The sequence below is a fragment of the Abramis brama genome (assembly GCF_963993115.1).
Source record: "Abramis brama genome assembly, chromosome: 17".
Lineage (NCBI taxonomy): Eukaryota > Metazoa > Chordata > Actinopteri > Cypriniformes > Leuciscidae > Abramis > Abramis brama.
In genome coordinates, this window is record NC_139979.1 from 23558566 (window position 1) to 23681726 (window position 123161).

At 37.7% G+C, this 123161-nt stretch overlaps 8 protein-coding genes across 17 annotated transcripts; 2 read left to right on the plus strand and 6 right to left on the minus strand.

The window, feature by feature from the left end:
- The first annotated feature begins 1785 nt into the window (after positions 1 to 1785).
- Positions 1786 to 4686, plus strand: lag3 (lymphocyte activating 3). The gene is made up of 8 exons (XM_084088813.1): positions 1786 to 1937; positions 2050 to 2173; positions 2465 to 2679; positions 2772 to 2993; positions 3078 to 3374; positions 3661 to 3924; positions 4045 to 4163; positions 4314 to 4686. Exons 1-8 carry the CDS (start codon positions 1892 to 1894, stop codon positions 4446 to 4448), a joined length of 1422 nt encoding a protein of 473 aa, XP_083944939.1. The 5' UTR covers positions 1786 to 1891; the 3' UTR covers positions 4449 to 4686.
- An 8-nt stretch (positions 4687 to 4694) lies between these two features.
- plekhg6 (pleckstrin homology domain containing, family G (with RhoGef domain) member 6) lies at positions 4695 to 23816 on the minus strand. Of its 2 annotated transcripts, XM_084088815.1 has the most exons (16): positions 23710 to 23816; positions 22133 to 22319; positions 20101 to 20232; positions 19866 to 19997; positions 17777 to 17872; positions 17502 to 17552; positions 16977 to 17126; positions 16748 to 16858; positions 14932 to 15081; positions 11476 to 11601; positions 11280 to 11399; positions 11055 to 11184; positions 9568 to 9683; positions 7725 to 9109; positions 7040 to 7088; positions 4695 to 5233 (listed from the first exon to the last, which is right to left on the minus strand). In XM_084088815.1, exons 1-15 carry the CDS (start codon positions 23727 to 23729, stop codon positions 7049 to 7051), a joined length of 2946 nt encoding a protein of 981 aa, XP_083944941.1. In that variant the 5' UTR covers positions 23730 to 23816; the 3' UTR covers positions 4695 to 5233; positions 7040 to 7048. The 2 variants fall into 2 exon arrangements, with proteins under 2 accessions (XP_083944941.1, XP_083944940.1); XM_084088814.1 differs by lacking the exon at positions 7040 to 7088.
- An 803-nt stretch (positions 23817 to 24619) lies between these two features.
- On the minus strand, positions 24620 to 32712 carry tnfrsf1a (tumor necrosis factor receptor superfamily, member 1a). The gene is made up of 10 exons (XM_084088820.1): positions 32356 to 32712; positions 31849 to 31928; positions 30991 to 31108; positions 30596 to 30724; positions 30015 to 30164; positions 29824 to 29908; positions 29533 to 29612; positions 29058 to 29206; positions 26351 to 26468; positions 24620 to 26233 (listed from the first exon to the last, which is right to left on the minus strand). Exons 2-10 carry the CDS (start codon positions 31879 to 31881, stop codon positions 25929 to 25931), a joined length of 1167 nt encoding a protein of 388 aa, XP_083944946.1. The 5' UTR covers positions 31882 to 31928; positions 32356 to 32712; the 3' UTR covers positions 24620 to 25928.
- LOC311067164 (tumor necrosis factor receptor superfamily member 14) lies at positions 32539 to 56075 on the plus strand. 7 transcript variants are annotated; one of them, XM_084088824.1, is made up of 8 exons: positions 32559 to 32661; positions 48177 to 48249; positions 49982 to 50106; positions 50693 to 50821; positions 53080 to 53241; positions 53513 to 53553; positions 54801 to 55009; positions 55798 to 56075. In XM_084088824.1, exons 3-8 carry the CDS (start codon positions 49986 to 49988, stop codon positions 55901 to 55903), a joined length of 768 nt encoding a protein of 255 aa, XP_083944950.1. In that variant the 5' UTR covers positions 32559 to 32661; positions 48177 to 48249; positions 49982 to 49985; the 3' UTR covers positions 55904 to 56075. The 7 variants fall into 7 exon arrangements, 6 of the variants coding, with proteins under 6 accessions (XP_083944954.1, XP_083944953.1, XP_083944950.1 ...); XM_084088827.1 differs by lacking the exon at positions 55798 to 56075 and having other exon boundaries at positions 32556 to 32661; positions 53431 to 53553; positions 54801 to 55762; XM_084088825.1 differs by lacking the exon at positions 48177 to 48249 and having other exon boundaries at positions 32577 to 32661; positions 55798 to 56049.
- Positions 56067 to 66946, minus strand: LOC311067162 (uncharacterized protein). Its single transcript, XM_084088821.1, has 9 exons — positions 66788 to 66946; positions 66316 to 66384; positions 66049 to 66118; positions 60886 to 60993; positions 60537 to 60764; positions 58465 to 58578; positions 58341 to 58372; positions 58104 to 58263; positions 56067 to 57294 (listed from the first exon to the last, which is right to left on the minus strand). The coding sequence occupies exons 1-9, from the start codon at positions 66806 to 66808 to the stop codon at positions 57047 to 57049; spliced, it is 1050 nt and encodes a 349-aa protein (XP_083944947.1). The 5' UTR covers positions 66809 to 66946; the 3' UTR covers positions 56067 to 57046.
- A 6412-nt stretch (positions 66947 to 73358) lies between these two features.
- iffo1b (intermediate filament family orphan 1b) lies at positions 73359 to 93226 on the minus strand. Its single transcript, XM_084088816.1, has 9 exons — positions 91826 to 93226; positions 86033 to 86093; positions 83328 to 83423; positions 80121 to 80261; positions 76934 to 77115; positions 76740 to 76845; positions 74794 to 74883; positions 74363 to 74496; positions 73359 to 73485 (listed from the first exon to the last, which is right to left on the minus strand). Exons 1-9 carry the CDS (start codon positions 92818 to 92820, stop codon positions 73401 to 73403), a joined length of 1890 nt encoding a protein of 629 aa, XP_083944942.1. The 5' UTR covers positions 92821 to 93226; the 3' UTR covers positions 73359 to 73400.
- A 275-nt stretch (positions 93227 to 93501) lies between these two features.
- On the minus strand, positions 93502 to 107169 carry opn9 (opsin 9). 3 transcript variants are annotated; one of them, XM_084088819.1, is made up of 10 exons: positions 107038 to 107144; positions 104783 to 104906; positions 103808 to 103940; positions 101321 to 101471; positions 100464 to 100603; positions 96875 to 97013; positions 96572 to 96686; positions 96309 to 96389; positions 94580 to 95111; positions 93502 to 94242 (listed from the first exon to the last, which is right to left on the minus strand). In XM_084088819.1, exons 3-10 carry the CDS (start codon positions 103932 to 103934, stop codon positions 93971 to 93973), a joined length of 1557 nt encoding a protein of 518 aa, XP_083944945.1. In that variant the 5' UTR covers positions 103935 to 103940; positions 104783 to 104906; positions 107038 to 107144; the 3' UTR covers positions 93502 to 93970. The 3 variants fall into 3 exon arrangements, with proteins under 3 accessions (XP_083944945.1, XP_083944944.1, XP_083944943.1); XM_084088818.1 differs by lacking the exon at positions 104783 to 104906 and having other exon boundaries at positions 103808 to 103937; positions 107038 to 107169; XM_084088817.1 differs by lacking the exon at positions 104783 to 104906 and having other exon boundaries at positions 107038 to 107155.
- A 4552-nt stretch (positions 107170 to 111721) lies between these two features.
- On the minus strand, positions 111722 to 118346 carry gapdh (glyceraldehyde-3-phosphate dehydrogenase). Its single transcript, XM_084088906.1, has 12 exons — positions 118258 to 118346; positions 117776 to 117821; positions 115520 to 115619; positions 115316 to 115422; positions 115149 to 115239; positions 114952 to 115067; positions 114047 to 114128; positions 113676 to 113827; positions 113294 to 113372; positions 113122 to 113205; positions 112936 to 113033; positions 111722 to 112030 (listed from the first exon to the last, which is right to left on the minus strand). Exons 2-12 carry the CDS (start codon positions 117796 to 117798, stop codon positions 111961 to 111963), a joined length of 1002 nt encoding a protein of 333 aa, XP_083945032.1. The 5' UTR covers positions 117799 to 117821; positions 118258 to 118346; the 3' UTR covers positions 111722 to 111960.
- Positions 118347 to 123161: the final 4815 nt, after the last annotated feature.

The window sequence follows — 123161 nt, forward strand, 5'->3', positions numbered from 1 at the left end:
ACTTATTTGGGGCCACTTTGCAGAAAGAAAGGAAATTTGTTGTATAGACGCTTCAAATCGAGAGTCGTACTTTGCATACCAAAAATGTGGACTACAGAAGGAAGGAACTGCGACTTGCTTTTGTGACAGATAGGAGGAGTGAAAAACAAAGCAAAAAATGGGAGGGGAGAGACTGAGTCAGCCACAGACTCTTTTCTTCATCAAAACAACTCCAGCCCCCATATTCATGTCACTCGCACACAGTCTCTCTGTCTTTACTGGAAGTGCTGCTGTTTTAGAATATGCTGATCGCACATCCGCATATCAACGGCTCAATCAAATGCATTCCGAAGCTCAGGTCTGAGACTGGGCTGACATAACACTTACACAACCACATAAACAAATCATGATGCCATGGTGAGATCTAAAATTACACATGGCATTTGTGTTTTTTTACCCATTGATTAGTGTTGGTTATCAGAAATGCATGCCTGATGCAATGGTGACATATACTGAGAAATAATAATGTACAGTGCCTTTGTTACACGTTACATGTACTGACTCCAGTAATTGGACTCCATGTTGTGTGTGTGTGCATGTTGTTTATTGATATAGTTCTCAAATTATGTAATTACACTGAAACTAAGACACCTTAAAATATTAGTGCTGTCAAATAATCACATCTAATATAAAAGTTTGTGTTTTATATAATATAGGCCTACTGTGTATGTACTGTGTGTGTGTGTGTGTGTGTGTGTGTGTGTGTGTGTGTGTGTGTGTATACATATATATATGAGGCATTTATGTTTTTTGGGCTGATTGTTAGTTTAAATTAAACCATTGTAGGATTGATGTACTATAATTAACCGCACCTAACATAAATGTTTGTTTATATAATATATGTGTGTGTATATATATATATATACACACACATATATTATATAAACAAACATTTATGTTAGGTGCGGTTAATCGCTATTAATCAATTTGACATCCTTAGTATTTGAACATAACAGATATTATGTAATATTTAATATTGCACAATTAATTGAAATTGGTTTCTGCATGCTTTGCATCATCCATGAACTTGCCATGATTTTCTTGCATGCAAAAACAGCATAAACTGATACATTATTTGTATGTAATTTATTTATTAATGCTGTCTTTTCATGCAATAAATATCATGGCAAGTATAGAAAACATTTATAATAAAACAGGGAAGATGATTAATAACTGTGAAAATGTGCAAACAAAATTATAATATCATATAATAATATTGCATAGACAATAATACATGCATGCATCTTCTGTAAAGCTGCTTTGAAATATATATATATATATATATATATATATATATATATATATATATATATATATAGTATATACACACACACACACCCTAATTATTTATAAATAGATGCATTCTTGCCTGTGTACATTTTCCATATTACTTTTTTGTTTTGTTTTTGTTTTACATAAATTTGTTTCCATTCTTTGAAGTGAGTGACATACTTTCAAATTAACCTTTTCACGTGTTGAGAGAAAATTTGAGATAGACCTGGTGAATCCGTGGGAGAACAAAACCTCAAGTGTTACCTCTTCCTCATTCTATTACTCTCTCAGTGTCTCTCTTTCTCTCTAACTTTTTCCAAAGTACGTCAGTCAGACCGCACATCAACAGTTTCATTACATGCATCTTCAGAAGTCATGTGACATCGAGAGGCAGAGAAGAAGAGGATCTACCTACATCGAGCAACTCCTCCCAACCACTGCAACCCACACAACCACCCACAGCAGTATATATACAAGAACAAAGACCGGAGCCGGCAGACGTTAGCTGAGAAAGAGCATTCAACGCGAGAGGGTTTGCCTTTTCGTTTTTTGGAAAGTAACAACAAGAAGATTAGAAGATATGACACCGTTTATGATTGTTCTGGGGTTAGCACTGGTTTTTGAAGGTGAGCAGTCATGATAGAGGACGTGAATCATTAAAATGTTGTTTAATCATTGTTGTTTAATATATTCTTTCGTCTTGTAGATTTAAATGTGCAATCTTTCTGTGTTCTGCAGGTGGTCAGTGTCAGGAACATGAAGTGTTCGTGGCTCATGGTTCTGTAGCAGTTCTGCCATGTATGGACAAGTCCTCTATGCTCTCATATCCCACTGCAGTTTACTGGAGCCGGATGATCGGAGAGTAAGAACATCTCATCCATCCATCCATACATCCATACATCCATCCAATCACACAATCAATCATCCATCCAATCATCCAATCATCCATCCATCCATCCATCCATCCATCCATCCATCCATACATCCAATCATCCAATCATCCATACAATCATCCATCCATCCATACATACAATCACATACAATCGTACAATCATCCATCCATTCATAAACGCATCAATCCTAGACCTGACAATCAATTAGCACAAGAGGATGACCATTTTTAAGTCTTGCTCTTTTTTTCTCAATTTCCTAGTTCACTGAAGACAGTTTGGCGACGAGAGAAGAGCGGGTTAGAGTTTCGTCCGATTAGAGACCAACCACGCGCTACCTGCCCCGTTCCCAACTTTGGAAAGGGCGATTACAGCCTTCACATCGCTGGAACGACAATTGAAGATGGAGGAAAGTACGTCTGTGAGGTTGAGGGAAAGACTCGGATGGTGAAGGTCATCATGCTCAGGGTTATGAGAGGTAACAGACACAAACAACCAAGAATTTGCCACATCTTCTTTGATAAGCCATTGGAAATAATCTTATCAGTAACATTTTCTCTTTCTTCACAGCGTCATTTTCTCCAGCAGTTGTGGTTGAGGGCTCAAGTACGGCGGCAATGTGCGAAGTTATTCCTACGACATCATTTGTAACAGTTAACTGGAAGAGAAACGGCCATTTTATAAGTAGAACCAGCCTCTCTGATGTGTCTCAAAGAGATGCAGGAATCTGGACCTGTCAGGTTTCACGCAAAGGTGCGGTAGTAGAGGCAACCGCAGACCTACAGGTCAAAGGTGAGTGTTTGTTTTAAACGCCGGCTTCTTTTATTAATAACTTCTACAGGAGTGGCTCATTCACCTTCTCTGTTCCCTCTCCAGGAATCGCCACCCCTCAGGACGACTCTTCAGTGTTGTACGCCGCTATGGGTTCCTCCGTCTCCTTGCCCTGCCTGTTTACTGATGGTCTGATCCCAAACACTGTGACCTGGAACAGAACCGAGTCTCCTCGTCCTCTCCCTGCATCTTTCGACTGGCCTCTTGGGTCCGCAGCGTCTGCCGCTATACAGACAGTGGAGGATGGAGATGAAGGGATGTATATGTGCTCAGGAAGGATGAAGGCATTGAAAAGAGAGGGAATTAAAGTACAGAGAAGGATGGAGCTAGTCGTTGCTCGAGGTGAGTGGAATCACTCAGAATACTCCAGTTTGTCAGCTAAACCTTTTAAACTTTTATCAACGTGGCTTTACAAAAAGAGACAAAAGGCCTATGAACATACATATGAACAGCTGTTCCTTTTTTTAAAAATCAATTCACACAGTGTAAAAAAAAATTATATACCTGAATGAGTTATTTTTTAATTAGCCTTTGACCATCAAAGTGGGCTTAATCTCCTCATAACTTCTGATCTGTGGATTTCTGAATTTGCTGAATGCTGATCATTTTGTATTTTTTGTCTGTGTAGTTTTGAGCTCCTCGGCATCCAGTGGTAACGGACCCGTGACCCTGACCTGCCATCTCAGCAACTCCAACAACATCACTTCCTATGAATGGCTCCGTGTAACTTATGGACCAAACGACACTCAAATGGTGACCTCTGTTCAGAAGACAGAAGAGAAGAGCTTCAGGATTCAACAAGTGACTGAGAAACATGCTGGTGAATGGATGTGTCGGTACTACGGGACAGAAGGAGCTCTGGGGAATGTGACTTATCATTTTCACATTATGGGTAGGTAGTGCAGTTATATAGCAGTAAAGGATTTTTTTTTTTTTTTTTATAGAATCATGATTGGAATCAAATTAGAAGCCCTACATTTTCATTAATTCTCTGTTTTGTTCATTTCTACAGGTGCTCTAAAGAATGAAAATTCAAGTCCTGGCAATAAAACCGCTATGGTGATGGGATTAGGATTTTTGTTCTTGGTGATATTCCTGGTTTTGTTCCAGATGTACAGAAACTATCGCAGGGTACGTTTCAGTATCAAGTCTTGATTTAATAATGCAATTCATGCTCATTCATTTATGCAGTAAACTGAGTCTGACATACTTTCAGTTTCAGTTTAAAATAGATTGTAATTATTTATATCTCATATTCATCCCATTTATTCCTCCTTACAGAAGAAGATGATCCTGCTTTACCCAGCAATGGAAACCATCGTCCATCAGGCCACCACTGAACGAGAGCAGAGACAAAGGAGCAAGGCAAAGATGACTGAACCTTGTGTTGGAGATCCCAGATCAGTGTGTGTGTAAAAAAAAAAATTTGGTTGTTTTTTATGTTGTTGTTTTTTAAATGCCTGTGTGTTACTTTATGTTAATGTGTGCATTTTAAATGCAGACGATTGTAGCAGTCCATTTAAACTGTAAATATATTACCGGCATGTAGCCTAAATGTATAAGCCTACATTTTGTATAAACTAATTTTGGTGCAAATATATTTTCACATATAAATGTAAAATCTGTGTAAATAAAGTAATAAAATGAAACCGTACTTTATTTCGCATGTTTTAATTTAATTCTTTTTTTGTGCACAGTATTACAAACAGGTTTCTTAAATGCAGTTTCTTTTTTACAAGAAAAAATGTACACAACAATTCTGTACACAATTACATTTCGGTAAATATAATTATAACTATACAGTAGACACAATGTTAATCATTTTTTCATAAAAAATGTGAAGACTGTGTGTGTATATATAAGTATCACTCAAATATATTTGACTGTAATAGTCATGCTACATAATCATTCAACAGCACCGCAGAACCATTATATATTACATTTCTGCAAACACTTTTCACACAATTCAAGTAGCCTACACTAAATCTACATACTAGACCACTACACTACACTTAAACTACACCTCACTGCATTCTGTTTCATCTTGCCGCTCTGATCTTTTCGTCTCTGACCTGCGAAGCTCATTTATGGTCAGAATTGGATCAAACCAGTCTTCATCATCAAAGTCCTCAAAACCGAAAACCTCCTCATCGTCAAAACACCAGCCTGGCCAGTCAACACTGACGCCCTCCATGACATTTCTGCCACAAGGGAGAGAACAGGGATTAATGGGTTAATGTCTTCGAAAGAGTAATGGTTACTGTTATTTCCCTGGTAAAATGTCATTTTTGGCTAAATGGTAATAGGGTTGATAAATTTTGAGGTATAAATTAATGAATAAATTAACACATTTCATTAATATTAACTCTTTCCATGCCATTGACGGAATTTTCCGCCTTTCCATGTTTTCACTGTTATACGATAGGGGGCGCTATTAAACGTCTCCTGAAAGAGGACAGAATCTCCTGATTAAAACACAGACAACAAAACAGGATCAGAAACAAGCAATAAAACATTGCTTTTGCACGTTGTAAACGTGATTTTCTCAGCTTTTTGTTCAAATGTTGCCTTTTTTTATGAAACACCCACATTCAAGTGTTGATAAAAAAATGCATGAAGCTAAAAATAAAACGGTTGTTGTTGTTGTTGTTGTTGTTGTTGTTTAAAAGCAGAGGCTCTGTTCTTTCTTTTGATAGGCTTTATTGCATGTTCAGATATTCATACAACAAAATATTCCGGGGGCCATGAAAATTTTTTGTGAAAATTATCAAAAACATTTGCAGTGGCTGGCGACTTTTTAAAAAAACGCTGGCGGAGAAAAAGTATTAACAAAACATGATTATATATAACATTAGCCTATATAATATTGTTTTTCTTTTTTTCTTTTTTTTCTTTAAAGACTTTTAACTCTTTCCCTGCCAGTTTTTTTTTTTTTTTTTTTGGGACCATTTTCAAAAAAAAATCATGGCCCCCAGAATATTTTGTTGTATGAATATCTGAACATGCAATATATAAAAAGAAAGAACAACAGAACCTCAGTTTTTAAACAAACAAACAAAAAAAAAAAAAAAATCTGTTTTATACTTTTCTTATCAACACTTGGATGTGGGTAAGTTTCATTACAATGACTATCCAGATCGGATTCAGAACGATGATCAAAACATAGAGCCATCAACACCCTCAATGCTTGCACAGTCCTATAGCTCGTTCTGGGTCGACATTTCATTCGGTAACGTTAGGCAGTTTTGATGTATGTGCTGTTTAATGTTGATGATCGAGTAATTTTACATATGCATATGATTACAAATGATAAAGCTCGTTTTTGCTTGTGTTTTGATCAGGCGATCCTGTGTACTCTTTCAGGAGACGTGTAATAGCGCCCCCTACAGTAAAACAATGAAAACATGGAAAGCCGGAAAATTCTGTCAATGGCGGGGAAAGAGTTAAAAGAAATTCATATTTTGACACCATATAATGCTTATCAGACCATAAAGTAGCGTTTATTCAAATTTTGAAATGTCATGAACATTTTTAAAGATATTTTTACAGACCCCCTTTAGCCTACCTTCAAAGACCCTGAGGGGCCCACAGACCCCTAATTGAAAACCATGAATAGAAAGCACTAAGTACATTCAAATAGTTAGAAATGTCATGAAGCTTAATTCATGTGTTATAATGTATTTGAATGTACTGTACATTAACTTCTGATCTGTTCTGAGCATTACATAACATTTTAAATTACCTATTAAAGAAATGCATTATTAAGTGTATTGCATCTGTATGATGTGTAATTCTGTTTTCAGGGGAAGCCTGACTCCTAATGGTCCTTATGAAGAACTAACTGTACTATTATGAGATATATATATACTTCAGTAACATTTTAGAACAATGATGTGGTAGAATTATCTTACAATTTCCAGCGAAGGTTTGAATATAATAATTAGAGAGAATCTTATGTAACAGTACACAGATGAATTGTGTGTGGGCAGAGAGAAGAAATAACGCACATGAAACTGTCAAGTTCCGCAGTGCAGTGAAGTCTCTCTACAGTCATATCTAACAAATGGAACAAATACACTTAAAATGAAAATGATTGATTTTCCACTGGGCAGTAAAGGGTTATTTCTGGGTTTAATTTAGGAGGAAAAATATTTATATCTTAAGTAAAAAAAAATGACACATGCATAAATACATTCAAAGTGGTGTTTTAAACTTAGTGCCGTGACAGATGCTGTGTATATTTACATAAATATGTATATTTATGCATATATTTATCAAAACGTTCGCATATTATTTCTTCCTTGAGGTTTGTTGGTAAAGTTTCAATTTAAAGTAATGTAATGTACTGTAATTTCATTTAATTTCATTTTTCTCATTATTTTCAACCCTCTCTTTTGCAGCTATGCTTACTTTCCATGTAGTTTTAAAAATATTAAAATTATATAAATCATACAAATTATAAATTATAAACATAATATTAAATAGATTATATAATATTCTATTATAAATGATTAATTTAATAAAAAAAGTAGCCAGTGCAACCTGTGCTCCTTCAAAAAATGTTTGCATGACAAGTCACCATCTGATGGTTTTATAATGTGATTCTTCATGATTTGGCCCCATTAAAAACAGTTCATTACTGTAAAACTTAGATTGTGTGTTCTGTAGCAATAGTGATGCATGTAGACTCACCCGTCTTTCTCATCCTCACTTCCATCCACATTTCCTTCTCTCCATCCGTGTGTGGATATCATACTGGGTCCTGCAGATTTCTCTCCTTCCGCCTCTCTCTCTCCCTCACTGGCCGATGGTGACGGAGAGATGGAGATAGTAGGAGAATTCTTTGGAGTCGAGGTCCTCTCTTTTGCCTTTCCCACTCTTTTTCCCAGTGCACGTTCCTTTTCCCGTTCCTTAGCCCTCTGCAGCAGGTGCTGGAGCGGAGAATGGTGAAGCTGGTCGGCGTCTGGTGGCGGTGAGGGACTGCGTCTGTGAGAGGAGCTGATCTCCGGGATGGAGGCGCTCCTCTGGGTCTTTAGTTTGGGTTTTGTCTGACGGTTCCCATCAGGCGTCTGCTCAGGTTCAGAGTGCGTCTCAGGATCTGGCGAGGATCTCTTTTCAGGAACATGCCATAACGTTTCATGGTTGTTTTTTAGAGATCCCAGCTTTAGCACTCTGTGCGAATCCTGGGGTTTAACGCAAGGGTTGGATGCTCTTCTCTGGTTCCCATTGGAGTTTGTATTGGGAGGAAGCTCCAATCCATTCGCAGCTTTCTTGGAAATATCAGGGTGGATAGATGGTTGCAAATTTTTCGGATGCTTCCTCCGTAAGCGAGGAGACTTCATGATCCTGATGAACCTCCCTGATTCTGTGAGGAAACCATCGGCATCTTCTGGTTGGCTGCACAAAGAATTCTTACTGATTCCTTGAGAGTCATCATATGGATCCAGATGTGGTTTCTCTGTTTCTACACTTGCACTACATGTCGCTGTAGTTACTGGAGGCTTGATGGATGAAGAAGTGCTTGGCATGGATTGGCTAGAAGTGCCATTTTTCTCCACATGTCCACCTGGCAACAACGAGTGTCCATTTCTCACAAGTAAGTCCTGTTGTGTGATTTCATTAGAGTTTGAAGATGGCTGTTGTCCATGATTCCATGTAACTCGCCTTTCATTCATAAATGGGACCTCTTCCTCTTCCCACTGCCTGGTTCTCCCTTCATTAGTTTTAAATCCAGCTGAATCAGTCTTTCCCACAACTTCTTCATGAGCTGATTTGCTCTGATCATTTCGATGACCGACACGTGGAGAGTTTTTATCCTCTGCCGGCTGTTGAACTTTACTTTGCTCCACGTCTGTCTCCACATCTGTCTCAGAAGTGCGTCTTTGATAACTTAATCTGTTTAGAGACTCAAAATCACTATCAGATCTGTCACTATCTGACTGGCCACCAGGATCCTCTATGACTTTGTCAGCCAGTTCATTCGGAATGGGAGGTCTCTCTGATCCAACTAACTCTGCCTGTCTTGTGGTCTTCAGGGTTTTGTTGGTCTCATTTCTCCTCAAAATCTCCAATGCTGCCTAAGAATATCAACAAGAATCAGTTATAATTACAAACTGTTCAACTACGTTTGACTTTCTGATTCAGTATTCTTTTCACAATCTTAAATACTGCACAGGTGCATTATGGTATAATAGGCACTTTCCATATAACACTTTAGTGTCCACTCCAGTTACTTCTTAAAAAAACAAAGCCCATGTTTTTCCCCTCAGAAATGAACTCATTTAAATTTTCAAACACAACGCAAATGCAGCGTAATATAAGCATGACCTGTTTACCGCATTATACACACACACCCCTATTTACCGCATGATTTATACCTATATACCTCATTTTGTGTCCTATTTGTGGAAAGTGCCAAAAGCCAAAAGTAGAAAGTTCAATGCATTCATTTCTAAATACCAAATGCCAGTTATTCAGGGTTGGGCTTGCACACCCTGTCACACTGGTGTTTGATATTGAGTGTGTTTGCGAGTACCTGTGTCTCACGCAGAGCAGACACCCATGTCGCGCAGTGGTCTGGACTGGGTGTGGAGAGGAAGTTCACACTGACAGAACAACCAAGATCACCAACCTCCACCAGCACAAACGAATCTACCAGACAGAGCAACAGAGATAGAGTGAGAATCAGTGTAGTACCCTATAAGAAATATTTACAGAAACATATTACAACTTGAAGTTCCAGTCAATTTTCCTTGAGGTTATAAGTAGATTCCATGTTCAGGTCATTTGCATGTTTGCATTCACAATTGCGTAAACATAATGAATCTTTTGTGACAAGTACCAGGACTTGCATGAGCAGGTCTTTGACACACCTTTCTCTGATTCAAAAAGCCCAATTAGAAACCAGCTTATCAAGTAATATGCCAATCTGAGCCCTGACATGCTAAGAACAGTATGCTAAATTATATAAAACAGAATTCCATGTGGAAAATCAATGTGCATGTTAATGCTGACTGGTTATATGTAATGTATTCTGTGTCTTTGTGCATTTTCTACAGATTTTAGGTTGTAATATTTGACATTTGTTATTGTATATACATATATTTGTATCTCTTTTTTTCCCATTTTGCCTCTTATATGTATGCATGGTATCTAACTAAACATTTATTTTGCAAACTGTGAAATATGAGTGATACCTTACATAAGTTATTTTGTACATCATGCCTTATTATTAAAATCTAGCACAGAATATTAAAATAATAAAAATTGGTTCTCGTTTCAGTTGATGCTCCTGCAGCTTTTTGTGCCATCATGATTATTACTTTAAGAAAACTGACCTTTGAGTGATCAATGTCACAAATTTGCTTATTTGCTTAGGGACCTAAAAAAAACTTTTTTTTTAGGATTTTTAATCCTAAAACTTTATGCTTATTTCTGGACTTAAAATTATTTTTATTTTTTAAATCACGTTAAATTTTAAATTCCAGATTGTGAATATATATGGTATGCACTCAGAGAGAAGTCACGAAGGCCCAATTTACTGTTTTAATATAATGGAATTTTCTGTACTGATTTTTGTTTCACCTGTATTTTGAATTCCACTTTGCATTTTGTTGTGTTTTAAAGTCACCATGAACAACATTTATCTGTGCACATCATTATTATTATTTTTAATTCATGTGCCCTTTAATCAAAATAACTTCTATTGCAGCAACATCTCTCTGATGATGTGTTTACTGGTGTGAGGGCGGGGCAACCTGTCACTCGCATGAGATCGACCAATAAAAAACCACAACCATCCAACGATCCAATCAATTCCTGATGGGCAAAATCAAGTCCCTCCCTACATTTTTTCTTGTCGGAGAAGCAGTTTCACTCGAACATATGTCACAATAGGGAAGGAAAGACTATTGCAACTTCAATTTCAGTTAAAGGAAATGTATGTAAACTATGACTGAAGTTTCAGGTGAGGTAAGGATTATGGAATTATTATATACAGTAGGAAGTTGTGGACACACTCACAGCCATCTTTGAGCTGAATGCAGTGTATTCTCTCCAGAGACAGAGGGGGGCGCACTACCTTCAGTTTGTCTGATTTCCTCTGTGTTTTGGTCATCAACAACACATCAGTGAAGAGCAGGACCACAAGCTCCTAACATAACCAGAAAAGAATGTTGAAATTCTGAGGCAAATACAATTAATAGGCAACATCATAATCATATTCGTCTTGTTTGTCTTGTCACTTGCCTTGTTGTCCTTTCTTACTCTGACTTTCAAAGTTTCTTCCAGTAATAGCCTCCGTATGACATTTGGTCCAACCCCCCTCATCGGACTTGTCAAATCAAAGCAGCACAACTCACGAACATGCTGTGGGTGAGATCATTTTGTTAGGCTTTTTTCTTTTTAAAGCAAACATTGTTCTAACATTGTATCTTTTGTTTACCTTGTCCATTTCTTCACTCAGACCTTCTATCTTGTATCCCTCTATCCTTTGAGCAGCAACAGAAAGGGCTTGTTTCAGATGCATATAGTCATTGATAGATTCCAGAAAATGATTGACACTCTTCAACTACAGGACAGAGAGAGGCAGTGAGTGAGAAAAACAGAGTGCAGATCTTTATCTTTAACTTCAATGATAGAATAAAGACTGTGCAAGCATATTTATTTTCGAGAGAGAGAGAGAGAGGTATAGAGAGACAGAGATTACAAGGATAAAAAAACGCGATGCAGCTCAAGAGTTTGAATTTTCTAATTTTTTTTAGTGGTGGGATATTTCACACATAATCTATCTATAAATTACAGGAACGTCTGTCTGTCTGTCTGTATGTCTATTATTCACATATCTCTCGAACCTTTAGTCCAATGGATTTCAAACTTGACAGGTGTCTTGCTACGGGCACGAGTAAGTGCAGTTCCAAGTTTGACGTTGTTTGGATTAGAAATACAAAATATATCGGTAAATATATCGGTAAAAGAAGCACTTAGAAGGTTGTGGTTTAAAAATAAACATTCTGACATAAACACTCTGTCAGCTACACTGTTTACTTCGGAATATTATATCTATCTATAAATTACAGGAACGTCTTTCTGTCTGTCTGTGTGTGTGTGTGTGTGTGTGTGTGTGTGTGTGTGTGTGTGTATGTTATTCGCATATCTCTTGAACCGTTAGTCAGATGGATTTCATACTTGACAGGTATTTTTGATGGTACTTTGATGTCATTCACCGATCGGTCTGTGCAGCGCCGGTTCAAGTCGAACAAGCCTTGAGTGAGCACAGCGTAGGACCAGAGACAGAGAGGGTCGAAGAAAGCAGTGGAGCTTAAGTAGCGTTTTCTCGGAGTTCACTGTGTAGTCTGCTCCCTGAATCGTCGCGCTTATTCATTTGTGGATGTTAACTGAATCTGTAAGTCAGCTACACTGTTTATTTCTGAATGTTATATATTTTATTCTGGTGCGCTTAACGTTATCGCTACTGTGTAATAGTAGCCTATCCTATTCACCAACTAAATATATCCTATTCAGTGCGTTCACAGTCTCTTTCACGGCCATCATTTGTAATAGCCTATTCACAAACTGTTTGCTCAAGCGTAGTGTTTTCTCAGAGTTCACTGTGTAGCCTGCTCCCTGAATCGTTTAGTTCAATTTTCCATATTTATTGTATGTCATTATGTCAGTATCAGTATTTGCTTTCTACCATGCACAAATAAAAATGTCACTGAACTTTTGCTGTGTAATTGTAACAATGAGCACTCAAACATACCGAATCAACAATTACTAAAAACACACACAAAAACTGATTTTGCACGGTCACTTTGCACTAGTATATTAGATTATTAATACCAACTACTGAAAGTGCTTCTATTTTTATTCTATTCCATTCTTCAATTGTATTTTTATTTGTCCCCTTTATTGGTTTAATGACAGCAGCACTTGAACTGCATGAAAAATTGTTTGCAATACATAATTATTGCAAACAATTATTAAAGTTCTTTATATATTCTTATATATTTCTTATATATTTTAGTGTTCTAATCACTTTCCAAAATCCTGAAATTTCATCAATTAAATGTGGTCTCTTTTGAACTCAGTAGACATGCAGTTTTATATTGTTGCTCTCAGGCAGAAACCTAACTTTTCAGGAAAAGGAAAAAAAACTCTACAGACGAGCAAAAAAGTTCTGAAGGCACACCAAGGAGAAAGTTTTTCTCTTTCACTCTGATGTCTGCCAAGTTCAACCACAGATGTCTCTCCGTGGCCACCATCGCCACCATTGAATGACTAATAGCAATGTCTGTTTGTTTGGTGGCCAAATCCGTAGTGTGGTGTAGCTCAGCGACCACTTCGGGGGACAGTCCCTGCCGCTGATCCAAATCCTTAAGCAGATCTGCCTGGTATGCCTGCAGCACGTTCATTCTGTGCATGGCCATTCTCATTCAAGCGTGAGGTGGTCCGCAACGGCTCAGACGGCAGGGATGGAGCCTTTAAAGAGGATGCATCAGCCTGAGAGAGATAGCCTGTAAGCGTCTCCTCAATAGGATGCATCCTCACATATCCCCACTCACTCAATCCCTCCACACTCAAATAGTTTGAATGCTGAAATGGATAGATGCGAGCTGAATATGGCCTCTTCCATGACTTCTCCACCTCAGCGTAGAGTTCGAGAAGAAACGGAAGGCTCATTGGAGTGGGACGGTTATGGCAGGAACCATCTGTCGAGTCTTCCACGAGTGGCTTCCTGTCTCTCGTGCCTCTAAACCAGGCCATTACATCCAGCAATTCCTCGTATGCAGGGCTGGTAGGCTGAGAGAGCTCACTAAAAGCTGTATCTTTGCCCTCGTCAACTACATCTGTCTCCTCCTGGCTGGATGGCACCAGCAACATGCTATCTGCTGGATCCGAAGACTCAAGAGAGAGTCCTGATCCAGCAGTCAGTGATCCTGATCGCTCGAGCCAGTGCTTGAGGAACGCAAGTGAGACATACCTTTCTTAAAATCCTCAGCCAGCTCGACTTGTAATCCCCACAACTACGGTCTACGCCGTGCCTCAGCTACCGTAGGGCCCATGCCGTGGGGCGCAGGCGCTTGTCCCGCATCCCTCGAGAATAGGGCCAAGTGCGAACAAAGCTTACTCATTGTGAATCTCTAATAATGGGTGCATTCAGATCTCTTGAGAACTTAGCGCACGTGCTCCTCACCCAAACACATAACACACAGGTCTTGTGTGTCCTCAGGTGTCAAAAACCTGGGACACGGAGGCACACACTTCCTGAAACGCTTGCTTGAGTGCTTAACCATGATAGTTGCCTTCACATGTGCTAACACAAACAAACGTCTCCTGAAGACAAAAAAAAATCTGATGACGTATATTGCATGTGCCCTCTTATACTCTCGGGCGCTCTGCTAGTGATTTCATGGACTGTCATCGGCCAATGAAGTTGTTGTGTTGGTACACGTGCTTCAGACACCAGTCAAGCTGATATCGTTCCATTTATCCTCAAACCAGACACACTATTGAGGTCCACTTCGAAAGGGAACAAGCAGAGACAGTCCAAACTGCATGTGGCACTTCATTCACGATAGAGGCGGGGTGGAGTTATGAGGTTTTACAGAGGATCCAATGGAGTTACAAGGTTTAGTCACAAGCCCTACTCAATACTTTTCATTGGTTAGATATTTGCTAAACCCACAGACAGACGTAAAGGGAGACAGATAGTATTTTTTGTGAAAGCACTATACTAATAAATTTGATTTGAACTTAATTTTCAGATAATATGTCTACATAAATGACAATAAAAAAAATGTACCATTAAAAATATTATGCATTTTGTATTTGTTTTACACAGTACAAATTAAATGTACAGTATATGATGTGATTCATCGCCATTGTGTCACAGTCTCACCATTCTCTCAAGTGCAATTTGGGTGGGGAGGTTTTGTGTGGTCTTCAGAATAGCTTTCAGCAGAAGATGATATTTGGTTATTCTCTGGTGTGCTTTGGCTTGCATGTCGCCGAGTCTCATTCGCCCACACTGTGGATGATTCTCCACCCACTGCAGAACAGATTACATCAAGATAATCAGGACCATCATGCATGCATTTATGTTCATGCAAAATATTTGATTGTAATCTATGGCTTATGTGCATCTGTGGTATGAATTGTGCATCTGAAGTAATACTTCTTTTTATACCCATGATCATATCACAAACTAGCATGTTAACTTTAATAGTGTGGTGTAGTTCTGTTCTTTGACATTCTATATTTTGGTTTAAGTAGTCAATTAAAGATAAGGTTAATTAAACAATTTTTGGATTTAATGTGCAGTTTTTTCTACTATGTACCCTTCAGTAAATAGCTCGCCCCCTAATCAACCACTACAGTCAAACCACCACAAAGGCAGTCATTTCTTGCCTGCTCACTCTGCATACTGTCCACTGGTGCAAAAAACATTGACAGGGGAACTTGGTGTGGTAAACAGTTCATTCGAAATGTGGAAAACAAATTCACACCTCTCCACCCAATTCTTATGTCTATATTTGATTTTTTTCCAGCCTTAATTTAGCTTCAGATAAATTTTTCCTTTTAATGTTTTAAAAGGAAAGTTTCCTTTTAATGTTTTCCCCCCTTTAAATGGCACCTTTAAGATTTATTAAATCTCATTGAAATACATCAGTGGGAAAAAAAGAACTGAAAAAGACAGCATTGTACACATTAACATTAAACCCAACTCAAATCGATTGGCTTAATCAGGGGTGTCCAAATTTGGCCCTGGAGGGCCTCTGTCCTACAGAGTCTATAGCTCCAACTTGCCTCAACACTCCTGTCTGGACGTTTCTGGTATTCCTTCATTAGCTGATTCATGTGTGTTTAATTGGACAGTGGCCCTCCAGGAGCAGGACTGGACACCCCTGGGCTAAATGGTGTTCAAAAAGTTCCAGAAGTGGAGTTTTTCACTCTTTGCAATGCTCCGTCTGTCCGTGTTTGCACGTTTCAGGCATTTTTCAGTGACCCTTTCTGCATTTACATCGTTAAACCAGTATGTGGCACAGTGTCGCTTCAGGTCGAACACACCTAGATGCTTCCTATCCTCGCGTCTTAGCTCCACCCCTTTAGGATGCGAGGGAAGGATACACCTGTGTATCCTCTCTCATGACTCCTCAGGAAGCTTCCTCACTCCTCGTTCCTTGCCTCCTTGAGGTGCAATTAGAGAATTGAGATGTCCTTCAAGATGGCTGAATTCGATTGGTTTCCGGGTCACAGGCTGGAAGACGGAGGAGCGAGGAAACGAGGAAGCATCAATTTAAATATTGAGAAGCACCCCTAGTGTTTTTGAATGAATCAGTTGAACAGATCATTCAATTACTCATACAGGAAGAACTTGTTGCCACCTATTGGTTGGAGCTAACTACTGATTTATTCAGGAACGAACCAAGTGGCTGTTAAATGAGGGAGTTGTTGAATCATTCACTGAACCACTTTGTTTAAAAGCATTGATTTATTTTGTGCTAGGATAAACGAGACAGCTGAAGTTGATTTGGCTTTGTTTGGAATTGTTGGAACTGGAATTTTGTCTCTAAAATGTCAGTAAGTCAATGGCATTGGCTCCAAAGGCTCAGTTATACTCAGAAAATCAACCCTTTACTATTGCTTTATTTGCATTATATTTTTTTCAATTGAATAATTCTTTGCTTTTAACATATGAATATGATTTACTGTACCATAAGATAGGTATGAAAGTGTGGGTTTGTGTCAAGCTGTCTGCGTGCAAACTCCACATTTCTCTCCCCTTCCCAACAGTATTCAAAGTATGCAGGAAAGCGCTCAGGAAACTGGAAGACATAAAAAAAAAATGAGGGAGAAAGAAAAAAAGGGTATTAGGAGATAGCAAAGGTAGATCTGTGTTTAGCTTTATTACTTATAATTTAATGAATAACAGTTTTATCATACCTGCAAACATCCAGCCTCAAGTTTCAGAGGGTCGAAAGGTCGTCCAGTGAGACGGACTTCTTGTAACATTGGATACATCACTTCATGCCAAAAGAGTCGATGTGCGTCAAGGATAGAAGGAAGATTGGAAAAGAGCATTGTGGGGCTGACCTAAGAAAGAAAGAAAGAAAGAAAGAAAGAAAGAAAGAAAGAAAGAAAGAAAGAAAGAAAGAAAGAAAGAAATGGAAAAAGATGAATTGATACAGGTGGTTGCCACAGACACGGGTGCTATCGCCCACACGGTCTACGACAGAGCAAAATAATTTTCCATCTGGTCCGCTCAATATGTTTCCATTTGTGACATCACTGGTAATGCTCCAGATTATAGAGTGAACAGCACATTATTTGACCGCACTTCTGCGGTCATGCTTATGCAGTCAGTCTGTTTACTATTAAGATCTGCTGAGTATGTAACTCTAGAAGGTCAATTCAGAAAAAGAGTTTCCATGTAAATACTTTGTGAAAGATGAGACGAGATGTACATACTTCCTGAAGGAATCCGTATCCATGACAGTGTGACAGTGCTGCCAGCACGAGCTGTGCGAAATGAGTATATGCATTAGCCAAAACTTTAGCATCTGTTGTACATGCATCATTTATATAAAAAGGACTAAGGAACAACGTGTTAAAGAATATCTGCACACCATACATATATTATTTTTCTGATGCATGTTGTTATTGTGGATTGATTGTCTATATCTGATCAAATAAACTGTAATAAATCCATAATAATAAAAAAAAACTGTAATGTTATTACATACTTCTTTGGCAATAGTGAGTTTGTTGATGAAGTTAAGCTCAGTATTAAGAAGCTCCCACAGCGCCTCCTGTTGGTGTCGCTGGGTTTTTGACATAAACTACAAAGACAAAGAAAAAGAGAATGCCATTAATCCTCCACCATACAATCAACAGACTTCTGCTGTCTTTCTTCTCTGTTCTGCCCACTCAAGTTTTTATCCACTGCATTTTATTAACTTTGAGCATGATTCTATTATTCTTTTGGCAGTCATCATCAATCACCCAACCTGCTTCGCAAACATTATGCCTTTTCATTTTCTAATGGTGCACTCCATTTGTCCTAAGAAGAGATAAATTCCTAGTTCCTAGTTCCCAGTAGGAACTTTTAACTTTTCAAGTCAAAGTTGCGACTGGGAAGCTAGGGGGAAGTGCAACAACCCCAACTTCAGAATCGAATATGGCTGCTCAGCGCATCAACTGTAGTGAAACAGAAGAAATATTTTGTTTATTAGCACTTCTGTTTGTCTGTGTCTCAATAAACTCAGTGGTGCACACTATGCACGTCAGCACTATCTGTGCAAATTTAAAATACCACTTTTTTATGTGTTTGTACTGTAAAGGTAAAAGTAATAGGGATACTGGGAAGAGAAGGAGAGGGAGAGGGGATAAGAATCACCAGGAAGGCACTATTTAAATTTCTTAAAGCTGTGTAATTTGTGTAATTTTTTTAAGTTGATTCTTAGCAAAAACACATTGTTTTTTCAAAATGATATGTGCTCATTAATGTGTAATTACTTCTACCAACTAATCAAGTATTCTCGTAAGCGTAGAATCTGCCATTTAGAATACATACGGGCGAGTCGCTCGAATGGCGGCAGCCATGTTGCGCCTCCATCTTGAAAATACATTAGCCAAAGAGGGACATACCCGGAAATTCAAGCTTCGCCTTTCGCGTTTTTACACTCAGTGGCACCGTGACGAATGCGAGGGGGAGATTACTCGCGACTGCCGGCAGATTTGAAATAATACGGCCACCGTAGGAGTTAAAACGCCCTCGGAATGGGAGGGGCTAGAAAGTAATATTCAGTTGGTAGTCATAAACAATTTCACCGCTAGAAAATCCTACACAGTGTAGCTTTAAAGACACAGGGTTGATGAGTAGAATATGAGAACATCATGTTACACACTCCTGTACAGTAGGTGGCGGTATGCACCTAAAAGTTGTTTGCAATCAAGAGATCATGCAATCATGAATCAAGAGAAGAAGAAGGAGGTAAAGTTTGCCTGGACACGTCCATCTTAGTTTTCTGACCTGTGTAGTGAAGTCAGGTGTGATTGTGAAGTCATTCCCATGTAGCTACGACATCCCTCTTCCGAGGTAAATGGAACGTGCCATAACTAATCTAGTTCCAAAATGTATCTGCAGCGGTCAGGTGATACAGCATTCACATAGTACAAGTCAAGACTCTCAGAAAATCCTGACATTGAAACACAAGTCGGAATCTCTGTAATTATGGTAATTCTGACATGACATTAATGTAGGCTACCTTGAGTTTTTCCTCCCATCACATATTATTTCCATCACAAAAGTTGTGCGAGCAAATGCCGTTTTTCTCAGGCTAACGCAAAAGGTTTACGAGAGAATGCAAACGTTTTATGAGTGAACGCAAAGTTTCTTGGAGAACGCAAAAGTTTAGCTAGATAACCAACTCGATCTCATGAGAAAACTTAGCTATTTTGCGAGGTAGTGATTTCGTATGAATTCATATGATGTGATTGATACAAAAACATGATTATAAAAAAAAAACGTAAGCATGAAGGTACACTCCTAATCCCAACCCCTAAATTCATAAATACGTACGTAGGCCTAACCATTTGTGTGGCATAAGCAGATCATACAAAAAGTACAAATTCATCCAAATTAGCAACCAATTCACTAAAATGTATAATAGTTACGAATAGTCATGAGATTGTCATGGAGAGAACGCAAAGCATTGAAATTATTTTTACCCTCCCATCTGAAATTTTCCCATCAACATGTCCCTTTAGGGGCTGAATAGAAATCTTTCTCCCAATTCCCTCTAGTTCCCTCTCTCTCCCATCCATCCATACCTCATGAGAGTGCACTATGTCTGTCCAGCTCTTTTCCAGTGTTCTTTCAGTACCTCCCTCTCCCCATGTCCACCTCAGGTCAGCAGGTATGTTGAAAGAATCCAGAGCTTGTTTCAGTGCATCCACCTGCCCCTGGAGAGAGAGAGAGAAAGAACAGAAATGTAATAGAAAAAAAATGTTGTTTAGTACAAATACCGAAAACATACATACCCAATTTAGGCAAAAAATGTATTACCTCCAATGTGCTGTTTTTGTCAGACACTCCCTGGCTGAAAAGCGCCTGCTTTAATGCACCTCTGGTCTTCACAATTGCAGATGTTCCCTTGCTCATGGTAGAAAAGTCCACAGATGACCTCCGCTTCTTTTTCTGACAATGCAAAAATTGATATGTGACAAGCTGAATTAACAGCAGCAATCAACCAAAGCCTGAATAACCCATGTTTTGTAGTGACATCCTTAAACAACAACATTTACAAGTAGAAGAAGTAGAAGAGTAGAAGCATTCCTCATAGCCCTAAATACACAGAGGACATTGATTGGTTGATACAATTACATAACCAACAAAGGACATTGCTTCATGTTCTAATTGGTTAAATCACTTGAGGACACACGTACGGCTGTTTCTCCGAACTTCTGAATATGTGAGCACCACTATGTTGAAAGCAGTGGGCATTTGTGTTTTATTAAAAAGACTTCGGCCTTAATTTGTGTTTCAGGGCACCTGGAGGGTTCCAGCAACTCTAAGGTCAAGGTCATTTGATTCCCATGGCCATGGACCACATGCTGATATAATGCTCTATGATAAATAATTGTGTCCTAAATAAAGAAAAAATCTAGTTTAACCCTTAAACGCATACCTAGGGTCTTCAGTGACCCAGGACGTCATGTATACCCTCCTCCTCATTCAATTAGACATCAACCAATCAATTCATTATAAACAATATAACAAGAAAAAAAATGATAAAAGAATGCCAGTTTTTGCACAAATTTAACAGGGTCGCTAACGACCCAAGGTGTGTAAATGTATAAGTAGCCTATATTTTTCTGCACAACAACAATTGAATCTTTGATGACTGAATAAGTGCAGTTCACTTTTAATCCACAAGGAGGCAATATACACAATATACCATACACATCATTGTGTATGAACATAACGATGAAGTGACGTTTCACCCGCAGGCAGAAAAGAAAACAAAAGAATAGGAAGCATCATCAGTAAAAATTATGGCTCAACGACTTACTGCAGAGCAAGTACTGAACGCAATAAAATATTAGTGTCACTGCCACTTGATGGTGGATGTGGTAAAGAAGCTGTCAGCTTTAAAAAATATTGATTTTGAAGATGTTAAAAATGATAGTTTTGAGAAAGTGTTTAAGATCGCGAATATGAGCCAGATGCTGAATGTACTAGGAAATGAGCTCTGACGAGGACAGTGATGATGGTAGGCTATAAAACTGCTCAAACGGAACCCTTCCAAGCTCAAAAAGGTAACAAAATATGCTTTATTTTATTCTTCTGTTACTGTTACTCTAATATCAGAAGAGTTTTATATTATCGCAACAGGGAGAGATCCATCCGAGTTATAGTTCCGGGTCACTTTATTCTCTTTTTTTTGTATTCATGTTGGTCTCATATGGTTGTGAAACACATAGGCTACAATATAAGCCTACTATTAAAATAAATAAATAAATAAAATATTTTCCTTACAACTTGAACTTTATTTACACATTTGCTACATTTTTAAAGGCAAAAAGTTTAGATAATGATGATAATGATTTAATTTAGAATAATTTGGCCCTCCATATTGGGAGGTTGCACCACATGATATTTTACATACAATCTAATCAAACTAACCTTGTTATGTAAAAAAATAAATAAAAAAATAAAGATTAATATTTTAAGAGCCTTATTGACCTTGACACACAGCCATGGTTGGTTTTTAGGTCTCCACTTTGTGATATTATATGTCCTTTTTGTGTTTTACTTATATACATAATATATGCATATTGTTTGACAAGATTTTTTTTTTATAATAAAAGATATTTGATGCCCAAGTACTTAGATGTTCCTTACAAAAATGTCCTCTTTTTAATGAGGCTTTTTTTTCTTCATTATGATATCAGGACAGTAGTAACACAATAAAAAATATTTTCTACTTTTGATCGTCACGTTTTTGATCCCAAATGCAATGCACGTTATTTTATATAAAAGCATCTTCATCTGGCAAACATGATTCAGTGCTGACTGAGAGTTATGAACTCAGTACCTGGTGGCCTATAGTGTGGTATCTGTGTTTCTCTTGTGCCCTCCGCTGGCTGACTGGTGGTACTGCAATAACTCCATCAGGAACGTCTGCCTCTTTGTCTTCCTCCCTCTGTCTATCACTCCTGTCACCGAGGGCAGTTTCCTCTGGGGCCATGACATTGCTCAGTTCCGGTCCTTTTGACGGATTACTAATGTGCACAGATTACAATAAGAGGATTAATATCTTAACACTTGAACGAGAATACGATTAAAGATGGTGAAAGAATAAACAGGGAAAGCAAGAAATCAGAAAGTAGTAGCTGCATTGAGTGATTGCAGAAAAAAAAGTCATGCTATGCTTCATTTATCCCTGTGCATAATATAATGCATAACAGTACAAAACTGTAAACCACAACTGGAAACTGATATCCGACTTCTGAAGCCCACTGCAGCAGTGACCTTTAAATGTTTTTCTATCATGGTGGGTTTATCATTTTTCCATTGACGTCTATTGTTTTGAAATTGAGCTAATGATGACTTCTGTTGTTTTTATATATAGTTAAATGAATTATTATTATTATTATTTTATGCATGTCTTGTTTTTCAATTGAGGACATCCCCAGATATTCCCAAGGTTTAGCTCACTTCTGGGTGTTTTTTTTGTCCCCAAATTCTAAGTAAATATAGTGTTAAACACACACACACACACACACACAGACGTTAGGTTTTCATGTTTCATGGGGACATACCATAGACAATGATGTTTCTACAAACTTTTAAACAAACTGTATAAAGAAAACTTTCTGCATTTTTACGTTTTCAAAGAACATCACTTAGGATGATTAATAAGGCGTTTTCCTCATGGAGACCAAAAAATGTCATGGTCAAGGATTTCATATATTGCCATCTTTGTGGGGACATTAAGTGTAGGGTTTACCGACAACCACACACACACACACACACACATACTCAAACACTCTCATCAATACTCAATTTGCAAGCGACTCTGACATGGACAGACACATTTAAGTTTATAAACACGCACACCCTTACTATGTCTGATTCACACACTTCTCTGTAACTCAGGTGAGTCACATTTACCCAGGCATAAATCTCACGGGCAAGAAATTCATTAGGCTAGTGTGTGATTCATAAGACTCGCACACACATGTTCTGAGAAAGATCTAAAAAGTCAACCCACATTTGACATCACTTTTTGGCAATACACCAATTCCGCTCACCTTGTAAAGATTATCATCAGCGATCTATTGAAAATACGTACGTGAAAGTACGCAAGAACACGCACACACCACCATTCACATCCACATATGTTTACAAATTCACATCTGTCTTACAAGCATACCATGGCATATACTGTACATGAACACAGTAATAACACATCATTTAGAAAAAATTATATACAAGTAATTTAAGTGCCATTTACATCAATAAGTGACAATCTGAAGCGTAAGCAGATTTACAGTAAATCTCAATTTAGATGTGAGTCTTATTTCAGACATTATCCTTAACGACCACACACACACACACACACACACACACACACACTGACTCTCGTGACAAGTCTTCCTCAGTAGATACCTGGTTTTATCTGTGTCCATTTCCCTCAGTCAGACAGACATCTCTTTCTCTCCCTCTTGTCTCCCTTCTAGTCCTCTGTGTATTTTTCTTTTTTGTTCTTTAACCCTTCCTTCAGTAACAGGTTGAGCAAGCGAGACAGGATTCTTTAGTCTTAGATCTCAGGCCTGGCTGCGCCCTGAGAGGATAAACCTGATCGAGCCATTAGTGCTTTCTGATGTGATTGACAACCAGCCAGCTGTTGATCACAGGTGCTTTATTTACAACGTGTGAAGTTATAATTGTTTAGACAGGGATGATAGATTTGTGGTTTAGTACCACATAGACAAGCATGTACACACACACACACACACACACAAATACACACACATGCTCACACAATAAGGAAGAAAGATGCTATTTATGTCCAATCAGGAAATGAATATGCCTGGAAGGTTTTGATTGTTTGCCCAAGAAAAACCCATCAGCATGATGGTGCAGTGATGTTTAGGTAGATTTGGCTCAGGTTTGTTCTTCAAGTGTGAATTTATTTGATTTTTGGACATTTTATCATATTTTAAGGTATGTCCACAGTACAAATTGTGTAGTCAACCAGTGAAAACATGCAGCTCAGTTGATTAAAAATAAAGAACAGGGTAGAGGGCCTGAGAAATATCAGACAGGAACTAATTCATTTGGAAAAGAATGCAGAAAAGCAACATTGCGCAAGATTATATAGACATGCATCAAGACATAATTACACAAGCACCTTCATCAAAGGAGGACACGGCTGGGTGGCGCTTGTCTAGTGGTTAAGGGTCTGGAGGGATCCAGATTTAGTGCTGGCAAGCCCTTTCATCAAAGCTTGAGAGGCTCCTAACAAACAGTTTTATCTAAAAATGGGAATCACTATGAATGAAAAGCAAATTACACATTCAAAATATAAACTGTTTATTTGTTGTAGATGATATATAATTTTACATATCATAATAATCTTTCTTACACATAAAGGCACCATATATGGGTAAATCATACAGGAATTATTAAAAAAGTGAAAAAGTGCATGATATCAGTGGGATCTAATAAAAAAAATCTTTTTAACTTTTTCCGAATGTTTAAGTAGTTTTTGGGGACATCTATATATATGTTTGTTTTTAAGCAAAAACAAATGCTTCTAATCGGCTAATGGAATATGAATGCACAGAAGTTGGCTTGTATATTACATTACATATTTCTAAAGAAAGACAGTGGGAAGTAAAACCCACGTCCGCTGTTGAAACAAGATGAAATGGAGATGAAAAGATTGGCTGTTCTAACCTGCTTTCAAGTTTCATAAAAAATGAATAGAAAAACAGCTGTCTTGGGGACATGAGCCAAATATATGTGTAATAACAAAAAACAAAACAAAAATACATTTCAGCTGGAGTGGATAGAACATTTAAAAAAAAGTTTAAGCAACATTTAAACACTGAAAACCAGACAATGCTTAATTCACTCATTAGCATATTCAGCAATCAAGACTTACCTTGATTATCTTGATAATACAAATCATCTGTGGTCAAATCAGCTTTATATTTGCACATGCATAACTTTAATGCCATCACCATATTAAAAGCCCATGTGATACACAGAAAACATGGCAATACAAATGCAATTAAAGCGAGCTTTTGTTTCAAAAATACTAAAAATAAATCTATACAGTTGAAGGCATTTTTTTTTGCCTCAATCTCACAAAACATATCAAGAACATGATCAGGTCACATTTTTGCTGTAATTTGATCAAATAAATGCAGCCTTAGTGAACATAACAATCTTCTTTCAAAAAATAAAAATAACCTTACTGATCTCCAACTTTTGAACAGTAGTGTTATAGTGTAATATGGTGAAATGTGACCTGGACATGTTTTTGTGAGTTTTGTGCAATTAAAAGGAGAACTGAGAGAGAATATCCATGATTATGTCATCTCCATTAAATTTTTACAAAATTACAACCCAAACCCCAGCCACCCCACCAACCTTGTTCAGATGCAGCATATAAACTTTGACAGCACTAGAAAAAGCTTTGATGAAATACTGTATATACAAAATTCACGTAACATTTTAGTGTGAAATCTTGAGACACCTGGAAATATGACATGGTGTTAAACTGGAATACACTTCCACTCTCAAAGGAATCCACTGGAATTTAGTGGAAGGTTAAGATCTCTATTAATGCCCTGTTCTCCATTTTTCCTCCGATGGCCTCATGATGAAGAGCTCGTACCCTGCGAAAGGAACCTGTTCTCGATGTTATCTGCACAGTTAACCAAACACATGTCCTTTAATGTTTCTGTGAACATCTGGATGCGGTGATATGGCAAAACATTGTTCCCTCCTCCACTGCCACTGTCACTCCAAACCTTCAGCATCTGATAGTGGGCATCCTTGCAGTTCCGGTGGTCTTGTTCTGCCCTGTCAATGTTCTGCTCAGAAACACCAAGCCGACGTGCAAGTTCTTTAAATCGTCCGATAGGGACCTCATCCAGCACAAAATAGAAGAACTCGTGAACTAGAAGAGCGATAGCCAGAGAAAGAAATGGGGGAGAGAAAGACAACCGACATTAATAATCTTTAACCTTCATTACTCAAACAATTTGTGTGTAGAAACAAATACACACAGACATACTTTTGATCTCTCTTGGGACGCAGTCTGGGAGTTTTCTGTGCTGTTCTGGTTCGCATGGCAGATTTATAAAAGGAGCGCTCTCATTTATTTTGTCTGGTGGCACAGTGATAATAAATGTCTGTGGAAAACATAAAATAAACATAATTATTTAATAACATGCATAAAACAATCATTTCAGTCGTATCCAACTCTTGGAGATTCTATCTTCTGACATACGCGAGAAACTGTCCATGAATTTTCTTGGCGATTATTTTTTTACAACAGGGGTCTTCAATAAACAAATTGAAAAAATGCATTAAACAATATTCAGGATATTCAAAGTTAACTTCAACCAAAGCTAGAGTTAACAAATGGTTGAAAAAACAGCTAAATGGTTCATTGTCCCCACACATAACAAGTAAGGGATAATGTATAGCAAGGCGGTTGTTATAGAGAATAACAACCCCGACAGGCTGAACGGGACCCCGACGCGAAGCGGAGCCTGAAGGGGTTGTTATCATAGATATCACATATAAACGCTAGATGTCTTATGGCGCAGTCACTTCCGGCATCACCGTTCGGCCATCTTGTCACAGTGAAGCTGTGAATTAAGGTGAGTGATCAGCATGCACACAAATCCTCTTATCTCGCTGAAATCTTGACGGATTTACAAACGGTTTGGTTTCTTACAAACGTTATTAACGTGGCTATAATTCCGAATGCTTGAACATGTATGTTATAATTATTCATATGTATGCAGTGTATGTATGCAGTGTCATAACTACATCTCTGACGTTTATAACAAACCAAACCGTTTGAAAATCGGTAGAAAATTGAGCAAGTTATGGTTATTTAAAAGTACATGCACCATTAAACGAGTGAGCGAGCACACTGTGGCAAGATGGCCGCCACGTGCGGACGTCGACCTCCATTGGCCAGCAGCGCGCACGAGACATCTAGCGTTTATATATGATATCTATGGTTGTTATCTGTCTATGGTTGTTATTCGCTATACGCTGATTTCACGCAGCCGCCATTTTGAAATCGAAAGTGAGGCTCCGGTGGGAAGAACCCCGGAAGTAAAGATAAACAACAATGCCTTGGACTACCAACCTGAAGCTGCTGCCGCGATTTACACTATTGGATATTAATATCCAATATAGGATATGTATATAGTTCATTCCTGCTTCTTTTTTTACTTTCTGAATTATATATAAATAAAAAAAATATTTTATTTATAAATGAATTTCACTGTATATAGTCTAAAGTATGAAAGAAATGTATGTACAATTTTAGAATTGACACAACATCATTAAACACAACAATACGCCATCGCATTCACGACTCTCCTGTGATTAAAGGCGACACTTCCGGTTTTCTTCCCACCGGAGCCTCGCTTTCATTTCATTTTCGTTATTTCAAAATAACGGCTGCGTGAAATCAGCGTATAACAACCGCCTCGCTATACATTATCCCGCTTATTACATGGCTACCTACAAAATAAATAAATAATTTGACACAAATTATTGTTATAAAAAGGAGTTTATTGATTTAAAAACGATTGTATTGCTTCCGCTAAAGAAAATAGTCCGTTCCGCGTCCATAACAACGCTCTGTTTTTCATGGCAACGGTGTGTTATACTTCGCAGCGTCTGTTATCAAGAAATAACAGACCGCATTCTACATTGGAATTCAACCAAGCCATGTAATAAGTTAAGTTAAATCATGACAACTCTCGAAATAGTTTTAGCATGTTATTGAATATGGCAATGTTAATGTATTTGATGTCAACGCGGCTGCTGAGAGCACGTATGGACTTACTACTGCTAACAGATACACAGACACGTTGCTGAGAGCATGTAAGGTATATGCTGCTGCATAAATAGACATTGATCCTGTTGCAGATCTAGGCAGGCGGGGCTGGGGGAGGTGGAGGGTTTCAGAGCATCGTTACAGGACCCTACAGCAGAGCAAACACTGAACCACCAGACTATTGAAATGTTGAGCAAGCAATCTCATTGGCTGCAGGATCAGCAGAGGCCAATCAGATTACATGTAAAGGACAGATCAGCCAGCGCTCTCTAGAGTTTCATGACTGAACTAGATATTTATTGAAGTAAGATTAAAATGTAATCTTGGATAAATATTCTGAGCCCTGCTCTATCCATTCAGCAAGGGGTCTTGGGCTGAAAAAGTTCTATAACTTTATTTGATCAAGTATAAGAAAACATATTTTAAAGAAATTAATACTTTTATTTTGCAAAGATGCATTGAATTGATCAAAACAGAGAATGCACAAAAATGTTAAGCAGCACAACTGTTTTCAACATTGATGATAATAAGAAATGCTTCTTGATTTCTGAGGGATCATGTGACAATGAAGACTGAAGTTATTTTATTTATTTTTAAACTAACAAGCTATTTGAAAGTGTTATAACATTTCTCAATATTACTGTTTTTCTGTATTTTAAATAATACAGTAAAATAAGCCTCGGTGAGCAGAACCAGTTTAGCATTATTATATGTCATTATTTGTATTATGGGAAATTAGTTTGGTTAAGAGTCCAAAAGGAGGGACCTCGCGAAAAAGTATACGTATTAGTATATATCATCAAAACTGAATCATGTTCTGTGAAAACAGCACTACAGAAATTATGCGTTTAGCATCAAATGTGAATCATTCACACTGAGGAGATGAATGGTGTCATAGGTTAATCAAGAATTTTACCTGATCTTCAGGAGCAGCTGATGATGACTGCGTTGACAATGCACGATTCCTCTTCCTCTGAAGCCTGATGCCTTCATATAACATGAACACTCCCAATGCTACAACCGTGATACATGCACAAACGGGAACCAGTATTTGAGGTAATGTGCCTGAAAGGTCAATATGAAGAGAAACACACAATTAAATTCAACTCTTGTCTGAAGGCATGTTGTTTTTGGACCGCAGATACACTTTGCTTAGTCATGGCAGGGCAAATTCAAAAGAACATGAATGCTAAACGGGACTTCCCAAGATTACTCATGTTTTTCAGAGATTTCTGTCCTGGTTCTCTTTATCGCTACACTCTAAATTCATAGTTTGCCAAGAGTAGCCTGTTAGGCATCCACAATATGAGGAAAGCTAACAGACATCAACAACTCACTCATAGTTTCTGATGGACACACATTTTGAATGGATGTTGAGCAGTAGTACTCACCTGAAGGACTTGTTGGATGGATGGATTTAGCAGGGATTGGTGTGCTGGTTATGCACAAGTGTTTACACCATTTCCCACATCTATAGGGCGTAGAGAAAACTTTACTAAACATGTTGATTATTATGTTATTCAGTTACCTTAATTAGCCACTAAAATAATCTTCACGGGCTAATTCAATACACTTCAGTGTTTGCGAAGAGCAGCAACGACATGCAGGGAATACACTCTACATAAAATGTGATAACTTAAACAAGTGCCAGCAGGGCTGACGGGTACTTAAGGGTGACTCACTCAGTGCATGGCTTACAGGAGTTATTATCCTCAGCAGGGTAATGATTTTCTCTGCACGTACAGTTTGTATTCTGTTCCTCATTACCTGACAAAAATGGAAACATTAACCAATGGTATCCTACAATGTAAATATAATATTAATATTTAACTTTATTTAATTTATGAAGCTTAATTAAGCTTGAGGAACTTACATGCCCCAGTTGTAAACTGTCCAAGTCCACATTTCTTACAGGGAGAACATTCCCATTCAATGTCGTCTAATTTCTTCTTGTAATATCCATCCTTACACCCACATTTCCTATCGGTATCGTGTTTACATGGTGATATCTCCTTGGAATTGGCTGTGGATAAGTGACAGATGAGAGACATGTGAAAACATGGCAAAGATCACATGAATTGGTTATTGTGAAGTTTTTAACAATCATCCACTTACTGGGATACTTTCCTCCAAAAAAATAATGTTCATCCATACATTTATAACTTTCTTTCTTCTGTAGAACACAAAACAATATATATTTTTAAATCTATTTTTGTCAATACAATTAAAGTCAGTGGAGTCCAATGTCGTGTTGTACCCCATCGACAATCATTGTATGGACAAAACCTGTTAAAACATTTTTCAAAATATCTTGTGTGTTCCGCAGAAGAAAGAAAGTCATCCAGATTTGTAACGATGTGAGGTTGAGTAAATGATGACAGAATTTTCATTTTTGGGTGAAACTATCCTTACAAAACAAGAAATACAAAAAATGAAATGTATAATGGCATTCACGTTTTTTGCAAGTCTGGCATCTGAAGCAGTTTTTATTGTAGTTTGATTTCTCCAGGTAGGTTCCACTTTCACATTTCACACACTCTGACCTTTTATCCGGTTCAGGGCATTCCGCTTTCAACTTAAACCCTAAAGTAGGAAACGCGAGTAGAAAGGAGGAGAGAAAAAAAACATCAGTGGAAGCTGAACAAAAGATTTCTGTGGAAAACACACCCCGTTGCTACATTATCCAAATAACCTGTTTGAAATGCTAACAGATTTGCTCCATTATATGATTAATGTTCTTTTAACCAAACACATCACACATTTTAATGAAAGGACATAAACTGGACATAAAGAGCAATTCCATTGACACATTTCACATCTATAAACTAAAGCATTGAATTTTGCTTTACCTGGATGACATTTATCACAGCAGAATCCCTTCTTAGTCCAGTATAAATTTTCAGGACAATTTGTCCCGGCTCCACTAATTGCAGAATGTGATATTGTATATGATTGGCTGATTAGAATCTGTGGGGAACACAATATCACCTTTTGATATTTGTCAAAATGATTGACCTTTCATTTCAAACGTGGTGAATAAACCAGAAGTAATATCTCACGCAATTTCAAATAGCTCCTTTTTCACTCATCATCTGGTCAGATTGTGTCTTTATTGTGAGAATAAACGATTAAGATGACTGAATGGCTGTTTGGACAGTCTACTGCCTACAAATTTTAATACCAACAGCATGCCCGAATACATAATAACTGATTCAAAAATGTATATACAACATTGTTATCACAATGATGTTTGTTGCATTAGAGCATTAGAAAAAACATAAATTTTTTATAAAAAAAAAGAAAAAAAAAAAGATTCTTAACATTTAGATGTCCAGTCAAATAACGAGTTATGAAAGAGCCTTAATTTTGTTTGTTTTTTGTTTTTTTGAAGAATTAACTATATGTACAATATAAAGCAAGGGTAAGGGTTGACATTAAAACCTTGACATTAAGGTTAACATTAAAAAAACAAAACCTCATGGCTTCTACAGAAGCAAATATCATCACTTGAAAAATCTCATGCATGTCTTAAAAGGTTAATACATTATCATTAAAAATAAATTACGGAACCTGAACGTTGTACCCCATTCCATAGATAAAGTAACCAAATATTTAACCAATCAAAACAACCCTTAATGATAGTCAACTAACACTTTTGAAAATGACGGCTTACTGCAGAGTAAATTGCTTTGCAAATCCTGTCTTACCAGCAATAAAATGCACAACTGACATTTCCTCATGGCCGCTGTAGAGGGCGCTAAAGCAGCTTTTTACTTCACCAAACACACTGTCCGGACAGGGCGGAGGGTCGGAGGATGAAAGAAGGGGGAATAAATAAGTGCATGTAACAGTAAATAATTACCGAATTATTCATTTCATAACATCACATAGTCAAGACAATGCAAGAGTTATATGAACTCTTATTTCCTTGTTGGCCTATATCAAGCAGAGTATCATTACAGTAGCTTAACCTGTTGCGAAATAATGCCTAACGTTACATGAGAAACTTACAATCAGATATAAACCACACACAGTATCAAATACAGATGTCATTGTTAATGGCAGATGAGACCCCCACAGACATGTAGACTAGGCTACTAAACATTTCCCCCCCGTTTTAACCCTAAGGTACAGTCTCGACGCCCACACTTGCACTTGAGAGAGTCATACTAAAGATTGCCAGAGATTGAGAGATTTTACTGAGAACAACTTACCTCTCTACTCATGGCGATAGCAATGTTTTCCTTTATTATCCTCCCAAAAACTTTTGTATCATCCTTACTGTAGCAAATAACTACAGAAAAGCGTGTTAAAAACGTGAGATTTGTAAAGTATCACTACCGTCCATTTCTTCGGAGAAGGAAGGGCAGTCGTTAACTGGAAATGTTATGCGTCACACGATAGTCCGCTCCTCCTCGCGTGCCTATGCCCTATGGTGTTCTCAAGAAGGAATTCGAGCAGCGGGATGAAACCGAAAGTATGCTACTCTAAGTGAAGCTTCTATTATAACATTGAGAAAGGTACAGTCTTTACACAGTGATGGCGCCACACTGCAGAACACAAAATGTGCTAAACGTATTAAAGTATTAAAGCAAGCATTGCTATGTTGGGTAACAGTTTATTTTACAGTGTCCTTGTTATGTAGGCTACATGTAGGCTACCATAGTAATAAAAGTAAATTAGCCTATGCATAATTAGCCTACATCAACTAACCCTAATCCTACCCTATTGTAAGTAGCCTACATGTTGTAAATATTACTCAGTATTCCTTAAATATAGGCCTATAATTACACTGTAAGGTGCTGTTCACACAGAACGCGTTTTTCCATTCCAATGCGCTACTGTTCCATTGCTTTTCTATGTAAACACGCGCTAGACGGACGTGAACCGTTGCGCTCGCGCTGTGCGATTTTTGCAGCGTCTGGCGCAAACACGGCATTCTAAAAACGCGTAGTTTTAGTTAAACTTTTTTTTAAAAAACACACATCTTGAGACCTTGCGTTTTTCCCCATTCCACTGCCCGCATCTTGCATTTTTCAAACACATTCTGTGTGAACAAGCCCTAACAATGACACCTTCAAATAAAGTGTAACCCTATGTTGATGTCTTTTGTTGAGTGTTGGAGAATACACTTTATCTTATAGCCTAACACATAGTTTTTCTATCAAACTCTCTGTGCTACAAAACTAGAGTTAAAGAAAACTTAAGTTACCCAAAAATGAAACAGCCTAATGTCATGACTTTCTTCCTAAAAAAAATACATTTTTAAGAATGTTTTGGTATGTTGCAACTTGCATCCGGATTACTGAGTAAGTGATTTGAACTTGAAAACCAGGTCAGATTGAATCTTTCAAAATGGTTTTGTAAATAAGATCAACCAATTCATTGATAAGATCTGACACAAATGAGTCAGACATCGCTATAATTTGCTGGAATACACTGTGACTTTTACCCTGATTAGTCTGGACGAGTTAACTCCAGCTGCCGAAAGTTGGAGCCAGCCTGCAGATTTTGGCCAGTCAGAGTAGATTTCACAAAAGAATTGCATAAAAATGATGAGCTTCAGACTGTTCCATCCAGTGGGAGGATATCAAACATGTCTGATATTTTGAGCCAATTTTGGAAGTATGTGTATGATGTGCCTTTCTACTCTCATGAAGAGTCACGATAGGGCTTCAGAAAACTAGTCATGGAATGCTTTTATCATATTTTATGGTGGTTGTGAGGCCCTCTTTATGCTAGACTCTTTAGGCTAATGCATGCAAATAGGAGTAGTTCTTCAAAATGTCTCCTTTTGTGTTCCATGTAGGGAAGGAAGTTATGAGTTTGACCTGAGAGTGAGTAAATGATGACAGAATTCTCATTTATGAGCAAACTATCCCTTCAAGTAATGGCCCATTCTCATACCACTGCAGAGACTGCACATAAAAATACATACATGGCTTATGTACATGCTTTTTTGAATTGCACAACAAATGAGGAAATGTTTTCATAGCTCTCCCTGTTACAAGTTTTGTCTTTATTTATTTTTCTCTAGGTGGAATATGAGCTAATAAGGCTCTTAAACTGTTCACTTCTAGGTTGAGGAAAAAGTTAAAGACTTTCTTTTATAATAGCAGACAGAATGTTGCGCTTAGCTGCTGAGGCAAAGAAATAACTTCCTCACCTCCGAAACCACATCCTGTCTCCATTTCCCCTGTGACCTGCAGTGTAACCATGGAGATTGTAAAAATTGCCCACGGATTATTCTAGTGCAAAGACTAATTAACAAAAAGTACAAAACAAAACTTTGTTCTGCTACTTGTGTATTAAATTTATATGGCTTTTTATCTTCTTTAAAGGGGCTCTGTGTAGGTTTTTACTTAAAAAAATCTTTAAGATAGAGTTTTCAGTTTTCAGTGTACATGTATGAGCCAACCATGATGTAATAAAAAGAATGACACCTTGACTGTCCACCACGGTTGCCTCTATCAGCCTGTAGGCTCAATTGTGTGTGGAGGAGTCGGGCCCGAATCAGCGCGAAAATTCACAAAATGTGACGTAATGCGCGTTCTCGTCTACTTGGGCTTACATCCGTACGGCACGGCAGACATTATTAGTAAGCAGCGGCAATCGGTAGTGTTTTCAAATGGTGTTTTCTTACCTCAAACATTATGCTGGTGAATCTCGATGAGCCGTCAGTGGTTGCTGCGGCAACCCTGGTTGATGTGGTCGTACAAGCGTGTGCGCACCGAGAACGAGCATGAGACTGGCTGCAGTTCCTCTAACGGCCACTGGTGTCAGTAACTGTTAGAAATTTCAGAACCTATGCAATGCTCCTTTAAGTTTTGATATTTAATTTGCAATGCATAACCACATGGCTCAAATGGCAAGATCCTGCTGTTTCATTAGCTTGACCAACAAGGCCAATACTGCACCCGCAGGGTTTGCTGGCAGATTTAACAATTATTCTCATGTTAGAAATGGAGCTCGATCGCTTATATGATGAACAGATTGAATTTAGGCTCAGGATTCATATATTAGACAAATAGCCTAACTTAAGGCTGATTTATACTTCTGCGTCGGACCTACGCCGGAGCCTCTACGCTGTAGGCAACGCGTTGGTTTTCATTTATACTTCTGCGTCGTTGTCCACGTTCACGCGCGCAGAGGGAGCATGTGAAACCCGAGGGAGCGGTCCTAGCAGACCAATCACAGCGATTGCGTCCGTGTAGAGTTGACGCGTTGTTACATTTTTGGAGAGGTGCACGTCAGGGTACGCCGAAGGGTACGCGCGCTACACACAGCCTACGACGTAGCTACGGCGTAAGTTCGACGCAGAAGTATAAATTGGGCTTTAAACCTGCAGTCCGCAGTTTTTCCTCTTTGTCGCCATCTCTGTTCGAAATCTGCAATTGACCTATGGCTAAGCCACGCCCCCAAATGCGATGAGCCAATCACAGTGCACATAGCTAACCCATACACTGGGACATTCTCTGCTTCCACGTCCATTGAAATGCATTGCAGTTAGTCAGTTTTCATTCGTTTTTATATGTTTTTTCTTGTCATTTTAAGTTTAAAATGGTCAAACGGTGTGCATGGGGTACATTCAACTCCAACACTAGCTATCCTGAGAGGCTGGGCGACGGTGTGTATTTTTTACCCTTTCCCAAGCCACATTTCAACCGAGATAAGTGTCTGCTCTGGATTAAGTTATGCGGTAGACCACAACACCAACTAAACGGAATTAAACAAGGATGTCTACATCTGTTCTAAGGTAAGTAAACAACGTATTTGAACGTTATCTTTAACATCTCTAACATAACGTTAGCCTAGCTTCTAGCTGCGTAGCCAGACACAATGTTGTGTTTTACACAAATATAAGTAGGCTAAACACTTTGCAGTTGTAATGATGTCCTGTATGAACAAAATGGAGTATGTTTTTATGTTTCCACTGTTCGATCGCGCCCGCGCCTCTCTCTCTCTGATACACACACTCATCCAGCATTGCAATCTTGACATCGCAGCCTGTTCATTATGCTGCGTTCACACCAAACGCAAATAGAGCGTCAAATTCGCGCGTATCGCGTCTAGTTCGACGCTTGAACATTTTGAATCCATTCACGCGTCCAAAGCGAATAGGACGCGCGTATAAAGCGAGCGTTTGAAGCGAAATAGCACCAAACTATAACGTGTAAGTTACACTGTGACCTGTAAATCTTTGTCTGGAGCTGAAGCTTTTCATCGACCTTCTCAACAATGAAATTATTAATATAACCCTCCAATGTATAGTTAAGGCCCTTTTGGTGACTTCGAGATGATATATAATCTTTCTGTCTCCAAAAATCATCAATTGCCTCCTGTGAAATGTCTCCTACTGTGACAGCTACCGCTATAGCGCCTGTTACCGAATGTTGACTGTTTGTCCGAGTGAGTGGAGGGGGTGTGGCTTAGCCATAGGTCAATTGCAGTTATTCGCGGAATGATCAACTTTACGTGGGTTGAGACCAAGCGGCAACATTCTGATCTGAAAAATGAAGCCTACCCGGAAGTGCGAAAAACTGCAATACATCGGAAATCCGCTAGGGGCAGGTCCCAAAAGGGAGCAAATGTCCATAGCCCCCATGTTAAAATGTCCGTTTTCACAGCATAAATTCATGTTTTTACAGGTTGGTCCCATGGACTTTTATTGTATTTTTCGATAGCTTCCGAGTGCCTGTGTAATGCCACACCAGCAGAGGGAGCCCTCACCTGAGTACTGACTGTGTTCCACTCCCTCTGCTTCTTCTGCACTCATTTCCTGTTTGACTGCTATTTAACCAGAGACCATTCTTGTACTCATTGCGAAGTATTGCCAGTTATCTGCCTTACCGAGCGTTATTTCCTGTTTATCCTGCCTGTCTACTGTGTATGATTCTGCCTGGTTCTCTGTTTTTCGATTTTCTGGATTATCCCCTTTGTTTTGGTTGCCTGATCGGACTGATGTTTTTGCTTGGACCTATTGCCTGCCTACTCACTCTTGCCTTTTGGAATTCCCCTTTGTATGTTGAAAGATCTGACTGCTACCTTGGTTTTGACCCTCTGCCTGCCTCATCGTATTTGTTTGTGGAAACTGTCTTTAATAAACTTCTGCACATGGATTCTCACTCAGCCTCAGCGTCCTCGTTACAGAATACTTCGCCACCCATGAATCCAGCAGAAGTTTCGAACCTGCAAGCAGCATTCGCTTATCAAAGCAATATGTTAAAGGAATACCAGGAACAATTAACCAAGCTCCAATCAGTCAACGAACATCTAACACACTACATCCAATCACTTCCACAACCCACGCCAAGAACGGTAAGCTTTGCCCTTCCTGAAAAGTTTGATGGTACTGCTGAACAATGTAAAGGCTTTGTTCGTCAAATCAGACTGTACTTTGATCATCAAGGGGATAAATTTGAGTCAGAGGAAAAGAAATGTGCGTTCTTAATGACGCTGTTAACGGGGAGAGCTATCGACTGGGCTGCAGCAGTTTGGGACTCTGATTCACGGTTCAGATATTCAGTGGATTATTTCATCCAGCAACTCCGTGAAGTGTTTGAATACCCCGCCGGAGGCAAAGATGTGTCAACACAAATCATTAACATCACACAAGGTAACCGCACCGCTGCTGAATACGCTATTGAATTCAGAACACTTGCTGCACAGAGTGGTTGGAATGATATCGCTTTAAAGGCCATGTTTCACCGTAGTCTCAACACTGAACTGCAAACTGAACTAGCTTGTAAAGGAGAGAATTCCTCCTTTTCTGAATTTGTCACTCTTGCCATTAAAATTGATAACCTCATGAGACAGGCTCCGAAACGCAAGGGCAACAGGGGAAATCAGAGCAGTTCACAGATTCCAGTCACGATCGAGGCACGCCCTCACGACGAACCTATGCAACTCAACGTCTCCCGACTTTCTGAAGGGGAAAGGGAGAGGCGTCGACAACATCAGTTATGCTTTCACTGTGGTGAAGCAGGCCATCGCAGTCTAGGATGTCCACACAAATCCCAAGCTGTTCCCAGGGTAAATATTGAACATTTCTCCTTACTCAGTAACAAATAATTTACCTTACCTATTACTCTCAGGACTGACACATTGTCTCTTGAATTAACAGCGATGATTGACTCTGGAGCCGCTCTGAATCTGATTAATAAGGACATTGTCACAAAGTATAACATCCCCATTCAACCATGCACCCCACCTATCAAAATCAAGGCCATCGATGACACACTTATTGGAGAGGGGATCACTCATCAAACAAAAACTCTCACACTTAATGTCGGTTTGCTGCATCAAGAGTCTATCACACTGTATATTGTTGACTCTCCCAAATTCGAGATCATCCTGGGACATCCCTGGCTATCTATTCACGACCCTGACATTTCCTGGTATCATGGTGAGTTGACTCATTGGTCCACATTTTGTCTAGATCCCTGCCTTCCCACTAAACCCCAACCATGTCTCACAACCAGCATTGAAAGTCCAGATACCCTCAAGACTGTGAACATCCCCGCCTATTACTACAATCTTTCTGAAGTCTTTAGCAAAACCAAGGCCGCACAGCTTCCACCACACCGACCCTGGGACTGTGCTATCGATCTGCTTCCCAATGCCACTCCCAAAAGCAAAGTTTATCCTCTCTCCCGAACCGAAAGTCAAGCAATGGAAGAGTATATTGAAGAGGCTCTGAACTCAGGTTTTATTCGTCCATCTACATCGCCAGCAGCTGCAGGATTCTTCTTTGTTGAAAAGAAGGATGGAGGACTAAGACCCTGCATCGATTACAGAGGACTAAATAATGTGACTGTCAAATTTCGTTATCCCCTTCCTTTAGTACCCTCTGCCCTAGAACAGCTGCGGGAAGCCACCATTTTCACTAAACTGGACTTAAGAAGTGCCTACAACTTAATTAGAATAAAGGAGGGCGATGAGTGGAAAACTGCTTTTCTGACCACCAGGGGGCACTATGAGTACCAAGTTATGCCATATGGGATGGCCAACTCACCTGCCATCTTCCAATCATTCATCAATGAAATCTTCAAGGACCTTCTCAACCAGTTTGTGGTAGCCTATATTGATGACATTCTCATCTACTCTAAGTCTGAGGCAGAGCATATCAACCATGTTAAAGTAGTCCTCTCTCGATTACTCGAAAATCAGCTCTACGTCAAAGCAGAAAAATGTGAATTCCATGTTAATCAAACCTCGTTTCTAGGCTACCACATAAGTCACCATGGAGTAAAGATGGATGATTTAAAGGTTCAAGCAGTCACCGAATGGCCCCAACCCACAACAGTCAAGGAATTACAAAGATTCTTAGGCTTCGCAAACTTCTACAGACGCTTCATCCGCAACTACAGCACCATAGCGTCCCCCCTAACATCACTTCTAAAAGGTAAACCCACAAAACTCAGCTGGAATAAAGAAGCCACCAATGCCTTTATCACCCTGAAGGAAAGATTCACGTCTGCCCCCATTCTGAAACACCCAGACCCCAGTTTACCTTTTATAGTAGAAGTGGATGCCTCCGACTGTGGTATCGGGGCAGTACTCTCACAGAGACATGGTCAACCAGGCAAACTACATCCATGCGCATTCTTTTCCAGGAAACTAACCGCCACTGAACGGAATTATGATGTGGGGAACAAGGAACTGCTATCCATGAAGGCAGCCATCGAGGAGTGGCGACATTGGTTGGAGGGGGCGGTCCACCCATTTCAAATCATCACAGATCACAAAAATTTGGAGTATATCAAAAGCGCAAAACGTCTTAACCCACGTCAAGCTCGTTGGGCTCTATTCTTCACTCGCTTCCAGTTTACAGTAACCTATCGGCCCGGCAGTAAGAACTGTAAAGCAGATGCCCTCTCCAGACGATACGACCTTCCCACAAAACATCTCACTCCAGAACCCATCCTTCCTTACTCTGTCATCCTCGCTCCAGTTTCCAGGGACATCATGGAGGAATTACAAGAAGAACAACAACGTGAACCACCACCTGCTCACTGCCCTCATGACAAACAGTACGTACCACTATGTCTACGTCAACGTATCATGCAATGGATCCACACTTCCATTAGTGCAGACCACCCCGGTATTTCTCGCACTATTCGTCTGCTACAAAATTCATTTTGGTGGCCTGCAATGGCCAAAGAGGTCACCACTTATGTAAAGTCTTGTCAAGTCTGTGCCCAGTCTAAAACCCCTAAAGAATTACCCTCCGGTCTCCTACAACCACTACCCATCCCACAACGCCCATGGTCCCACCTATCCATAGACTTTGTCACTGATCTACCTCCCTCCGACAATTGTACCACTATTCTAGTCATTATAGACCGTTTCTCAAAATCCTGTCGCCTAATCCCATTAAAGGGACTACCTACCGCCATGGAAACAGCCCAAGCCCTGTTCCACCATGTCTTCAGAGTATATGGTCTCCCAGAAGATATTGTCAGCGATCGGGGCACACAATTCACTTCCCAGGTCTGGAGAGCTTTCTGCAAACAACTGGATATTAACGTTAGTCTCACGTCAGGATGTCATCCTCAAGCCAACGGCCAAGTTGAACGCCTCAATCAAGAAATCGGCAGATACCTACGAACCTACTGCAGTCGAGAGCAACATCGATGGTCTGAGTTTCTACCTTGGGCAGAATATGCTCAGAACTCTCTCACACACACATCCACTGGCCTGACCCCCTTTCAGTGCGTCCTGGGGTTCCAACCTCCCTTGTTCCCGTGGTCTGGCGAACCTTCCTCAGTCCCAGCAGTGGACGACTGGATTCAACGTAGCGAGAGGGTGTGGGACAGTGCACACGTCCGTCTCCAGCGGGCCGTGAGAACACAGGAGTTCCAGGCCAACAGACGACGTCGCCCACATCCTCCCTACCAACCAGGACAACGGGTCTGGCTCTCGACAAAGAACATCAAGTTACGGCTGCCAAGCAGGAAGCTCAGTCCAAGGTATGTTGGCCCTTTTAAGATTCTTAAGAGAATTAATGAGGTCACTTACCAATTGGAGCTTCCTGATAACTACCGAATCTCTCCCTCCTTCCATGTCTCCCTCCTCAAACCGGTCCACCCGAATGCTGACCCTGGCCATGAGACCCCAGAACCACCACCTCCATTGGACATTGATGGAACTCCTGCTTATCAAGTGAATGAGTTACTAGACTCACGACGAAGAGAGGGTCAGCTCCAATATCTGGTGGACTGGGAGGGCTATGGACCTGAGGAGAGATCGTGGGTAGCTGCCCGGGACATTTTGGATCCATCTCTCATCGAGGAATTTCATCGAGCCAGACCCGACCGACCAGCGCCACGACCACGGGGACGCCCACGTCGAGCTCCAGGAGTCGCTCCTAGAGGAGGGGGTTCTGTAATGCCAAACCAGCAGAGGGAGCCCTCACCTGAGTACTGACTGTGTTCCACTCCCTCTGCTTCTTCTGCACTCATTTCCTGTTTGACTGCTATTTAACCAGAGACCATTCTTGTACTCATTGCAAAGTATTGCCAGTTATCTGCCTTACCGAGCGTTATTTCCTGTTTATCCTGCCTGTCTACTGTGTATGATTCTGCCTGGTTCTCTGTTTTTCGATTTTCTGGATTATCCCCTTTGTTTTGGTTGCCTGATCGGACTGATGTTTTTGCTTGGACCTATTGCCTGCCTACTCACTCTTGCCTTTTGGAATTCCCCTTTGTATGTTGAAAGATCTGACTGCTACCTTGGTTTTGACCCTCTGCCTGCCTCATCGTATTTGTTTGTGGAAACTGTCTTTAATAAACTTCTGCACATGGATTCTCACTCAGCCTCAGCGTCCTCGTTACAGCCTGACAACTGTGAGGGGGGTGAATTTTTTTCTAACTCGTTAGTTTAGATCGTATTTAGATATAAAATGTATGACAATAAGGGCGTGGTTAACTTTGATTGACAGCTTGATTGACAGCTGACAAGGCAGCGCCACGGAGAATGACAACATAAGAAGCGCCATTTTTTAATACAGTTGACATATAATACTACTGTTTCTGTATCATGAAATGTAATTTTAAGAGTTTTTCAGGCAAGAATGTAGTTGTTTAAAGCTCAAATCTGTGGTTTATTTAAAGATTTATGAAAATTTTATCCAGTTGATCCAGCGATGACCGGGCGCTCGGCGCTCATGTACCCCGCCTGGAGCAACCTTTCCTCGGCTAGACGTTCTGAGGTTTGCCGTGGACTCTGGCGTCTCTGTAGTGGTTAAACATGAGATATAATTCGTCTTGTCTATATCTAATGGGCGATTTTTGGTCTTGTGAATCTATAATTTTTTCCCTGGGCAATCGTTTTGGCTGAGGGGAAGTTTCATAACTTTACAAGCTATTTAACTTTACCGTTGTATGGTTAGACTAGAGCGCTGACTTTGTATGTTTGACTGAATTGTTTGCTTTATTTGTATAGCTTCTTATACCTTTTACTTATACTTTTATAATGGCTAATATTGATAAAACTGAAATTTAACAAAAAGAGACTGGGTTGAGTTTTGTCATTTTAAATTTTAATACAACGAAGATGATCTGTAATGTTGTTTACTGCAAAATCTGTTGTTTAGTACAAATGCACATATTGCCTGGACCATAAAATGTTTAATATTTTTATATTATATTTCAAATGAAAAGAGGCAGGTTTGTGTTTTATATTTAGTTTTTTCATAAATAGGCAAACGTTATGTGCGGTTGAATATAATCAATATGCGTTGCCTGAACCACATTTGTGTGGCTATAATGTTTAAGATTTCTTTAAATGAAAACGAAAAGAGTTAGTATGGTGTTTTATAACATATTTCGTTGCCTAAAATATACACAGAGATAACCGGAGTAGCAGAGCGAGCTGAGTGACGCGCGCTGCGTCAGAAGGTGGGCGGGGTTAGGATTTCCCAAGATTTTCCAAGATGGCGCCGCCCATACCCCCCATAAACGGCTTCAAACCCGTTCTTCAGAAAGTCTATGGGTGACGTCACAGACGCTTTGTCCATATTTTTTACAGTCTATGGTTGTGACTTGGCACGGCACAGGATGAATCCAATGTTTTGAGGAGAATGTGCGGCTGTCAGTCACCGCGCCGGTGTGGATACTGTCATTCGCAATCACAGATTCTACTTTGTAGCAACAATGACATCAGGCCAGCTGTTTTTCAAATTAAGTGAATCATGAGGGTGTCGAACACATCGTCTTTGTCCTTAGGGAAGCAGCTCTGGTTAATTATTCCCCACGGGGTAATTTTCCAGCGCCCGTGTGGCTGGGGTTCCCCCCCAGTTCAGCGTGAACTTCCTGTGACTTTACAGCCTCGTGACATTCCAACACACACACACACACACACACACCATTCATGGAGCTTTTCAGAGAAAAGTACCCCTAAAATGTTTGATATGTATTCCTTTGTTTCTCAAGTGTCTTCACATGCCATAATGGAAATACTGACAATTTTATTGTGTGTTAAATCACACTTTATTTGTGTGTAATTATGCATATGAATGTAACGTTATGTTTTTCCTACCTTTACCTGTCATCCTGGGTATCTGTCTGACCGTCCTGTTTTAATTCAACCAGTCACACATAGGAGATTACAGTAAGATGTATTGTTCTGTGTGTACAATCTTAAGAGGAAATATGAATTATTTCTCTCATAAGACATATGGTCAAGGTAGGCGTGTCTTCTTCACACAAATAAACTTTTTCCCGCTTCAGATCAGAAGATCTGATTTGCTGTTGTCCCAAAAAGAGGGCGTAAACAGATGTCTTTTAAAAAGAAGAGACCTCCACTTCTCTCTCTCTCTCATCTCTTGCTCTTGCTCTGACCTCCTCTTCTCCACGCGCAGCGCTTCTCCTCCCAACGGAACCAGCTGGACCAGGCCTTGCCTTGGCTTCTCCTCTGGGACGCATACCCTCGCGTCATGTAGAAGCTGCCGTTCTTTGCAACTAAGATATATATATTTGCCTCTTCCTTCACGGGAGATGAATCTTATTTTCCGGTAAACGTTACATTCAGTGAGCCTTTCAAGCTTCCCGCGACACCGGAAGACGCAGCAGAAACAGGACACCGTCCGCGCTTCCTGCCTCAGCATCACTCGAACAGAGACCAAATTTGCAAGTATATTTATATCTGTCTAAAAGCTGATTCCAGGTGTCTCGTGAAATTAGGTTCTGTATGTAATAATTACTAGCTTTTCTATATCCTTCTTCCTTTCTTTCTTTCATTCATTCTGATCACGTATGTTCTTGTTTGGTTAAATGTTTGTTTGTTTTTATTGTTTGCATTTTTACGTACGTTTATATTTGTAGCTCATATAATCTCTCTAGTTTTGCATTTATTAAAATCCATTTATACTTTTCACTGTCTGACATGTCTGTCTGTTTGAAAACCCACCTTATAAAGTCAATGAAATTAAAAGATCTAATTAAGCTACAAGCTCGATATTATAGACTACATTGAGTAGTTTTAATTAATAAACTCAGAAAGTTTGATGTTCGTGGCCAGAAGATAAAACTTTCTTGGAGTTGGTAAATACCCCTTCCTAACTGTGATAATCTTACATTTATTCGCTGGACGAATGACTGATGACCAGACCAGTTACGGAACAAGGTAATCTCGATAATTGATAAAGTAAATGTACATGCGATTTCTGAATTATTATGACCATGAGTTATGATTATTAATATTTCCAAAATTCCCTATATCCTTGAGCTAATTCGCATTTACCCAGAGTCGTTTATGTTACAACTTTTTGGAAGTATGACCAACATTCGAATTTTCACCGGAAAATGTCGTCGGAACAAGTAACATCCACTTTTGTTCTGACCAACTAAGGGGAAAAAAGCGTTGCAGTAAATCGCGCTGATTATATCTAACGATCGCTTATCATATCACGTCAAACCGTGCAAATTATATGTGGTGTAATGACGCAAAGACATGCTTGAATTTCCCGTGGAAATCCACCAGTACCACTGGAATTAAATACATTATTACAAGCTTACCGTTTTGAATCGAGCTAAGGCAAGCAGATAGTTTTGAACTCTGGCTGGTTATGTACTTGCTCAAAAATTTATTTTGGATAATTTTTAACCCCAAAAAGTTATGGATTGCAGCTTTAATTATGACCGATATTAATCTTTTATTTATATGAATGGGAATGCTAACAGTTTTATAGGTATTATAGACATTGTCCTTAAGATAGACAATGTGTCATGAACAGTTATTTTAAATATCAGCAGGGCAGAAAACTGCAGGTTCAGGTAGGCTGAATCTATAATCGCCCCCTAAACCCTCATTCACTATTCCCTACGTTAGTCCACTAATAATGTTCACTTGAAGGAGTGAATGAAAAGGAGTGAGCGAATTCGGACAGGCGCTGAGCGTACATCGGTTGTACACTCGTTATTGCGGTGCAATGTGGGATTGAATGAGTGCACTCAATACCATCCAGTATGGTTTCGGACACCACTACAAATGGCTCTCCCCTCAAATAACGCTCTATTTGAGGGTATAGGGAGCGATTTCGGATTCAGCCATAGTCTCTTGTAGCCGCCTTACCTTTGACTGATGGCATAGAGGGCAACAGTTGGGTTCCGTAAATAAAAATGCCATTCATTTTCTCCATAGAGAGATGTACCTGTCCTCCTTCCGATATACCTGTCAAGAGATTATCTTCATCAGCCTTAATCACCTGCTCCCAATTCCCACAGACCTGTACTTAATAAAATAGACTCAGGGTATATCTACATTAGCCTCACAGAAGGACCTTCTGTTTGCGCCAGACTTGTTGTCTGTGTAGTCCTGTTTTGTTTGTTAATTTTCTGTCTCTGATTGCTGAGTTTGTACCTTCATCTCATGTTTGGTGTCATTAAACTGCGTGCAACTGCATTTATTCAACTACGGAAGCCTTCTTACAGAACTTTACCTCATGTAATAATACAGCAGATGAAATAGATCTCCTCAAAGTGGTCTCTGATTGGAGATCCCCTTCTTGGAGAGCATCATAATCATAATCTCAGATGCCTAAAACATCTGATTGGTTTTAATTATCATCTCTATCGTGGTCACGCTCTCACGACATTGCAGTTCTTCATCATCATGAAAGTGTATTATCTGCACGCGTTTAAAAGCCATATCAGTCTAAACTTCTGATATATGGTTTTCTGAGCGCACGCATCCGAAGCACGCGCACAGAGAGCTGGCGGCGCGCCCCATGAGTATTAAACTAAGTTCTCTTTCATGTCATATTGCACTTAAACTGTCAAATACACACAAGGTTGTGTCAAAAACACACAAAGTTCACATAAACAGTCGGTTATGTCTGTTAACGTAAACAGCAAGTAAAGAAATTGCATGTGTAGGCTTTATTAGATCTGTGTATTAAAATGAAAGCAGCGTAATATACAGTACTACTGTTATATATGCTGTTAATATGAATCAAACAACAAAAGAAAAACAAAATCACTCACTGCTCTTGATTGAATAACTTAGCAGCTTTAATAAGAATACATTTCTTATTTGAATGCTGCTGTTAAATGCTCTGGCGAAGAGATAAACACGGCGGACTGTGTACAGCTCATTCAGGGCGGGGTTTATGCTAATAGGGCGGAGTCCATCAGCAGATGTGGGCGGGGCATAAGCATTTGTGACGTCACATTGCATAGAAACTGCAAACGGCTTGTTTTGAGACACTGCTTATGATTTATGGGGATTAAAAAAAGAGGAGTGTGTGGATTTTTATCATTATAGGGTGCTTGTGTACCCTACCGACACACATTTATGTTCAAACACCATGTAAAAGTGAATTTGCATAATAGGCCTCCTTTAAGACATTTCCTGAATCTGGATACTGAACTTGCAGTATAAAGGAGAACACAGGTTCTCTGCAAGAGATGACCAGTTTACTAAAATTTCAAATGCAAATCCAAAAAGAAAATATTCCATTATCTGCCAGGATTTTCATCTGCAGCCCTTAGCTCAAAAGAACATCAGTTATTTCACAATTTGCCATCAAATGTCACTTATAAGGGAAAGTGTGAAAACATTGAGAGGAAAGTACTGAAATACAAAGCACACTGCCACACCTCCATAGTAACATTTTTGACAGAATAGAAAACCAAATTGATCTAATATGACAGCATTGAAGAGGGGTCTCACTCATAAGGGGGAAAACTCTTTTACTTAAAGACTCGAGTTCTTTAAGGTCGCTTGCCAGTCAGCAGGTGATGTTATCTGCATGAGCCGATTTCACAATATCTTAGTGGTTGTAGTGATGTTGTGGTAAGCCCTCCTTTTACTGTAAACACTTAACTGCACTTGTGTGTGTGCACGTGTGCTACAGTGGCATGTCTACAAGAAAGACATGACTCTTCACTCTTTGTGGTATCAGTTCTGAATAAAACCAACAAGTTGACAGCTCATATGTGTGAACAACAGTTGGGGAGACGGATTAAGATAAAACAAAGTGAATATATGCTTTGTAAAATAATCCACAAAAAAACCATTGAGGCAGATTTCAGACATAATGTACTTTACACTAACCAGTCTTTGTCTTCATCTTCATTAATCTGAGCTCAGGATAAGATGATGAGCTTCATGGATTCTGTGTGAATCGGACGTTATTTCAGCATTGACCTCACTACTAATCTCATGTCTCAGAATGAGTAGCTGTTGTAGTGCTAGCTGCTTCTTTTTTTACTCATGGTTTTAGTCAGAATGAGACCCTTTTCATCTAGAGTGTTTTTTGAGCGTATGTATTTGTTTCAAAGAGACTGAGAAAGGAGAGAAAGAGAGAGTTTGTTTTGGAACTATTTGAAAGTTAAAACAAGACATGAAACATTTGATTGGAAACTTTGGGGTAGGAAAAAGAGGCGCAGGAGAAATATTAACAGAGAGCTGCTTCAGTTGGGGGTCCTACGGCAAAGTCATCAATAACGTTTTCTAAATGTTAGTTCATAGATGACTCATCGTGACATTCTGATAGATTTAATGCTGAAATGTTGTCCCCTCATCTTCAAAGTTTCAGAGGGGCCTGACTAACTCACATCTCTTGTCGTTTTATCACTGACTCCCTGCTCGTACACTGTTTCAAGGTAAGACTTTACTCTTTCTCATTGCGAATATAAAAGGATTTAACAGGTATTGAAAAAAATAAAAAAGCAAGCTAGTTAAAATGTGATGCACAAGCTATAATAATCTTATTGTAAGGGTACAAATGTTTATATCAATGTTAATTAAAAGTTCAAGCGAATAAAAATTAAAGCCTCAAATATAGGCTATTCACGCAACTGGGTCAAGCTGAATTTAGTAAGTCAGCGAGGGTCATCTATTCTGGTTTTTATTTTAAGAATGCTCAAAAGATTGTTGTATAATCATTGAGATTGTTGTATAATATTATTACATTCACTTATGCATGTACTTATGTATTCCATTCACATACAGTATAGAGGACGAGGCTACTAACCTATTGTTCGTTATAACAACATTTTATTCGTTTTGGAATAAAGATAAATTATTATAACTTATCAAAACCTAGGCTAGTTAAAAATACATACCATCGCTGTCAGACGATGTATCTCCATATTTTGTCCTTTTTTTTCATAAATTATCAGGTGTGTTTGACTTGAAGCAGCGATGCACAGCCCAATTGGTGTATTGACGTCAAGTACCGCGAGAGTGATTCGAAAGCATACGGAAGCCGCCTGTTCTCTGATCACTCTCGCGGTACTTTGATGTCAGGCTGCCAATCATCGCTCTGCGCAGCGCTGCTTCAAGTCAAACACAAGTCACCCTTTATGTCTATCTGTGGGTTTTGCAAATATTTAACCAACGAAAAGTATTAAGTAGAGCTTGTGACTAAGCCTAATCGTGACTCGTAACTCAATTGGATTATCAAACTATTGGAAAATAGTCTATGGTAAAACCTCATAAACCCACCTATGGCGAATGAAGTGCCGCATGCAGTTTGGACCGTCTCTGCTTGTCTGCAATGCAAGGGTAAATAAAGAACTGTTTGTTTGAATAAGTACAGCGTTTTCTTTACTCAAGAAACACAATCTATATATACAGATCAAAGTTTTATGTAGGCATATCTGATGAGTGAAGAGGAGTGTCTAGTCTAGCAGTCGTTGTGTCTTAAATAGCCTGTGCATAGCACTTCATCTTTTATAATAACACAAGCTTTTGACCAACTGATAGAACAAACTGAGTGCCTACATAGCTACAGTAAATTTTATAACCTGTTGGTTGATGAAAACTTCCTCAGATGTGGCTGTTATAATGACGGACAAATTCTCAGAAATTTCCAGAAAAGCGCTGGTCAAAAACCTTGTAACTCCATTCGAGCTTGATTTTTGGTAAAAATGTTAATAATATAAAGACACAAGCATCATAAAGCCACAATATCAACTTAGTTTGTCGACGCTGTGTAATTATTTTAAAAAGACTGTTTCAGTATGTGCAATTATTTTAAAAAGACTGTTTCAGTATGTGCAATGCAAAACCTGTGTGTTGCATTTAGCATAAATTGCATTTAGCGAATTATATACTGTAGTGTAGCCTATATGTATTTGATCATAACTTAGTGCTAAAAGATCTTAAAATAAATGAAGAACTTAATATAAATGGAAAAAAAAGTTATTTATCAATAATTAGTAGGCTACATTAAGCATTTAACAAGAAAGGCCATCTTTATCAGTCATTGACAGCCAAGTAATGCATTTATGAGTTAAATGACTCTTTACATACGCTGCTAACACATTTAAAGTCATTCCAAGTGTCATGTGTCATTCTGAACCTTCACAATCTTCTTTTTTTCTCTTCCAGTAAGATGCTTGCCCTGCTCATTGTCCTGCTCTCGTCACATGTCCTTCCTCTCGTCCAATCGCAGACGTGCGATGAAAGCACAGAGTACTTTGAAAATTATAAGTGCTGCAAAAAATGTGAACCAGGTAAATGAAATGCTGCCTCATCACTGTGAGTGCAATCATAAGACAGTTTGAGGAGAAATGAGCACAGTTGAGTCAGAGCTGAACTTGAGAAGAGTTCAAATGTTAAGATTAGATAATTAACATGATAAATGGAGTTTAGTTTAGAGGGCTGTATTGAGTTAAACATGTATGAACCAAATACGTGTGTAATAAAGCAGGAAAATCTAAAATAGGAATGTATAGGAATAATCTAATTTTAGAGACTAAATTGATTGCAGACTGCTTATGCAGACTTAATCAAGGCATATTTCAATTGAAAAAGACTGGATGTACCCTTTGATCATATCAAAACCGGCTGTATTATGTAAGAATATTTCAGGGTTCAGTTGATCTATGGTTTGATGACATTTACCTAACGTCTTAGAATGACACATCAGGTTTCTCGTATAAGGATGACTTGTTCTCTGAACTCAAACTGGTAAACTCTCAAACTAGTCAGTGTTGAATGCCACACTGTTATCATTTTGCCTGTACAGCAGCAGAGTCAGCATGATTCTGCCAGTACATCTCATTACATGTGTTTCCCTGTCTTTGTGTGTTTAAACAGGAGAGTATATGAAAAAGAGATGCGGAACAAGCTATAATACTCAGTGTGCCACATGCGAAAACGGCTACTACATGGACGCCTATAATGACGATTTTGATTGTCATCATTGCACGATGTGCACCAAAGAAAGTACGTCCACTCCATTTCTTTGTTTGTGATGTCACGAAACATGTTTTATGTTCATTCAGTGATTCGTTTGGCTGTGTTCTGAATCTTCAGATGAATCAGTAAACTAGAAATACCAAACATGACAGTAAAACAAGATGGGGGCTTCCCCTTCAGCAGATCATGGTGGGTTTTTAGTACGGAGGTAGGTGGGGGTCTGAGAAATGTCTGAGTGTCTGGTAACAAACATGATATGGGACAGCAAATGTTAAAAATACACGTGTAGCTCTGGAAAAAAAATGGCACCTGAGCGACGGAATTTATTATTCGGAACGGAAATAACTGCCTACTGAGATGTCTGAGATGTTTTGATATGCAAAAGCCTTGCTAAATCACTGTGCTAAAAATATATGATCAGTAAGTTATGACAACATATGTTTTTACATTGCTTTACTCATCAAAATAAGTTATTCAAGATTCAAATCATTTTTTAAGTCAGTTTAATGGAATTTAAGTTGAAATGACTTAAACATCCAAGTTGATTGTACTTAAAAAATTTAAGGCAGCAACTTTTTTTAATGTGTAGATAAAATTTGACAATTAAACAACAAGTAGAAACAAAATACTTGTAAACAGGTAGTAGGAAGGAAAAGGAGAGGAAGTGCAAGTAATGTTTAAAGTAACTGAACAAAGAAATATTGCTGATATGTTTGGGACCCTGCTAAAAAAGACAAGCATAACTTTCCATTGACCATATAGATAAACTATGTTAAACCAGCAACATCCCATGCTGGTGACCAACAATGCTGAACTGTCTTTTTAACAGTAGAAGTGAATTCTGCACAAATGTTGTTTATAATATGAATGACTGCTGAATCCTGTAAATTATGCAGAAAGTTTGCACATGATTCTGTGAAACCTGTGCCATATGATTCTTTAGCTCAGATTGGAGATGCCTAAGGTCACATAACCAGTCTTGTGATAAAAAAGATGAGTAGAAATGAAAAGTGAACATCCTGAGGTGGATCTAGAAGTTAATTGTGAGTCAGCAGAAAAAAAAAAACCTGTGTTTGAGTTTGCTGTTTTATTTTGACACTTGTGTCTTGGTGAAATGACTGTGCTTTAGTAAGCAGTCACATATGGGTACAGGTGCTTTTATGTCTTTGGGGTTGGTTTGTACTCAGCTTTTTTCTTTTTGTTATATGAAGGTCACATTGTTTTTGTATTTTTAAATCTACTTTTCAAATGCGTTTACTTTTTTTTATGTGTACATTTTACAGTTTTAAGGTCCATTCACACCAAGGACGGTAACTAAGATAACGATAAAGATGTAGTTCTAAAAATCATTCTCAATATTAAAGAATAGCAGAGTTCACACCACAGCTATAACGATAACGGAACAGCCACAGAGTACGATATCATTGGAATCACTTTCAGAACGATTTCATCCAGCTGCTGAGTGATAAAAATATTGACAGCCAATCAAAATCAATCCTGTTATATCGAGCTTGAGCATTTAAAGACAAGCACACACTAATAATAAACAGAACAATGTCGACCGATGGTGTGGACGCTATTATAGTAATCTTAATAGTTATCGTTCTTGGTGTGAAAACTAACTTTATAACCATTTACATAGATTATGAATGTTGTATGAAAACAGTTTTGCCCCTAATAAAGTTTGTGTACTTGGTTACATACTGTAGGCTACATACTGTAGTTACAGCTTTTATCGTTTTACTATTTTCCAAGACCCTAAGTTTTAGAACAGCTACAAAAATGAACCATAAAAATAATATTAATTATTGCATTTATGCTATTATGATTCAAATAAAGAGAATAATCAACAAACTATTTTAATAGTTTTTGTGTAAATTTATTTATATTCAGTTCAGAGCATCTTTGAGATGAAATGTGATAAAACAAAGAAAAGTAAAAAAAAAAAAAAAAATTAATATTGATTATTGAACATTTCTATTGTGGGTCATTTCTAATGAAACGCTGGTTGTGTAAAATTTTGCCTTTTTAAAAAAAATTCTGTATAAATAAAACAAAAATTAAGAAATTAGCATTAGTTTTAAAATGTCAAAATGTCCACCATTTACTTAACAAAAAGAACAGTGATTTGATATATGGTGGAAATTAAATTTTAAATGAAAGTTCAGGGGGAAAAAACTAAATTTAATGAACTAGTGAGTGATTTAAGGAAGTACCGCAGTTGAAGAAACACAGATGGACACATACAGTTCTACATAACCCCTTTCACTGGTTTGATTTTGCAGATATGAAGTATGAGACGAACTGTACACCGAAAAGAGATGCTGTGTGTACATGTCATGAGGGCTACAGATGCAGTGACGATAAATGCGAGATGTGTGTGAAAGGCCAGACAAGTACTACGTCCCCTAGTTCAACTTTTACTAGAAACGCACCGCACACCCAGGGTGAGTATCTGAACCCTGACGCGCTGTTCTCAGCCTGTTATATTCATTTTTTAACCATTTACATAAATTTGGACTGTTGTGGTATTTCCAGCTGACAGACTGTCACACACACAGTTCTCTACTGACCTGTTTACTCTTTCTCTCTCCTTTTCTCCATTCATTTGCTCCCTTTCTATCAACCTCTTCCAGATAATGTGTGGATCTCGGTGAGTCTGTGTTTTGCATGTGTGTGTGTGTGCGTTCTGTTCACCTGTTTCCTTCTTGTCAGCAGACATGCACGACCATGTGGATGGATCATGTCAGCATCAATCGGTCAGTGCCACTATAATTCACAAACAAAACCGCTGAAGTGCTCTTTATACTCTTGCATGACTTCTTGATACACTGACATTCCAATGCATGAACAGTATGTTAGTATAAGGGTGTTTTCAGACCTGTAAATTGTTTCCCAAACAGGGACTTAATTTGTTACAGTGTAGCAATTTCTTTCTGGTTCTGTTCACTTTTATGAAGCAACATTTCAAAGCATACCAAAATGTGTTTATGCAAGTCACATGTGAGAAAATATGTTCTCTTATTGGTCAGTTTCCTCTGCATCATCCATTAAGATGGATTGATAAGTTTGCTACAAAAGCTTATTGTGGCTTTATCTGTAGCTGTGGTGACACTCGCAAACACTTATAGGAATGTATAATGCTTTTTAATATTTTATTTTCTAACATAGCATAGGATATATAATATATAATAAATTATATTATAATAAATTATAATAAATTATTTTATATAATATAATATAATATAATATAATATAATAATAATAATAATAATAATAATAATAATATAATATAATAATATCTGTGATGGACTGACCAACTGCTGTTTATAATATATTCTTTAGAAATGAAATTATATTATATTATATTATATTATATTATATTATATTATATGTAATGGACTGGCCAACTGTTCAGAGTGTTGTTTATAATATATTTATTAGAAATAATATAATATAATATAATATAATATAATATAATATAATATAATATAATATAATATAATATAATATAATATAATATAATATAATAATATATGTGATGGACTGACTAACTGTTCCGAGTGTTGTTTATAATATATTCATTAGAAATTATATTATATTATTTTATATTATATTATATTATATTATATTATATTATATTATATTATATTATATTATATTATATTTATTATCTGTGATGGAGTGACCAACTGTTCAGAGTGTTGTTTATAATATATTCATTAGAAATTATATTATATTATATTATATTATATTATATTATATTATATTATATTATATTATATTACATTACATTATAATATCTGTGATGGACTGACCAACTGTTCAGAGTGCTGTTTATAATATATTTATTAGAAATATAACATACATTATTTATAATTCACTTCTATAGTAATTTCATTGTAATATGTGATCAAATTCAAACTAATTTATGTGGTTTCTATTTGAAATTGTACTGCATAGCAGGAATGAGTCTTTAATGATGTGTATCGTACTGGGTCTTCAGGTCTCTGGCGCTCCAAAAAGAGCAACTCTGAATACAGTCAGTGCACAAAGGAAGATGAGGTACCAATGCCAGTGCAGGAGGTGTGTGGAAAGACAGAGAAACTGGAGGATGTCTGAGAAGGGAGGAGGAAGAAGGCTGCTGATGCGTCTACGGATCGAGTACTTTAGGACAAAACTGCTGCTGCCATTTACTCAAGAGAAGAGTGAGAGGTGAAGAGGTGGCTCATCTGAAGGTTCAGTGAGAATGACAGTCCATCCTGAGAAATAGTCAAATATACGACTTCTCACTGCACATAAAGACACACTCAACATTCGACATAAAGTTAATCTTAAGGTTTTCTTCTCTGCACACTTGTTTGTATTTATAATTGGGTAGTTAATGCGCAAAATCCACATGAACTTTGTTAAACTGTATATAAATGTACAAGGGAAAGTCTATATGTTAGGTACCTGCTCAACATTTTTTTTCACAATTTTAATCTCTTTAAAAGTAATATGCTTGTTCGACTTCATGCAGCTCTGCACAGACCGATCAGCGGCTGATTTTAAGCAGTGCATGCCGGTTAGAAATTGTGTCCGACTTGATACAGCGCAGACGCCATGTGAATGTGATGTATGACATCAGAGTCCCGCGAGAGCGATTCGAGAGCATCCGCAGGATTCAGCTTCTCAAGAGCGGCTGCACCAGAGCCATATAGAGATGTATATATATGGCTCTGGGCTGCACGAGCTCTGATGACGACACAGCTGTTTCACGATTGGCCCGATATAACAGTAAAATCTCCTTTCATGTAGTCATGATTTTATATTGTCTCATGTTAATCAAAATAAAACTGATTAAAAAAACTTAGACCTCACTACATTGGTTTTTAAATAGTATAGGCTTATTTGGAACGTTATTCTTGTACAAACAGACGCTGTATGAAGCAGTACATAATTGAATTAAAATATCTCTGAAAAGTCTATATTTGACAAATATTGCCTTTATTTCACTTCAGCTGTGGTAAAGTATCAAGCGTCACTACGGGAAGCAGAAAGTGTCGGACTTCACGTCTCCGTTTGCAGCTCCTCCCCGCCTTCACATCGGCTGCCCAACACACCTAATGTCTCAAATAATGAGGTCATCGAAGCTGCCTGTATATAATATATATAGCATGTCAAACCACGAGGCCCAGAACAATTTCATGTTATCTATCCAATTGCATAAAACAGAAAAGGGAATTATATTTGTAAGTCCATGTTGCAGTGAAATAAATTTAGTAGTGAATTTAATACCAAAAAATAAACTTTTATTGATTTCTATTGCACTTTACAATCAATATCAGGTTAAACAAAAATGTGCATTACAGTGAATATACAACATAATACATGATGACACAATGTTCCTGTGCTGTGCTTATAGAGTTCCCAGCGAAGAAACAATGTTGTCATTTCCAGACCAACATCAAAATGTCAGGGCTTTTTTGACAGCACAATCCATCATGTCTGCCACACAAAAACCAAAGAAAAGAGGAAGAACACTGACAACATCAACCAGGGACTTAACGTGATTGAACAATGATAAACCGTGTGAGGGCAAAAACTCTGTTTTTTTTTATATTAACAATTGTAACAGAATTAAAAATGGTTATAAATACAAAATGTTTACCATTTAATAATGGTATGTGTCAAGATTCAAAATGCCCCATAAGTCACTAAATAGATATTCATTCCCTTTAGATAGATCCAATATAGATAGAATCAATCGATCGATCTAAAGGAAATTATGGGGCACACTGCAGTTACAATGACTTCAATAAACTTTACTTAAAATAAATATCTCAACATACAGTATATGTGAATCATCTGAGTGTTTTAGAGCTGCACTTTGCCTTCAAACACTTTGAAAAGAGGCACTGAGATTCCACTTCGTTCCTGAGGGTCATTCAAGCATCATAAGACCAGCAGTGAACTGAAAGCCTGTGGTATCGACTCTTCACAAAATCAACATTAGGATCCCACTGCTGTTTAGAATCAGTGGTTACGCACAAACGTACTACTGTATGGGGAATATTTCAAAAGCTGGCATGCGCAACACTTTTGTCATCCATACTGTCACTCAGGTCTTCCCCTAACACAGCTTCTCTTTGAAATCCCCTGCCTGGGTTAGAGTTTTAAAACTGGGTACTCATAAAGCATCAGTTAAAACAAACCACACAGCAGTCGAACAGTACGGAAGAAGAACGGACACAAATTTCCCATGATCCCTCACAGCACCTCTTCTTTAGATATGTGGCACTCTTTCCCTTGCTCCTGCGAAGGGAAGAAGATAAAGTCGTTCTCTCTGCTCCGTTCCTCCTCAGACAGATGGACGGGAGGAGACTGAGGATAGGACACGTTGCTGTTATTTAGCGATTCTTCTTGGAGTTCATGTGCTTTTTTCTCTCCTCCATCCCATCCAAACTGATTGAGCAAACTAACAAAAACTGTCTGGGGACCGTAGATGTGGAGAGGGCCTGCGAGAAACAAGAGAACGTTGAAATTTGTATACTATTTGTACATGTTTGCTTGCTTTTTTTTTTTTTTCTCGTTAAAATTTGTGTGGGTCAATGACAAATAAGTGTCCAAGAAAAGAAAAAGAAAAAATAGTTTATGAGGTGTTAGAAATGTTTGTATTCATATTGGTTTCATGTTATTTTGAAAAACATTGCATCAAAAAAATGTAATGACTGTAAAACTGTAATGTGGTGAAACCGTCAAGTCCAAAGTATGTTATACATTAAATACACGGGAGTGTACTCGCACACACACATGTTGGGTTTTCATGTGTTATGGGGACGTTCCATAGACATGATGGTTTTTATACTGTACAAACTGTATATTCTATCCCCTAAACGTAAACCTACCCATAACAGATTTAAATTATTCTATATGATTTATAAGCTGATTTCCTCATGGGGACATTTCTATGATATCATCTTTTGTGTTGTTTTTTGTACTGCATGTTTATGCATATTGGTGACCACATGACATGATTTCAAAGACAAATCAAATATTTTTCAAATATTAATAAGCAGTGAAGCAGTTTTATTAACAAATGATAATAAAAGATTATGCCAAACTACTTGATAAGGTTTTCTTTTCAAGATTTTCATTCTTTTAATGTTTTTTAATGCTCTTTTCAAGAATTTCATTATTCTTTATTATGGTATGATACACATTTGTAGTTTACTTCATGCCATAAAGTTCATATGTTTACAAAACATAATGTGTTTGACCCTTTTAATAAAAGATGAAAATCACAAAAAGCATCCTTTTATAATACCTAAACTGCCAGCTGGAGGCACAGCCTGCTCTGAGCTGACTGGCTGATGGAAAGAGCAGTCTGTGCTGTGATTGGTGGGTTTGCTGGCATGTGACAGCATTTCCTGTGGGTGGCGCTGCTCATCCGGTTGGCTGGGAGAAGGTTTGGTCTCATTGTCCACCTTAAGAAATTGAAAGACTGTAAGTCATATACCGTATGTTAAAATACCGCGCAAACGTGCACTCACTCGTCACTTACCTCTATATTACCCAGAGAGCACTGCCTGACAACTAATGGAGAGGAGAAACAATGAGAGGTGAGACAGATTGACCCAAAAAGAAGAAGAAATATGTTTGTGATCATGTATGTGTGTGTTACTCACAATGCTTAAAACATTCCTTCTCTTTCTTTCTGCAGTGCTGGAAGAAGAGTGTAAGGATGATGACAGTTAACACGACCAAAATTAACCCAAAAATCCACACCAAATTATAGTCACCTGCGAAATAAGCACAAAGAAGTGAATTAGCATAACTATTTATGTTGAGATGAATAGCTGAACAGGTGAGATGAAAAACGGCATAATGAGATAAAAATAGGCACAAACCAGTGTCTTAAATATCCAAATATCTACTCACTAGTAAAGATTGAAAGAGTTGTAAGAAGTTTAGTGGTGGTGACGGTGGAGTCATGTGAGATTTTTTTCATTAGATTTTTGTGATGTGAACTAGGATGATACAAAAGTAGGTCATCTATAAAGATTCAAGCCCACCTCCTGCTCCCCCTAGTGGAAGACCCCTAATCACTTAGCAAGTATGATTGGGCTAAAACAAAAACTGGAAAAGCATGTTTTAATAGGCTAATAATAGGATAATATGAGTATAACTAGCTGAGGGCCCTAGTGATCAGAATGCACTGGATGGCTCTGTATACACCTCGGATCACAAGTGGACGACACTAATGCGTAAACCTTATGGGAGTCGCGGCTAGCCAGAGCGGATTTAAACTTTGTCGGCTGGAGACCCAAGTTTGGTTTGAAGATGAAAAACATGCTCTCCGTATGTTTTTCCGTTGTTTCTGGTCGCATTCATATGTAAATTGCGCAAACTTATTTTGTCCATTCGTTTGAAAGATCTGAAAAAGCCCAGAAATTTACCCATGCCCATAGACCCTACCCTCGAAGGAATCAGGACAGAAGTGATTGAAAGTGGACAAAAGAGACAGGAGTGTGTCTCCCTCGTCTACTTGTGATCTGATCGACCAAAATGCATCTTAATTCCAGGTGTAAAAAGGGCCCATGTGACGAGGGACCCGGGGCCAGGGGGCCCTTGCTGTCAGGCCCTAAAGCCCTTGAAAGTCTGAGGCCCTGGGCAACATCCCTATTGGCCCAGGCCACAATCCAATCTTCCAACGACTCTTCCTTACTTCCTTTTTTTTTTGATGAATTTAAAATACTGCAAGTGTGTAAACACATCATGTAGAACAGGGGTTTGAAAAAATTTTGTCAGCTGAACCTTTTAGAATATTTATTTAAAGTACCCACTGAGATTAAAGAGGCCATATTATGGCCTTTTTTTTCAAAGTCTTGATTTTGTTTGTGGCTCTACTAGAATAGGTTTTCATGCTTGGATATTCAAAAAACACATTATTTTCCATATATTTGAGCACCTCTCTTCCCAGTCTGTCAGTTACGCTCTGTTTAGATTATGTCTCTATGAAGCCCCTCCTTCCGAAAAGCGCAATGTGCTCTGATTGGTCGGCTGGACCAGTGCGTTCTGATTGGTCAACTGCTTCGAGTGCGTTTTGGAAATGTCACACCCCTCACCATAACCAGTTTCAACGCACTACTAAAGCAACTCAACCAGGCCTCGCCCCCTTTTTTGCATATGCCTTGGGTGGGAATTATTTAAATGAGGAATATTGTGACTTGTACTTTCTGGAAAAAAGTTCAAGACTATAATCCAGGCATTTCAGCGAGTTCATAAACAGTGCTTACTGATATAGAGAAAAATATAGATATAGAGATGCTTTTTAACTATGTAAAAAAGTTCTGCTTTAATATTACAATAATTTAATATCAATGGTTCTCTGATATCGATAATAATAGTATAGTAATTATTATTATTATTAGTAGTAGTAGTAGTAATAGTATGTTTTAACTCTATAAAAAATAAAGACAAATATATTACTGTTGTGAATTAAATTTGTACTATACATTTTTTTTATTTTGGTTATTAGAATAATAAAAAAGCATCAGACTATACAATTATTTAATTTAAATGCAGCCTTTCATTTGTTTATCGCACTAAGCTATATCACGATTATCGTATAGCCCCATTTATTTATTTTCATTTTACATTCAATATAATCATTTTTTTAGCTTTTCATTATCCCTGGAGTTCCCTCACAAACCCCAGTTTGGGAAACCCTGACGTAGAAGAAAACAGCCATGCTTACCCAGCAAGCTCTGTGCACTTATGGATGAAGTGGTGGATGTAATGGTGGATGAAGTGGTGGTTGAAGGGACGTCAGAGGAGGTGTAGGACAGGCTAGGCGTGGTGACGGGAACACACTCCTGACATTGGCCTGTGTATTCGTCTTTCTTGGTACATTCATAATCCTTCTGACAGCGACACTCTACATCTGATGTCTTCGTACAGTCCTTCACCACCTCCATAAAAAAATCTAACACACACACACAAATGTGTTTTCAAAATGAAGCACTTTTTGCCATACTTCCTGTTTCTATTCTCACTTCATCTTGTTTATACTATCATATGTATATTAGGTGTAATGATCTTCATACCAGCAGTGCAGCTCTGGAAGCAGCGGTGGCAAGTGGATTCTCTGTTCATCTCACTGGTGAAGAAACCAGATGTGCATGGAACACATTTACATTTTGACTGGTATTGTCCTGAGGGATGATGGATTGGCAGCAAGACAGAGAGGAAAAATTGGAAGTGGAAATGAGGAAGACAAATAAAAAACAAAAACAAGAAGAGGATTAAGGTCAAATTCATTAAAACTAACAAGATGTTTTTCATTTTTAAATAAACAATTTGTTTGAAGTAATTACATGATGCTGATTAGTTAAACGTAGCCTATTTATTCATGTGTATCATCATTTCCTAAAAAAACACATGATAACAATTCCGATATAATTGTTATTAAATATTCTGTGTTAAATATTTTGTTTGTGTACAAAAAAGGGCTTTAGAAGTCAATATTAGTTTGTTTTGTTTTCATATCATTAAACATAAGCCTGTTACTGGCCTATACAGTTACATTTTAAATGTACATTTTAGATTTTACAGCAATAGATTTTACAGTCAGTCAAGTTTGTCATCGTGAGGAAAATAGAGGCTATTCAATTGTTGGTCTAATGCAAGTGCGTATGCGTCAGACGGACGTCTTTGGCCGTCACTCCACATTTCACTGTTGACAATTGCCGATTCTTGTTTTTTAATGGAATATTGCAGAATTTATTATAAATGATTTATACCATGGTCTGTCTGAATACTCGATTCTGTTTAATGCACAGGTAGTTCCAAGTCAGTTTAATCACTGTTCTATATTAAAGGGATACTCCACCGTTTTTTCATATTAAACTATGTTATTCCCTTAACTAAGACAAGTTGATACATACCTCTCTCATCTCAGTGCCTGCACTTAATCGCTCTGGCGCGCGGTGACACTCTGATCATACTTAGCTTACCCCAGTATATTCAATGGTATCTAACAGCAATGAATTTAGAAGTGACCAAACACATCAACGTTTTCCCTATTTAAAAACAGTTACACTAGTAGTTATACGACCAAGTATGGTGACACAAAATAAAACGTGGCGCTTTTCTAAGCGGTTTAAAAAGGATAACTATAATGTATGGCGGAATAGCACTTTTGGAAGTACTTCGACTCGGCGCAGTAAAAAGTCTCGTGTAACTGTTTTTAAATAGGGAAAACGTTGATGTGAATATACTGAATTTACCATTGAATATACTGGGCTAAGCTAAGTGCCATCAGAGTGTCACCGCGCGCCAGAGCGATTAAGTGCACGCACTGAGATGAGAGAGGTATGTATCAACTCGTCTTAGTTAAGGGAATAACATAGTTTAATATGAAAAAACGGTGGAGTATCCCTTAAGGCGGCGTTCACATATCGCGCCTAAAAACGCATAGAAAACGCTAGGCGCGCCGCGTTCTCGTTTTTCCAAAGCGCTCGGGTGGTTGCGCTCTGGAGGCGTCTGTCGTTGCTAAGCTTGTTTCTTGTCACGTGACCTGCGGTGCGCTTGCGGCATTCTGAAAAGTTGAGATGTTTTTATCTCGATGCGGCGCGGACGCGCTTGGAAAAAACGAGCGCGTCGCACCGCGACCGCGTCGCTTCCATTATGAGCGCGCATACCGCGCGCCTACATTTGAAATAACGAACTTGCGCGCGCAAAAAACGCGATATGTGAACAGGCCCTTAATGCGATGTTTTCATTGAAGCGCACACACACTTGCGTCACTCAGAGATCGGAGCACAGAAACTTGATATCAACTCTGCCCTGCGACTTTTATTAATGAAATAGCTTCGCAATTGAATCGCTACGTATTTCTCAGCAACGAGGGGGTGACATTGCTGGTTTTGAACTTCAAAATGCACACGCCAGAAGCCAAACATGTTAAAAATAGTATGGAGCGAATTATGTGCCATAATTATAACAAACAAATCCAGCATTTTGCAAACAAACTCAATCTACTTCGCAAAGGAAAACTCGACTCGCAAACAAACAGAAAGCAATGTGCAAGCACAAAGGTCAGTTTGAGTGAAAATGCAGTGGAGTTACAAATATGTATTGTGTTTTACAAATATAATGAGCCAAGATAATACTTCACAAATATATACAAACCATCCTTCAAATTGCATGTAACCTTTGAACAAATACCAAATCTAGTGCATACAAATGAATATCTGTCTGTTATGATTGTGTGACGCTTCGCTTTTTATGAGATCTCTCGGCTCGATTTTCTCACAAATGTATCCAGGCAGATTTTCTCACAAATGCGTCCAGGCAGATTTTCTCACAAATGCAGTTGAGCAACTTCCTCTTCTAAAACAGTAGATGGCGCTAAACTAGAGGCTAATTTAGCGCTAGTCTCCCAGGAGAAGCACTGATTTGAAACTTGCCTTTGCCTACAGCTGAGGAAAATGACCGGTGAACGGGTGTGTTTCTGTCTTATTTGATCTATAATTAACCTTTTTGAGGTTTTCTCTTGCAAAATGTTTATTGCCTATCTAGACAGAAATCCACATTAGCACTTAGTAGCACTTCATTCTCTCTAGGATCGGGGAATCTATAAGCTGAAAGCTCTGCCATCTTGTTGCTTTTTGTCATTTTTTTTCTGCATCGGACTCATGCGAAATTACTAAATTAGTGATTATGTCTACACTGAACAAATCTATTTCTTTCGTTCTCCATAAATGAATCAGAACATTTCATTTAATTGAGCGGCGGGTTTCATTTGTGTGTCCAAAATAATAATTTGGGCACGGCATACGTCACAGGCAAGTTAAGAAACAATTGTATATTGTTTGTTTTGTTCATTAATTATTTTATTACATTAACAGTAAAGCTGACTGAATTCCAACTAAATAAATAAATAAGTGGGACCCTCCTTTCAATTAAATGAAATGTTCTCATTCATTTATGGAGAACGAAAGAAATAGATTTGTTCAGTGTAGACATAATCACTAATTTAGTAATTTCGCATGAGTCCGATGCAGAAAAAAATGACAAAAAGCAACAAGATGGCAGAGCTTTCAGCTTAGATTCCCCGATCCTAGAGAGAATGAAGTGCTACTAAGTGCTAATGTGGATTTCTGTCTAGATAGGCAATAAACATTTTGCAAGAGAAAACCTCAAAAAGGTTAATTATAGATCAAATAAGACAGAAACACACCCGTTCACCGGTCATTTTCCTCAGCTGTAGGCAAAGGCAAGTTTCAAATCAGTGCTTCTCCTGGGAGACTAGCGCTAAATTAGCCTCTAGTTTAGCGCCATCTACTGTTTTAGAAGAGGAAGTTGCTCAACTGCATTTGTGAGAAAATCTGCCTGGATACATTTGTGAGAAAATCGAGCCGAGAGATCTCATAAAAAGCGAAGCGTCACACAATCATAACAGACAGATATGCATTTGTATGCACTAGATTTGGTATTTGTTCAAAGGTTACATGCAATTTGAAGGATGGTTTGTATATATTTGTGAAGTATTATCTTGGCTCATTTATTTATATTTGTAAAACACAATACATATTTGTAACTCCACTGCATTTTCACTCAAACTGACCTTTGTGCTTGCACATTGCTTTCTGTTTGTTTGCGAGTCGAGTTTTCCTTTGCAAAGCGGATCGAGTTTGTTTGCGAGTGGAGTTTTCCTGTGCGAAGTAGATTGAGTTTGTTTGCAAAATGCTGGATTTGTTTGTTAAATTATGGCACATAATTCGCTCCATAAAAATGGCTTCTCCAATAAGCATGCATTTGATGGACACTTTACTATCCCATGAGGCCATGGGAGGGGTTTATGAATTGAAATGTAGCGACGCAACTGACGCTGGTAGGTCACGTGACAATAACAACAGGGCAGATGTAGTACTCAGGATTTAATTCATACTGCCCATATTCATACTATATATATATAAACGTTTTTTTAAGGGTCGCAAATTCAAATTCAGACAGAATGCGATTTCGCACACAGCGATTGCCTTGTAGCGCAAATAGTTTTAGTTTTACTATTTCCTGCACTGTTATTCTTCTATAGTTCTTTACCTATAGCGGCTAATGAATTGGAAGTCTTGCACATTCACAGGAAATCGCAAAGGTTTTACAAGATAATGCAAAAGCATTGAACAATAATTTTGGAGTGGAAAAAGCCCACCCTGTTGGTAGAGGATATTTAAATGAACTCTGCCCACCAATGATTGACCCAGTTAAATAACTACCAAAGAAACCCAATCTGATAACAGAATCAGGGGTGTGGAGAGTAAGGTGGGTAGTGTTAACTTTTGTAAACTCCTTCTTCTACCTTTTCCCATCGCACGCAGAGGTGTCTATCTTAAGTAAAAAGGGGAAATAAAATGTTTAATAGGCAATATAGGGGACGGCTTTAGGGCAGGATCAATTAATGTCTTAATAAGGTGGCATCCATTTATGAATTGAATAAATATAATCATATACACGAAATATGATTTTACTATTGCAAATAGTTTACTACAATACACTGAGGTGCAAGTAGTATCTGACACTATTTGCACTAGGTATAAATAGCATCTAACAACTCTTACACTTAGTGCACATAGCATGTAACTGTTTACACATTTCTTACAAATTGCACGCACACATAACTGCCAAACATGAATGCACGGAATAGATTAAAGTAAAATGACTATCGTAACATATTTAAAGACGTAATAACTCAATTTGTATTTGACTGTGCACAGACTTCTGCTCAAAGGGCACACACACACTGCATATATTTAAGGCGGATGTGGGTGCTACTCACACACACAGTACGTGCACACACACTTACATGCACAGACTCATACTTGCTGACTGAGGTCTCTTAAGGGGAGAGATGAGAAATAGCATCAAAAACAGGACGTTACACAGAAGCTTAAACAGGCAGTGGCATTCTAATGAAGGAAGTGGTTGACGCTTGTGTCTCAGAACGTACCATTTCCCATCACGAGAGAAAAAGAAAGACAGAGAAAGGAAGAAGAAAGAACGATCAAGAAAAACTTAATAAATAACCACTGATTTCTTGAGCAATTTCTTGCTCAGACCACATTCGTAATACTGGGAAGTGTGGTGACAGAAAAGTACTACGCTCACGCTCTCCACACAAACAGGGATCGAATTCAGAGAAAGTGATGCCACATGCCAGACATAAAAGGCTCTGACAAATATAACGCCCAAACATGCACTCTCACCTGCTGGACACAAAGAAGAGCAATCTTCTGACATCTCTGAAACATCTCTGGGTCTTCTCACTTTACCGTCCTGCTCAAAGCAAACCAGACAAGTCACAAAAGACAATTAGTAACGGATGCATCCAATGCAGTAACGCTGTATCTTTAAAGTGCACATTAGACTTCGGTTCTGAAACGGTTCTGCTAATTCAGCGTGCAGCATGCTAAAAGTCTTTACAACATGTTTACATAATATATCATACGCATTATAACATATATCATAGTTACCATAGGGAGGCCATTTATCAGGTGACCTGTCAGCATCGCCATGGCTACAGATAACATTATCACAAGCATCTGTAAATAATAAAATGATATCAGACAAGAAGTGATACACACACACAACATATCACACACCCTACATAAGCATAATGCAATCAAACTTTCGAATAAAGAAGTGTGATGTGAGGTTTCACATCAATTTTCACGTTCATGGCCAAAACAATAACATGATGTTTTATATTTTGCATCAGCTGAGTTTGCCAAAAAAAAAGGAAGTAGATTTGTGGATCTGATGCAAACAGCAAATAAGTATGTGACTGGCTTCTTGTTTAGTTTACTTTTAACAGTTTCACTAAATCATTTTAGATTTCAGTCAGCATCTTGTAACAAAGACCTGCATTTTAGAAAAAAAACTAAGCAAGTGAAAAACATGAAACAGCATATCAATAACTGTAGTATAAGTGAAAATAGTCGGTACCTCACAATTAGTAGAATCCATAATGTCATCAAATGCTTTCAAACTGAATTTCTGTGTCTTCTGTCAGTCTGTGTTCTGTTCTACTCCTCACATCTCATTGTTTCCTCACCTGCTATGTCTTCCTGTCATTCTCCTCCCTCTCTTTCTCACACTGCCCTTCACCTGCTTACTGTTTTGGAGAGAGAGAGAGAGAGAGAGAGAGAGAGAGAGAGAGAGCAGCTGTCACGGTCTGGTTGATGTTTCATTATTACTGGTTTGATTAAGGCTATTCAGACTGTAAATGTATTTCTAATTAGAGAAGTTTTGGAATGCATCATAAAAACATACACATATGAACACATTAACCCGTCTGCACGGAGCTGCACACAAAATGAATATAACTTCTTATTTTCTGTATTTTATGTTGAACAAACTCCCTTTTAGTGGTACCTAGACCTAAATCAACCTTCATAAAGCAGTTTGAAGACAAGATCAGACTGAACCCTTTTAACTTTTATCTTAAATGTCTTTTAAATTTACTCCATTTGGCCTTTTCCCCTGTATTACCTTATTAAGCAACCGAGAGCATAACAGACAAACCGACACTTAAGAGGAAAAAATTACATATAGATTGAAAAAAAAAAAAAAGCACACACTATGACACAAAAACTCCACTCCTCGCAGTGTGTGTTCAGCAGTAACCTTTATTCTGAAATCTTTTTAAAGCTCCAGTCTTTCTGTACACTTGCAGTGAAGCGAGCAATTCCTGTTCTGCTTTGGGTTACACGTACACATTTATATATACATATAGTCCTGTTACTGTTTAAATCTAAATACACACGTGACATTGCTTCAGTCGGGGTACGTTTCCACCCCTTGGACACTCAGACGGGTCACTGGACAGCATCCGATAGCCACAACCACAGTGGCACATGTGTAAAGAGAACCCATAAAAGATAAAGTTTCATTCATTCCTGCGAGATGTTACAGAATGACACGGAGATGCTATGAATGACTGAGATCATTCAGACGTTCTTCTAGACTCTTAATGAGTCCCAAGCGATCATTTCAAATGTTGTACTTCTCTTTTCAAGGTTCAGGACTTGCTTGCATAGCCAGCGTTTGAGCATTACACGACTCTCCTTTCGTCTCTGCTAGGTTACAGCATCATTGCATTCATACATTTATTGCAAATAAGCATTCTTTCTAAGCACTTTTCTCTTTTTTTCGAAATCTGTTATTATTTTGGTGAAGATATTGTGTGGTATTGTGTGAATTTACTCATTGTTTGTAGCCACTGCTAATCTGAAGAATCTTTAAGAAAAATTCAGTCAGTTCCAATGAGTCATTTTCCTGACTGTACACTTTTGTCATTTTCATACAAGACAAGATTTGTGGTTATTGAATTGTTAACAGAATTCTCGTAAAAAGACTTTTGCTTTAAGGTCATATAGCAACAAACAAGAAGTAAATTGCTGTAGAAAACAACCACTTACTTGTTGCAGAAACCTGGAGTGCTCACTCCATACAGTACATATACACATGCATACATAGTCTTACACACGTAGTTCAGCTCAGTGCTGCAAAACAATAACAAATAAACTCGATTAAAAGATTTTCTGTGGACAAACAACGGCTCAGTTGTTTGCGATGGCAGCAGAAATGTCACAAACAATATTATATGCAATGTTCAGTTCACAATTAAAACCTTTTCCTCAAAATCAAATGTGTTGGTACCCATAGAACATCTTTGAAATAATGTGAAATAACTGAAATATTCAGTAAAATCGAAGTTCCCCGACAGAACCTCACAGTGGTCAGAGGGAAAAACCTAAGGCAGACACACTGTGTTGTTCATCAGTCAGTATGCAAAAAACAGAACAAGAAAAAAAAGAAAAACAACCCGAGGATGGTTCATAACATATCGTTCAAATGAATAAATTATGTTCTGGCTCATCATAGAAAATGATATGTACTGTGAGATGTGTTTATTAAAGCTTTCACTCAGCGATTTTTACAGCACCATGTTTTCAAAAGCATGAAGTTTTCATTTTCACTGTTTGAAGTATCTTTCCTGAATGTTTTATTTCACATTTGGCACTCGAAACGTCTCTGTCAAAGAGTTTTAGTCTCTATTCTTGAATTCAAGCTGTGATTTACACTCAAGACTACAGATATGAATGACCAACAAAGCCAGCATAATGTCGGTTTGCTAGTTTCTTTGTACTGTATTAGTCCTTGTGGGCGTTTGATTAGAATTAGAAAGTGCTCTCCCAAAAGGAGAGATGATTATTACAAACCACGTGAGTTTCTTGAGAACTTCAGCCAAGAATCAGATTACACATTAACTTGCATGATATATTGCTCAAGAAAATCACTGAATGATTATTCTCCAGTAGATCTATCTAACCCAGGGGTGTCCAAAGTCGGTCCTGCAGAGTTTAGCTTGCTTCAACACTCCTGTCTGGAAGTTTCTAGTATGCCTAGCGAGACCTTGACTGGCTGGTTCAGGTGTGTTTAATTGGGGTTAGAGCTGAACTCTGCAGGACAGTGGCCCACCAAGAGCAGGATTTGACACCCTTGCAATAGATCAACAAATCTTAAAGGTGCTGTATGCAATTCTTTTGACTGTACTAAAGCATACAAATACCAATATTTGTTTGCTGACATTTAGTGAACATGCTAAGTTCACGTACTTGCTTTTCTGAAAGACAATTATTTTACTTTGAAATGTGCAAACATACATATTTTTTTTTTGTATGTCTGTTTTTGTTTTAGTCTGTGTGATCCCGCCCACTGCCAATTTACCCAATGGTATTTCGACACTCCGGGTTCTTATGAAGTATGAAATAACAGCTATTAGTAAAACATAAAATAAATGATATAATCAGATTAAAGGTAGGGTAGGTAGGATTTTTCTAAAAAAAAAAACATTCCAAATTTGTTTAAACTGTCTTTATATACCAATACATAATTAAAATATAAGTACTCTGAAAAAGAGAGTATAAAAATCGAGTGTCTGTAGACCTCTCACGACAGTAGACCTCTCTTAAAGACAGCTCATTATTTCCATTCACTCCACCCCCTCCCTTCTGGGCTCCTTCCAAAGCCACGGCCCCAAAACACATGAACGCGCGACGCCAAATGCTCAGGCTCAGGAAGACGCATTTATTTACCTGAGACGAGTGCAGAGGAAGGAGCGCAGTGCATGCAGTGACATCATGTCAGAATCACATGTAATAAAATACCTAACTTTATCACTATAAATATAAACAAATAAGATGGCTTTTAGTACTCACTATCAAGCTAGCATATCGATACTGGTAAAGTTTAAAATATATTTTGTTTGATTCGGTAACGAGCTATATTTAGGCTATAGGTAACGAGCTATATTTATAAGGCAAAGCTAAAAACAGGTTGCATTGATACACGTTTTTCCATTACCATCAGTTAAACTGTGATGAAGGTGAATTTCGTGTAAGAGTCATAACATATACGGTGTTTTGCATGTAAGAGTTTACATGATGAAAACATTGTTGACTCTGATGAGGACTAACGTTACACTCCGGTGACAAGTACCGCATCGTCGGTTCGAGGACAGGTCCGGGTCGAGGGCGAAGCAGAGGAGGTCCTTCAAGAGTGCGGGCAACCAGGGTCCGAGGAAGTAGTTTTTGCCTTGTTTGCCTTCGCTGACTGCATATGCAGGTGCTTTGAATTTTGAATGCTCTTTTTCTCTGCCATAATTTTACTCTTCGTAGGTTCCGCGCCTCTCTTGCACTCCCCTCAAATCAAACGGGTGCGCGCGCATATGGGCAGATCTAGCAACAGTGGTGGTAGCCTTGGTTGCGAGAGAGAGTGACAGTCGCCCAAACCAATCAATTGTTTCGTCCCGGATGGAAATAATGAGCTGTGTTTATTGCAGATTAAAAGGTCTACAGTCACTCGATTTTTAAACTCTCTTTTTCAGAGCACTTACATTTTAATTATGTATTGGTATATAAAGACAGTTTAAACCAATTTGAAAAAAAGTTTTTTATAAAAATCCTACCTACCCTACCTTTAATACACTAATGGTAATTATAACCTTACCCTAAACCTACCTTTCCATAAAATTAAAATGTGCTGTAGTTTCATATTTAAAATTCTTTAAAAACTGAGGAAAACATCAGGATGATTTGCCAGGTGGCAAATATAGTGAAGCTTAAAAGTGAGGAAAGTGAAGCAGAAGAAGAGCAGTACTAGTGATGACATCAGCGAATCCAGAGGGAGGGGCTCTGATGACATCGCGAATGGCTGTTTCATCATAGGGGGCGTAACAAAGGGGCATGAATTGTAGTACTGCGGGACGCAGTCGGACACACTTGGAGAAAACTCTCTCCAATATTTCGAATTTGGACTGCAGTACCCATTTCAACCACTAGCTGTCAATATTACATACTGCACCTTTAATTTGCAGGATTTCCAGAATCCTAACAATATTCCCCATTTCGACCTCAGAGAACAAAATTGAAAAAGATAGTTAAAAATAAGAAAAAGTCGAAATTATGAGATATAGTCACAATTACCAGAATCAATGTTGAGATTATAAAGTTGCAATAACTAGAAACAAAGTCGCAATTTTGAAATACAAAGTCACAATTATGAGAAACAATGTTGTGAAAAAAAGTCACAATTACTAGAAAGTCACAATCGTGAGATAAAAAAAAAAAAAAAAAAAGAGTGTTGGGTAAGTTATTCTAAAAAAGTAAATAATTACTAGCTACTAATTAAATCTACACCAGTGTAATTAGATTACTGTACTAATTATTTCCTCTAAAAAGTTTTGCATTACTTACTACTTTCTAAATCCCATATCATCCTCGACCAGTTGAACGATACAAGGATAGACATGAAACTGCTCTTTTTATTCTTTAAATATAAAATTGAACTGACCAAAAGGGAGTTTACATTAAAAACAAACATTTTTACATTCAGTAATTCCTTTAAAACTTTTCAGTAAAAACTTTACTTTTGAAGGGAAATTAATTACTTATTAATAAGTTACAGCCAACACTGGTTAAAATTTTGAGAAACAATGACGCAAGTGTGATATATGAAATCGTTATTCTAAAAAAAAAGTGCCAATTGTGCGAAACGAGTCACAATTGTGAGATAAAAAGTTGCAACTGAGACATCCGGCAAAGTCACAACTATCTTTTTTGCTTGATTTTAAAATTATTTTATTTACTCTGAGGCAGAAATGGGTTTCCATAAGATCTGTTTAAAAAAAAAAAAATAGTTTGTTAAACATTTGATGGGGTCTTTAAGATCATTCATCAATGAGTTTAACCATCAGGATCACTGGTAGACTATGACAAGATAGGATGCTCTGACCATCAACTATCACCACTAGCATGAAAATAACTCTTCAGGGTCTCGCTCTAAAGGACTTCTCTCATATCACCTTATTCTACAGACCACTCTCCCACCCATTTCTAAGTCTGCAGTTCTTAACAGAACACAGCCAGTCTGTCTATTCCCAATGAAAACAACAGGTCAGACAGATCTTTGCATCAACCTCAGCCATCAGAGGCACCAGCAAGATCTTAAGGACACGAAACAGAAAAATGCCAAACTACACTAGAAGGATTTTACCATCCAAAATAGAAATACTAGATACATTTACGGACTTGAGCAGGTCTCACATCTATAGCAGCGATACATATACAGCATTTTCATGAAATTCTATTTTCGGAAATGTATCTCCACCGGCAGAGAAAAAGGCTCAATATCATTTATCTTAAAGACGAAAAATGAGGGGAAAAGTGAAAAGGAAATAACACAGCGGTTGACATGCGTAACACTCTGACATGTACACCGAAGCCATAACATCCTCAAATCTCACTCGTCTGACCTCACCCATCACTCATGTTTTCCACCCGCAAGGGAGGAAGCAAAAGAGTTCATTATTCTAAGCCGAGACTCCAAAGCAGCCTGGCATCAGCACAATACCGTTAGCATGAAATGTCATATATTTCATGTGAATTTGAGCACAGAGATGGGGGACGTGCAGGCTACAGTTACCTCCACCCTTCACTAGCATTAACAGCCCAGTATTTACAACAGCTCAGACAGGAAGCACAACACACCCACTGACCCATGGCTTACAGCGGCACGTAACGGTACATGCGGCAACAATAAGTGAGCAAATGTCCCCTCAGAGTCTCTAGGAAATGGAAACTTTGTGAAAACATTGTCAGTGATTCTCTGCCAGACATACGAAATCAAAAGTGATTGTATTCACTGATGAAAATACGATGACTCAGACATTTGGGGATGAGATCGGAAAACATGATTGAAACTCGCCGGTGGACGGGCTCGCTGAAATCAGATAAGAGCAAACAGTCTTGTGAGGACTCTCATGTTTAAAATGATGTAGGTGTGAAAACAGTACCAGAGGGGAAATGTCAGTGCATGTTCTCTTTTGGGCACTCAGCACTACACGATGTAATTCAATTCACCACCACTAGAGGCAGTGACTGGATAGTCTGCATAAACATGAGCAGGGCTGATGGTGGTACTGATGATTGGTGCCGTGAAGAGATGAGGGGTGCTTTTTCTTCTTCTTGCAAACACATTCTTCAGATTCTTGTCATTATCTTCCTCCTTCCTCGGTTTTATCCCTCTCTGTTTCTCCGTTCGCATCTGCACCTCCTCCAGGTATAGAAGAAGTGGATTTGCTGTAAGGTGGTAAAAAGAATAAATCAACAAAATACACTTTCTTGTCATTTGGGCAATAGTAAAATATCAGTAGCTGTTTAGTTTCAGCATCTGAGCAGAAAAAAAAAGTGTGAAAGAGTGATGAAGAGACAGTATTATTTTGCAGTACATTTCAGAATACTTAAAAGGATCACCTAAAAATCATCATTTACTCACCCTCATGTCATTCCAAACCTGTATTTATTTATTTATTCATTGGAACATAGAAGATATTTTGAAAAATGTTGATATCCAAACAATTTTGGTCACCTTTGACTTCTATAGTCTACTCAAAATATCTTCTTCCATGCTCCACAGAGGACAGAAAGTCATTCAGGTTTGGAATGACATGAGGATGAGTATAACAGAATATTATATAACTTTTTGGGTGAACTGTGATCTATGTCTATCTATGTTGCTGACCTCATGAATATGCATATGAATGTAAATTCATGGTTTACAGCAGTGTAATTTTAGTATCATTGAGAGTTACTATTAATAGTTTGAATTGGTTTTATTTTTATATTTTCCGTTTTGCTTTTAATTTTAGGTCAAGTTTTAGTAATATGGTTGTGTGTTTTTTTCATTTGTATTAGTTTTTCAAATATGTCTAAGTTTTTATTAATTTTATTTTGTTTTAGTTCTAGTTATTTTAGTACATCAAGTTAAATTAAATGAAAATGAGGAATGGTTCCTTGGCAATTAGCTCAAATTAAATATTTTTTATGGTTTTAGTTTGAGTTAACAATAATAACCCTGTTAAATGTACAGTGTGAAATCTCAAAATCTTAGTACCCAGGATACAGTATGAACAGTGTCAAGTGTCAAAAGCCCATATGTTTGTGGATATATGCATACTTTTCGTTTCCGCTCTGAGTGATGAGTCTCCTGCAGGTTTCCATCTGCACATCCAGTCCTCTCTTCATACTGCACATCTCCATGTACTCGTGAAGATGGCGGTTCATGTCTGACTTTGCTGTGGCAAGTTCCAACTACAGAGAAACAGATCGCATCAGACCAGGCTGATGGGCATTCATACTTACATTTATATGTACATTTATTTTCTTAGCACTTTTATCCAACATACTAAACAAGAAAATAGCAAAACAATGCTATTAACAGTGCGTATATAACAAATTATTCATGACTGACAGAGATAAAGTACTGTATTATCACAAAATTGTGATATTATTTTGTGATAATGATTGGCTGACAGTACATTATCTCACTGAAAAACTGTTATAATCTGATAAAGCATGACATTTAAGTAAACTATCCAAACTTCTCACCTCAATCTGGTCAATAGTCTCCTGATATTCCTTCTCCCTAGACTGAAAAAGACATTCAGTGTCCTTAATCACCTTTTCCAAACTCTCCTCCTGTCCAGGCAGAAAGAGAGAGAGAGAGAAATCCCACAGGCACATTATCTCACTGCAGAAGCACAAGCACTCACCAGCAGATGAGATTTGACCAGAGGGAAATAAAATACTAGATTAATGACCCCGTAGATGGAAAACTCTAAACACTTTGAGCTTTCCATGAAATGTGACACACTTCCAGCCCACATTGCATTAACTAATGTCAGTAATGTATAGTATCGAACCGCCCCCCAGCAAACCTGACTGAGTACCCTGACCTAGATATGTGTTTGCATGCGTCCTATGAGTGAAGCCCATGAACTGTATGACCAGTAGAATCCTATTCTCCTTTGGACACTGAACAAGTGTGTGAACCTAAGCATCATTTTGTGTCACATTTTCTGTGTAAATTCCTCCTGGATTCTATCAAAGATGCCCTCCCTTTGAGATGAACCAATACTCACCAGTTTACCACAAACATTAAAAAACTCATGAAAAAGAATGTGAGATGGATAGAGAGACAGACAGGAGGAGAGGGAGAGAGTGCCTACGGAATGAACAGAATGGAGAAAGAGGTAGAGTTACCAAATGACAGGAAATATGGAATGATATGAATTATGATATAAAGCAGAGAGCATAATGCTGGGTAATGCTGAGAAGAAAAAGGAAAGCTAACTGGAAGTTACGGTAACACTTTATTTTGATGCTCCACTTTAGACTTTCTAATAACTATAAGAAACTTTGCAACTACATGTCTTCTAACTCTCAGTAGTATATTAGTAGACTCTCTGCTTAATATCTGCTAACACTTTATTGTAATGATTCACCAACACACATTCTACTGACTAAGTAACTATGCAGCTGCATGTCAACTTATTCTAACCCTAACCCTACCAGTCTACTAATACTCTGAGAGTTAGTTGACATGTAGTTGCAAAGTTACTTATATGTGTGACATACACACACACACACACACACAAATACTATATATCTACAAACATTAATGTTATGTGCGATTAATCGATTTGACAGCACTAAAAATGTTTTTATAAGAATACAATTTCTGTAAAAAGGCTTAATTTTGCTTCTCAATTAAACGATGTAAAGATGCTTGAATTAATTTACTGGAAACCAAGACAAAATACTAGTAAGAATATAATTTTTTACATGAATAAATGAATTTAGATTAATTAGATTAATATTAGGAAGTAAACATGATATTCCAAGAATATTTAGTAGGTGCATCAATCAGATTTTTGGATTATAATCAAAAGTCTTGAAGGTCCTTTCTATAAATTATGCCTCTCATGTGATTTTGACAGGACATTTTTTAAATATTATTCATTTTATTGTACCTACTGTACTTTCAATTGTATGTTTTATAACACTCCGCTTACTCTTTTGTCAGTTTTGATTCATTATTATTAAGGAGGTAAAAAACATTATTTTGAAATGCAAGAATTAAACAACTATGTGAACCAGTCAAAATGTAACGAAGGCTTTGTGAAGAGGCTGTTATTAAAAAAGATGAGATAGTGACAATTATATTGAACCTGCCAGCAAACAATCAGTAAAGCACTGCTACTCATTTTACACGCAAAAATGTACAATCATAACAGAGGTCATTTACATAGAACTGTTATAGTTGCAGTAGCAAAAAATATTTTAAAAATGTACGTCACATTTTAGTCTCTAACATTATAAGTGAGTCAAAAATATTGAAAAAGAATGTATATGATATGGACCCTTGAATTCTTAAAAGGCATTAAATCAAGGGAAAGTTTCTAAGTGTATAAATAAATGAGGAAGTAGTAAGAAATAATGTGCATTCAAACAAATATCAACCACATATAAACCATATGACCCAGTGCACTAACCTCGCCCTGATTAGTGTCTCCTGGGAAATCCTCCCACAGAAGGAGCGTTTCCTCTGTCTCTTCCCAAGCCAGGGAGTCACAGTCATCCTCAAACTCACACTCACGCCTGGCAAATACACAGGTAAGTCATTACATTAGTCATAAACAAACAAGCAGTTCTGACCAAACATTGCAAGGCATTTTTAATCGCTCACAGTTGGGTCAACATTCTCTGCATCTCTTCATTGATCTGGAGGGTTGAAGGGGTGCACACTTCATCTTCTCGCGCACCATCACTCTCAGAGGTGCTGACTGGCTCATCTGTCTCGCTGCCATTGGCAGGTTGCGAGGTTTGTTTACGGGCACGCGAGGTGATGGCATTTTGAGGACTGGGAACCTGGGATAGCAAGAGAGAGGGTTAGGTCATTAATAACTTTAACCTCAACACTTTTGACCCAACGTAACATTGAAACAAACACACAAAAAACATTATTGGTTCGACCACTCCCTCTTCTACCGAAAACGCAATACACATCAGTTCTCTGTGCCTCATACATTATAGCAGGCATCAGCAGAAAGTCACAGCAGCTGAGTCAGAGACAGAGAGGGGGCTGGGATGCTGTGTGAATTACAAGCGTGCAAGATTACACGATACATATGTATGACATTCATTGCAGAAAATGTTCTTTTTGGTTTTCCAGTAAAATGACTGAAACTGAAAACCATATCACCTGAAAAAAAAAAAGGTTTACTTGCGAAGCATCAGGCATTTAAGCATAAACCTCACTAAATTTCGTTAGTGAAAACAAGACTAGTCAATTCAACTAGAAAATCATGTTAATGTTTATAATATCCTAATATCTTCATAGCTTATAGTTGCATTTATCAGATTAGATCTCTGTGATAATACTTACATTTTAGGATGATACATGCAATTAAGCAGTTGAGATTTGCTATAGTATATATTGCTTAACGTGTGTGTACTGTATAATACTCCCTATATGCAAAGTACGCAAGTTGTGTAGGGCCCCGTACCACCAGGGGGCCCTCTTGCTCTCAAAGATTAATTAACGACTAGGGATGCGATAGTTTCAGTTTGATTTTACCTTCAACGATTATGAAAACATGATGCCGCATTACGTCCTTTAAACGTTCTTCCTACGTAACATCCAAATCAGTGAAATCATGTAACATGACTCATTACATACAGTATATATATATATATATATATATATATATATATATATATATATTTATATACACACACACACTTGTAATAATATTTCACAATATAAATGTCCCCATTGTCCCGTCTGTTTTGGGATTGCGTTTTGTTTATTTGTGTTGTACTTGTAAGTTCTTTGTCTTTGTTGATCGGTTGCCATGGTTTTTGATTTGCTCCCATGTGTTGCACCTGTGTCTTGTTAATTATGTCGTCTAGTCCCTAGTGTGTCTTTGGCTGTGTCCAAGTAGGTACTTATTTTGAATAAGTATTAACTTCAGGACCACTAAAATGTATTTTCTATATAGTAAGAATGTGTATTGTATGAATGTAATCTGAACATACAACATTAGCCATGCTGTCATTATCATGTGACCTATCAGTGTCAGTTACGTCACTTTACTGCCACAAATTCTCCCGTGGCCTCACGGGATAGTAAAGTGTCCATCGTATGCACACTTCAGAATCTCACCGGAAGAAGTAGGTCATCCGGGTACTTTTTGCCAACTCTATATTACGAGTACTGTGAATTCGGACATACTTCTTTTGTCACATACTGTTTTTCATACTACTTTATAGCAGGGAGGTATGCGAGTTTGGATGCAGCCTCTGTGTATTTATAGCCCTCTGTTTGGTTCAGTCTTTGTCAGATCTTTGTCAATGAATAGTGGTTGTTCTGTTTGCTGTGTTTTTGTTTGTTTGTTTTGAGAAGTGTGTACTAAAAGAAATTAAGTTTTTCACTAAAATAAATGCTTGTGAATAGATTCATCCTTTTAATTTTCCGTTTTTGTTCAACCCCTTGCAGACAATAACAGTTTTTACTGTATTTATCATCAAATAAATACAGCCTTGAGCATAAAATTCTTCAAAAGCATTTTTAAAATCTTAACATCCCCAAACTTTTGAGCAGTATTGTATATTACATATAATATATAATCAAGGCTACGAAACTGGGAAATTAAACATTTCTTAAGCACTTTATTATTTTAGTTAACTTACATTAACAGTGTTCAGGACAAAGATTTCCAGTGGAGCTTAAAGGGATAGTTCTCCAAAAAATTTAAATTCTCTCATCATTTACTTTCTTCAGATAAACACAAACAAATATTTTTCAGAAAATAATCAAGCTCTGTGAGTCCATATAACGGAAGTGAAATGGGTTAATAGGGTGAAAACCACACACAACGATCATGATAGTAATCCAAACAACCCGAGTGTGTTGTGAAACTCGCGTGAGAAGTGACAGTCCTCTGTGTTTCCACATTACTTCTCACGTGAACTTTACAATGCACGTGTCACAATGTCCCTCTATAGAATGCCTGTATGACAGTAGACAGAAAGGAATGATTTATAGTTTTAAAAAGTTTTTAAAAATTTGTATTTTTCTTACACACATTGATTCACCAACTGAGGTCATATGGATTACCATTACGATCGCTGTATTATTTTCCTAAAAACCTATCTGAAGAAAGAAAGTCATATACATCGGGGATGGCATGAGGGTGAGTAAATGATGAGACAAATAACAATAATTTGTTTATTGTAATATTTATATACCGCTTTTCTTGGCACTCAGCGCTTTAAATGGAGGGGGGGGGGGGGGGATCTCCTCGACCACCACCAATGTGCAGCATCCACCTGGATGATGCGACGGCAGCCATTTTGTGCCAGAACGCCCACCACACACCAGCTTATTGGTGGAGAGGAGACAGAGTGATGAAGCCAATCAGTGTATATGGGGATGATTAGGAAGCCAGACAGAGGACAATGGGCAAATCTTGCACCCCTACTCCTTTTCAAAGGACATCCTGGAATTTTCAATGACCACAGAGAGTCTGGATCTTGGTTTAACATCTCATTTGAAGGATTGTGTTTGTTACAGTATAATGTCCCATCACTATACATGGGCGTTAGGACCCACACAGACCCAAGGGTGAGCGCCCCCTTCTGGCCTCACTAACACCTCCTCCAACAGTTAACCAATAATTTTCCCAGGAGGTCTCCCATCCAGGTACTGACCAGGTTCAACCCTGCTTAGCTTCAGTAGGCAACAAGTCTTGGGCTGCAGGGTGATTTTAATTTTTGGGTGAACAATCCCTTTAAATGTGTCGCACAACAAAAATGATAGCATAACATAGAGAAATCAGAAAGTGCAGATGTTTGTTTGAGTGTGTGAATACCTTAAAGATCTTGATTGGATCTTCACAGTTTCTTTGTTGGGCGACATCACACAGGCGAGCTGTGATGTCAATACGTCTGCAGATGTCCATGTCCACTTTCATGGCCTTCTCCTGGATCTTACTATCCAGCTCCGACAGGTTCTGTAGGTGTACAGATTTGTGTGGGTACATGTCATTTGAAGCAAGAATAATTAGATGATTAATAACTCATTTCTATAAAGTACTATTTTTAGTATTCACGGCACTGTAGTTTAAGATGATGTGAAACTGAAACTGCAGTGGCATGTCTTTTTTGGCACACAATGAGGAAAACTGTGATGTTTGTGTTTCTTGGGCTTTGAGTTCAATACACGCATTAGCTGTTAGCCTATTCTCAAAAACAAGCTATTTTTAACACTTTGAACTGTGTGATAAATCTTTTTCTGGGAAGAGTGTTTGATACAAAGTAGGGTATTGTCTGATTTTCAGATAAAACACATCAGAAGATTTAAAAAAAACAAAGTGCTAATTGTGGAAAGTGGGAAAATGTGTTTGTGTGTGAGCGTTTATGAGAACAAAAGCACAAAGCTCATATATTTTCCTTAAGTATTTCTACAGAAAATAAGTGGACTACTGTGGAGTGCTATGAATGTAGAAGCTGCTATGAATACACTATCTGTGTATTCATCCACTACTGAACACTACTGTTCTTGAGCTCGCCAGAAACAAACCTCTGAGTGTGTGTGACTTGCTGATTTAAACTCTAAATGAGCAAAGTAATGAAATCAAATGGCTGCTTAGACCAAACATGAATTCCTGTTCTGGTCCAGGCCGGTTTGTGCTGCTCTGGAACTGGTCAGCCAATGCATTCTTGATAATTCAGTGCCCACTGTCCAGAACCCACTCACTGTTATTGCATTGAAAAACAACTTTAGCATTCTTTGAAATAGAGTGGTGAAGGGTGGTGAAGCGATGGCATATTTTTTGTAGGCCAAAGCCCGTAAATGTTTTTGCCCGAGTTTTAGCACTTCTGGTTCCATCGTCCCAAAATCAATGTTTTTTTTGTTAAATGTTTGAAATAAGGTCTGTGGTGAACACAAGCTCAAAATATTTTCACGTTTTATTCTACAATATAAAATACATCAGTAATATCCTCTTGTGATTTTCAACGCCATCAGCTGAACAGTAAGCCACTCACTAGTACGCTTTCACAGCCACATTGTGTTTATAATCACGCTCTTGCAAACTATTATAACTCAAGCTTTCCGGGGAAAATGTGTTTAAACAAAGGCTGAAAGAGTTGTTGGAAGCCTAAGGTGTTTGAAAAAAAAAAAACATTTAGTCCTGGTCCGCTTAGCATTCACATTGGCATTTTAACACCGAACCTAAAGGCATAGGGATACATTCACAACCTGATTGGTCAGCTTTGATATATTTTGGGATGGAAATTCTTGTTTTTGGCATCCAAAACTATGCTGTGTGCTGGGATAAATGCGCTTGCTGTACGTGCGTAGCCCGCCTGCATATGATGGTATTTTGACCATCTGAGAACTCGTGAAGAGCTTATAATACGTGTGAAGGAGTCAAAACAGCGGCAGGAATCCCTCCATCACACACACACAAACGAAGATCTGCTCAAGGAGACGTGGTTCTGATGCTTGTACTGAACTATGATGGGCAAAATTGCAACTATGACGAGAAAAAACATTCTGTCCTTTTTAGGGTTGCATCTTGTGAAATCATGTCCCGTTTTTGGTTCGTTTACATGTCTTTGGTCTGTGTTGCATTTATATTTCATTCGAACCACACCAGAGTTTGTTCGGAAGCGGACAAAGACCATTCTTTACAGGGGTCTTGGTCCACTTGTTTGGTGCGTACCAGGGTTGTGATGGCAGCGTTCACACTTATTAAAATGAACCACACTAACAGAGCAATTGCACCAGGGTTCGTTTTAATCGAACCAAACATGCCAAGTGTGAACCACGTATGGTGGTTAGTGGTTAGTCACCTTAGTGATGGTGACATTGAAGTCAAGAGACTGTGGTGTAGATTGTTTATAGCCTACGTTTAGTTTTTGACTTCTGCCTATTGTGTTTACGCTTCAAAAATAAGCTCATAAGCTTTTGTTAGTCACAGAGCTTATTTTCTGCAATAATCCAAAAGCCAAATTGGGTCCAATTGGGTTTTTGTCGAGGGAACCAGGGTAATCTAACTAACAAAGGCCTACAAAAATATGTCATTACTGCAGCACTCTATAGAGTAATCTATCTATAAATTACAGAAACGTCTGTCTGTCTGTCAGTATGTCTGTCATTCGCATATCTCTCGAACCGTTAGTCCAATGGATTTCAAACTTGACAGGTGTCCCGCTATGGGCACGAGTAAGTGCAGTGGCAAGTTTGACGTTGTTTGGATTAGAAATGCAAAAGATATCGGTAAATATATCGGTAAAAGAAGCCCCAAGAAGGTTGTGGTTTAAAAATAAACATTCTGACATAAACACTCTGTCAGCTACACTGTTTACTTCTGAATATTATATTTTATTCACGGCCATCATTTGTAGTAACCCATTCACAAACTGTCATTTTCAGACAATTATTTGATTGTTAACAGCAATTGATGAAAACAATTTTATTGTTTATTGTTTTCAATAAATGAAAACAGATATTAAATATATTGAATCTTTATTAAATTCAATTAGCTGCAATTTAGAGTGTTTCTTTGACCCACTTACTGACTGCAAGTAGGACTTAAGTACATATTTGTATGTAATTTCATAATTACTTCTATTGTCTTCACAATATGGTTAAAGTGTATGAATGAACTGCCGAATGTACTGACAAGAATTTATGGTAAATTAAAATATACTTTAATGCCACACATTTATAATAATGAAATTGCAATTTAGTACATTTAAAGTATTTTAACTTTTATTAATTAATTTTATATTACCTGCAAGTTTTAAAAAAAAGATATACTTTTAAGGTTTTAAATATACTTTTAAGACTTTTAAGTACACTACAAGTACACATTCAATACACAATTTTTGTATTGTGTTGTATTGTGCACAATTTTCCATAAGGGAGTTATGGACAAGAGGTTTGGAACGACATGAGGGTGAGTAAATCATATAATTTTCATTTTGGGTGATCATTGCCTGTCCTGTCCAGTGTGTTTGAGGCATGCATTTGTTGTTCGAGTGTACTGAGAGTGTGTTTTGCTTCTCACATTGCTCATGAGTCCTTTAAAGAGCACGAGTTCAGCTTTCAGCTGTTGCACCTTCAGGCCCAACTCATCCTGACATTCTTCACTCTCCTGTAGGTCCTACACACATAGACAAATGCATATCCATTATCATTATTAATAAACAATTCATTTTCTGTACAAATGACACACTTTCTTGGCCAAAGTCATCACAATTTTACTCATATACTTCCAAAAACCCAACCTAACTTCATATCTAACAGAATGACAATACTGACCCACATAGAACAAAAACATACATACAATAATTACATTGTAAACAATTATTTAGAAACTGTAACTTATAATTAATTTACTATAGAAGAGCTTAAAGAACACAGTAATATTGACAGTTATTAATTTAGACAGGACAGTAATTTTTTTAATAAATTAAAATCTAGGTTAAAAAATTAAGTTAAGAATAATGAATGTAGTTCTAAGGCTGGTTCAAGACTAGGTTTAACCTAATCAATTGAAACTAAGAATTGACACTAGATTTCAGATATTAAAGTAACAGAGATAAAAAGAGAACTTTTCAGTTAAACAATAATTGCTATCATCAAGTATTATTCAGCATTTATACTGTAGAATTTTTATATAACCTATTACTAAAGTAAAACTGTGTCTAAACTGCATCTAAGTAAAACATCTAAACACTATTTCAATGTTTTGCAGACTCAAGAGCTTCTCCTGAATCCAAGTTCATCCAAATAACCCTTGATCCCAAAGGTAAAACATGCCAAAAACCTCAAACCGCAGACAACATCATTTTCTTGATCTGTTTACTCAGTCTCCAGTGATGTACTGTACACTACTGTTCAAAAGTAAGATTTATTTGAAAGAAATTAATACTTTTATTCAGCAAGGATGCATTAAACTGATTAAAAGTGACAGTAAAGACATTTAAAATGTAACATTTAAAAATTTAAATAAATTCTGTTCTTTTGAACATTAACGTATTCTGGAAAAAAAAAAGTATCATGCTTTCCACAAAAATATTAAGCAGCAACTATTTTCTACATTGATAATAAGAAATGTTTCTAATATGCAGAGGTGGACAGTAACAAAGTACATTTACTTGAGTACTGTACTTAAGTACACTTTTTGAGTATCTGTACTTTACTTGAGTATTATTTTTTCTGGAAACTTTTTACTTTAACTTCACTACATTTGAAAGATAAATATCGTACTTTTTACTCCACTACAATTCTGTCAAGGTCCTTGAGTAGAAAGTAACATCAGTCAGTGGATGATTTTGGTTGCAGGGGTTGCATTTTGGTTGGAAATGAAAGTCGGGTTGACGTCAGAACCCTGTATCTGATTGACATCAGAACCCGACGTCAGATTGACGTTGGATATTGTTTGAAAATAAAAGTCGGGTTGACGTCAGAACCCTGTATCTGATTGACATCAGAACCCGACGTCAGATTGACGTTGGATATTGTTTGAAAATAAAAGTCGGGTTGACGTCAGAACACTGTATCTGATTGACATCAGAACCCGACGTCAGATTGACGTTGGATATTGTTTGAAAATAAAAGTCGGGTTGACGTCAGAACCCGACTGATGTTGGTTTCTGACGTCAACCCGATTTTCATTTTCAACCACAATACAACGTCTGTCCAACGTTGGAGATCAACGTCAATCTGACATTGGATTCTGACATAAACCTGATTTTCATTTTCAACGTTGAGTTTGGTTTTCTAAATGCGAATTTTGTCACTTTTTTGGAGCACCCTTGCTTATAGATAACAGTAAGACTAACATATTCATACTAAAAGCCAAAAAACTTTAAATAGGGCAATATTTGAGGGAACAGCCATTTGGGTGTCCGAAACCATTGTGGACGTTATTGAGTGCACTTATTCAATCTCACATTCAATCCCACTACTGACACTGTGTTCTAGAAATAAATTTGATATTGATATGAGGGTAGGTATGCAGGCATAGATTCAGAGGCATACGGTAGCCTACTTACATACAACAATGCAACAAAACAATGCATTGACATTTACTTTTTACTTTTGATACTTAAGTACTTTTAAAATCGAGTACTTCTGTACTTTTACTTAAGTAAAAATAGGTCTTTACAACTTTTACTTGTAACGGAGTAATATTTGACCAGTAGTATCTATACTTTCACTCAAGTAAGGAAGTTGTGTACTTCGTCCACCTCTGCTAATATGCATAAATCAGCATATTAGAATGATGACCGCTTTGCACAGGAATAAATTGCATTTTAAAATATATTAAAATCCCCCAAAAAAATCGAATCTTATAATATTTCACGATATTACTGTATTCCTGTTTATTGCACTCTTGAGCAAATAAAAGCAGCCTTGGTGACTGGTGAGCATTAGAGACTTTCAAAAACATTTAAAAAAAAAATCTTACCAACCACAAAGTTTTGAATGGTAATTTATTTAAAGACTTTGTTTAACATTATTTTAGTGAAATAAATAAAACGGGGACTAAATTAAAAAGTTGTCAGGACATTGAGGTTGCAATGGAAGTTAAATGTGGTAGATGTAATTAATATCCATAAACAACCAGACAGCAACATAGTGTCGCCCAGATCCGGCCCACATCTGGTACGCGTGGAATCCACATGTACCAGATGTGGCCCAGATCTGGGCCGACACTATGTTGCTGAGAAGTAAAGAGGTTTGGCTTGAAAAAGTGTTCCTCACCTCCTGTAGGTCATTCATTCTCTGCTCCATGTCCATTCTCATGGTGTATTCCTCTTCCCATCTGAGAGGAGAAAACAAGAACATCAGGACCAACAGCAGAGCATGACCCAACAACAGGAACTTTTCGATTTAGCTAGCTAAAAACTTGAATATATCACATCAAGTAAAATAAAAAGAGGTCCATACGACTCGTGCAATATATTTAAAGCCGCAGATAAGTCATATGGATAACTTTTATTATACTTTTATGGTGCTTTTACATCCTTTTTGGAGCGTAAAAACTCCAGCCTCCATTCTTTGTAATTGTATGGAGAAACGCAACCGATACATTCTTCAAAATTTCTCCTTTCATGTTCCACATATGAGGAGTTAAAATGGCACAAGGGCGAGTAAATGATGGCAAAAGTTTCATTTTTGTGTAAACATCAGTTTATGCTATATAAAATCCAAAGCAATGCAAGACAATTTAATATTGCTCTTGTAAAGCAGGAAAAAACTAATGCAAAACATGTATTTTTCACGTAACAGAAGGTACATTTGTGTGTGTGATCTTCACACGCAAGTGTTTTTGTTTCTGTGAGTATGCTAGCTGAACTTAAGTGCATCCATTCAGTCCTTTTAAATGATCCATCAGCCCAGTCAGCTCTACAGTAATTTACTGTGTGGCTGTTCAACAGTAATATTGTCCAGTGCAGTAGTATAGTGTAATGAGGTGGAACCCAACAAGCCCTGTCCTTATGTAAGATCTACTTAACATTCAAAACATTGCAGCAGCCTCTACATTTATTAAACATCCTCACTGGACTGCAAGGTTAGTTTGAGACCGTGCATTACTGCCAATTCAAGGTGCAAACATTCAATTATTACTGAGGAGAGTGACAGATAACGCGAGCGACGTGAGGAGAGAGGGTGGAGGGAGAGAGCGAGAGAGCGAGAGAGAGATTGCTTCTCTGCAGCCCGAGACCTTGTGTGTGTACTGCAATGCAGATATAACGTAGATCACTGCTGCTGGATGCCATGGCTGTAATAGAGCGGACTAAATGAGACAAATGATACAAAATGGCAAGTGTGCTCAGCCTCAGATATTTTAATGTGAATTTAATATGCTTTTTATTGGACCAATACATTTCCAAAAGAACATGTACATTTTTTTCTATCCTTCTACATTACCGTTCATAAGTTTAGGGTCTGTTAGATGGTTTAATGTTTTTGAAGAAGTCTCTTATGCTTATCATTTCCCATGAAATAAAAGCTGAATTTTCAGCATCATTACTCCAGTCTTCAGTGTCACATGATCCTTCAGAAATGATTCTAATATGCTGATTTACTGCTCAAGAAGAAATGTTTCTTATTTTCAATGCTGAAAATAACAATTGTGCTGCTTAATATTTTTGTGGAAACTGTAATAAAAAAAATTAGGATTATTTGATTAATAGAAATTTAGAACTGCATTTACTTGAAATATATTTTTTTGTCTTTACTGTGACTTTTGAATGAAAATAATAATTTCTTTCTTTAAAAAAAAAACTTTTGACTGATAGTGTCACATATAATGCATTAAGAGAAAAATATTTTGTTTCATGTAATAGTGTTATTTTTGTGAATCAATGAATCGACTCAACATTCAATTATTCATTAGCATCACACATCACTCAAACATTTTCGTTAAAATATATGTTAGTAAATGTTGATGTTTATGACTATGTTTTGTTATAATTATGGATATGAATTGTGTGCTTTCATTTATGGATATGCTGAGCCAGGCCCCATTACTCAACATCACTGCATGACCTCCCTGATGCTCTTGAGTCTAAAGAGAAGCAAATCCCTGCATCCTTGTTTCAACATCTACTGGAATCTGTCCCTGAAGAGAGGAAGCTGTTATTGCAGCAAAGGGAGGGATTTATGCTTTTGCCAATCTTTTGAAATTAAATGTTTAAGAAGACAAAAGGTCAGGCAATGATGTTGAGTGATGGGACCTGGTTTGCAGTTCTAATTAATCCCAAAGGTGTTCAGGATTAGGATTAGGGTTGGGAATCCAAAATCGATTCCAATTATGGAATCAAATACTTGTGGTCAGGAATCGGACACTTGTTATAAAATTAAAATTTAGAATCCTCTTATCGATTCCTTTGTGAGCATTTCAATATGACTTTCTGTGCTGCACACACATCGAAAGTGTGCTCACAGAAAACATGATATATATATATATATATATATATAGTTTTTTTTTTTTTTTGGGACAGGACAGTAGAGAGTTGACAGGAAGTGAGGTGGGAGAGAGACGGGGGATGGGATCGGGAAAGGTCCACCAGCCAGGACTCGAACTCGGGCTGCCCGAGCGGCGCTACATGTCGGCGCTAACCACGAGGCCATCGGCGCCAACGAAAACATGATTTTAAACCATTCAAGCGCGAGACGACTTGTTTTCAGTGATGCAGGCATGTGTAGCTATTTTGGATCTGTGCAACTCTTAAAGTGACAGCAGCCTAATACTCCTGCTGCCGTCTCTATGATGTCACTAATCAAACAACAAAAGACAAAGAGAAAATTCACTCGTTCTTAACAGAATAACTTTTGTAACTATATTTGTAATGTATATTTTATTTATAAATTGCAGTGCTATTTTACATTTGATTACAGTTTCTGTACTTGAATACCTGAAAATCTGAAAAATTTCAATCATATCTTTGTTCAGTTGTATCTATTTTTTGCGATTGCTATTTTTTTTATTTGTTCTTTTTTAATTACTGAATGTTTACTTGGTATGGTATTTTTAAACCACAGGCAAACGCTCCTTGCGTAAGTGTTCTTTAGCCTGTTGATTTTTGTTCATGATATTCAGCTACAATTAAATGTTTTGCAATAAGACTAAATGTGAACGATATCCAAGTTTTTTTTGTTTTTTTTACCTTATTAGAATCGAAATTAGGAATTGATAAGAATCGGAATCAATAAGCAGAATCAAAATCGGAATTGGAATCATTCAAATTCAAATGATACCCAACCCTAATTTGGATACTAAGTCACAACAGACATAGCAAACAATTTCTTTATGTTCCCTGCTTTGTGCACAGGTCAACTTCTTCACTAACCTGTTTTGCAACACAGAATTGTCTATAATGTCACTATTAGATTTGTTTTAGAAAGGGGTGCCAACATAATTTTGTCCATACACACTACAGTTAAAATGTTTAGAGCAAGTAATTTTTTTTTTTTAATTAATACTTTTATTTATTTACTGTACACATAACATTGATCAAAAGTGAAACAAAAGACATTGATAACGTTACAAAAGATTGCTCTTTTTAAATAAATATTCTTCTTTTGAACTTTCCATTTATCAAAGAATCCTGAAGAAAATGTATTACAGCTTCACCAAAAATATTAAAGGGTTAGTTCACCCAAAATGTTTAATTATACCATAATTTACTCACTCTCAAGCCATCCTAGTGTCACATGTTTGGTCATCTCGAGTTCCTTTGTGTTTCCCCTGTGACCTAGTTTTGCTGTGTTCTGATTAGTTCATTATTCCCACCTGTTGTCTTGTTAATTATCCCATTAGTCCCAGTGTTTAAATACCCTTAGTTTCCTTCACGTGACTGTCGGTTAACATATGTTCCAATGTGGAAAACATGCCTTGGTTATTTTTTTTAACATGGGATTAAATTTTTTAATCTGCTTGGTTGAAACGATGGCTGAATTTTTTATTTATTTTTATCACAGATAGACAGAAAAACACTTTCGAGGATGAGAGCCACAGACAGCGAAACTCTGCTTTCTAAATTAGAAAGACAAATCAGAAAATAAATATAGACAAGAAAGTCTGAAAAGAGCTGAAAGCATTACCAGAGCAAATGACAAAGCAGTCAAATGGAGAGACGCTGAACGATAACATCTAAGACGGGGAGCCAAAATGACTTTTGTGCTTTTCAACAGTGTTTTCACCTGTCCTGATGAGTCAACAGACGGTAATGAGTTTGCGATCTGACGGTCAGTTATAAAACTGCTGTATGTGAATGACAGCAGGTGGAATGCGGCGCTCAGGCTTCTGCAGGTTTGGACATAAAAAGAGCCATGGGCTTGACTGAATACCACCATTTATGAGTAACACACATTATTTCCCCTCCAGCTGATTCTTATCTTCTAAATACTGTACATATTATCTTCCTTCCTTTTGCTTCTCATGTTCAACTCTAGCTTGGCAACTGACAAAACCCTTTGGTATACCAATAGTTAGGGTCCCTTTTAAAGTTCATTTATCTCCATCCATCCTAAATACCACCTCATGTCACCTTCACAGATTACTTAAAGTAAATTCATCCCATATATTTAGCAAAACTCCGTTCAATAATCTCAGATTGATTCAAATAACTTCAGCAGCCGTGAGAAATAAGGACGTAGAGAAATGTCTTCATGTCTCTGCACATGACTGCCAGCAGATGATTTATGCTCTATATTATCTCACAAAAGTTGCAAGTCTCGACTCGGTCTCACTTTATTTAATTTTTTTACAAATTCCACTTGCAGGATGGCTAGTTTTTTTTGTTGTGGTCTTGAACACCTGCAGGTTCGAGAGTTGTCAGGTTTGAAAAGTAACCCATGCAGGAAGAGCAAAGTGACTGCAGTCTGCTCTGCACTGAAACAAGGTTTGTTCGTGACTGATGCACAGGTTATCAGAGGTCAATGCCAGGGTTCCCCTCAGCACCAGAGGGGCAGGACATTGGAACATGCTGAAATAGCCCAGTGTACAAGAAATAAAGTTCAAAAGTGAAAATGCTTGCATTTTTCTAATTTAATACATTTTCATCGCAAATTAGTCTATATTATCAAAGTCAAATGTTATAATTTTTTGAATGTTTTGATGCAAATCGACCCGAGTTCGTATCCGCCTTTGCCGAACTCGCTCTACTCCCTTTTCCCATCACATATCATATTGGAAAGGCATTTATTTTCAATAAAAATGAAGAAAGGTTACTCTTTATTTTAAGGTGACATAGTTGCATTGTACTCAAATAAGTACTGAGCAGTATTAAATAACTACATGTACTTGCTACAGAGTTACGGTTAGGGTTTGGTTTAGGGTTAGTTAGCCTACTTGTAATTATGCATAATTTACTGTTATTACTATAGTAAGTAGACCTACATGTAGTAACGTGTAACTATGTCAGCTTAAAATAAAGTGTTACCTGAAGAAAATATTCCAAAAGTGTCTAACGTGTGTTTAATAATAACGTGTTTATAGGTTATGGTTGGGGGTAGGTGTAGGGAGGGCTTTAATGTCCCATTAAGGCGCATCAATTTAATAATTTTAATAAATATAACCATTTACACTCTATGTTATTATTGCATATCGTTTAATGTACAACAACACTGAGGTGCAATATCTGCCACTATTTATTATAAGTATAAATAGCAACTAACTACTATTTACACTTAATGCTTAATGCTATTTTTAAAGTGTAAATATAATTTATCGCTATTTTCACTTAGTCTAGTGTAAATAGTATCTATTTCTATCTAAATTTAGTGTAAATAACTGCTGCCAAAACTATTTGGTATTTAAAGTTAGCAGCACAAAATGTGAAGAAAAAATTGTTTCTAGATTCCCGGAGGTCATTCAAATTTGCAACCATGCCCCAAAGCCATCATGCCTCTCTACACTCCTAAAACAAAAGGAAGACTTTGCAGCAGAGGTTTGGTATAAGGGCCACACAGAAGCTTTTTCTCATAAACCAACATCATAAACCAACATTCAGCCATAATAAGCATCTATATTATCTCTATATTCACCTTCGCTTGTACTCATCCCTCTCCCTTTTGATTTTGGCCAGGACGTTGTAAAGTGCTCTGATCTCTGGGGTGATGGTGTCTATCTGGACACCCACGCCGTCCGGGTGGACCCACGATACTCCAGGGCTAGTGACCCGAGTCTCTGACCCGCTTCCCAGTTTACGAGTGTGGTTGTAGGACCAGATAGTGCCCGGGAGGAAGCGAGGAGGAGGGTTTGGAGGCGTCCCGATGCCAACGCTGCTCACTTGTGGAGTATTATTAGAGTTATTGGTGTTGGCCGAGGCGGGTTCGGTGGTGGGTGTTGACAGACTAACCGTGATGGTTGGGTTTCTGTTGGTGTTTAGGTCAGTTGTGGTCTCATCGTCAGCTTTATTGGGCTCAAGCTTGAGGACAGTCGTAAGAGAAGGCATAAACAATGTAGTGGGTCTTTTGGCAGAGTTGTTGGTGTTTTGGAAGGACAGAGACCCAGGCCGGACAGCAATAGGCCCAATAAACCCAGTCTGGACACCAATGTCTTTGGTCTTTCGGTCTTCCACGCATCCACCCGCATTATTGGTGTTTAAAGCCTGCTGAAGCTGTAACTCCAATATCTTATTGCGTCTCTCCAGTTCATGCACTTTAGCCAGAAAGCATCGGAACCGCAGATTGAGGGTCTTCAGGACGCTTATATTTGATCCCAGGTCGTTCCTCAGTGCCATGGCTGTTGGTGGAGGAGGTTGGGACCAGTGGAAGGATGGACTGAAGTGCAGGTAAGAGGATGCAGTAAGGTCAAACGCGTTTTGAGAGACGCCAGCAGGGCCGTGTTGTTCTTCGAGAAAAAAAGAGGATGGGTCAGGAGAACCGAGGACAGCAGCCTCGGGGAGTAAACCGGAGGGAGAATCGGGATGACCGGGTCCTTCTGGATTCTGATGCTGATGGTGCTGCTGCTGATGATGATGATGGAGAGGAGAATTCATGCTACGGTACGGAAAACTGAAGCGCTGCAGATCGGGCATGAACACCAGCTATGTCTGACTTCAAAAGTCTGACGTCAAAATAATTAACGGCTTGATTTCAAAGGTCAATAGTGTTTAGCGACCCAGTGACACGGCAATGTCCACATTTAACTCGTTAAAGCCTTATGTAACGAGATAAGAGTATTACAGCTTGCGCGTGAATGCTGAGTAAGGATGAATAGACACTGATGGAGACGACGCGACTCTCACTGCAGCAAGCGATTAAAGCCAACAATGTGGAGTAATTACAGAAGCACGCAGTAGCTCTATTCTAATAAGCAAAGTATATTGTAAAAACGTTCGCGAAATACATTTAAAATAGGTCCAAACGAATGTCTTGTGGCTTCCCTGCCTGGAAACCTGAATACACTTGAGTGCTCGAGTCTCTGCAGCGCTTCAGTAGCCCACGGACATTACCGTAACATCAGCAGTAGCTGTCCCCTCTTGTCTGTTTATTTGAATATTCCACAACCGCAAAATAATATTTGGTAGATGAAATACGAAAACGTATGTTTATGTATAATATATCACTGTTCGAAAGCGATTAACAGCTGTTTGTATGCTATTCCCCTTCTATGTTTGCCCTAGAGGGGCACTTACGGTAAAAAAAAATATTACCTCATGCATCATATTAACAAAGCAACGCTGACGTCACAAATCTGCAACAAATAGCCATTGTACTTCCTTGTCTTATAGAGCTTCTGATTTATTTATTTTTTATTTGCAAACTACAAAATAAACATATCAAAGTATTTTCATTGTTGTGCGTTTTATTTACATTTCACATTTATTCAGAAATAGTATTTTGCAATACTTTGGACTGGATAGTGCTCTCTAATGAGCCTATATAAAAACATACATACAATATATAAATTCTTAAAATATTTGGTTTCACAAAAGATTAATAAATAAATAAATACATTGGATTCAATAATAAACATACAAAGGACAAAATAAATATGAAAATACTAGAGCTTCATGTGTCAAAGAACCAATGTGAAACTGAATGAGTGCATTAGTGTGTAAAATCGCACAATGGATGACAAAAAAACCCCACTATATTTCAACTAAACATATACTTTGAGCTAACTAACTGCATTAAGAATTACTGTTTCTGTCTTAGATATCAGCAGGCATCACTCCTCGCCCATCAACAAGCTGCTAGAGGTGGATTCTCTAAATCATTTTTCATCTCTCCTTCCACCTGCTTCCCTCTCTCTCTTTCTAAGTTGGCCAGCGTATCTAAGTTTGTAGTGTCCAAGGATGCCCACCCGACTGACGCATTGTCCCGACAGGACCCTCTCTTCCCTCTACTCTTCCGAGAGGAATCTTTTTTCACACGCTCCCCAGATGGCTGGCTTGTAGGTGTGCTTCTTCGACTCCAGCTGTGAATATAAGAGAGAGCGATGCTTCCACGATGACCTGCATGTGTGGAAAATACAGAAATAGAAACAGAAATGTGAGAAAAATACAGAGAAATTCAAATGAACACAAACGTATAAACAGACAGAAAGATAGATAGATAGATAGATAGATAGATAGATAGATAGATAGATAGATAGATAGACGGATGGACGGACGGACAGATAGATAGATAGATAGATAGATAGATAGATAGATAGATAGATAGATAGATAGATAGATAGATAGATAGATAGATAGATAGATAGATAGATAGATAGATAGATGGACGGACGGAGATAGATAGATAGAATTCAATAGAAAGATCTAATAGTAATCTAATCATTTAGCTCCTGACCTTCAGAATCACTTCCATCTGTGCTCCTTCCTCTCCTTCTCTCTCCATTTTTTCCTCTCAAGCACATGAGATCATAGACGTCCTCCCTGAAGTCGCGGTTCATGATCTGGTAGATGAAGGGGTTTATCATGCAGTGGGATTTGGCAAATAAAGCAGGGAGGAGCGTGACCTCTGGCTTCAGGATGGACACAAGATGTGGCCGGTGTTCCTCCATTCCTCCATGTGCAGAATCCACAGTCGAACTGGATCCATGATGCCCTACTGAATGGGAATGATCTGAAGTCATGTTCCTCCAGGTACCAAAAGCATCTCCGAAGTGTTCTGAAGAGGTCCAGTTCATGAGGAAGGGAAACCCAAAGACATCAGAGAAGCCTCCGCCATGGCCGACGGCTGTTCCCGATATTCCTCCCGGGACAGCCGTTCCTCCGGCTTCAGCGAGGTGCTCTTCTCTGGCAGTCAAAGCCGAGTACAGTGAAACAATCGCATAGGGGGTCCAGGCGATCAGAAATGAGGAAAACACCACTGCTGCTATCTGCAATAGAAAGTTTCAGAAACTGTTTACTACAAGGAAATGAGAAACTGTATGTGAATCATGAAAAAGATCAACTTGAATAGAAATGGGGAGGTAAAAGCAGGGCCAGAATTAGGGGAGACATCCATTGTACCAGACCTGTGATAAATGGGGCCAATTAGGTCCCCTATGAAATCAGCAGGGCTATCTATAGTTTTTTATTTTTTTAGATAGTATTTTTAATTTAGTTTGGTTTTTGTCCCTTTTATGTATTTATTTATCTTTTAGTGTTTTAAGGCCGTCAAAGTTGTGCTAACTAGTATCATTTAAAAAAATTGTGTTAAAATTCTCAGCATAGTTTACTTTTATTGTTATTCAGATGATCACAGCTTCTAATTTCCTTTAAAAAATTTAATTTAACTTTAAAGCAAGCAAGCTGTCAAGGCATACCAAAAACTAAAATTAATTTGTAGCCATTCACAATTTTTCATTTATTTAATTTAGTTCCATTTGTTTCACAGTAATTTATTATTTTATTTTATTTTGTTTTATTTAATAAAAAAAAATTCAAAATGTATTTATTCATTTATTTATTTATTAATTATTTTTATTTTATTTTGTTTTATTTAATTAAAAAAATAAAAAAATGTATTTATTAATTTATTTATTTATTCATTTATTACTTTATTTGATTTTGTTTTATTTAATAATAAAAAAAATGTATTTATTTATTTATTCTTTATTTTATTTTATTTTGTTTTATTTAATAAAAAAAAAAATGTATTTATTCATTTATGTATTTATTTATTTATTACTTTATTATTATTATTTTTATTTAATTAAAAAAAATAAAAAATGTATTTTTATTTTATTTTATTTTATTTGTTTTGTTTTGTGAACAATAACAACCAATCCGCTTTCATGGCATTTCATAACTATTAGGCCGCTATACGTTTTGGCGAATTGGTGGCGAATTCATATGAATCCGTACAATCACATTCGTACATTTTTGTACGACCTGCTTACACACCACTAAGGGTTAGGTTTAGGGGTGGACTTTCATAATTACTTTTTTCCCTCAAAAATGTATGTTTTTGTTCAAATCAAAGTATAAATTCTTACAAAATCGCCCACTCGTTAAATAGTTATGTTAAATAGTTATGTCTGTGAAGAGGGTCCTTTCCAAAGGTATTCTGGGTGATCAGTTAGAGCTTGTACCTTTGTCAGCCGAATATCTTTGCTGTTGTGAGTGACATTTGATGAAGGGATTGAAGCCAATAAGCGGCCAGACCGATACACCTGAAATCACACAACACTGTAGCAACACTTCAATTCACCTTAATGGTTCTTCACTCAACATTGGCAGTTAACTGTCAAGTAAACATGACATTTTTTATATCAGAATGAGGTAAAATGATCTTAGCTTCAAGTAAGTGTTTTAGAATCCATAGTAATACTGATAATCTCTCTGTTTATCTCACCCTGATGAAGATAGCAAGGTATGAAACGATGATAGTGATGGTGGGAACTCCGAAGCAGAGCGACAGGATCAGGTAAATATAGACTCTATCATTGAGTGAAGACTTCATCCTCCACCTGTGGCCACAGGAAGCGATGCATGAACACATCAACACATATTTTCTGGTTTGTGGGTAAATTAACTTTCAGCTGCTTAAAAGTGAAAGCCTTTCGAAAGCCCTTGAGAATGCACTCTGAAAACACCAACAAATCACTGGGGAATAGGTTAGCAACCCCTTTACAGTGTTACCGCTATGGTTCATTACCAGTTTATGGTACAGCTGGTTCCAAACGGTTCCGGGCCATAACTACCAAACCCAAATGCCGGAAGTAAGGCCCAGAACAATGTATAGATCCACACCAGAGCGACAGACTGAGAGGCATGCCTTCTTTCAATCCACTGACCTGAGACAAAGTAAAATGTACATTAGTAAACATCTAAAAGCTTGCTTTATTGGTCTATAGTTGCTGCAAAGGACTAAAATGTATGATTGTATTGATTGTCACAGCCTGATGATACTGTTAGCTGAGAGAAAGATGCGAAGTCCATCAGAAAAAGAAATCTATGTTTTGCACTGAATATACATACCTAAATGACAACTATAATCTTTTTGGTGATTTTGTGCAATGACATACTATACTTTAAAGGGAGGCAAATTGTAATCAATAAATGTCTTCAATTACAAATCAGATCTCATTTTCTCAGCATGTGCTGTTCTTTCTCTGCCTGAGGAAAAAATAAGTGCTGTTGAATTACTTTTTGGAAAACATTTTGGGGAAATTTAAGGTTTTTTTGGATATCCAGAATTGTATTTTATTTTATTTTATTTTATTTTACAGCTGATCAAAATAGTTCAGTACAAATTAAATTAATTTAATATAATTACAATGTAGATTGCGCTTTGACTTAGTGGCATTGTGCTTATGTAATATCGTTCTTACAGACTATATAAGTAACCTAATATCATACAAACTATTCAGTAATATTAAGGCAATGATACTAATACTTTAATGTGTGCTCTTATTTGAGGTCTCTTATGTGTGAAGTGGGTGATAATGCTAATTATTATTTTTTTTGTCCAACAAGGACAACCAAATTCTGTACTTTCATCCTGCAGTGGAAACGAATGACCGAGTAGGACCTCCGTGAAGTTGGCACCCCATAAAACGAAATCATTTCCAAAACTAGGCCATTCGTTTGTGCTGCGTTTGTGCTGATTTGTGCCGCAAAAACCAACGTTTGTGCTGGTTTCGTGTTTGAGATATTGAACATTATTTTTTGGGTTGCGTGACGTCACTCTCCACCCCATGTCCTTCAAATCGCTCCAAACCGGTGTCATTCGTTTGTGCTCGGTTTGTGCTGGTTTGTGCCGTTAAAACAAACACTGTATCTGTTTTCCTTTCGCAGATATAACAAATTTAATTCGGGAGCTGTGACGTCACTCTCCACCCCACCTCATCTAAATCGCTCCAAACTGGTGTCGTTCGTTTGTGCTCGATTTGTGCTGGTTTGTGCCGTTAAAACAAACACTGTATCTGTTTTCCTTTCGCAGATATAACAAATTTAATTCGGGAGCTGTGACGTCACTCTCCACCCCACCTCATCTAAATCGCTTCAAACCGGTGTCGTTCGTTTGTGCTCGATTTGTGCTGGTTTGTGCCGTTGAAAGAAACAGTGCAACTACGATCCCTTCTTAAACATAAAAAAATAAACTTTTTAAGTGCAGTTACATAACTGTCCACCCCATATGGTCCAAATCGTTGCAAAACTGTGCCGCTCGTTTGTGCTCGATTTGTGCCGGTTTGTGCCGTTACGATGAACATTGTATCTTTTTCCCCTCCTTAGAAATAACACATTGGATTCGGGACAGTGACGTCACTCTCCACCCCATGCCGTCCAAATCGCCCCAAACCGGTGCTTTTTGTTTGTGCTCGATTTGTGCTGTTTTGTGCCGTAGAAAGAACCATCATAAATTATTCCATTCTTTAGACATCACAAAATCTTTGGAGGAGTAGTAACGTCACGCAAGCAAGCCGCGCTCTCCATCCATCTCGTCTACAAACCTGTCCGGTTCGTTTGTGCTTGCACAGGGCCGCAGCTGTCAGTGTTCTTCTTTAGATATGGGAATGTTTTATTTTAGATTTGTGCTATTGACATTTGGTCTTTATAATCACCAATGCACTACGATATGTAATGTATAGGCTACTGTCACTACTCTGGCTGTAAGCTACGTGTGACTGATGCTTAATTTTGTATTAAAATAAATTAAAATAACCAATAAAAAAAAATTATTTAAAAAATTGTGTAGTGTCTTAAGTTTTCTGAATAGGCCTACTTTTGACAGCTTACAGTGCCTGTTTGTGCTGTAAAAAGTTTCGTTTGTGCTGCTTCGGTTTTTTAGATATTAAAATCTATTCATCTATTAGCCTATAATCTATTATGCTGCATCGGGTTTTAAAATATTAATCACTGAATGTTTGGTCGATTCAAAACGAAAGAACCCCCCCGCCCCCCGTTTGTGCTGGTTTTGTCTGAGTGCCCTCAGAATGACCAAATTTTTAATATTTTAGATTTTATAGATTATAATAGATGAATAGATTTTAATATCTAAAAAACCGAAGCAGCACAAACGAAACTTTTTACAGCACAAACAGGCACTGTAAGCTGTCAAAAGTAGGCCTATTCAGAAAACTTAAGACACTACACAATTTTTTAAATACATTTTTTTTATTGGTTATTTTAATTTATTTTAATACAAAATTAAGCATCAGTCACACGTAGCTTACAGCCAGAGTAGTGACAGTAGCCTATACATTACATATCGTAGTGCATTGGTGATTATAAAGACCAAATGTCAATAGCACAAATCTAAAATAAAACATTCCCATATCTAAAGAAGAACACTGACAGCTGCGGCCCTGTGCAAGCACAAACGAACCGGACAGGTTTGTAGACGAGATGGATGGAGAGCGCGGCTTGCTTGCGTGACGTTACTACTCCTCCAAAGATTTTGTGATGTCTAAAGAATGGAATAATTTATGATGGTTCTTTCTACGGCACAAAACAGCACAAATCGAGCACAAACAAAAAGCACCGGTTTGGGGCGATTTGGACGGCATGGGGTGGAGAGTGACGTCACTGTCCCGAATCCAATGTGTTATTTCTAAGGAGGGGAAAAAGATACAATGTTCATCGTAACGGCACAAACCGGCACAAATCGAGCACAAACGAGCGGCACAGTTTTGCAACGATTTGGACCATATGGGGTGGACAGTTATGTAACTGCACTTAAAAAGTTTATTTTTTTATATTTAAGAGGGGATCGTAGTTGCACTGTTTCTTTCAACGGCACAAACCAGCACAAATCGAGCACAAACGAACGACACCGGTTTGAAGCGATTTAGATGAGGTGGGGTGGAGAGTGACGTCACAGCTCCCGAATTAAATTTGTTATATCTGCGAAAGGAAAACAGATACAGTGTTTGTTTTAACGGCACAAACCAGCACAAATCGAGCACAAACGAACGACACCGGTTTGGAGCGATTTGAAGGACATGGGGTGGAGAGTGACGTCACGCAACCCAAAAAATAATGTTCAATATCTCAAACACGAAACCAGCACAAACGTTGGTTTTTGCGGCACAAATCAGCACAAACGCAGCACAAACGAATGGCCTAGTTTTGGAAATGATTTCGTTTTATGGGGTGCCAACTTCACGGAGGTCCGAGTAGGCCTTAACTGCACCTTAATTGCAAGTCTCAGTAATGTTCAAGAATTCAAATCATAATGCACAAAACTGATGTACAAAATCGAAACAAAATGACACTACAAACAATAAAAAAGTGAGAATTACCATATCGAAAGCTACAGATTTTGAAGCAGCGGTCGAGGGAGATAAGGCAGGTGGTGAGGAGAGACCCAATACCAAAAACAAAGCCCTGAAACCCATACCACATACATCCTGTTTCCCCGAAAATCCATGCATGGGACAGACTAAGAGAGACAAACAGGGAAAAAAATTTTTTTTAGAGCACTAACAAAATCCTGAGCACAGCAAATCCAAAAATATCCATAAGACCTCTATTTAATATGCTCACATTCTGCAGATGTGATGATTCTGCAGTTTTATTTTCTCTAAGACTTTAAACATTTTTTTTTATAAACTGTGGGTATGTTTACACAAAGTAGTAGTCAGGCATGAAAAAAGTCCAAAAAGTCAGGCCTGATGATTTTTTTCCACACACTGTATTTTCTCTTATTTTTTTCACAGAAGTGTTTCTATGTCTTCCTTCACCTGAGGGCATGTTTTGGTGGTTTGTGGGAGGAAAAAAATACTTTCAGCTACATAAAAGTGCAACCCTTTTGGCCCCCTTGAGAATCCACTCCAAATGTTCCTGTTAAATCCTCTCTAAAGTCAAATCAGATCAATATTATTCCTTGCATAGATGTTCTAAATGATGTAATAGCATCATCAATGGCTTATATTCGGACTGTCAATCTTCTTTCTTAACCAGCTTTGACCTTGACTGGCACTCACACATGCATTATGCACACGCTGTCGTAGACTAGCCTAATACAGGCTTTAGTAAAGAGAGCTTTTATATACTTGTAATGTACACTATTGCCATGCCAAGCAAAGTAGTGAAACCCTTCAAAATACATGTTAACCGCATGCTCTATGTAAACCTGCGGTCGGTGCAGTGGTGGTACCTTGAGGTGATGAGACACGGCGCCCCCAGCAGGCTGTAGCCGAAATCACAAACTGCCAGATTGATAGTCATCAGCTCGTGTGCTCTGAGCTTCTTTCTCCTCTGACCGTAAACCACCAAAACCAGCCCATTCCCAACCACCGACACCACACCTGGGACAGAAATGTAGATCTTAGTGTTGACCCTCATCTTACTCAGACCAATAGTTCATATTAAAGCTAAATAGATCATTTTAATCATTCTATATATATAAAGGTTTACATTTTAAAAAATGTACAAAATTGATGTAATGCATATTTTTCAGTCATGAACGATGTGTTTAAACATGCAAGTCTCAGTTGCTAAATAACATTTCAAAGTGTTTAAATTCATTTTTTGACCATTTTTATGTCAGGCGTACAACCAGTTGTATGTATATATAGGCTACTTGTAAGTTGTACCACCTGACATGGAAAGTGTATAATATAATATGGAAATTAACTGTATTACCAGTATTTAAGAGAAAACTACAAACCTTTTCACTTCACTTCGCTTCTGGATGATGCATTATCATGTTACTGTTATTACCTTGTCAATTCATAATAAAAGAGCCATGTTTGCAGCTGTGCCACCCTGACATTTAAGAATATACAAATTGCTGGACAAAAGGTTTTCAATTATCTCAACAGCTTTAAAACTAGTGATATTTATAACATTTGTTTTAAATTTGTATTATCAAGACACCATTTTAAATAGTTTTCTTAGTTTGTTCATCTGTTCGGACGGTTGCACCACTTGACATTTTGGGGGTTTAAGATAACAAAACAAAATAATATGTATTATTTAAATGTACTTAAAATTAACTCAAACTAAATAGGTTTTATATAATAAAATTATTTATGTCATGAATTCAAATAGTTTTATTTAAAATTATTTTCCATATATATATGTACATTTTTGCAGTAGGCTAAAAAATATTGTGAGCTAAAAAATATTGATTGATTGTTAAATAGTTTGTAGTTTTGTTGAATATAAATAATATGAATAAAATATTATGGAATAAAAAATAATAAATATATATTTTTTATGGGACAAGATCTTTTAAAAGTAAAAACAGTTAATTCATGAATAACTGATAGTTTTTAATAGTAAGGTCACTTTTGGTCAATCTATGAACCAATGTTTTTAAGTGTAACAATTTTATGTTCTGTGTACAGTAAAATTACTTCTTTTTTTTTTGCAGGGAGATTTGATGTTATAAATATGATCTTATTACTGTCAGATTATTTTTCCATACAAGCACACCAGTACATATGATCCTTCCGAACCCACAGCCATTGTAAGACAAACATAACTGTGTTAGATCTGCTGCATGTAAACCCCTCTGGTTGCACTGCAGTTTTTAAATGGCTGTGTCATTGCAGTTGTATTTGCTGTGCAAATCAGTGTATTGATTGTAGAGGGCTGGTGTCTTTACATTGCTCAGGTTCTGACTGCAGATCAGTCGTAGTTACCAAACACTGACATAAAACACTTGCTTTACAAAAACCTATAAACAAAACATGATATATGTCAAGTGTTACCATTTATTGATGTACCTTTCAAAGTCCCCCTTTTATTCTTTTTCAAATATTACCTTATTACTGTATATATATATGTTTGTGAATGTAAAGGTCAGCAAAGTTCAAAAGATCAAAGTGCACGACAAATGTAGTTATTATCTCCCAAAAGAAAGAACCGATTCTGAAACGAGTCTTCAGTAATTCCAGTCTCACCTCCTACACATCCGAATGTTTGTAACGAATTTGCATAACGCCAGCCTATAGTCTTCATTGGCTGCCCGCAATCAACGTCTACTTTGCCCCGCCCTCAAACACTGTAGTTGTAGCTGAGGCCTGAAAGAGTTTAGTTTGTGTTGTCAGTCAGCATGTCGAGAAGATGCTATTTTTTGCACTGTTAAAGCAAATCCTCTGAGGAAGCCTCCGGGGCTGAAATTCAGATATGATACGCGCTGTAAGTGGTAGACCAATCACAACAGAATGGGCCATCTGACCAATCAGAGCAAAGTAGGTTCTCAGAAAGGAGGAGTTTAGAGAGAATGAATCCTTGATCCTGCAGGTATTGCAATTTATATAATGAGAAAATTAAAGTGTTTTTTGACCTTATGAATGTAAACCGATTATAGGAGACCTCCAAAACAAGATTAAAACCTTTAAAAAAGCTAAATGGGGCACTTTAATTTATTTTATATAATTTATTTTTAATTTATTATATAAATAGGTTTTAATATGCAGTTCATGTGTCCAATATCACTGTCGCGTTGAATACAAGCTTCTGCATACATTTTTATGCTGTTCAGTGATGAAAAAAATTGGAAGAGAATGGACATTAGAAGCATTTTTAATTGTGGTCTTGCTACATTTGCTAAACCCTAAACAATAATAATATTAAAGATATCTTCAAAAATACTAATGAAGCATTAATAATGATATAGAACCAGATTACTGACCCGTGATGATGAGGAAGATGGCTATGCTGAGGTCAGCGGATGAAGAGAGTTGTGAGCGGAAGGCATGAGGGACGGAGGACGGGACAGAGACAGACCCCATCCATGAGCCATTCACTCTCTCAGACATGAACTACTAACAGAGACAGAGAAAGACATAATGAGACAGTGCTGCTTTGATGAGATCCATTCAACTAACACGCTGGACTTACATGAAAATCAAACAAATCTGGGGAAAAGTCCGAGTCAAGTCAAGACCGAGACCAGAGAGGTTGGATAACCTAAGGTTGGGTCTAAAAACCAGACCTAAAGATATCTTCAAGAATATGTAAAATATTTGGTGGTAACAATAAAATTGGCACCATACTCAAACAGTAAATCAAATATACCATGGAATCATGTACACTGTAATGGTAAAAAGGCCACATAGTAGGTGGTGTAAAGGTCATTTTATTACAATTATTACTTACAATTATTACAATCAGTAAGTGCTCTTGTCCACATAACATTGTTGTATCACTCTATACAGTAAGACCACATAACATTTTCTAGTACAAATAACATTACTGTACCACTATACCTGTATGTTCAACTGTAACAAAACCTTTAGCCTTTAAGCGTATGTGCTCTTGTCCACAAAACATTGTTGTACCACTCTATACAGTAAGACCACATAACATGTATACCTGTATGTTCAACTGTAACAAAACTTCTAACCTTTAAGCTTAAGTGTTTTAGTCCACAAAACGTTGCACCACTATATACGTACACATAACATTACTGTACCACTCTAATACAGTAAGACCACATAACATTTTCTAGTACAAATAACATTACTGTACCACTATACCTGTATGTTCAACTGTAACAAAACGTTTAACCTTTAAGCTAAACAAATGACTGCTAATATCCTTACGATGTCTTGAATTAATATGTACATTTGAAGAAGTTGTGAAGATTACAGATGCGCATTATTACTTTTCAAAAATATAAGTGAGGAGACCATCCTGCTACCCAACCGAGCACGATGTGACCACACCACATCTGACCAGGCTCCTGCTGCATTTGCGTGGCGCGAACGTTAGTCTCAAGTCATGCGCAGCTGCGCACAAGAAAGTCAGCAATCGTTGGACGTTTCAATCAAACAACAATTTAAAGAAATATTAACATACAGTAACAATCATGAAATATTTTGAATGGGACTCGAGTGGACTCGGGAATAAGTCCGAGTCCTAATATGTTAGAGTACGAGTCAATTCCGAGTCAAAATGCACACGAGTCCATGATAAGACCGAGACCATTAAAATATGGTCTCGAGACCGAGTCTCGAGTAACGTTACACAACACTGGAAAATACAGTTGCATATTCAAACATAAGTATTAAAGCTTATGTTCTTAACATTAAACCGTAAGACCAAAATGATTTTGTGTAAAAGTAATAAGTATTCAAAATGAATACTGTCAGGGTTGCCACACCTTGGTTAACTTCAAATTCAAGGACCTTTCAAGGACTTTCCAGGTCCAATACCCTCAGGACTTAAGGTTACGTTACATCGTGTTACCTTGTAAGATACATTGTTGCGCATGTTCTCTAGACTCCGTCGCTATGGAAACAAAGACGCTAACATGCAATCACCCGCAAATTAATGTGTGGGTCTATGTAAAATACATAATTTTACCTTTAAATACGGGACCATTCTTTGTAATCTTCTTTGGTGAGCCAGATATCTTGAAAATAGCATTTTCCAGGCATCACGTTTCTGCGGTTTCAGACTATTTTTGCAACGCTTGTTTAGCGGTGTGTCTGTGAACCGTTGAGGAACCATCGTAGTAGTTTCGTGCGCGCGTGAAAGTCATGGCAACGTACAACACAAAGTACCTCACGCGGGAAACACGTAACGTAACGCTTAAATGCGCGTAACTAAAGTAAATCAAGCAAGCTAGTATGCATAGGCCACGAAGTGTTGGCGAAATAAAACATTAGCGAACCAGATGGATTAATATGGATTTTTTTTTTTTTCAGATTCCCAAACTTCCAAGAATTTCAAGGACCCGTGGGAACCCTGACTGTGTTTCGCTTTAAATTAATTTAAATATTTCAAAAGTCATTTGACAAATATTATCAAAGCATTAATCCTCTGTAGTATCAAGTATGAATGCACTTTACAGAAATGTGACTCTTGAAGCATGTTATCAAGTTATTAGAAAAACGGTAACTTTACAATAAGGTCTCGTTCGTTAACATTTGTTAATGTATTAACTAACACGAACTAACAATGAGCAATACATTTTTACAGTATTTATTTTTTTTGTTAATATTAATAATAAAGTCGCTCATTGTTTGTTCATGTTAGTTCACAGTGCATGAAAGGAAATGTAACTTACTGAAAATTACTATATGTGGCATTTAGGGTCCGAGTAATATTCTATATCATTGTAAAAACTAGTGCAAAATGCCCGTGCAAAATCAGTTTTTGTGTGTGTTTTTAGTAATTGTTGATTTGGTGCCCGTGAAAGAGACTGTGAACGCATTGAATTCAGGGAGCATCAATAAGTTGACAACATATGTTTTTACATTGCTTTAACTCAAGTTAGACAAGATTCAAATACTTTTTTTAAGTTAGTTTAATGTAATTTAAGTTGAAATTACTTCCAAGTTGATTGTACTTAAAAAAAATTTTTTTTTTACAGTGTATTAAAATTAATATTAGATATCATAAACTAACATGAACTACCAAGGAACAATATTTTTTAAATATAAAAATATTATTATAGCCTATATTTTAAGATATTTTATTGGTATAAATAATAATATTGTACAAATATTTTTTATTTATAAATATACATTTGTTCACTTGGAGTTCATATTATACATCTTTTAATTTTAAAAATGTCATTAAAATTAGAAATGAATATTAACAGATAAATAAATGCTGTAAACATATTGTTCATTGTTATGTTAACTATTGCAATAAATAGTGTTGATGTAGGCTATAGCTTGTTGTAGTGCTACCAAAAACATTCTCACTTATTCTTATACTTACACTTATATTCACGGAGGAAAATAGGGAGAACATATTATGAACAAGAAGGAAACAAAACAGTAAAAAATATAACAAATTTGTTCAAGAGAGATGTGTTGTTTCACTGAAGCTTACTGTGTCCAACATAATTCAGCTTTAAAGTGTCAAATAACATCTGAGCAAAGAACAAGGTGAAAGTTTTTTACTCACCTTCCTCGTTGTCAGTCCACCTCTTGTGTTTTATCTCTCTGTCTTTTTCAGTCTGCCACTCTCAGTTAATCTCAAAATGAAATGCTCGCTTTTCAGTCTTAAGCCTCTTTTGTTCCTGTTGCTCTCTGTTTATATGGGAAGAGCGAATCAATTTCGCTGTGGTCAATCTGCCAGAGGACCATAAGGATTCAACAGTAACCCTCCCATCCTTTTGAACACCCTGCACCTCCCTCTTCATGCGCACCTCTACCTTTCTCTCACTCCTCATTCACACTCAAACTTTGTGATTAGAGGATCCCACAGACGGAACTTAGTTTTTAAAGACAATGGGAGCCGTAAATGTTTTAGTGAGATGAAAGAACATCATGGCAGACACTGCACTTGTTGATGCTTTAAGATTAATAGCAGTGACATAATCTGTGTATGTGGGTGGATGAGAGAGAGAGAGAGAGGTGGGGGTGGGCATTGCATATGAAAGAGTAAACGTACAAGTATAACAGCCATCTGAACTATAAGCAACTAAAGTCTCTTAATCCTCTGCCCGCATTCTTATCAACAGAATTGGACAGCGTTAAAGTGCACACACACACACACACACACACACACACATAAATGCAAAAGGATGAGCTGCAGCATAAATAATCCTAGAATGTCTCAAGGCTAAATCATGAGTCATATGCAGCTACATCTGAAACATTAATTTTGTTATGAGATGATTGTTTGGACATAGAATCGTAAACAACTATTTTAAATTGCTTCATTTTAGAAAATGTCAACTCTAATATGATGTATGGTTAATAATGTTATGCACTCTTGACTGATAAAGTCAAAAGTTGTTTTCCCCCCCTAAAGTACCATGCTCATCATTGGTAAATCTGTGCCGTGCTAATGCAATGCATTAATGTTGAAAAGTCTATTGGTCTTGTTCTGACTCCCACATCAATAACATTGATAGACATATTTCATAAAGGCCCACCAGGTGAAATAATGGCATGTCTATGTCAGGGTGCATTATTCATGGGAAACTACCCTCGACGCACAAATGGACAGAGTATTGAACTAATAGACTGTGTCAGGGAGAAAAAGAGAATGCAGCACAGTGCTTGCATGAGAGCAGAGAAACTGTTTTAATAAAACAGTAAGAGGTTAGAATATTTTAAAATCATTAACCATCAGACCAGGTCTAATAAAACTTAAATGCATATTCTCATGATTGGTGATGTCATTTTAAAAATGACTAGAGATCGAGGGCCTTTCACTCTTAAAATTGGGGTTAACAGTGAAAGTTTATCTTTTTCATGTTCTACATACATAACCTGTTGTAATATGCCTAACTTTTGTTTTTTATTTTTTTATTCAGTGGCGGAAAAACAAGCTTCCAAAAAAAAAAAAAAAAAAAAAAAACTATTCGGCACGTGAAATTTTCGGAAATTGTAGAAAGCACATGAATTTTTATTCAGGCAAGTTTGCTCAGTTTTCGATGGACCCTTTTCACATTTTTCAGTGGAATTCTTAGAATAGTCATAGTCATAGTTTGGGTAAGTTTCTGTAGTGGTGAACACACTAAAACGAATATTTTTGCGTTCCCACTTGCCCCAATGGCAAAAGAAATTCCATGATAGTGTTTCTATAACTTTCCCCAAAAATTTAGAAATTAAGTCAAATTGTATTTGAAACACTAAGTAGCCTACGTACATTTACACGACAACTATGTCCTAAACACGGAAAAGTTTTCTCTTTGTACTGCTGTCAAAACGATCCGTCAGTTCACACGGATCTGTGAAAACGAAAAAAAAAAAAGAAAAAAACAGTGTATTTGCCAGTGATGTCACTTTGTAAAGAAACACTACGCGTCTATACACTGAACACTTAAAGGAGAAGTTCACTTTCAAAAAAACTTTTGCTGATAATTTACTCACCCCCATGTCATCCAAGATGTCCATGTCTTTCTTTCTTCAGTCGCAAAGAAATTAAGGTTTTTGATGAAAACATTCCAGGATTTCCCCCCATGTAATGGATTCTATTGGGACCCAAACGGTAGAAGGTCCAAATGACAGTTTAAGTGCAGCTTCAAAGGGCTTTAAACGATACCAGACGATGAATAAGGGTCTTATCTAGCGAAACGATCGGTCATTTCCAAAATAAATAAAAAAGTTTAAGTTTTATAAGCACAAATGTTCGCCTTGCTCTGTTCTGTGATGCGCGTTCGTGACGTCACGTAATACGCAATTACGTTGAAAAGGTCACGCTTGAAAAATTTCTGTCCTGAAGAAAATGTTCTTTTTGGCTTTTTAATATTAAAACACCCAGGATACGCACACGAAATGGGCATTTTAAACGATAAACTGACACAAATACATTTGAAAATGTGTATATGGTCCTCCTTCCGCACATTTGTAAACACGTCAAGTGTGACCTTTTCAACGTAATTGCGTATTACGTGACGTCTTCAACGCGCATCACAGAACAGAGCAAGGCGAGCGTTTGTGCTTATAAAACTTAAACTTTTTTATTTATTTTGGAAATGACCGATCGTTTCGCTAGATAAGACCCTTATTCATCGTCTGGTATCGTTTAAAGCCCTTTGAAGCTGCACTTAAACTGTCATTTGGACCTTCTACCGTTTGGGTCCCAATAGAATCCATTACATGGGGGGAAATCCTGGAATGTTTTCATCAAAAACCTTAATTTCTTTGCGACTGAAGAAAGAAAGACATGGACATCTTGGATGACATGGGGGTGAGTAAATTATCAGCAAAAGTTTTTTTGAAAGTGAACTTCTCCTTTAATAGAGAGCCTAAGTCCCTCCCCTTCCGGTTGACCACCATGGGACCTTACTTCGGAAAAATATTGTAGGCTATGGTGGTAGTCATGGCGCGAGACAACAAATATTTTGATCTCGTTTGAATTGTGCCCTGAATTACACATATGATGTTTGTCAATTTAAAAGATACATTTTAAAGTCAAGAAAGTCGCAGTTTGATGTAAAACTGTTGAGGTATAAGACTGTGAAAATACGTAATTACAGAGACTACAAACCCAAAAGGCGCACGTGTGACGTCATACCTTTTCTCTCAATGAATGAAGCTAACTTTACTGAAGCTAACGTCTGTCTGTAACGTTACGCCGTGTCGCCGTCATGCCTGAGTGTTTTGTGCCAGACTGAACACATACGAGCAACGGATCTTGTGACGTACATAGTGCGAGACGAGAGATGTAGTTCATTGAGCGATTTTCACATAAAACTAAATGTTACTCTTCTGTTTTATGACAAACTGCGACTTTCTTGACTTTCATAATTATCTTTTAAATTGACAAACATCATATGTGTAATTCAGGGCACAGTTCAGACGGAATAAAAAGATAAGTTGTCTCTCGCCATTGACTACCATATATTTTTTCCGAAGTAAGGTCCCATGAGCCGGAAGCGGAAGGGAGGGACTTCCCTCTATACGCATGTGCATGAAGTCATAGTTTTCACAGATTCACATTTTTGTAGTTTACACAGAGACAAAACAGTATAGTTTTCAAAAGTTCGCATTTTCAGGCCTCCAAAATGTCGTGTAAATGAACGACTAAACTGCATTAAAAGTTTTCGGTTTTTAGTTGAAATCAGTGTCGTGTAAACAGCCCCTAAGGCAGCAGTGTTAACCAATTTAATGGCTGTTTACACAACACTGTTTTCTACTAAAAACGGAAAACTTTGTATGCGTTTTGGCCATTCATTTACACAAGTGTTTTTGAGGGACTCAAAACCATTTTTAAAGTGCACGTTTTTAAAAACAATACCGTTAAGGCCCATATTTCAAGCGAAATCGAAGAGCGAACTGATGTGATGTCTATATTCAAACAAAATCAGGCCAAAACTAAATTAGTTTGGAGTTCTTTCACGTGGAAATCTTTTCCACTTAATTTCTCCTGTTCAATCCGTGGACCCACGACTCGTGTTATAAAGCAGCTCTCCAGCGTGTTCACTCCAAACTTTTCAGCCTGATTTTTTTCAAAATGACAATTCGTTCGAGTTTGCTTAAAGGCTATATTAAGGCCTTCATCTCCTTGTAAACTACAAAAAGGTGAACTTGTGAAAACATGACAATGCACATTACTTGTTTATAGATGCACAATTTGTACAAAGTGATGTCGCCAACTACTGGCCTATCAGCATAATACAGCATTTTTAGTCTTGTGGATCAGTGTGAACATGGATCATTGACAATGTTGACATCTATATGTGAAAAATTTTAGAACATTGTGTAAAGTAGGCCTACCCTTAAAGCCAAAGTGTTTTGTTTTTGTTTTTTATCTAGATTTAAGGTTAATAACTGTGGAAATTCATCAGTCTGATTAAGGCAGCTCTGTAGCTTGGTGCTGCAATTACATGCACTTTAGAATTTTTAGTGTGAACAGCTTTTTGTTTGGATCTCCCACCATGACCAGAGTGTAGTCATTTGTTTTAATCTTCCCAAAATGCTCTTACATGCATTAGTCTGCTGTGACCACTTGTGTTCTGATTATGAGACCCTCCCTTCTCATTTTGTGAATCATCTGAATAAACGAACATTGAATAAAAGATTGTAACCCCAATTAAAATGGCTTCTTTTAAATGAACATTTACAATTTTTGAATGAATGCTCGGACCCAAATAAGTCACCAGATCTAGAGGAAACAAAGACAATAGCTTCCATCCATTTCTCACAAACAGAGGACTTTATTCCGTCACAGGATTTTAGCAGACAGAAAAGCCTTTTTGAAGTCAACATCCATTTTTAAACCTCACACAAAAACAGAACAGAGCGTCTTCATATAAAAATAACATTGGTCTTCAAATTAACCATATAATTTCCTTCCAGGCATGTGGTGCAAAGATCCAACCAGATGGGAAAATGGTGGGTCACGTATCAAAGAGGGCAGAAAGGGTCACATCTATTCCTTGGAGGCCATGTGTGCCATCAGGTCACAAACACGGTTGCTGTACCCAAACTCATTGTCGTACCTATGAAATGAAGAGAATGGATTAGACCCAGTCAAAAAGAACACAAGTAAAGAGTTTCCAAAAGCACTGTTTCTTATGCCCTTCAAGTGGAGTAAGAAATCTCTTAATTATGAGTTAAGAGGACATGAATAACCAAGTAGGTAGTGTTTATGCATTTAAGTGGGGAAACTGAATTCTACACAATACACAAGTTGAGCCAATGGAAGGGGCATTTTGATTTTAAATATTGCAGAAACAGATCTAAAGATATAATAGCTATGAGATAAATGCACCTCTTGATTATCACAAAATAAAACCCAACAGGGTGATTATGACCCCGACACAAAGCTGCTACTTGATAAATTACAATATTGATTTGAGTGGAAGATGAACACTTAAGGGATAAAGTACAGTCATACCACTTATTACACAGATTTTCACCATGTAATTATGGGGACATTAAATAGATTACAGAACAATTACAGTAAAATCAATATTGAAGTACAATTGCATTCAATATAAATCAATAACTAGAACAGATGCAAAACGGCACCAGTAGCATTTTGTATGATACAAGAAATTCAAGAGCTGGCTTCTGATAACCAGATGAGCGGTCTGTTAAACAGTTGCTATTGACAGTCATTGGCCAACAGACCTTAGAACTGACCAATCAGAATCAAGCATTTCAGAGAGCGGCATAAAGGCCTAGAAATCTCTATAGAGATCAGTGAGAGATAAGTCTGCATTAAATATGGACTGATTTGGAAATATTTGAGATGCTATATTTTAATTTAGAATTAATATGTAATTATTTGGGTTTGTTCAAGAAAAAAAAAAAAAAAAAATTCATCCAAGTATTTGTTATGACGTCACTGAGGTACATGTTATACTGAAGTTTTCTAGGGTGCAGTTGAAGGCACTCTTACCATGTGACCAGCTTGACAAAGTGATCATTGAGGGCAATGCCAGCACCGGCATCAAAGATAGAGGAGCGACAATCCCCGTTGAAGTCAGTGGACACCACCTGCAAACAGAAGGAAGAAAAAAAAGAAATCAATATGCTGCACAACTTCTAAACCTTTACACTCACAACCTTGACAGTTTGTGCATACCTGGTCCTCTGTGTATCCCAGAATGCCTTTCATGGGTCCATCAGCTGCAGCCTTGACCACTTTCTTGATGTCATCATACTTGGCCTGTAGTCAGAAGATGCATGAAAAGCCAACAGGTGTCAATTTGAGGTCCTTCAACTGAAGCCATTTTTATCATGAACCATAAACTCACAGGTTTCTCAAGGCGGACGGTCAGATCCACCACGGACACGTTGGGGGTGGGGACACGGAAGGCCATGCCAGTAAGCTTGCTGAAACAGGAAGTAACAAGCATCAGAATATGTTTGGACTGCAGAAAGGAGAAGCAAAAAACCGAAAGGACATCAAATACCTAAACTTCCCCTAACAGAACATTCCACTTTTGAGTAAATATCACAAGACACTTCTTCACTGCAGGTCAGTCAACTCTGACCTTTAAAATGTGGCCGTGTGGACTACTTGTGAAAGTGGATGTTGGGTTTTTAAAGTAAATTTGAGGAATTAAATTGCAATCTTAACAGAAGTGTTCTTTAAACGTCTCAGGCGTGATGGACAGATGGGAGGGTGGCACTGACCCATTGAGCTCAGGAATGACTTTGCCCACAGCCTTGGCAGCCCCAGTGGAGGCTGGGATAATGTTCTGACTGGCACCACGGCCATCCCTCCACAGTTTCCCAGAGGGCCCGTCAACAGTCTTCTGTGTGGCTGTGATAGCGTGAACGGTGCTCTGAAAGAAAGGAGGTGGGAGAGGGGTGAGAGTTAATGTTCTGGGAACGATTATAAAACCAAAGCGTCGCTTGCATCTCATTTATTTGCATCAACTAACGCATTTTGATAAGAGCAAAGTGTAGTGCTTGACAAGGAAGTGGAACAGAACAATTTGTCAGAAGCAATCACTTAGGTCAAAAGGCTTTTTGGTGAGATTGGAAAAGCCATTTAATCTTACCATAAGACCTTCAACGATGACAAAGTTATCATTGATGACCTTGGCCAAGGGAGCCAGGCAGTTGGTGGTGCAGGAGGCATTGCTAGAAAAAGACAGGTGGAATCAGTCACAAAAAGGACTTGATAAATCAACATAATCAAACATTTGTATTACACATGGATAAAATCCCTGCATTTCATTAAGTGGAGTTAAACTCAGTTTGCTTTAGTACACCCCCTACAGGATATAACAATGATTGGCAGAGATGTTATGCAGTAGAGATATGCAGAGTAGAAAATAAGTCAATTTAAATTAATCTTGGTTATCTAATTTTAAATAAACAATTGACAAACATTAAATAAAAATAACCAAGCTTTTTAGTTAAAAAAAACCATTTAATATATGGTTAAATAAAAAAAGTAAATTGACAAGCAACATAATTACATTTTATGTATTACTATTTTATATGCAATTAATTTAATATAAAAAAGTATATAAATAAAACTGACAAGCGACAAAATGAGTAATCTAAATTAAACTTGGGCATCTAATTTTAAATAAACAACTGACAATAAACATTAAATAAAGTTGCTTTTTTAGCCAATTTTTTTTTACATTTAATAATTAAGATGGTTAAATTAAAGTAAAAGCAACAAGCAACATAATTACATTTATTATTTTTATTTATTACTATTTTATATGCAATTAATTTAATTAAAAAAAAGTATATAAATAAAACTGACAAGCGACAATGAAACATTAAAAACTTATTTAAAATAAAATGACATAACATTTTTTTTAAATGTTAAATTGGAGCATGCATTTTATTTATTTTAATAAAGTTTAAAAGAAAGCTAATAACTTTCTGGTCACACTCAAAAAAAGAAAGAAAGTAAATTAAATGTTTCATCCAACTGTATCCTTACCTGACAACTTTAAGGGAATTATCATATTTCTCATGGTTGACGCCCATGACAAACATAGGGGCATCTGCACTGGGGGCAGAGATGATGACTCTCTTGGCACCACCCTTAAGGTGAGCCTAGCAGAAAAGAGCAAAGGTTCAGACACAGGAAGTGCACAATATCTTTGATGGCTGACGTAATGTCTACTGACTACATACAGAGGCCTTCTCAATGGTTGTGAAGACACCGGTAGACTCCACAACGTATGTAGCACCTGCATCACCCCATTTAATGTTGGCTGGGTCCCTCCTGCATGGACACAGATGGAGAAATCATGAGTACAGCGCTGAATGCAGCATATAGTGTTTGTAGGGACAGCACTCACTCGCTGAAGACGGTGATGGCCTGACCGTCGATGACCAACTTGCCGCCTTCTGCCTTAACCTCACCCTTGTACTTGCCATGGGTGGAGTCATACTTGAACATGTAAACCTGCGAAAAGAATCATATTTTAATGTATAAATAATTCAAAAATAATTCAAAATTGCATGACCCAGACGTTCAGAAGAAACCAAATTTAGGAACTTACCATGTACTCAAGGTCAATGAATGGGTCATTAATGGCCACAATCTCTACTTTCTTGGACTGGACAGCAGCACGGGTCACCAGACGCCCAATGCGGCCGAATCTGAGACAGGAGGAAATAAACTCATTGACAATTCTGCAACCGATATTTTACAGTATACATTAGTTCAAACAGGTTGTAATAAACAGGATTTGCTTTCTTTTAAATAAATCACTTCAGTAAGGAGGCATTAAGTTGATCAAGAGACAGTAAAGACTTTAAATTGTTCTTTTGAACCTTTCATTCAAACAAAGACTCCTAAAAAGAAACCTATCAGTCCCAACAAAACGGTAAACCACACAACTGATTTCAATGAGTACAAGTAGTGTTTGAGCACCAAATCAGCATATTAGACTGATTTCTGAAGGATCACGTGACACTGAAGACTGGAGTAATGATGCTGAAAATTCAGCTTTGCCATCACAGGAATAAAGTTACAATGTTAATGCATGATTTGAATTGCAATCTCACATTAATATCGTTTTTACTGCATTTGAGCAGATAAAATGCAGCCTTGAGGAGCAAAGACAATAATAATCCAAACCCAACATTTCAAAAGTAAGTGTATCTGTATAGTTATTACAAATTAAGACTACTCTAACACTTCCAATAAAAATCAGAACACAAAATTCCAATTTCCAATGTTGCAAAAGAGCAAATATCTCCTACAGTAAATTTCTGCATCTCATCACTAGATGGCGCACATGTCCCATTTTTGAGTCAATACAAAACCATGTCCTATCCTTGTGAGTCCAGTGATTGGACCCTCTTGTAACCCACATGTCAAAAGATGAGCCAGTGAACAGCTCCACCTTTTACCAAATATAGAAAGTGTCCTAACTTTCAAGCCATTAAATGTGCTAACAAAGCTAAACCTGAAGAGCGGTTTAGTAGCATTTAGATAAATGATACTACCAAAGCATTAGAGAGCGTTTGCCAGAGCATCATAGAGCTTGACCTCTGCCATCCAGGCTTTGATAAAGAATTTCTGTAGGCCTCCAGCTGTCATTGTGATCTATTTTGGTACTCATAACACCAATGCTGAAGACAGATAGGGATTGACTGCATGAAAGATCCACAAGAAATCCTCTTCAATTGCAAAACTTTTAACTTTAAATCAATAGGCCAACGAAAACCAGTAACCACGGCACATAACGCTTTGCACTGATAAGACCAACTGATACGGTGAAGGTACAACTTCAAAACATTTGCATGACGTCCGTAAAGATTGAGAAACAGGCCAAAGGTATAAAGTCCTGTTTGAGCAGTGGAGTTACACTTCAAATATTCAGGTTAATCAAAGCTCAAAAGAGGCATGTTGTAATGGTCTATAAGGTGCAAGATTTAAATAAAAAAAACCTGTTACTTTAAGATTGCTAAAATATAGACTACTTTCCACTTTAAGTAACTCACTTGTGTAGTTAACATTAAGACACTGTGTGTGAACTAACATGAGTGAACTTTCCCAAGTGACATTAAGCTGGACCTAAGCTTTGCAGGACAGTAGGTCAAGCACTAATGATGTGACATATTTGGGTCTACGTGCGCATGCATGAACATTGACTCATGTTTGGGGCACGCCGCACGTACATTAAAGTTCATGCATGCACAGGTAAACCCAAATATCAGCATGTCACTTAATGATCACATGTCCTGTTGCATAACTCTACAAGCCTTGGAAAGGTCACAGCTGGTGCTGAAGTCTCCCATTGCAGAGAAACTTCAGCTGGTTAGTCAGAGACTTGAATTGATTGTTGGGCACTGCATTGTAACAGGTGTATGAAACGCAGACTCAAAGCAAACTCTGACCCTGGAGTAAAAAGTGAGACAAAGTACACAGATAAACGTGACATTATTTGACGTCGCTATGACGTAACATCGCATACACAGCGATGGCACAATCCCAAACACTGGCTCGCGACTGGCTCGCGCAGCCGACGCCCCGCCAATCATTCATAAGAATCAATAAGCAGTTCAGTAAGAACATTGACATTTTTCAAAGACTTAAAGTTTAGTGGTTTTTGTTTTTCTCCTTTATGGAAATGTTTCATTGTTAAATCAACATTTATGCTACTCAACACGCCAAAACATTACTACATTATAAATAAAGCTTGTATGGAAGGCTCTTCTATAAGTGTTTCAAAGCAAATATTTCCAAGTAACAAATGTTGACTTCTGGACAATAACGGTGTCACAGTTTTATGTATGGGAGTTCTTACCCGTTGATACCAACTTTAACCATGATGCCTGATTTGGTCGTGTCCTCTGAAGAAAAGAAAAAAAAAGAAAACAATCAATTATTGGACTAGCTGAATTGCGTCAGTCGAAGCACAAAGTACAGGTTGTGAACTTGCAATGCTGAAGTCTAGAGATGCAGAGTGAGTGTAAACTTAATGCCCATTTAAACGTACGTTCATAGTATAATGCATTAAGTTTAAACATTTCCATTTAGGCCTACAACGTTAAACTCATTGAGAAGTCATTTTGATTAGGGCCTGACCAACTGCTTTTCATGCAACATTGTCGCAATCTCTCCCAAACTTTCAACTGTGCTCCATGCATGTATAAGCTAGCTAGGTAAATATTTAATTTATAAACTCAAGAAGGAATTTCTACCACTTCATTTTTAACTGTGGCTATATAATTAAACACTCAAATTTAAAATAAAGTGTATTTCAAGGTGGTATGAATGTTCATTTACCGTTTGTGAGAAGCGTCTGTTCGTCCTGACACTTGGTGTGAGTGGGAGGATAATCAGCATGAGGTTCATTTATATCTGGTGAGATAGCGGTGGCCACGCCTCCTTGGACTTTGGGCAAAAATGACCACGCCCCCTTAGAATGTCAAGGTCGTATTGGGGGGGAGTTGGATGAAACAATCTCTTAAATAATTATAACAAATGAAACCAAGCTAACATAAAGTATTTATAATTAAATTATCAAATTATATTAAATTATATTATAGAACTACTGATATATTCAGAGTTTGTCCCTTTTGGAAATTTAGCAGTGAATAAGATCAAGTTTAATGTCTTCAGTAATAGGCCAGGCCTATTTCCTGCAACTTCTTTGGTAGTAAATAATGCATTTAACTAAGCTTTTAAAATAAAACATCTGTTGGCATGGATGACATTGTTGCATTGTTATTAATCTACGTGACAACACAAAGGCTGAATGTTCAATCGGAAACCAAAAAGGTGGAGACTTCCTGAGCTTTCGATTCAGTTACTGCCTATTTTTGCAGGTGTACTGACCCTGCAAAAGAAAGACATTTAGGATAAAATGTGTTTGCAAATTGTATTCTCTTAGAGAAAAGAAAATTTGATTTAAGCATGTCTGTCCACCCTGACCTTCTAACAGTAACTGTTCCTGACTGAGAGTGAGATGAAGCAGGGGATCAAATCGCCCTCATCTTGAGTGTGTGACATTTACAGGAAATACCATGACCCTTCCCTTTTACACAGCCATTCCTGAATCCCAGAATCCCTCACATCGGCAGGAAATCCAATGCCTTTGTACCTGCAGAATCACTGCAGCGCATGCACCTTCACATGTTCATCTGTATGCAAGTGGTAAAACCAAGAAAACCAGAAAAGTGATTGAAGAAACAGATGGTAAACATTATCAAAAGGACACTGATTTCATGTTTAAAACAAGAACAATCTTATAGAGAGTGACAGGGTAGATTAATACCTTGGTGTCTAAATTTGCATAGTGAATTTCATCACAAAGTAATCACATTATAATCTTTCTGTTATCCGTCAAATTTTGCGTTGGTGTTAATTATTTTAAAAGTTGTTGACTCCTTGTCTCTTTCCTGCAATTAATCACAGACTAGTAATTAACACTGACACGATCCACGAGATTAGGTGCTCCATCATTGCATGAGGACATATTAAAAAAAATAGATGCAGGCTTCATAGCAATTAGCTGTCATAGTGCGATGTTCCACAGTAAACCTGCACTTTTGTTGCAAAATATGATCTGTAACTTTGCAAATCTACAGAATTGTCCTTTTTTATTTTGAATTAAAGTAGTCTTGTCCTCTCTATGGTGTTAAGTATCATCTGAGTTTACACTGAAGACACTTTTGGACTTTCATGACTGCTGCTGTGGCCTTTATGATAGTTCAGAGGTCACAGAGATGAAGAGGCCAAACTGCGTTCCTCATGGGGTATTGAAGTGGGGTGTCACAATTTTAAAATTGCCATCTCACCCTTTAAGCATCACAACTTCCTTATTAAAAGGGGTGGCTATAATACTTCTACGTACATACTGACAACGTACATACACAAATTTAATTTCTAAATGATTCTTCTCATGAAAACAGGTTGAGAGCGCTCAGCAGCTGCCCCTCAGAATAGTGTATGTATATCCCTGCTATCTGCTCCCCAGCCACCAGAGAGAATGTGCTGGACTGTCGCCAGGGTCAGGCTAAAAATACACAAACACTCGAAGGCTGACCCCGCACCCTTTCCACTGCGGCTATCTTGTGCTCCTGTGGAGTGACCTGCACGATCCACTTCACTCTGTGTCGACTGACTCACATGATTCAGACAGAATCAGACAAGCTTCTGAAAGTAACTCTGACTGACACAAACAGCACGTCTGTCACGTCATATTGCAGAGTTCACTCCTGATAGCTAAGACTCTTCAGCTGGAAGACTTGTCCACCATTTTGGGATTTGTTGAACTCTGGTGACATGTAGTTGTTTGCTTAAATGCTGTTCTCCAGTGTGGATCATTCTTTAGCTCTGTGCGTTGGTATGTGAGGGCGTTATATATTAACTACTAACCATAAAGTGGCATAGCTGTTTGAGCTCAGAGTCCAGGATCTGATCTGACGGGACAAGTCTAGTGTCTCAAGCTTCATGGTATAGTGCTATCTTGTGGTCAAAATCAAAAACTGCATTTAAAGGCCCCCTGAAATCAAACTGTAAGTATTTTAGCTTTTAGTAAGAATATGTTGGCCTTAAGGTTATGAATATGCTGGTGTGTTCCAAAACAATGACAAAATTCGCATTTAGGAGATATATGCATTCAAAACAGTCTCTCATTCCGCTGAAATGGATCACGGATTTTTATGATATCACCGCGGACTTCAGCTTCTCATAACATTTTCTGTCCAATTAAATGCTCTCTAAAATCTAAAGCGACCAGCCCCCTATGCTATAAATATCACCTGGCAAAAGCGACTGTTGACACGTCACAGAGGAATATGGGTTGCAGATGACTGTTCGGTTGCTCAAACGCTCGAGTTTTATTACGCTTTCCAACTGTACGTTGGTTAAGAATGAAATGGCTAGAATTTATTCACAACTCTACTATTGAATCCAATGTATCATCAGCACTCGGATTCGCTTCCATGGTGCTGTCAAGTACGAATTGCAGTCTGTGAGGTAAACTAAATGCTACTGGCTATTTGAAAAGGGGGAGGAGCCATTCAATATGTCCCGCCTTAGCTTCCTGTTTCAGTGGAAATTACGTCAACGCATCATACAAAGCTACGCGTTCCAAGGCACTTCAGTGGGCCTTTAAGAATGATTTTCATAATTTATAATGTGCAAAAATTAATTTTGGTTAGTTAATTAATTTAATATATTGTCAAAAATTTGAAAACAAGCAGCTTTATCATAATTACAGCAGATACTCAGAACAACAGGGAAATGTTGGAGAAACAGAATGCAACCGGAACAAACAGAGAAACTTAGGGCTATATACACACAAAGCTGAATGAAGAACCAAACAAGACACAGGTGAATATAATCAATGAAAAAAATCAGAAACCATAGAAACAAACTAGCAAAGGAAAAAAGTCAATATGTGGCAACAGAGGATACATAGGGAGCAAGTTTTTGAAAATGATGTGTTCAGTCTATAGGCGTGTAAGTGACATCGCCAACTACTGGCCTGAGAGCAGAATACAGCATTTTTAATAATTTTCACTGGTTTTTGTTTTGACAGCGTTGATTACACAAGTAAAATGACAGTGATGAGAAAATAGTAAAGAAAACATCTGATTATAGCGATGTGGATGTTTGCACAAGCTTTGCAATTCAGCACTCCAGTAGTCATGTCATGTTTATTTATATACCACTTTATACAATAGACTGTTTTAAAGAAAGCAGCTTTAACATGGAAAAAAAACAGTATCAGTGTCTCTTTCAATTAGAATTACAATTTCAATTTCTACTATAAAGCCACTTTCCAGTGAGTTCATGTTTTTACTCGTGGACGTCCAACCTCGAGGGACTGAACAGAAGAAATAAACTGGAGAATTTCCATGTCAAAGAAGACAGAGCACACCTAAAGCTGGGACCGAGATGGGTCTTGTGCATGTTGCCCAGTTGAGTCCCACATAGTGGCAAGTACAATCCTATATGAAATCCATATGGGCAATTAGCATGGGGCTATTATGGAACCCACAGACAATCATATAGGGCCCATATTTTAGCCCATTTCATACCCATATGGGCCCCACATACAAATGTTGGCTGGGCTATTATGTAATCTCCACGGACCAATGGTAGGTCGAAGGTGTTTACCAGCCAGAGCCAAATTTCCGTAAAGTTTGCATTGGCAAGCTGTTTCAAACTACCGAAATGAGCATAAAACGAGCATTGCTTTGCCCTGATTTTGTTTCAAATAACATCACACCAGTTCATTCTTCGATTTCGCTTGAAGTATATCGAGGCCTTAAGAGTTCTTGAACAGAAACAGAGAATCTGTGACAATATGAGGGGCCTTCAAATATCATATTTGACAATGGGAGGCCTTTAAGTCACAAAGGTTAAAGTCCCAATGAAGTCAATAATTGTATCCCTTAAAACTCTATCAATCTTTGATCACGCAATCTTTGATCACCAAAATGACACATTTAAACGTTTTTTCCTTGAAAACAAATTTCTTCATGCCTTAAAAATAGCTTGATGTAACTCTACACCCTTGCCTCATTACGTAGGCTATACGCGGTTCTATGAATATGCAAATAAGCCCCACCTCCACTCACTCACACCAGCTCAGAGGTCCACTCGTTGATAATCACTCGTTGACGTGATTGGTGACAAGGTAATTTGTGACGTCAGAAACACCAGCGATTTCAAACTGCGTTTTTGAGACGGTCTTTGGTTCACTGCAGTTTTAAGGAGAAAATACTCAGCAATGGAGTTGACTTATGAATTTACACATAGTTTGTCTTAAAGCACATTAAAAACACCACAAAGACATATAAACAACATTAAAAGCTTGATTTCCACCATAGGGGGATTTTAAGAACTGCTTATTTCACCAAAAAAAAAAAAAAAGTGTCATAATTTATAAACCCTCATGTCATTCCAAACCTGTATGTCTTTCTTCAACTTCTGTTGAACACAAAATAAATTATTTAGAATATTCACTTTTTTTAAAAAAGTAAATGTTGACCATATAGCTTAATTAGGTATTTAAGTTGTTTGGGCTACTTTTATGGTACTTTATGTAATTTTTGCTTTATTATTCTCAGTTCTGGTGCCCATTCACATTCACTGTATTGCAAAAAGTATAGCTTGGGCATTCTGCATAATTCAGCAACATTCTGCAAAACATCTTTTGTGTTCAATTCAAGAAA

Bases quoted from the DNA above. Each gene is read 5' to 3' on its own strand.
- lag3 (XM_084088813.1), top strand. From the start codon at position 1,892: ATGACACCGTTTATGATTGTTCTGGGGTTAGCACTGGTTTTTGAAG. The intron at 1,938-2,049 runs GTGAGCAGTCAT...TGTGTTCTGCAG, and splicing joins GTTAGCACTGGTTTTTGAAG to GTGGTCAGTGTCAGGAACAT. The intron at 4,164-4,313 runs GTACGTTTCAGT...TCCTCCTTACAG, and splicing joins TGTACAGAAACTATCGCAGG to AAGAAGATGATCCTGCTTTA.
- plekhg6 (XM_084088814.1), bottom strand. From the start codon at position 23,729: ATGGACACAGATAAAACCAG. The intron at 17,873-19,865 runs GTATGGATGGAT...TTGTCTTTGTAG, and splicing joins ACATAGTGCACTCTCATGAG to TTTATGTCAAAAACCCAGCG. The intron at 16,859-16,976 runs GTATGATAAAAC...TATGTCTTCCAG, and splicing joins TTGAGGCTGGATGTTTGCAG to TTTCCTGAGCGCTTTCCTGC.
- tnfrsf1a (XM_084088820.1), bottom strand. From the start codon at position 31,881: ATGAGGAAATGTCAGTTGTGCATTTTATTGCTG. The intron at 29,909-30,014 runs GTAAGTTCCTCA...CATTTTTGTCAG, and splicing joins ACAGTTTACAACTGGGGCAT to GTAATGAGGAACAGAATACA. The intron at 29,207-29,532 runs GTGAGTACTACT...TTGACCTTTCAG, and splicing joins CCATCCAACAAGTCCTTCAG to GCACATTACCTCAAATACTG.
- LOC311067164 (XM_084088823.1), top strand. The intron at 50,822-53,079 runs GTACGTCCACTC...TTGATTTTGCAG, and splicing joins CACGATGTGCACCAAAGAAA to ATATGAAGTATGAGACGAAC. The intron at 55,010-55,797 runs GTGAAGAGGTGG...ATTTCACTTCAG, and splicing joins ACTCAAGAGAAGAGTGAGAG to CTGTGGTAAAGTATCAAGCG.
- LOC311067162 (XM_084088821.1), bottom strand. From the start codon at position 66,808: ATGGATTCTACTAATTGTGAG. The intron at 60,994-66,048 runs GTGAGAGTGCAT...ATCATCCCTCAG, and splicing joins CTCTTCTTTGTGTCCAGCAG to GACAATACCAGTCAAAATGT. The intron at 58,264-58,340 runs GTAAGTGACGAG...CAATTTCTTAAG, and splicing joins GCTCTCTGGGTAATATAGAG to GTGGACAATGAGACCAAACC.
- iffo1b (XM_084088816.1), bottom strand. From the start codon at position 92,820: ATGCCCGATCTGCAGCGCTTCAGTTTTCCGTACCGTAGCATGAATTCT. The intron at 86,094-91,825 runs GTGAATATAGAG...TTCTCCTCTCAG, and splicing joins AGGGATGAGTACAAGCGAAG to ATGGGAAGAGGAATACACCA. The intron at 77,116-80,120 runs GTATTCACACAC...TTGCTATCCCAG, and splicing joins ATCCAATCAAGATCTTTAAG to GTTCCCAGTCCTCAAAATGC.
- opn9 (XM_084088818.1), bottom strand. From the start codon at position 103,934: ATGTCTGAGAGAGTGAATGGCTCATGGATGGGGTCTGTCTCTGTCCCG. The intron at 97,014-100,463 runs GTAATTCTCACT...ACTTTGTCTCAG, and splicing joins AATCTGTAGCTTTCGATATG to GTCAGTGGATTGAAAGAAGG. The intron at 94,243-94,579 runs GTCAGGAGCTAA...CCACACATGCAG, and splicing joins AGATGGAAGTGATTCTGAAG to GTCATCGTGGAAGCATCGCT.
- gapdh (XM_084088906.1), bottom strand. From the start codon at position 117,798: ATGGTTAAAGTTGGTATCAACGG. The intron at 115,620-117,775 runs GTAAGAACTCCC...CTCCTGTCTCAG, and splicing joins GTTAAAGTTGGTATCAACGG to ATTCGGCCGCATTGGGCGTC. The intron at 115,423-115,519 runs GTAAGTTCCTAA...TTCTTTTCGCAG, and splicing joins TCATTGACCTTGAGTACATG to GTTTACATGTTCAAGTATGA.